The sequence below is a fragment of the Hetaerina americana genome, unplaced genomic scaffold (assembly GCF_022747635.1).
Source record: "Hetaerina americana unplaced genomic scaffold, ioHetAmer1.1.p SCAF_70, whole genome shotgun sequence".
Taxonomy (NCBI): domain Eukaryota; kingdom Metazoa; phylum Arthropoda; class Insecta; order Odonata; family Calopterygidae; genus Hetaerina; species Hetaerina americana.
Genome location: NW_027287317.1, coordinates 1,772,884 through 1,917,062, shown reverse-complemented (window position 1 = coordinate 1,917,062; position 144,179 = coordinate 1,772,884). Strand labels below are relative to the sequence as shown.

Genomic DNA, 144,179 nt, shown 5'->3' with positions numbered 1-144,179 from the left:
GAGAGACGGCTGCCAGGATAAGCCAGCCTGCCAGTCACCAGTGCCTAATTGTTACGATCACAGATAATTCAAAGAGTGTATTTTCCCCCGGCCGATAAGGGAACAGATTTACTGCAAATGACCGTGCCATTAAAAAAGTTGTATGTACGTATCGCAAGTGCGTTATTGCTATTTTATCTCACAATGAGTTTATTGTTTTTCTTTTCAGAGTAGCTCGTTTGGAATGTGGGCAGAAGTATTACACTTCTAGACACCTCAGCAGGGAATGTAGCTTCTGCTAAAATTATTTCCATCTCTTGAACTGTTTAACATATTCATTGATGAATTGAGCACCTTGATGGTGCGTGCATGGTGTGGAACTACCAGACTCCCAGCGGTAACTAGGCATTTACATGCACATGGTGCCCTGCATCGTTCCCTGCGAAAGCTTGTCGAGCATAGTCGGTCAGGTAGTTATCCGGTTTACCGGTAAGACGGGTTGTGAGATCTCGCGTTACCGGACATAAAAATTCGAAACATCACCATTTCATAATTCATTAATTATGCACGCAATAAGTATTAAAACAATTACTACCAAGTAATTTTAACCAAAAATTTTCTATCCATTTTAATCTATAGAATCCAATACTTACGTATTTTTAGGACCGCCAGAAACGACTTAAGACCATCAATGTTTTATTGAGCTCGCTTGATGTACGATATTCACTTTAGGATAGGTCATATGAAACAGATTATTACCGAAAAGGGAGGGCATGCTGTATTAAAATAGGGTGTCAATATTAACCTCTCAATTAAATCTCTTCGCCATGTAATGATCCCCAATTGCCAAGAAAGTAGAAAACCCGGTATTTTAACGATCGTCCGCGACACCGGGTACCGGGAGACGATACATATCGCGCATAATTAGATATGATTAAATAATTTAGAGTAAATGAGTCCGTTTTATAAATCGTTCACATCATATTCGAATTGAATTTCAAACAAATGATAAACGTCTGAAGCTCTCTGAGCAGGTGCAACACCCACATTCTATTTGATATTTTCTCCTGCATATCAAGTCAGCCAATGATCTTTGGTGTATTGTCGGTGTCATATTGTTGCATTAGCTGAGAGGTGAGTTTTTCTGAACAAACAGTTCAGATATCTATAAACGGAGTCGATCTACACTTTTACACGAATTGATAATTCTGAAAGATTAAATGCGAAGGATGAAAATACGAAAAAAGACAGACGAGGCGCTGAGCATAATATACAGCATTCCGTTGAACATTAACTTTCTTATAAATAAACAAGTTAAAGAATAGAAAGTGCTCTTTATGGCAGCAGCTAATAATTTAGTTTCTGCATTGACAATCACTGTCGATAACATCTCCACTTTACAGCGGTTTCCATTGTTACTTCGCTTTTTTCCGTGGCACCATCATGGTTTCCGATTTGAGTAGTGCCGAGCTTGACATGGTTTTCTAAATTTGACACAGAGAAGATGATTTTTCTAACTGAATTCTTGAATGGTGAGGATAATGAACCGAATTTTCTCATATATTATTGACTCTTAATCATATAAGTAATTCCATAAAATAATGTAAGTTGAATATTATACGTAAAGAACTTCATTCTAAACGAGCATAAAGTGAACAATTTATTCAACTAGACAGTAATTTTCGCGAGAGCGGATGGATAAAGATGAATATTTTTCATTTTAATTATGAAGGACCGGGAAACAATGAATGGTTGCCAACATGTTACCACACTTACTCTCTTCTCTATCGCTGATTGTCAGTCTCCCTATACTCTTCACGACGGAGAGAATAAGTAACCTGAAATACAGTCGGCGACATTTTTCTGATTCTCGTCATCTAAACTCGTGGGCAGACAAGCAAGTATCCCTGAGTAGATACAATTTACCTTAATTCCACACAGATACTAACAGTACCGCAGCAGCAGGTGGGATTGTTTTGAGGCAATTCGAACGTAATGACTAGCCATATAAAAAAAATGGCTAGACACAGTGTATCGCTTCACAGCATTTTGTCCTTTTCAGGGACTTGAAATAGATTTTGCTTGTTCCCTTTCCCTCACCCCTAAGACACCCTCCCTTTCCCTTATCCCTTACCCTTTCCACCTGGTGCTAGGTACGCCGTCCGTCGGATGGGACGTTAAACTGCGGACCCCTTGACGCCTTTCGTAAAGAGTAGGCTAATGCCGACGCCGGGTTTCTCTCCACCCTTCATCCTTTCCTGTCCATCCCCTATGGCGCAAATGACCTCAGCTGTTGGTCGCCTCCCCTAAATACTACTTCTACTAGGAGGAGGAAATTGATAACAGGACGGAGGGTGAGGATGCTAAGAAAAGGCTCGTAAAAACTTTCACATGGATCGCGCGTGGTTTCGTACGAGGCAGGAACATGACCGTTGAAGCAAGATGATAGGTGTATATTGGAGATTTTAGAGATATGGGTGTGGAGAAGGATGGAAACAATGAAATGGATAGAAATGAAGGTAAAGGAAGGAGCGCTGGGCATGGTGGTGGGAAGAGAGGGAGGGTGGAAGATATCGGAAAAGGAGGCGGGATGTACAGGTCGTTTTGATCGGCAATGGAATGTTGAAGACCGTGACGGAGAGGTGAAAGAATAGCGAGGAAGGGGCAGGAAAATGAGGGGCATGTTGAGCTGAATGATGGGAGGAAGGTTGTATCCGATATTGGAGAAGGTTTTATTGAAATGCTGGGGTCAGTTTTTATTTTGTGCAAAGGCTAGGACACGTTGGCGTGCTTAGTGTGTGTCCACCCATAACCCACATTATGTGTAGACCTCAATTATTGAAAAAATGTAGAACTTTCGTCAATTTACGATTCCTTGGTGAAGGGCTTACACATTTTTATTTATTATTATTAGGACCAAAGGTCCTAGTCCTATGTCCTCACGTACATGTATGAAGCCAAGCGAAAGCAAACACATACAGTAAATCTCCTCATGGCGCTCTGATATATTTCATTCGTGTTTCTCCTAACTCATCAATTGCACGACGAATTTGACGTTGTGAGAGATATGAAGGAAGCCCTGATGAGTCTAATATGAGCCTCTGAAATTATAGACGCGTGGAAGTAAGCTCAAGGTCATAAGCGAGTACCCATTCTTTGAGAGCGATTTGCCGACGACGAGGTTCTCGATGTTATCGTCGGAGGTGATTTATCGAAAGTAAGCGTGCAATGCTTCGTATGGAATTCCTGTGCTTCAACTCAATGCCCACGTAAAGGCAAAACTCTGATAAATAAAAATGACATAATCAGACGCATGGTGAGAATGTGTATGACGTAATGAATGGAGGTTGCCTCTACGCATTTTTTCATGTCCGTCACTTGTTGCATAAGATAACGGGAGAGGACTCATCGAGGCCTAGAACATAGTTGACTCGAGAAAGAATTTAATACAAAAGATATTTCGGGAATTAATTGGAGTATATGATACACGTTCAATCCATGGCATTTCCTGAGAAAACGTAGATACATTAAATCAAATTGACAATTATGTGTTAAGAGTGCCCAAACCATAAACAAACAGAACCGATAGTCAAGGATCCAACGAACCTTCGGGTTGACATAGCTTAAGAGCCCCCATCCCAATTATCTTACTGCTCCTCGATCCCAATGTAATGAAAGTGAAGGGTTTCCGATCAACATTCTTTTCCCCGAGACGCGGGATATCAGTCGAGTAGGAGGTCCAAGGTGACGATGGGAGGGGCTGTTGTGCAAGGTGGAAAGAAAGGAGGAATTTCCCATCCCGCTGACGATCGAATAATTCAACCAAATCAGAAATTTTCAACATGCATCCGTGCATCAGAGAATAGTTGTACATTAGAGGGATTAAACGGGAAAAAATCATTCACATTTCCCTGAACCCGGATTCCCTTGATTTCCAGCCCGGTACTTCGAAAACTTGGAAGGATTTGAAGGATCCGGGTTCGAATCACGGTCAAGGGGAATGATTTAAACGCTGTGAAACTCCTGAATTTCAGTGAACATCGGTGGATGACTCTGTTTTAATTATTGTCGCGGTATTTCCCGGATAACATTGAATGAACACACGGGTTTTCATACACCTGCACGTTGAGAAGTAGACGCTGATGAAGATAAAAGAACGTTGGTTAATAAACCGAAAGCGGAAATGACAATAATTTAAAGCATATCCTACTAGGTCATTTGTGGAGAAGATATGGTACGTCGTTCTAACTCTAGGGTAAATACCAAGAAGGAATTTCTGAAAGCGTTAAGCGAGTACAAAAGGAAAAGATAAGCGGAAAATTTGAAAGAGAATCAGAAAGCGTTTTGTTCGTACGTCAGAGACGTTCAAGGGAAATCATTCAACAGCGAATTCACTGAAAAATGATAAAGACTTAAGAGTAACCAGTAGTTTGGAAAAGGCTAACTTATTGAATTCTTTCTTTCAATGCGTATTCACCGATGTCTCAGCGAATGTCTCCGTCAGCTTATCAAATCGTTCCAACCAACCGTTGCCAAACATTGATTCTCATTAAAGGGAAAAGAAGGTTTGCTGAAAAATATTAAGCCCAATATTTCCGGCAGGACTGATCAAATACTCATTCGTATATTTAAAGATCTAGTGTCAAAAATGGCACCGTATCTAGAAATCATATTTAAGAAGTCGCTAGTAGATCACAAGGTTTCCAGTGATTGGAAAACGGCTTACATAACACGAATATTAAAAACGGAGACAAGGAAGAACCAAACGATTTCTTACCTATTTATTTATTTATTTGCCTTAGTCCGAAAACAGCACTCTGGCCTTTATATCGGGCTATTAACAAAGATAACAATGGAGACGATTACAAACACCCAATCCCTAGGTGGAGGAAACCCACCCAGGTGGGAATCGAACCCGCGACCCATGGATTGGCAGACGAGGACGTTACCCCGCCGCCGCCGACATCCATTTCGTGCAAGGTTATGTAAAATTTAAATGCTAGTTCGATCGTGAGACACCTCGATAATCAGGAGTTATTAATGAAAAATCAGCACATTTTCCGAAAAGGCATTTCCTGCGAGACAAAACATGCGCATTTTCTTCATGATATCCTTATTTTGAGAGAGAGCAATGTTTCAGTTCTTCTAGATATTAAGAATGCCTTTGACAAAATACCTAATAGTAAACTACTCACAGAGGTGGAAGCATATGATATAGACAAAAATATCCTGGGTTGGATTAAGGGCTTTTTTGAATGGTCGGTTACAAAGAGTAGTCATACAGGTAGATGGAGTTAGCTCAAATTCAGTAGAATTAGTTACTTATGGTGTTCCTCAAGGAGGTGTTATCGGACATCCGATAGTCCTAATTTACGTTAAGGAAATTTACTCAGCAGTCACTGGTAAGATACGTTTATTTTCCGACGATGCAGTGGTTTACCATGATATCCGTGAACCGGAGGACACTAAAGCTTTTATAAGATGACCTCATTGCTATGAAACGCTGGTGTAAAAAGCTGGTGTAAATGCTGGTGTGGTATAAAACTTGGCAATTATAATTTAACTTAAAAAAGTGCGTAGTGACACATTTTTGTAAAAAAAGAGCAATTTTCTCCCGAATATCTACTGTATCGGGAACACCGAAATGAAATGCGCGGACTCGATTAAATACCTAGGCGTTGCTCTCACTCACGACCTCTCCTGGGTGAAACACATACGGGGAATTTGTGGACAAGGGAAATAAAATAGCATTTATTATAAAATACTGGGTAAATGTGATGAAAAGATCAAAGAGGGATGCCATTTTTCGTTCGTTAGGCCTCATTTAGAATATGCTGCAAGTATATGGGATCCTCAGGTAGTTGGATTGGTTGCCGAATCGGATCGCGGGCAGCGTATACGAGCAAGATTTGTAAATCGTTGCTATGATAAGTTTAGTAGCGTATCCAAAGTATTAGAGGATCTAGTTAGGGAATAACTCATGGAGGGAAGGTTAAATTACAGATTAAATACCTTGTATACATTGGAAGGATGTCCCTTTAGCAGTGATGTTGAAAACGTATTGTTACGCCCATCGTACCATGGTAAGCGAGATCATGTTGGTAAAATTAGAGAGATTAAGGGTAGAAGATAGATTTAAGATGTCATTTTTCCACAAACGATAAGGAATCAGAGGAACCTTGTCCGAACGCGGTAGGGGTAAGAATATTGGGGTCAAAATCAGTCTGGTGTGTATTCACCCCCTGCCTCACACCCTGGCGGTAGATTGCAGGGTACCAAATCATCTAAATAACATCCAAACACCGAATCGAACCTTCATGCGCTGTATTAGAGGACCACAATCGCACGAGACCGTTAATTTGCTTCCATCTCTGTAACACAAATTTGAAGTATGGGTTCTACAGCAACAGTACAAGTACTGTTTCTTGTACTTGTACTGTTGCTGTTGAACTACAGTACAAATACTGTATAACAGTACTTGTATTTGTTTTACTCGAGTACTTAACTATCATTTATGACAAGTGAATTACCAGAGGTCTAGGGGCCTCACTATCAATAAGTAATATACATCTTCATAATACTCAGCGTGCCTTCGCAAGATTGTGGGGCGGGAGGTTTTAGTAATGCATATGCAAATACACATCTATATGAATATATGGCTGCAGATTTACATCAATACACGTACGCTCCGTCACGTACATGCATATCATGCAGGGATGGGTATGAGTTTACAAATTTGGAAAGAAATTGATTATACTAAACTGACTTAAACGCCCAGTTTCGCCACGGAAAAAATCAAAGAAAAATCTCCAGATCACCCCACACTTGGGTGTGGGGCGATGACGCTTCCGCGCCAAATCACCATGAATCGCTATAAAAGGACCCTGTGCCGCCCAACAAAAATGGCACGGGGTTGACGTGGGGCGACACTGAGTGGCATCCGTGTCTCGTTAACTGCCGGTCTGAAATTAGGTTTTCTGAGATAACTGGCGACATGCAGTCAAAATAATAGCAAAAGATATGTTTGAACTGCCCAAAAATAATAGTTAAACAAAATTATCATGCGGAGTAGACGACTTTTCAGACTACTATATTCCGCGCTCAGCAATATGATACCCTACTGGCCATGACTGGATGCATAACCGGCGATGAGCAAGATAAACTGAAATAAAATAGATATTCATCGTGGTATTAAGTTCCCATTGTCATTCGGATCATGGACGAATGGCGAAGGAAAATAAACACATCTATCCTATGTGAGGAGAGGATAAGGTTGGTTGATATAACTTTAAAAAGGTGGCAGGTTAATTACGGCGAAAACTTCGTCACTTAATCAACCCCAGGATGATGATTGCGCCAATAATCGAAGTCATAATGCGGAGTGTGACGATAGAGAACACACTCGGGTGTGGGGCGATCACCAGACACGCTTTCGCGCCAAACCAACATTGACAAAAGCATGCTCCTACAACCTGACTCTTTCCTTTCCCGACCCTCCGCGTGTCCCTCCTCTGTCTTCCCCGCCTGACCTACCCCACGCCTCCTTCGGATGCGTGGTCTTCCTATTGCCTCCCTGGCTGTCCACCTCTCGCGTGGGTGCCTCGGCGCTTGGCTTCAAACAACATGGTTTGTGGGTGAACACAAAAAGAAATTAACCACCACTCGATCGAATATTCGTTATCCCTGTTCGATCTTAACCTGCACAACCACGGTTTTGTCTCGCAACTAGCGTTTTCTGTCTCGTGATGCGAATGCTCACGAAACGATTCAAAATGACACCATCGATTAAAATTCACTCAGCTGACAGCCCCATTTCATCATAGGAGCTGTTTACGCTGTGATGGACCCGGGCCACTACATAAAATATGCGTGTTTTTCTTTCAGTTCAAGTTCAACTGCCCAATAGGTTTCCCAACTTAATGTCACATTAATTTATTTGTTTAATTTCCTATTGCAAGCTAATCATAGTATCTTTCAGATAAGAAATTAAAGTGTGTGAATACAATAAGGCTACTCAAAAAAATCAGCCCTAAGACCTCATTTGGCATGTGATTCTTCAAAAAAATGTGTGAAACTGTCCGTATGCTTGTATTACGAACAGGACGTCTAACAAGTACGCGACGGCGTCTGGTGATGTTTTCTGGGGGGGGGGGGGAAGAGCAAAGTCGGCTTCGGTTGCCGCAGACATTTCATTGTCAAGGGTATATAAGTGCATCGACTTTGGAATATATATGTACGTATCAATGGACTAGTTTTATCATTAACTATCAGTCGAAATTACTTTTACTTACCTGTGACATTTTATTCATATTCCCCATTCCTCCTAGCTAATTTATTTCACGTTCTTAAATCAATTCTTTTTAAATCCAAGGATTTGTATACTATCATATGTATACTATAAATATGTGCCTTATCATGCCATTTTTTTAACCATAATTTCGCTTCATTCATCAAGCTTTGTTTTGTCAATTTCAGTATCCCTTACCATTCCATCATATGCCTCACTTCATCGCTCATGACAGTATTCAAATCGTATATCAATATTAGGTAAGCACTCCCTGGTCATATTAGTTAGACATTCTTCCTGTTTTTGCTAGATTTTTCATCCATAGCCTACCCTCGAAGGGTGCATTTCTGTTTTTCTCATTGCATATCGGAGGGATACAAATTTAATTTCTACAATATTGAGGATCCATTACTGCCTATTGCTGTTTATTATTACAAAATACAAATTAACACGCCCATGTGCAGAAATTTCAGAGAGAAAAGTCATTCGCCTTGCCTCGGGATTCGAACTCGGATTCCTCAACGAGTACTTTAGCCAGGTAGGCTACCGGAGCGTAGATAGCGAAATAGCGAAATTTAGGAGGCTTCAAAGGATCAAGGTGTTATGACGAAATACTGTACATGCAAGTGTCAGAGACTTTGTAAGGTATTCCGTCATGACATTTTTTTCAGTGTTTCAAATCTGTACAAAATAATCAAAAGCTTGATAACGGTCAAATGCAGGGTTGAAAAATTGACGCAAGAAATATGGAAAGGAGTTGAGCAGTACCTAGCCACGGAACACCTGGGACAAGCGGACTCAAGAGAGTAAGAGTTTTTCAAATCACGCCAAGAACGAAGAGCAACGTGGTTAAGCACGAATACCGAAACATATAGTACTTTTGAAATTGTACAGGTTGCTGAACGAATGCTGAAAAGAATATCTTGAAGAATAGTACGAGGGAAGTGAAATAGAATTTCATCTGGAATGCTACATAAAGTTGTGACTGTTGCCATGGACACATCTCGGAGAAATCGTTACCAAAACGATAAAGGCTTTATTAATGGAGAGGGAGCTGTGCTCTAATGGCCACCGCAGAAATGAAGAAAATGTATTTCTGGGAGAATCTGTAATACGTCCACCCACCAACGCATTAAACATTGCATAATTTGATCGAGACGTGGCGCTATATGGCTTGTGGTTCATGCTACTGTTGACCAGATAGAGATTATTATTTTGCAAAATTTGTAAAAATGCGCGCTTGATGGGTGACGATCATAAGTGAGGGCCAGGAGAGGGGTAGACAAGAGATAGGTAACGAAGGAGGTGAGGGGTAGCTATGGAATGATAGAGGCAAAATAGAGGAGGTCGTCAGGGTCTTCAGTTAGGGAGATGAGGGGAAGGGAAGGGGTAGGGAGTCAAGGGGGAAGCGGTTGCTGAAGAGCACTGCAGCAGTGGGAAGGGCTTCCTGGATAGGGGCTGCTGGGTGGTTTATAAAGAGGCAGAAAAAGTGAAGAAGGGGCAACTGTGCGTATAAGGCCCAGACCACGAGAAGAAAGGATGGAAGGCAGCGGGTGTAGGGAAAGAACGCTGTGGGATGGATGCTACTTGGAAGATAAAGGGCATGAAAGAACCAAAAATCAGGAGTGCGGACGCATTTTTTCAGTATTGTTCAAAATATTGCATGTTGCACCCTTGAAAGTTACGCTCAACTAAACATTGCAAAGATATCAGGTTAGTTGGTAGTTTGTGTGTTTGCATGTGTGTGGGGTGTAAGTGTTCTTGCATCAAAGTATACTCGTACCATGTTTCGTTTGTGGATAGTATAAATTTGTGATTTTGCATGCGGTTTTTTTTCTTTCTTAGTTACAGGTGGTGTCCTAACACCCCCGCTACACGCCCTTGCGGCGGCTTGCGGGGTATTAAGTACATGCAGATTTAGATGTTACATGCATAATATTTTTCTCGAGGGAGCCAATTTTAAGACCTTTCAGCGAGCGGCCAGGGTAAAATTTCCAAAACTATTTGTTGGAATTTCAACTGTGGGCTATACGTATTTCAGACAAGTAATAATGCTGTAATAGTGAACGCAAGAAATTTATTCCATTCATAAAAATTAAATGCAAGGTCTTATACTCAAATGGGCATTCGATTCTACTTAAAAAGTCTTAAAACTGCATGATTTGAGCAGCGGATCAAAAAATATGCAAATGCCTTTGGTTATATAATAGAATGGAAACCAAGGTGCCGGCATAATTCGCCAAGAAGTTATCGAAGGGTGAATAAAATAATATTTTTAACTCTCAAATACTGAATTAACTGCTGCCTGCTTTTACTAATCTGAAATATTTGAGCATGACGCACCCTCTTCCGTTACGAATAAAATAGTATCACTCACACCATAAAAGAAGTTGCGGGTTTCACGAATCTGCTGAACAATGATTCAACGATTACCTCAGAGATATCACACAAACGCAAAGTATTGAAGGAAATTCAAGACTTAACATAGAATTAACCTCGTTCATGGTTCATGGCCAATTATTTTCCCCACCGTGGTATCGCTATACCAACGGCGTTAGAGGCAGTCTAGATTTCCCGAAATCCGGAATTAAGCCCATAGCCGACCATTATTTTGAGTGCTTGACCGCCGTTGGCCACTAAACTCTGTATATGGCGCATTTAAGCCCAAGAATCCAAAAATGATTACATTAGAATATGAAAAAGTATTATTTGAATAAATTAAAACACAGAGTTTCTCCTAAATTTAAGTCTGCAAGAATTCTTAAGTAGCGCCGGGCAAAAAATGTTAGTGCGTACTTAATGATATAATCTATTTTACCTATTTATTATTATTGGGTTTATGCTGCTAAAACTTTCAGGGGAAATTTGCAGGGGGGTAAAACATTAACGTCACTCATGGTTCATGACCAAGGAATATGCGTATTTCCATTTTGTCGAGTACGTCATTGCGTTGGATTTTCGTCTGCTATTCATGTTGGACGTCGAGGGGGCGGGGTGGCGCCCGTGTCGCGTTGAGTCAACGAGCTCTCGGTGGGGCAGTCTGCTCTGTCGTCTGCGTGAGTCGTCCGCTTCAGTCTTACACCTCAGTCGTCCAAGACGTTGGGTTCGCGTATCACCGCATCCGGTAAGGTGCACTTCTTCTTTGTAAATTTTATTTTTATCTTCTTTTCAGCACTAATATGTTACATTTTAAGATCGCCATTGTGTGTTGCGTGTGGTGCATTGTTTACCTAACGGAATAAAGTTTCGGAAAATTCTCAAGTTGGCGGAGATAAACGGCGAGTTTTAGAATTCATGGTTTTGTGGTGTGGGTAGTACTTTTTTAACAGTGAAAATGCATAGGAACACTTCTCATCCTTCTAGTTCAATCAAGTTGATTAGGTTTTGTGGCACAGCCCTTTTATTTGAATATCCATGCTGGATAATCGTGATAGGAATATTTGTGATTTATTTTGTGAAAATTTCGGAAAGCTATCTGAATCAGTGCATCATGATTTCCATTAAAGGTGACTTTTTTCGGAGGGTATATGTTATCCGCGATCACAGTATTACGCCGCTGAAGTGTGTTGTAAAATTAGTTGTGCATACGCATAGTTCCTGAATGCAGTGCGCCCTTGCTAACCTCCCTACCACGGTATTGCCTATCCTAAAGGGCTTGAGCCAGCCTGGATGGTATGGAATCCGTACTGTCGGAGTAATTTCCTTAGAGAACACTTTGTTCAACATTATTTTGTGTCCTTGATCGCCGTTGGCCTCTAAACTCTTTACATGGCGCATTTCAGCCTAACAGTCTAAAAAAGATTACACCAGAAAATGAGAAAAGGATTATTTGAATAAATTAAATCGCCGAGTTCCTCCAGAATTTAAGCCTGTAAGAATTATTTAGCCACGTCGGACAAAAAATAGTAGAATTAAACGAAATAATGTAAAAACGGAGATAGATAAATGACAGTATATAGAGCTGAATAGTTGAGCGAATAAAAAATAAGCAGGGCGAAAGAAGCGTGGTGGAAAACGCAGTGCGACGATTGGGAATATTAACGAAGGGATGGTGAATTGGGCGAATCGTACAAGAAGCTGTAAACACTTTCAGGAAATTTGAAGGGAAAATCGTTGTTTTTCCGTTTGATAAAAATTAGTCAGAAAACTATTAATTTAACCAGGGCAGGTTCAAATGTGATGGGATTAATACAAAGAATAACTAACTATATGATACAGATATTAAATCAGCAAGCTTAGGCATAGAACGAGTATACTACGTAGATGACGATAGTTTAGGTCCAAGCTTACTCAATTGGGAAATAGAAAAAGAATTACGAGTCTCCTTCCACACTATCTTCTCTTCCTTCGACTAGAACCGCGTTCCAATCCCCATCACTATCAAATGTTTCCCTCCAGGAACATCCGTTAGTTATTATGTCCTCTAACTGATCGTATACCCTTTCGACTTCTTCCTCCCAGAATTTCCTGGTGGTATGCACACCTGAACAATTGCTATGTTCGTTTGTTCATCTTATTCTTTTACAAATTATTTATATCAGTCGCTGTCTTAATGCTTACTTCTCTTCTTGCTATATTTTATTTCAATATTAAAGTCATCTCTCAAGGTCTCTCCTACCCTCCGCCGTGTATTACTCTATAGCTGTCACTCCAGTAATCCCCATTCTCCTCCTGTCTCACCTCGAGCAGCTCTAAAATATCTCGCTTTATATTTTCTAATTTTTCCATCATCAACAAAGTCCAAATACTCCAAGTCCTTATACTAACTAGTTTGCTTCTCTTTTGAGTGTTCTATGCTGCGACTGTCACTTCCGCTTTGCATTGATTTCGTGAGATGATAGCGGAAACCTTGTCTGTCTCCCTGCCAGGCACGACGCCTGGGCGTTTAGGTCAAGTCCTGTAGTTATCTTAATCATCATTATATATACTCATTATTTTTTTAAATTAACATAAACATTGTAAATAAGGTACTTATTTTTCTTCTATTTCCCCCATCCTCCCATTTTGCAGCATCAATACCCCACTCCAGACATTTAAACTTATATTGCACCTGATAATGATAATGTAAAATAACAATGTTATTAGTTCACAATATGCCTTAATTAGACAGTCAACCAGAGGATTGCAATCATTGTTGAGCATGTTACAAAATCAGTGTGATAGGTAGGATTTGATAATCAATGTAAATGACATGAAGGTAATGAGATTCTCAAGAAATAGGAATACTAGAGCAGGTAGAATATTTCATCTATCCAAAAAGCATTTTGGAAAAAGATGGACAAAGTACTTAGGATATAAGAAGAATATGGAGGGAATTGATTAAGAAGAAAAATTCCAAAGAAACTGGGGGAGATGCCACAACAGTGACTTTTAACAGAGTCATCCGCTAATATGCATTTCAATGCATATTATTATGCATAGATCATGCATATTAATTAATTAATTAAGATCTATGCATAAACCTTAAATAAAGATATAATAAAATAATAGGAAAAAACTTTGATAGTGAGTATATAAAAGCAATTAAAAATCTTCCCTAGATGATAGACAGCTATCATAATAATACAGAATTGTATAGTTGATGGGCCTTTTAGGGTTTTGAAGAAAAATAAGAGAGCCAGGTTGACAGCCTTTGCCTAGGAATGTTGGACATTTAGAGTGCACCGTAATATAAATATTGAGCATGTATTACTTACCTGCTCCTAGTTATTCTCTAATTCTATAAAAATACTTGACCTTCCTAATTTCTCCACTCACATTTATAGGTACTTCCTTAACACCCTTACCTCTCAGTTAATATTTTCTCCCCTATATACTTACCTTATCTATTCACCATGCTTGTGGTGTATGAGTAGGTATGGTAAACCATTTACACATTAATTAAAATGAATTTTATGCAAAAAGTTTTCAAAATATTCTGTGACTATTACAACCCTAGTAGTGGGCTATTCCATTTCCTTTGCATAATCATCTTGTTTTCTTTATACTCACAGTTGTTTAATCAAAGGAACTGCAACTCAGGGTAAGACTATGAGCTCTGAAAAGAAGACCCTTCCGACACCCTCTCCCACTGACTCAATTCCGAGTGCATCTCGGAATATCCGAGACCTGATGTTGCCTCGCCATGAGGATCATGAGGCCCCAGCATTGCCAAAGCAGCAGGCACCACCACTTCCACCAACCCCACCTCCTCGATTTCCTGTTGAACCTAAGAAGGTAAGAAGTGGATCTCCATTTTGCTCCATGCACTGTATATTTAATACAACCATTCCACCTAATTCAGCTGGGAACTTTCAAATGCCAAGGGTTGAGTGAATAATTTCATTTTATACCTTGTAATTTTCTTATGAATGCTTTATCTGAACATGAATGGGGTCAATAATAATTCTTTTTCTTGACTAAAGAAACTTATTAGTTAATTTAAAATCCTATAGCACAACTTGACCACAGTTTGTCACATACCCAAGAAGTTCTGAGCCAGTGCATGCTCATAAAAATGAGGAGTGTTCAATTGATTTCCACTTGTGAGAATATAAGTTAAATTTACAAAGCTTGGATTCATTTTTCAAGAAATTTTATTTCTTTAAATAGCTGACATGAAGATACATGACTCATTATTAAGGGTATGTAAAGCAAGGTATTTTTCCGGTTAATCCATTCTTGAGTTGACCAAAAATTGATTTTAGATTAATGATAAAGAAAATTGAACTGACTACTTTTTACTCATTTAATGACTTTGCCATTAATTGTCACAAAGTGGTTCCTGAGATTTTGAGGATAGCTCTTCACGGCTATGTTTTTGGATTCATAGAGTTCTTGATTTTAAAATAAAATGGTACAAGACTAATTGACAGCTTCATCCTTTTTTTCTCTATAATGTATAAAATGAGTTAGGCTTTGTATTATACACTATAATACAATTACAAGCTGTTGTTGCTCATTAAACATATGACCAATTGTTTTAAATGTTATAAAGTATCTGTGAACCAAGCAATATGCTTACCTACTTTGTGACCAGGTCTCTTAATAATAAATCTTAAAGTTTATTGTTTAATTGAAAAAATGATGCTGAAAGAGAGAGATTGTCTACCTATTCTCTAAGAGTGAGATTTTTTCATCAATGCTTTCTTTCATATACTATATTGATATCCATTTTTGTTAAATCCATTGTATCCTTTAAATATTTTCAGATTACCTTCAAACCACGACTCACCGGTATTCCAAAATCAGGTGAGACCCAGGACAAAGCATCTAAAATTGTGGATAATTGGCGTCAAACTTTGGAATCTATTCGAAAAGGTAATATTTTTGCTTTATTTTTTTTTAATTTTCTGCAATTAAATTTGTTTCCTATTTTTCAGATTACATATTTTATTTACATGGCATGGTTTGTCCAATTCTTGTTCCATTCTGAGTACTGGCATGGCTTTAAATCACAGTGTGTTCTGACTTGTTTACAAATCATTGCATTTGGTGTTTGTGATAAATATCAGTGGAAAAGCAGGGAAAAGTCCTATCATTTCAGATGGTTGTCTATTGAAGTCCCAAAGTGTTGTGATAAGGGATTAGAAATCTCTTTTTCACTAAAATAGGTGTTTAAAGCCTGGGTATTTATGGTTCATTTACCAAAAAGTTAGGTGCTGAAACTGATAAGAGAAAAGAGAAAATATCTTCTCTGAATTTGATGAAGCATGTTGAACAAGAAAGAACCAGGTTTAATCTCCAGGCATTTAATGATTGTTTGAGCAGAGTATGCCCATAGTACTCACATAAGCTACAGTTCAAAAAACACTATATAACCCTGACATCAAAGCAGTTTTATCATGTGTTTGGGTGGCTAATTTCACTTTATCATACCTAGCTACTTCACTTATGTACTCAATGAAAATCAAATAGTATGCAGCCAAATTGGGCCTTCTAAAGTGAAGACCTTGTTTTTATAGATATCTGGTGGCTCTAAAAAGTCCCTTATCATTCCCCATTTTTATGATTTTATTATGCCTTTCAATTAACAGTATGTATTAATCCTCTAAGAAAATGCAATACTTTGTTTTTTTCAAAAATAAAGGTAAATATGTTTTGCAAATTAATTGCCTACATAAAATGAGTCCCTATTCCTTTGTCTTACCCTCTATGTATTATTCTAATCGCCAAAGCTGCTCATATTCCTAAATATTTTCTCTTAGTAATGTGGGGATATTAATTAGTTTTTTTTTAACTACAAAGTCAGAACCAATCGAGTAAAATTCACTGAAGTGCTCCATGCATAGCTTTTATTCAAGGTATATATTAGTTTTATTTTCATCTCCAATATCTTTAAATTTAACACCACATAATGGCAAAAAATGATATTGCATGAGATTTTTAATCAGGAAATGACAAAAAATGCCAATGCATTCACTTTCTGCACCTGACCCTCACTCTGACCCAGAGTGCCCTGGTTGATTCTTTGTTTATATTTTGTCAGCACCTGGTGCCTTGTTGTGCCTCTGGCCTTCAATGGCTCGGTTGAATCCACTTATCAGTATTTTTGGCCCCAGTTCATCTTCTTCTGCAAAGATATATTCTTTAATTAAGTGAAGTGTTTTGGGACCTTAGTAGAGTAATTCAATGTGTTCCTTCTATCTCTTTCTAATGTCTTCATCTTCTATCATTATCTTTCCTACATATACTTGGGTGTAGTAGGACTCTATTTTTCTTTCTCAAATTATATCTTCAACAGTTTATGAACTGCTTCACAGTTTTCCTTCTTTATGTATTAATTGATTTCCTTGGATCAGCCTTATGAATCATGCCTATTAGCCTTATCAGTTGTGAATTTGTATATATGTTAATGCACCTATAAATGTAATTGAATCTTAATGAAGCCCATAAAATTTTATATTGTTCTATGGCAAATAAATCAATCTATCTATCTACCCTTATATCCACCCTTCTTCAGCCTTCTTGTACTCTAAGCTCCGCAACTTATCATAAAGTTTCCTCAGTTTCATTTCTTAGGTTCTTGTATTTCTTCTTGTCCTTATGAGGTTTCTTCTTTGAGCTTCTATCCATGGCAATTTGGATTACACCACCTTTCTCAGTCTTTGCTCATCAGCTATGTTGGTTATGATTACCTTTATTTCCTTCCATTGTCCTTCTACGCTAGTCTCCTATTATTGGTAATCTACTGGTTAAGGTATGTTTTGGATGGACACAACTACCAAATGAATAAATTTCTTGTTTCTCCTAACAAATGACAGCCTAACATCCTACTCCACAACAAGCCACACCTCTTTTCTGTGTATTTCTTCCATCCCTTCATTCCGTCCAACCTCTCTATCCTATTCCTGCACTTTCCTTGTTTGCCTAACATTCTTCCTTCTATCACAGTATTCAACATCCCACAGCCAGTCAAAATGGTTTGATTCATTTTTCCTGCCTCCTTATGACTTCTCCCAGAAATCTCCTCTCCTCACCCACCATACCCATATTTCCTCATTTGTCCTCCTTTTGGTCCATTTCACCTTCTCCATCCTTCTCCACACCCACACTTTAAAATCCTGCAATCTGTCCCTGTCATCCTACTTCAATGAACATGTTTCTGAGCTGTACATAATTACACTCCAATATCAAAGTTTTAACAAGCCTTTTTTTAACATCCACACTCAACGTCCCTGTCTTCAATTCTATCCGCCTTGTGAAAGCTTTTTTACCTAACACAATTTTTCACCTTACTGACTACTACTTATTACTACTATGACTTAGACACTGTGGTCCAAAACACTTCCGAGATACATAAACTATTCTACCTGCCCTCCTATTTTCATGTTTAGCGTAGCCTTTTTCTTTCTAGAAAATTGCATAACCTTTGTTTTATTAATATTGACTCTCATTACATAGCTATCACACTAAATTTCAAATTCACTCACCAATACTTGCAATCCCTTGGCTGACTGACAAACTAGAGCTAAGTCATCAGCAAACCTAACTGATTTTACAAATTCCCCACCTAGTTTCATTCCTACCTCCAGTTCTTCCCATGCCTCTTTAATTATTTTCTCATCATATATGTTGAACAGCACTGGTGACAATGGGCAACCCTGTCTTATACCTCTTCCTAACACTGTCCATCCGGACTCTCGATTCCTCACTCGCACCCAAGCAGTCTGAGACATATACATGTAGCGGATCGTCCTCCTATCCCCCCAGTCTATTTCTAATTTCTGCAATATACACATTAGTTTTTTCCAATTAACTCTATTAAATTTCTTTCTCAAATCTACAAAAAGGCATAGACGTCCTGATTTTATTCTATTTTCCTCTTGGTTACTACTGTCATTACTTCAATGGCATCATGTGTGTATCTCCCCATCCTAAACCCAAACTGATCATCCCCTCAGTAATCATTTGCCCTGCTCTCCTTCCTCTTGTTGATGATCCTGAGAACAACTTTAGCTGCAAGGGAAAACAAACTAATGTTCTGTAGTCCTCACATCATGTAGCCTTTATCTTTTTTGGAATAAGAGCTAACACTGACCTCACAAAGTCTTACGTCCAGATTCCTTCCTCATAGATACTACAAATCAGTTCATATAGCCTCTTCCTCCCACATTTTCCTAAACCTTTTAGTAGTTCTGTAGGAATTTTTTGTGCCCCCATGGCCTTATTTGATTCCATCCCCGTAAATGCACTTTCTATCTCATCGTCGAGTATGCCTGGACCTAAGCTATCTTCCTTCTACGTCATCTTCCTTTTCTATGTCTAACCTTGTTGGCCTCAGTTCTTTACCATACAGTTCTTCTATATATTCCTTCCATCTCTCTTGGAACTTTTCTGTTCTAACTATTATCTTACCCTACTTATCTCTAACTGTAAGCAAGGATCTTCCCTTCTTACTTCGTGATAGTGATTTAACCTCGCTGTTTAGCACCCCTATTTCACCCTTTCTCTGCAAACTTTCCATATCCTTTCACTGCATCTTCCACCAAGCTTGTTTTGCTTTATTTGTTGTCCATCTCAATTTATTATTTAACTCTTTGTTCTTCCTTTTTCCTAACTCTGTGTTTACATGATTTCATTTCCTTCACTAATCTATCTTTCTAATCATCTCATCCATGTTACATGGTTTCCTTGTCCTTATCTCAATGACAGTTCCTATAGTTTCTTTTGTGGCTTCCAATATCCCTTTTCAGCTTTTTTCCTTCATTCATAATGTTCTCTACAGCCTGCTGATATTTCTTTCTTGTCAATACCATTAGTGCTTCTACATTCCATTTCCTAACCTGCCTCCCCTGCCTTATCTTTTTGGATTGGACGTTACATGCCATAAGAATTAAATTTTGGTCTTTCTGCATCCACTCCTGGGAAACTGCAAATTGATCACACTGTTCAAAATCTATGCTAAACCATGATATAATCTAAGTGATACCATACTTAGTCACCTGGCATTTTCCATGAATACCTATGCCTTTTGTGTTGTGTAAACCATGTGTTGGTGATGATTAACTACTCTCATACATTTCTTCTAAGTAGCTGTTGATGGTTGAATTGAATGCTTCCTTTTCCTCATCTTTCTTGCCTCCCATCTGGGTTCCTATAACTAAGAAAACTTGAAAATCCCAGAAAAGGCATGCATATCATTAATAATGAGAAAAATCAGGGAACTTTTCTAAGGTGGAGATTATTTACAAAGACCCAGGCAAAATTACATTTAAAACAAATTGAAAATAACATTTTCAATTGGAAACTACAATTTATTATATTTATTAATGAAGTTACCACTCTATGTTTTTGTTTTTATTTCTAATGTACTATATCTCCATACATATGCAGCTTTCACATTATTGAGTATTATGATAAATGGTAACAATAAGCAAAACTAAATGAACCCATGGGATTTATTATAATTGAGTTCAATTATTCAGTTTTTGATATACTACCCAAAGACGATGTAGTACACAGAAACCTGGTTGGTGATGAATTTTCAACCAGTGGAAAAGCACTATTATTTGGTCATTTTATGTTCAAATTCAACCATATCATCTCTGAAACTATTGAATGAATTTTTCAATGCTTTATCTTATGTCTTCAATGAACTATTTAGTACCATATTTTCCCATCGATAACGACCACATTATGTGTAATGTGCACCCAGACCTTTGTAGTTCTCATGAATTTGTATAGGTACCACGCGCCCAGGGCTTCAAAGTTATCTTGTACGTGTATAGAGGCTGCGCATCTGTATATACATATATATATGCGCATAAAAGTTATAAATAGTGCATGTAAAAACATGTCTATATTGGATATGAGAGTGTAAAAATATGTCAATGATTGGATTTTTTCAATTATCATTACATAACGCATATCATCTTTTTTTTCGATCATCTGAACATTTTTGTATAGATAACGTGCCCGTTATCAATGGGAAAATATGGTAATTGTAGAGGAGCACTTATAAAGAATGTTTTGTCTATGTGATAGGAAGGTTATGTGATACTCTAGATTTTTCATCAACTTTATAATTAAACTTTTGTATGAATGGCTAGCCCTACATTATTCCAATAGGCATAGTATGAACATTTTTTTTGCTATCCTGATTTTGGGAGAGAATAAAAAGCCAGGAATGCTTGGACTTCCATTAACTAACTTTTCCCTCCTCTGTACCCTTCCATCACTCAATGAAAGAAACCATTCTGTGTTGTGCATGTCATTTTAAAATTTTTCCACTGCAATACTCTATGCCACTTTTCACAGGATGGAGCATATCACTAAAATCTTATGTATAACCTTTGCATGACTTTCACATTGCTAATAATTTGTATTCATTATAGGTGTTAAGCTACGAAAAGTTGAGCCTAAAGATTTGAAGCCAAAGGAGAGAGAGGAGCTACAGTTGGCAGTGAATGCCCGGCGTACGGCTGTGGCATCCTCTGAATCGGGATCTGATAATGAGGAAGACCAAGGCAGCTGCGGATGGGATGAAGAGGCCTAGGGGTAATAATCTGCTAAGGCATTGGGGGACAAAGTCAGAGGCCATAGTCAATGCAGGACCAGCAGTTATATGGATGATCACCTACTAAGGCTCATCAGGGCAGCTGAGTCATAGCAGGTGGCAGTGATATTGACCAACTAATCCATGGACATAATCTATGAACTTTCTCTTGAACAAATTTCAGTATTTTAAGGAATTAGAAATCACTTGTATGCTTGGGTGCAGTGCATTGTTATCATCAGTTATCAACCTGAAGATTCATTTGCTACAAACTGCTAGTTTATTCTCAGATAGCTGGATGTCACCAAGTATTTAGCCTTAAATTTTGGTCAAATTGCTATTTTTTCTTGTTTTATACATATTTCACCAGGCTAGTGACAAGAAATATTACAAGCTGCTCAATTTATGCATTTACTTGAATTAAAGAAAATAAAAAAGGATAAAAGATTCCGCCTTTGTAATCACCCAATTGACTCTTCATTATTTCAAGAGGAGCACCAAGATGTGGCTGTTTAATAAATAATGTTATACATATTAGTATGCACTCGAAGGAATGAGTGATAGGCATACATTGCTCATGTCCAGTTGATTGAGAATGCGGTTATGCCAGTTCTACCTTTGCTTGCTTTATGTGTGTTGAAAGCAAACATGAAGATTACTAGGGATGTATTATGGCATATTGAATGAAATTTGAACAAGTGTAATTTTTTTACCACAATCTGTTTAACATTTATTCATCCCTGCTTCCATTTCTCTTCTAACTATTTTATCTCCCTTTTTTGTACTCTTTTCTTATGGACTCTCAGGTCACATCCAATTCCCTTGTGCAATTTTGCCTCTTCACTACTGGTTGGTTAAATTATCTTTAATTGGAAAGTGTTGAGTTATTTCTGCAATGTAGCTAACTTTGTAGTGTTACTTCTTGTTTACTTTCCTGCTGCCCCTTTCAGTTTTGTGAATTTTCCCATACCTTATATTAGAATCACAGTGAATGCTCATTCATGTGTCTCATTTAACTTTATTTGCCACATCTTGTTATTAATTAACCAATCGTATTTATCTGCTGTAATGTAACTTTCCTCATTAAATTAACTTTGTCCCCTCTGACACTGGTGTGAATTGATTTCTACAACAGGATGTTGTTAGATAGTGTTGATCATGCAAAAGAATGCTCTTAATAGGTTTGTGTATTACCCATTTAATGGGGTGAGGTAATATTACCTTACCAAACCAAGTTTTATTGCTGCCATTTGCTTTGTATTGGCAACTGCTCCTAACTGCATAGCAAAATTTTGCATGGATATTGAACTGTGTGAGGTGCTTCTGTACCAGCTTGCTCTGCCCCAGCTAATTTGTGATATCAAGTCAATGGAGATGGAAGATAATCCAAAGTAAGTTAAAAAGAGCATCAAATTATTCAAACCAATATTTGTGAGGAGTTTGGCTTGAATACATTGAGCTATCTTTGCAGTATGTCATCAATTAAAAAAATTAAATTGCCATTGCACACACATCTAATTTAAATCAATAAGTGCCGGGGGGAGTGGGTGAAGTAATCTGTACATATGTGTGATGACTGAAGAAATATCTATTTTGTATACTTTGAACAATTCAGCACTTGCTTATTGTACTATGTTCTTCACATGTAACACATTTTTTTTCATTTTCTTATCTAGAGTGAAAGAAGGATGAGGCTTTCATTACATATTCCATGAAAATATACTCACACAACACAAAATATCCCATGGATTTCCACAGTTTCCACTCTACTAGCTTATATATTTAATGGATGTAAATTGTGCATCCATGGATACATAATGTAAAATATATTGAACAAACGGTGTCAGATCATCATTAAAATGCAACTAACACATACTACCTTGATCAAAAAGTTCCCAGAATAACCACCGTGTGGCGCTCCCATCGTTCCGATTTGAGTTCTGTTTTTTTTGTTAAATTGGTACATCTGTTGTTGATATTCCCTTTAAATCTTAGTGTCATAACTTGACATTTGCAAAAGTTACGTAGCCAAGAGTACATCTATCTCTGTGTGTGTTGGCGATTTTTTACAATTGCAGAAATGGATTTAAATTTGCAACAACGAACTTGTATTAAATTTTGCGTAAAAAACGGATTTAGTGGCGCACGGACGTTGGAAATGTTGGAAAAGTGTTTCGGCAACGATTCTCTAAAAAAACGGTCGTTTACCAGTGGCACGAGCGGTTCAGAAGTGGTCGTGAGTCAATCGAAGATGATGAACGCAGTGGCAGACCATCGACATCGAAAGTCGGTGAAAAAATTGATAAAGTAAAAGAAATGTTGGTCAATAACCGCAAATTAACCACCAGAGAAATAGCGGAGGACTTGAACATTGCCTATGGATCCGCCCAAGACATTGTGGTTAATGATTTGGGTTTCCGTCGTGTAGCAGCAAAGTTGGTGCCAAAAGACCTCAATTTCATGCAAAAAAGAGACCGTGTTGACGTCGCAAAAGACATGATTTGCGAGGCTGAATCCGATCCCACATTCATCAAAAGGATCATTACTGGAGACGAGACGTGGGTTTATGAGTACGACACGCAATCCAGACATCAGGCAAGTGAATGGCGTTCACCAAATGAGCCGAGACCAAAAAAACCACGTCGTTTTCAGTCAAAAAAGAAGGCAATGCTGACGGTTTTCATGGATTACAACGGTGTAGTGCATCATGAATTTTTGCCAGAAGGCCAGACAGTAAACAAAGAGTATTATTTGGGCGTTATGAGACGTTTGCGTGAAGCAATTCGCCGAAAGAGACCAGAAATGTGGGCAGAAAACTCGTGGATTTTGCACCATGATAACGCACCGTCGCACAGTGCTATCATTATTCGTAATTTTTTGACGAAAAATGCAACAAATACCATCCAACAGCCACCGAATTCGCCTGATTTGGCTCCCTGTGACTTCTTTCTGTTCAATCGAGTTAAAAAACCATTACGGGGAACGCGTTTTAGCAGCCGAGAGGAAGTAATGGAAAAATCGCAGGAAGCACTGATGGACATACCGAAAACCGAATATAAAAAATGTTTCGAGGATTGGATCAAGCGCTGGCATAAGTGTGTTGCAGTCGATGGGGATTACTTTGAAGGGGACAATATAGATTTAGATTAATAAACTTGTATTTTTAATTTTCTGAATAAATTCCGGGAAATTTTTGATCAAGGTAGTATTTCAGATAAAATTTTAATAATATGATAATTTCCTACAAACATTTTTTCAAATCAATACAAAACCAGGAAGACAAATATGAAGCTACTCCATTGCATATACAATATGTACATAATTATACTCATACATGAAGATACATGCTTAGATATTGGAGGGTATTGATTGGATATCTTTTGTAGGCCATCTGAATATTGAATGGATATCTACAGTGGATATACAATGGATGAACCTGTGCTGTGAAGGTAATATAATATTACCAAAGCTAAAGTTATCGAAAGGAAATGTCTGTGGATATAGACACACACACATCTACATCTATACTCTACCGTAAAAGCTGTCACAAGGACGTGTGGCAGGGGGAGTTAGGTCACCAGCCATTCTTCTTCTACTCCACTACTTCCACACACACATGGCACCAATCCACCAAAAGGGTTCTTGGAATGGGGGTGACTAGACACCATTGATACAATATCTGCTATGCACATTACAATATACTATACCATTAGTATCTACTCCACTGAATACTCCAATAAGACAAATAAGGATGCCCATTAAAAAGCTCATATGCAATGCCATCACTGATTACCAGTTAGCATTATGCTCAGGATGGACAATTTACCATTAAATTAGTTCTATACCTTTGCCGACACAGCACCCCACCACTCAGCACAAGAGCATGTGGTGAGGAGCGTTGCAACTCCAGCCATAATGTTGGATAAGGAGGAATAAGGAGGAAATAAAGAGGAACTTGTATGTTCCTAACAATTTTCACCTGTACTTGCTTATTTCTTCTTAGTGTTTCTCCCTTGCATTGTTATCAGGAATGCATGGGAAAAACAAATACTTGAATCTATGAATAACCATGTGGATATACACAAGAATTTAATATATTATATAGTGAAAACTTCATGAGTATTAGGACATATAGGAATGGAAATGGATAAAAAAATAATTAGTACTATTGTTAGCTATTCGGAGAAGTTGAGAGAATGCTTCCAGTTCAGGGACTTAAACTGTATCTTCCACTTGCCATATGACTGACTGCTACTCTAATTAGAGGGGTTTTTGAAAAAGCCTTTTAATATTTTTAGGAATAATTTGAATAAGAGGATTGAAACTATTTAATCACCAAATCATTGTGATTGTCTTCATAAGAGATATTTAGAATTTATGAAGCAAGGTAAGAAAGGTTTTTTTGAGAGTGTAATATTATTCAAACATTCCTTAATTGGTGTATAACTCAGGTAAGAAAAGCCTGTCAAAAATTTTAGTAAGGAGCCTTATCCCTAGTTTTTTCACAAATTCCTTGAGATTTTATTGAAGATTTTTGGTTAAGTCAAAAGTTAAACCCGATTAATGATAATTTTAGGTTTTCAGAATTATCCTGTCATTTAATGCACGAGTTTATTTAGTAAAATATTTTTACTTACGCTATATATTATGTCACAATGCTGGCCGATTTATCAAAGAAGAACTGAATCATTAAAGAAGCTGACGATCAGATACATTTTTCTAACTGAAAAAGAAGTAGTATTAAAGCTGTATTCTTTATCTCGCTTCCTTTTCTTGGGCACAGTTTTCTTGCCTAAGTTTTCCTAGTTTTCTCCAAATGTTTTTCTAAAAAAATGTTACGTTGAAAACATGACAGGACAACAAATTCACCAGCAAAGATACTTTTGGACAACGCATTAATGTTTAATGCATTGCTACCCATATCAGATTAGGAAAGCAATCCTGTTTCTGCAATAAGTTTTAATGTCCCAAAACACACTTTGCACTACCAGGATATTTCTGATAAATAAAAGGATATTCCCTCCTCCAGTCTATCTTGGCAGATTTCTATCGCTAGTGCAATGTACATCCAAGGCTCAGATGTTTTTTATCACTGTGCAATATACGGTTATTTGAGGAATGAATATGACGTAAATTGATTAAGACCTTCTTCTGTTGTACTTTGACCCGGAGTGCAAACGTTTGGCTGCTGTCTGTTTCAAAATTCCCTCATCTTTGCCGCTGAATGTCGCTCTTTTGTTTGCGTCGAGTGTTGTTTGGTGGCGCTCCGTCACTACAGCAGGAGGAGGAGAGCGGGTGCGCTTTATAAGCAGCTCCATCGCGAAGAGCCACAGATGCGGACGAGAACCTGAGGGAGAAAGAGATTGAGCAGACTTCGAAGGCGCTATTAGCAACCGTAGCCTACATCATTTTCAAGATGACTTCGTTCCTGAGAGGACTCCTCAAAGGGAAGAAATCCAAGCATAAGAGTGAGTACCAATTTTTCGAGTTTATTTTTGTGTAAGTTAATTTTCTGTAGGATTGGGTGTTTTGACACAATATCTCAGCCGATATGCGATGGATTTATTTCACGAGTTGAATAGTTATGCCTGATTCCTATGGTAGCGCGAAACGCTAAAAACAAGTGTCATTTAATTCCGGAGCTACTTTTATTCTCATCTCCTGTTGCAGTTGCAGTTTTTGTTGCGTTTCTCCGATTTTCTGTGTGGTATTTGAAACTTTATGTATGAACTAGTTGTGGATTCAGTGCGTAAGAAGCGGGAGATTTAATTTATTTTCAAAGTGCTTTCGGTATTTGGAATAACGCGCCCTCAACCTCAAAATAACTCTATTTTTATAGAGCGTGTTATCAGAGGTTTTTCGAAAGTCAGCGACATTGCAAAATCTTGTTTTTTCAAACTTAACATTGTGATATGCGTATATATTCTTTTCGCTCCCGTGAAATCCATAGAGAGTAATTCATACCGTAGCCATGAATATTTTTCCGATAATGCTGAATAGTTACCAATATTTTCTTCTAAGTTTGTCGAAAGAAATAGTTAATATGAAATAAAGCAAATTTTTGTATTTTGGATTCACCTTCCTTGACCATCTCAAGAGTTGGTTTATTGGCCGTTGGTGTACATTCGGCAGAGAACACGAAGACAATAAGTTTTATATGGTGTAGGACGTGCTTTTAGTTAGGGGTTTCTTCTGAAGACTATCTGAGAACCTTACGCGAAGACATAAAAATTGTTACGATGACAAAATAGAGATGTTAATTCAAATGGTATATATTTCCAGACCATTTGCGGCACGTAACGGAGGAGAGACCTGACGTATCCGAAATTGAATCCCTCATTAGATTTTCTCTTACATCTCTTTTGCCAATTAATCACGTTCAGTATGCGTATAAGATCCCGCTTGTTACAATTAATCAATTAAATCTTTGCGAACTTCTTCGACCGGAAGAAAATACTGTCTTAACTTTAATATACGTTAATATTTAAACTGAATTTAAGCTTCGGGCAAATAATTCAGAAGAAATCACAGCAACATAGTTTATATTCCATTGAGTAACATTTTCGGTGCTCTTCAACATTGCGGGAAACACAATACGAATGCGAGACAGCTCAATATTGGAGGTATGCAAAGGACCAAGGGCTATTAGGTATGGAATTAGAACTATGCCAACGGGGTGGGGGAGGGTAGGAAGAGATTTTTTTAATGATATTTGATTTTGAAACGAGAGAATGAGCACTAAAAGGAGAGCTTTTGAGAGGCATATTCACTCGTTTGAATATTCCTCTCAAAAAAACATTATTCTTAAATCCTGCTTCTTTTTCGTAATTTTTCTTAACAATTATCCTTCTTGTCTTGGAGAGAGCGGAGGATGGTATTAGGTTCTCCGTTCTCTTGTGGCTAAATTCCCGCCGACTTCTCTCGTCATGCCAAATTTTACGTGAAAAGATCCCGAGATGTCTCCGCCGTGACGGTATGCAACACACACACAGAAATTTCCGAACAGGCGAAGTTTTGCCATAGCACTCGTGGCTTAGAGCAGGTTGGCCACTTCCCTTGTTCTTTACTCTGAATCCCGGGTTGGGACTGAAAGGGAAAGGAATTTTCTTCGAAATATTATTTCCGCTTGTAATATTGCTCTATAGAGAATCTGGATGGCAGTAATTGAAAACTTAAAGGCGCGACGCTCAACTTACCGCTAGGGTAGGTATCATCCGTGTGAGTTTAATCGTGGCGTGCTGGAAATATTTGAGAGCCTACAATACAATAACAGGTCAGAAAATAGTGATAGAGAGAGCGACTACCGAACATTTGAGGATTCCTTTTTCTTTCATAAAATTTAATTTAATTTAAAGTTTATTTTCCTTCGTCGGGATACATTCAATGAGAAGGAAACGCTAACATGTTATAAATTGTAGTATCCCCATACCACTGGCCCCTTCCACTCTTCTTTATAGTTGGTCCTGGCACCATTTCTGACACGATTTGTTGAGCTGCTGGAAGCTTATTACGGAGTTAGTTACAGATTTATTACAAAAGTTTAACAAAAATGCATTTTCCTGGTGCGCTGCATGCATTGGAAATGCGAGTATGGGAAGGTGAGTGTTGATAAGTATTGGGATTGCAGTCGATTCAGCCCACGCCCCAAAACGCGATTCCCGGGGGTGAAATACTATTCGACGAGCGAGCCCTGAAATGAACGATAGGCAGTACGCACCTCGAATGGACCCGGAAACTTCGTTACTTCTCGTCCTTGAGATTTTGCCTCAACAAGGCGATGGAGGCCCCTGTTCAGTTATGTGAGCCGGTTGAAGTGTCAATAATTTTCAAAAATACATCTAATTCATCAATGCTCGTTCACGGGTTTGAGTTTCTCTGGCATATTTAGTATAAAATCAACAAATTCCATTTGAGGTAAAAACTTTGTTCACTGTAGAATTCATCGTATCGGGTATAAATATTCCCAACTGCAACAACTTAGACGGTGTTTCCACAAAATTTTAACGTTTGTATAAAGAGATGATTAAGGAATTTTATGTCCGTCCGCGTAGTTTAGATGAAGTAATTGCGAAAAAATTCCGGAAGCGACGCAAATTAAGTTTGCCGAATGTGAAGGAATATCGGGAAACTTAGGAAAAAGTGCTTTGAAAATAATACTTTATGAATCAAGATCGGAAAGGCAAATGGCTGGATTATCTTTTTACCGTGGTTTGAAATGGATCGGTGTTTTTGTTTCCCGTTGTCATCACAAAATACTGTCCTGATACTAAGTGGAGTTCGGACGTAAATCAGGAGGGAAAATCTTCTCTCAATATTGCTTTCAATTTTTCACGCTTGAGACGACAATATTCGGTTGTGCTTTTGAGCAAATGTTGGGTATCTCTTCCCCACATCAAATCCTAGGTGCTCCATTTCTTTTTCTTTTTGCCGAGTTCAGAGGTCTTTCATATCTTGGAAGGAATCGTCGTCTATGATTAACGTGAAGCCAATCAGAATTTGATACCTGAACTCTATCTAAAAAGGGAATCGTGGACGACGATTAATAAACTTGTGATACTGCTACTCAAGAAAAATGTCCTCTCTTTGAAAATATGGCCAGTAATGATGAAAATTTAGGAGAATAACGCTGTTACTTAGAAATAATATTGAATCAACGGAAAGAATTATCAGAGATCCCCCTATAAATGACGACATAATTACGAGGGATGCTCATTAAAGATTGTTCATAAGATTCTTTACTGTGCAAAAATTCAATTTAATGTTTTACTGTAAGCTTGGCATATAGTCTATATGTGTTGCATGTTTAATTGATTTGACTTTAGTATTGCGTCAACTGTAGTCGTTTCATGTCGAAACATGTTCATTTTAGTTCATGCTACGCGAGATTTTCCGTCTGTTTAAGACTTTTCTTCCAGCTTCGTTGAACTAGTCTCCCCCGTTTTTTTCAATGAGAAGCAAGTTGGGCATTTTCAGAGGGAAAGAAGAGAAGGAAACTGGGCGCATATGTCACTGCTTCCACACTTTTATTGACTCTAGATACCAAATTTAAGATACAACTTCCCGCTCCTCTCATCGATGAAATTTTACTTCTTGAGTCGAATCCCAGAGTTCCTCTTTCACCCCCGGACGTAAAGAACATACGTCCACACTACATAGATCATGCAAAATTAGTTGAATCTTTTTCGTTAGCCCAAAAAGAAATCTCATGCGCTTCTTGTCATTTGCAAAAATATGCAAATCTCTACTATCAGCATAATTCTGCATTAATTCAAAGCGCTAAAATAGTCATGTATTTCGATGCTACCTTGAATTTCCCACGCTTGTCGCTTAACTATATTTTGTGATACATTATTCACTTTTATGTCAAGTAAAACCCCTGATTGCAGTCATAATAGAATTTTATAATACAGCCAAATTTTCGTCTATAAAATACATTTATATCCCATGATGTTTATTTAAATTATTTTCTGACATCAGTGATTCAATTTTCAACCAATTCAATTTACCTCGGTCTCATTTCCGAAGGAATGGTACATTTCCAAGTCACCGCTCTCTTCCAATGACCCTCGACCTTGTCCTCCGCGCATCCTCTACTGTCGTCAAGATGGGATCGAAGGTCGCCGCGCATATCTTTATTTATAATTTATCGCCTCAAGGAAGGAGATCGATTGATCCTTACCGATTCACCTTTCGTAATCGTTATTATGAAAGCAACTGACAGTTGAGGTCATCTGCGCCATTAGAGAGAGAGATTTGCTAGTTAGTTTTCGATTTTTTTTAAGGGAGACGTGGAAACGATTAGAGAGAAACGCAAATTCCGGATTCGCATACATTTCAAAGATGAATGCACCCGATTTCCATGCTAATTCGGCGGTTGTCATGAGCACTCAATCCACAATCATTATTAGCCTATTCCGACCGAGAAGGATATTAAAAAAGGGGAACGAGAGAACAGTCCTCCTGCTAGAGAAGTAGGGATCGCGTCCCGGGGGAATTGGTGTGTTGTGAGGAGAGCAACAGTTGTTCGCCCATCATTCTAGACGTTTAACTGTTTAAGTGACTAACTCTAATTTAACTGACCTTTTGGTGCTTCTCTTGGTGTAGAGTGGGCCAACAGCAAATTTCTCTTCACCCTACCGCAAATTTTCAAAAATAGTCCCTCTTTTTAAATTACCAACATACCCCCTTGCCCCGCGAAAGTCTCGCCTGCAGGTTTCCTGACCATAAGAACACTATTCCCTGGGATTATAATTGATTGTCATCTCATCTGCATAGCCTTTCACTCAGTTTTCAAATAGTGATATTTCCCAACCCTCTTTTGTTCAATCTGATTTCTCCTCACCTCTTTATCATCTCATTTGTCTAAGTAACATTACCTATCAAACTTTAACCCCAGTTTTTCAGTTTTTCTCCATTTAACGCGTTAAATTCTACAGTATCCCACCACATCCAACACATTAACTTTGTTTCCGTGTCAGTCCCATTGGCATTATTCAGTTTTTCCCAAAAAAAGATAGCTGGAAATCTCCTAATTCAAGAAGTACATATAACCTTCCTTAGTGTCGAAGTTCCGATGCTTTCACAGTGTTTGTTCCACGCCACAGCATTTCAGAAACTCTTCATAAAACATTAGGTATTTAATAATTTCGTAATTCAAAAACGAATTTGCGTCTCACTTTCATTTCACGGATTTCAGTTTCGTAGGTTTTAGGATTAAGGGCTTTATTTCAATGCGGCTCTTCGGCTCCTTAGTGAGATCATTTTCGAGAGAATAATTATGAACATTTTTGGGGGGAAATTTGGAAGGTATGACCTCAGGTAGATTGCTAGGATGTTGACGGAAGACTCGGGTTCCATGTGGACGAAACCTCTGGACGATCCCTGCTTGCTGTGGAATCTTCCGCGACACCATAGGCGGTGAAGACCATGTAAATGACCCAATCGCTTACCCTAAGTCTTAAGATTTTACATACCTTAGAACTTGGCGTGAGTTGATCTTTAATCTACGACTCATTCATCCAACTCTCGTTTTTAAAGATGACTTAAGTTTTTAGGAGGCTGCGCCATGGCGGGATGGGGTAGAAAGTTTGTTTTTTAGGACTGTCCCTGGTGCATATTAGTCAGTATGCTAATATTTTTATTGATTATTGGTTATGGTGTTCAATTGATTTTGTGTTTTAAGCGCCTTCTGATCTCTGGGGATAGCTTTGCCTATTTTCTCGACTTTCTAATTACGTAATCCTTGATTTGGTTGATATTTCGCCCTTGGGAGATAACTCGACTAATGTTTCACCGGCCTCGATCATGCCATTAATACAGTAAGTGTATAAAATCACGGACTAACTAACTGATCCCTTCTCTAAAAATCTTGAAAGATTAATTAAATATTTTTTACCCTTAACCCTTACACGGTTTTCAAGTCTCACCTATGATGTATGATGCTTTTTTTATCGTACACTATCGAATAAAGATGCCCAATAATGGCTTTGGTGAACGTACGTAATTGTGGCTTCCCATGAGGGCGAAATGTGTTATATCACTGGTGTTAACAATATGTGATTCGATCATTATCATGGTGCAACCTCCACGCCATTTTTGTTAACGGCATGCTTGCAGTGGATGTTGATGCTTTCAGGTATTTCAGCGGAAAGTATGCAATAGGCGGCATGATTCTGAGAGCGCAGAATGCACTATAGCATTTTCATTGAACCTGCAAAGTCATTCGAGGGATGCGTAATTTTTCCGCACAGATGAAAATTTTATTTCAGTTCGGAACTCGATTTGCTCGCAGAGGTCAAGTAGACACGCCGTATCTGTATTGAATGAGGCTAACCTGTGTAGCAGAAGGAGATGCACACCATCCGCTGATGAGCACCATGCGAAACGAATACTTGAATTTATCAGATAGCCTCTCCCCCCCCCCCCTTCTCACTCCGGTGCCTTGTTCACAACTTGATCTCCTCACGTAGCGCGCAAATTTTGATTTCGCTCTATCCTTTCCTGCACGAGCGCTCCCCGACTCCTACCGCGTCCCCCCTCCAAGACCCCCCACCCTACTTCCATCCCCGTCCCTCCTGGCCGTCCTCCACGCCTCCGTTGTCTCCAGGGTCATTTTGTGCGCTGCGGACGTCTAGCGATATCACGGCAAGGTTTATTGGCTTATTATATGGAAATAAAATGTGACGGTGAAATTTTACGATGTGATAGGTGCTCTATTTCCGATATCGCCCTCATTATATATAATATCGAAGTAATGAGAGCCTAGAGACTTTCTCGTCGGCATATCATATCGCTGTCATTAGCGTCGTTCGCAAAAAGATTAGGGGTTCAAGTTAACGTAGCATCATAGCTTATCTAAAGACAACACAGGCGTGTAATAATTCCAAATGAGATGTGAAAGTGATACTGTGATACGATATATAATTTCGGTTGTTTACAGAGTATGTCAAAGTCAATATCTTAATATTTTCGGTTTACATCATTATTCACGATAGTTTTCCATCCGGGGATTTAAGGCGGCTCTGCACTCAACTTCTTCTATCTGCTAACCTCTCAACGCCCTCATGTCTCATCCCTTAAGCGTCCCTTGTTATTTGCGTAGTGTACGTATTTTAACCATGCTCATGGAACATGAATAAAATACGCGAAGGAAATAGGCAATGGAAAATTGTTCAATGTGCGCCAAAAAAGTACAGTTCCAGTATTTCTCAAGCTACCATTTGAGAATTTATAAGAACGTTTGATGCAAATGCAAAGATGAACGCACTTTGGTATAGTAGTCTACAGGAAAGGAACCAAAACATGTGATGGACACGTTCCGTGGCGACGCTCGGTCATTCCTTTGCCGGTCGGTACTTCTTTCTAAATTTCCGATAAGAAGTAAAGTCCCCCAAGGAAATTATTCATTTAAGATTTCGATGCCACTCTATGAGATATAGTCATAAAGCATTCCCAATTTCTGCCTGCGCGAGTACAACCTTAGACAATTTCCGGCTTTCCCGGTTCGTAGCTCTGAATGCTGAAATTTTAGCTTGGAAGAACGCATCGGTATGTACTTATCAGGTGAAGGTTTATGCCAATCTATTATTTTCTAAATCGATCTCCGAGGTTCATAACTCCACTCCTTACATTATATTTTTGGGTTACAATGAATGCTATTATATGGATAATTAATTATTTGTTAACGTTTTTGCTCTTTTTGTGCCAATTTATTTTTTTTAAGTTATGTCATCCGTAACATTTCACCTATTAATGTTGATACTCTTTTCAAAAACCTCTAATTCACAAAATATTTGTATTCGTAGCTATATTTAATCCTTAACTTGTTTGTTATTTTTTAATGCATCCATTTCGTCATACCTACAATATTTTTGCATGAAGTGAAACTATCTTTGCACTTCAGTTCCTTAGCTACATTAATTTTGAGTTGTGTAAGCTTTGGACAACTAGCTGTATCAAACTTTTCAGACCATACTTTAAGGTGGAATTTCTGGAAATTAAGTACTTGGTCCAGAATTCACACGCTAGAATGCACACAAGCTTTGCATGTTTAGTCGCTTTCCCAGAACTGTTTACTGTCAGAAAATTCTTAGTTTTTATCTTTTCCAATACATGTAATAAATACGTGGAAATGTTTTCCAAATAGTTTGATCAAATTTAATTGCTCAGTAAATCTTAATTAATTTTGAATTTTAATTACATTCACTCATATGTTGTTGTTCGCGGCATTTCTTCAAGATGAGTAGCTATTTATTCATGGATGAACTATGAATATGGAATGGAGTATTGTAGCATACCCCCGATATCTATTAAGTTTCAAAGAATGAAAAATTATATCTTTTATGCCTAAGATTGTCATTAAAAACTCTTGAGCCCTTGAGGGATTTCATAATCTTTGACAATCTAGCTTTTAGGTGGATAGGGCGCTTTTATAAGTGCATGCCAATAAAAGATTATTTAAGCTTTGAAAATCGAGGCATTAAATATTTCGTCCATCAACTTCATGCATCAAGATTTTAAGATAACTGTAAAAGATAGATTTTATTCCATTAAAGTTCGAGGTTCAAATTGTTATTTACATTACTCTGTTAAATTTCTCCATGCTGCACACATTTAGTAGTATTGATCTAACTGAACTTTAAAGGGAATGGGGTCTACAATTACTTCCTTATCGGCTTTCGATCCTTCCTGTGCGTAGCGTATTGCCTACAGGGAAATGCAGGTACCGATATTTAGAAGCAACTGCGAGTGGGCGATTTAGGATGCTATAATAATTAGTGAAAAGAAAGCACTCGAGAAAGATAGTGGTGACTCGATACGGTAAAGCCCACGTAATGAGTCATCAGCCCCGGGAGCATAATGATGTCGTGGTTGAATTCCCAAAAGCGAGGCGCGGTATGGCGATGAGAAGGTCTCTCATTTGGTGATCCTCGGAAGGGAATGGTTGAGAAGAATTCCATTTCTTTAGGATTTATTGGCCCTCTCGAGAGGTCTCTAAGAGCCCAATGCAAGATGAGGGCATTAGTCGACTCCACTCCTCCTCGCGCCGAAGAAAACGCTCCCCTGGCCCTCTTCTCGGAAGCCGGGGACTCGGCCGAGGGAGTGGGAGGGAGGGAGTACGAGGGTGAAAACGGGGAGCCCGAGCATGCGTGTAGTGTTACTGACTGTAAAACGCGCGCGGTCCTCGCATTAGATATCGTTTTGAGCATTAGGTGCATAGCAGGATATGCGTTTTGAGGAGGTGGCTGTGGATCAAATCGCATAAAATATGAGGAGCGCCGTGAATGGGTTGATTCAATAGATTCTCATGTTGTAAGCATTCGTTGAGCAAGTATTTGGATGGTAATCGATGAACTTCGCTTCAATTATCGTTGAGAGAAGATCAACCCGGCTTACTTAATCTTGTTCACTCCCAGGATGTCTATGCTCAGTCTGTCCATCTCCAACTTAGAATTTCCCCCCTTCAACTTAAAACTTCCCACATAATCACATTGACCTGAAGTTTCATATCCTCATCCTGTATTTGCCTGCCTGTACTAATCCCCCCCGCTGGAGTCCCCACCCACATATCCAATTGTGAGACTATTGTACCTTCGAAATATAATTTACACCTGTTTACCGGTAATTGGGGCATAAAATTGTTAAGAGTTTCTAATTTTAGACGATTGATTTGCCCACATAAAGGTCACTCCCGCATTTATAATGTTTAGGAGCTATCCATTGAAAATTAAATCAACTTACCCCCGTGTATCTATTCGTAGAAAGCATTTTTATGCCAGGGTTGAGGCATTGGCCTGCACAATACGGTTTCGATTTTGTCTAAGCATAAGTATATGAACAAACAACTTTTTAATCTTCCCCATTGCCTTTTCCTTATGTGGATTTACACATTTTCAGTTCAATATGACTTATATCAGCTAATATTTTCGTTTATAATATTTCGTTCTCCTACCAGAAGTCATTTGTTTATGCATCTCGCGATAATGAGAAAACTAAGCACTCTTCGGCCTTTAACATCAGGCTATTACCAATTATATATATATATATATATATATATATATATATATATATATATATATATGTATATATATAAAACACCTAAACCCTAGGTGGAGGAAAACTCACCCAGACGGGAATCGTACGAGCCACCTTTGGGTTGGTAGATGAGGACGTTACCTCACAGCCAACGGGGACGCAGTGCCGGGGGCGGCATGTATGGGTCTAGTTCGCTCCTCAAGAAGCTCGCTGCAACCCGAGATAAACGTTGAATCGCATTGTACTTCATTATTACTCTTTACATTGAAAATATTTTATGGATATAGGAAACATAGAAAGATACGACCTTGTATTGTCAGAAGCTATTCATTGGAGACTAAGGTAATTCTTGGGACGCTAAGATAATAATTTTTAAATGTCATGTCACCTGTGACATGGCATTAATCATCGCATAGATTTAAACATTGTGAGTAGGATGCCGTTTTTTACATCCATCTGTGAGTTTGGGCGTTTTAGATAAATAACTTGGATCATTTAGAAGATATATTCTAAGCAGCCTAACAGTATTGTACCGTTCCAAATGTAAAATGACACCAGCCATTGAAAATATTTTGCCATGCAAGCAAGATGTCGTTAACAGCATCTTTCTATTTTTCTAGATGAATTATTTTTAAAAACAATCTTAACGGCCCACTTGCAACTCAAGCCATTGTATAGGTTTTGCTGTTAAAAATATGACGACTTTGGCCGAATCTATTTTTCTTAGTCCTCGGACCTTAATCCTTTAAATGTGTAACAATGCAGCATATAGATGTGTCCATTCACGAGTTTCCCCTTGCAAGAAATTGGTCGCGCTGTGAACGTTTACGAACGGACGTGAGAGCGTATTTTATACTCTCTTCAAGAAGTCAAAAATGTCTTTTGCTGTGCACTTGAGACTCGCGGAATTCAACATACATCGTGTGCCATTACGTTCACGTGTGAGAGAGCATCTCATGTCCCCACACTCGAGTCAAGATCGCATCATTCCCTGCTACCCCTAATTCTGTTCCGCTAAGCACGCCCATCAAGGCGATGAATGCTAGGGCTCGGGAATGATGCTAACAAGTGACTACACTCAACAGGTGACAAGACTCCACAAGTTGGCTCAAACTTCCCCGCCACTCACGGGGGCCGGGCGGCGTGAGCGCCACCCATTTCGAGCCAAAGGAATCGACGCAAAGCCTCGCGCCGCGTGGCGATTGGTCGCGGGAGAAGGGAGCGCGCCAGGGCGACTGCATTCAGGCGGGACGGAAAGCGAGAATACTTGTCTCGCCCTCACGAAACGGGGAAGGAAACTAGCCATTGCATATTGTTTAAAAAATATGGGAAAAATCTTAAGCATTGATGTTACGATTTTCCTGAATACGAGATGTACTCTAATAGGGAGTGTACATGCATCATACTAGATTATGTATGTGCACGCGTATGTACAGCTTTGTAACAGTAGTGCGATGATGTTGGTTTTTTTGTGGCGAAGCACTGGCAAAGCCTCGGCCTTGTCTAAGCCTCAGGTCTTCCAGGATATTTTGATAAATTCCGTATTCGTTGATGAGCAGCTTTTATCTTTTGGCTCATATTATATCTAATTATAAGTTTAATTACGAAAAAAGAGGATGCCATAGAGGTTATGGTTGATTTATGGTTACTATTCAATATCCGTGAAGTAAGCGCAGTATTTTTCAATTTCTTTCAACCATTTAAATATTCTTACGATTTCTTGTCATTCCCCGAACTTTTCTGAAAGTCGCCAAAAGCTTCCGTTTCTGGTGACTTTCGCTCTTCTTTTACCGTCGACGCCTCTCACCTCCTTTGATTAGCGCATGAGATGTATTTTTTAAGGAAGGATTTACACCAAATATATACCCATTAATGGCTGGAGATTTTGGAGCTTTTTATCTTAATACATTAAAAGGAAATGCGATATTGCTAGTTGTGTCTCACAAGTGATCATCAAACGAGTCAAAAATTAAACGTAAACTGTTCTATCTGCCCTAGTTTTTGACTTCCTATTGTACTGTTCACCTTAGCCTTTTTCTTTCTAGGAAATCGCATAAACTTTGCTTTATTGATATTGATTCTAATCTCCTATCTCTCGCACTGAATTTCCAATTCACTCAGCAACGCTTGCAACCCCTTTGCTGACTGACAAACTAGAGCTTGGTCTAGCAATTTCCCTAATTGTACTTCATAAATATTAAATTCTCTAAAGATTCTGCCCTTAGTCTTGGCTGAGTCTTATCAATGAATCTTTTGTCTGTTCTCAACAAACTTCCCTTGCAATAATTATGAGTATCATGTTTCTTAGCTGGATATTGAATAGCGATTAAAGAGTGAATACAGGTATTTCCCGAAAGGTTAAATGGAAGGAAGAGGTTTCCCCGTTGTCGTACGTAACTTTTAAATTAAAATAATATTCACGTAACATTAAAATAAAAATTCTCATTTTTTGAACAGTTTTGAATGAGAGTTATGAAGTAAAATGGCTTATGTACTCCTTCGATGCAGGTATTTACCTTATTGATGGGTTAATAAATAAGCCGAGCCAGAATTAGAGCGGATCGGAACGAGTTGTTTAGGGGTTCCCCAGGCATAAATACGACAGCCCACGTGTTTGTAGCGATTCCATTTTTCGTGAATTACGCAAAGAAAATAATTAATGCCCACCGTAGTCTTTCTCTTAGGTGCATGATCGTTCGGGGAATCAGCAGGTGCGCATAGAGTTAGGATTATACAGGAATTCATTTAATTCACCCTCCTTGTTAAGCATTGCCATTGTCCCAGCATAAAATCGAGAGGGATGTTAGCGGCAAACGGAAATCTGCGGCCGTGAATTGAGAGTGAAGTTTTTCCCGTCCCGCCCATCGATTATATCACAGAGAACGCGACCTAGAAAAAGGGACAATGCTTTCATGCGCCACGGGATAAGGGAGGGAAGGTTTGTTAGGAAGAATTAATAAGTAAAGCCATTCAGAGCCGATTATTTCCAATAGTGTGAAATATGAAACAAAGGGATGTAAGGGGAGACAAGATTATCTACTGTTTGCTGTACACATTCTTTAGTTAATGCTTGATAATGAAATTGATGTAAAATAAAAATTATAGAGAAATTTATCCTTACTTAATGTACGGAGAAATTTCTTTATCATTTTTATTCATGTGTTGGAAGATATTGTTGGTGCAGCACAAGGTAAACCCGTTGATGCAGAAAAAAGGAGAAATAAAAATTGATTGTTTGAGAAGTACAAGTAACTAGACTCATTCAAATTAAAATTTTCTACGTATTTAATGTAAAAGTAATTGAAAGATGAAGTAATTGTTATTTTTATGGCAATAAAGATGATACGAAACATTCTTTGGCAGTGTGATGAGCATGGTGAGAAGATACTGAAATGAAATACAGCTAAAATTGAAGGAGAGTCATCAGGTTTGACTAAAAGGTTTCCACGCTAGACCTAAATGTAAAGTTTTAGGTTTAATAACTATTAGCTAATGGCATTCTGATGCAGTCGGAATTCAGCAAAGTGATATGAAAGCGTCTAAGTTTCCTTCACTTCGTGTTTATTGCAGCTCACTCAAAGTTCTTTTTATTATTTTAAACACCGGGCTGAAATATTTGCATTTACGGAATAGCCTCTTCTTGCTTTTTTCACATAGTGTGCCAACTACGTGGCAATATTATTCATTGCACTGAGATTTTTTCTTTCTGCTGCAAATAAAAAAATCTTTATGTTTTTATAATAACTTCTGAATGTCATATATGCAAAGTAATTGTTATGGCCTGGTTAATTTTGAAAAATCCACATTATGGACTCACTCTAGTTTTGCACGTTATTTAGGGATTCATGCATTAGTTTCATCTAATGAAATTAGTGTCGTTGAAATCAACTTCTGAGGGTGTTTCTTACATGTATCATAAAGGATATCAGTCGAAAATCCAAACGTTTTTTCTATGCAAGCAAATAATATTCTTAGATGTGATATTGTTGTAAAGTTTCATTGCATATTATTTAATTTTTATTTTATAACCATCAATTATGATGTATGAGATATTTTGTATATTGCATAAAAATAATAATTCAAATGTTGTGTTAACATTTAGTGAAGCTCAAGTATGATCGAGGGAGTAGTTAGTATCAGCCTCACTCTGATAGTTTATTAATAAGTGTAATATATCTTAATTAACATAACTTTATTTAAAAATATTCTCGGGATGTATTTTACTAGGTATTGATTACTAATAGTAGGCATTAGTGGCATAAACTAATAAAATATATCTAGGTGTTGAAATTATTAAACTTTTGTATTTATTTGCGTTATAAAAGAGTATAGCGGTTGTATTGGACGGGAAACCATGCAACAACACACATGGTTTTACACAAATTACTCAGTTACTATCTTCATGCAGTTATACATTAAACGCATGAATTCATTGCTGCTTAGTTACTGGCATCTTCATTGGCATTTATTTTAAATTTAGATTTCTTTCAGATTTCCAAAACTTGTACTGCAGTAATATATAACTATCACCCGGTGGATATTTTTCAACCATTTCTAAAGGGCAGTGAATAATGATGAAATTTCTGTTGCGATATAGAGATAATATTGAGTTATATACGTCAATTATGCGTCCGGACAGTCCCATTAATGATTTCGTATTCGACCTGCGGTGCAGAAGGTCTGTTGCCTTATAGCCTTTTTATTCTATTTTTTTCTATTTCAACGTTATTTTATCTTCATTATTAAACGCAATCGTATTAACGCATAGAATGACTGTGTCGTTTGTTTTGAAATGGAAAAATGGTGGACAGCATTGATAAAAGAAAAACGGAAAATTTAAAAATTGAAAAATATAATAAAAAGTTAAACAAACCTGACCAAGGGTAGAAAACGAGATCAGAACTTTCAGGTGATCGCAAAATGAAACAAGATGACTGCATCTTGCTTCATACGATTCACGGCCAGCCAAGGTTTTAAAAATGTTCTCTACGAAACATATCGACGTCAGCTGATGGGAAACGTAGCATTCTATATCAATGAATCAGAGCAGTCAATTCGTCAAAATAAAATATTTCATACGCGACCAAGGTTTCGTCGCTCCAAGTCACCTTGCAATGACGTTGAGCGTCTAAACCTGGGTTAAACCTGGAGCGTTAACTAGAATTAAATACCGTATGCGAAAAACTAAGAGTTATGTTTCATTACGAATCGTTTCTAAAAGATAAAACCTACTTAATAAAATTATTATAAACGAATCTGTAATAATAATAAAAGGATGATTTCTTCGAAAAATAAGGTCATTAATTAAAAATATTTTAAAAGCATTCAAGGGATCATCTGTGATTTGGTTTATTCTTCATAGGAACACACTGTAACAAACTTAATATCTGGTCTTGCAGCATTATATTTGTCGGTTTCTTGCCGCGGTCCTGTGACTCGATTTTTCTACAAAATTCTTAAACCCTAGCCTTAATTAATTAAAAATTGGCAATTAATTTTTAATTAATTATGATATTCCACCATGTCACGCCTGAAACGTTTCTTTTTATTCCTAGCCTTAATATTCAAAGTGTACACGAGTGACGAGCTTACTCATTACCCCTACTAGTATGGGCAAATAAGTGGAGTTTCATTGAATTTTTACTGCTAGTAAAAATCAATTTTGATTAAATACCTATTGAACCCTAACCGGCAAACCGAGACATCCTGATAGAAATTCATCATGGCGGCAAAGCTCTTATAGGACTTTGTTTCCATGGAACTCTGGGTAAGTATCTCTATTCATAAGACTCTAGTAGAGGAAAGCCCCGATCAGAGGGCATCTCTTTATCGGAGGGTGAATGAGAAATATGTTTTCGTTGTTTATTTTCTATTTCCAGTTGCATAAATGCAAGTACTCCGTTCCCTCGTTACCATTGCCGTCCAATAGGTCATCGGAAATTTCATCATCCATACTCGTTTATAGATCTTTGATCGTGAACTTCTTTTGCGCATATGTACTATCTCGAGGTGATTTTTTTTAACAAAAACTTTAATTTCTTCTCTCCTTCTCCTCCCGGTAGACTCATATTGCTACGTCCAGATAAAGAAATTGTACTTAGGTAACTAGTAATTAATATTTCTGAAAGCTAGAATTCAAATAGCATGTAACATGAGTAGAGATATTTTCTTTACTATTCAGCATTAATGCTAAAATAAATACGCTTTGTATCAAAAGAGAGTGCTCCCTTTTGTCAACATCATCTCAACATGTACTGCCTAACTTATATTTTCAAAACCGTCTCAGCATTTATTAGATTGAAATGATTTGTAAAAATAATATTCCCCAGTTTGTGTTGGACCTATTTTGACTCAATCTCATTTGATAGGAATATTTCTCGTAAGAAATATTTGCAATCGCCGAGTTTTCTGTTATCATACGAATATTCATATTAATCATAACTCTTTGAGTCCTTAAAAGTGCTCTCTAATGGAGGATATGCTGAAGTCTCTTCAGTCTATGATTGCCAATACTCGGGTTATGGTCTCGTAAATGATTTCCAAATATTAACTAGCATATGCCACAGAGGAATGTCCTTCACGGATAAAGCTTTGGTAGAAATCCCAGCTAATTATAAATAATAATTGATTTGTCAGAAAATGTCTAATGTTTTGGTAAGGTTACGCTGAAATTATCGACGTTACTGAAGTCGTACCATCGTTGACTGCGAAAAATCCTAAACCAATGCTTGTGGAGATTAATATTAAACTGATCAATGAAGGTGGAATAATAGGGTGCAGAAAAACGGGAAATTGTATCGAGGAAAATAATAATCTAATTATTAAGCAGAGAATCATTAAAAGCATCCATATAAAGTTTCTTAAAGTGCATTACCATTTAGTGATATTTTCGATTTAGCGCTTACTAACTGATTATAACTTTATAAAAACTAAAATAATCGACAGATATTTTAAAAATCAAACCAGAAAGGAACTACGAAAGCATATGTGCATTAATTTAATTCACCTGCTTTCATGTTGCATAGGGTTACCAAATAATGCAGTCCAGAAAGACGACTTGTATTTTTCTAATATCGTTCCAAAAAGTAGCATTCCCACGAAGATGCAGCCGGCTCTGTTGTTTTCATTATGAAAACAACAGAGCCGGCTGCATTTCATTTCATTTCAATCCAATTTCATTTGGATTTTTCTATATTTGCGCGATGGGTGTATTCCGCCTCACTTAACTTCGCCGATTTTAAGTTACGCAAATTACTGAAAATACGTGGTAAACAAGTATCAGATAGAAATGTGCCCTCCTATCGATTGGGTCGTAGGGGAGATAATTATGAAGTATAGGCGTCGTGGTGGGTCTTCATCTATGCCATCTATGCTTCAGTCCAATTGCAAAACTAAATTAAAATAACCTCAAGCTGAGGGCTGGGCTGAGCTGGGAACAATTGAATATTTAAAATAACCTCTTTATCTCATTTGCCAACGATCCTTTTTGTTTGCCCTTTTTGTAAACCTTAGCCGATGATCCAATACCGTATATGCTCATATCGACCTCTCTGATGTCGAAAAGGTCAAAAGCTGTAAATCTTCACATTTCTCTTTCCAAACTCCGTTCTGCAATCGCGAGATAAAAATGGGGAGGCATTTGAAAACAGCGAAGGAGTCACATTACCGCACCAATGAAAAGCTTGCTGAACACGTGCTATGGGCACAAAATTAAAAGCCCTAAGCGTTTTAAACTAAAAACATCCTAGCTTAAAATATATTCTTGCTTCCCTTTAAATATCTTTGTAATTGGAGAGTTAAAACCATTTTTTTGTTAAATAGGAAACCTTTTGCAATCATATATTATTTCGAGGAAGATGATCGGTATCACCGTTTACTCCTTAATATTCGATTTACTATATAACAATCAACAGCACCGTGCAGGTAGTTTTATATTTATTTTTCCTATGCATTGTAATATTCTTATATTTTAATCTGGCACTGCAGAATTTCTAAACCTCAATGCACCCAATTATGCGTAGAGGCACGATTCCTAGTCGTGCTTCTACAGGGTTCGTCCGGAAAATAAGTGTACTGATTTTTTCCCGCCGCTCCAGGCGCGCCCAGCACCGCTCTGACGGGCTGCGATTGGAGGGTGGTATGTTGGCAAGCGACGCTGAAAAAGGCAGTCGGCTCTGAGCTGTGGTGTAGTGAGGAGCTCTGTTAACGCGAACCTCCACGCTCGACCCACGTCACGGAACGCGATGCCGAAGTTTTTGGAGCAGCGTTATTCCATCAAATTTGCGGTAAAGCTTGGGAAATCGTCTACCGAAACTGTCGGTATGATTAACCAGGCTTACGGGGAGTCACCCATGTCCAGAAACATGATCTTTCGGTGGCACAAGATGTTCGTGGAGGGCAGAGAAGAGGTCGACGACGAACCACGGCCTGGACGCCCATCAACGACACTCACCGACGAAAATGTGCGAAAAGTTCGCGATGTACTGAACTCTGATCGTCGTCTTAGTGTTCGGATGATAGCAGAGCAGTGTAATGTGCCAAAAACAATAGTGCACGAGATTATTAGGGAGCAATTACAGATGCGAAAAATTTGTGCAAAGTTGGTGCCGAAAGTGCTCAGTGATGATCAAAGACTCAATCGTTTGGAAATCGCGACACAACTTGCGGATCACTGCAAAAATGATCCACATTTTTTAGAGAACGTTGTTTCGGGTGACGAGATGTGGATCTTTGAGTACCACCCGGAGTCGAAGAGACAAAGTGCGGAGTGGCACACCCCATCATCACCCCGTCAAAAGAAAGCTCGCATGAGCAAATCTCGGATCAAGGCGATGCTCATTGTCTTTTTTGACGAAAGGGGAGTCGTCCACTACGAATTTGTACCTGAACGACAAACTGTAAATGCTGCATTTTACGTCCAAGTGCTCGACAGGCTTCGAAAACGAGTCGCCCGCGTCCGGCCAGCGATCAAAAACATCTGGCGGCTGCATCACGACAATGCGCCGTCTCACACCGCGCTTGTCGTGTCGGACTTCTTGGCCAAGCACGGCGTGGCAACGCTGCCGCACCCGCCCTACAGCCCGGACTTGGCACCACCGGACTTCTTTCTGTTCCCGAAGATAAAGAGGAGTTTGAAAGGAACGCGATACGGGACTTTGGACGCCGTCAAAGAGGCCGTGACGACGTGTCTTCGAGAGGTTCCCGATGATGCCTTCGCGGGAGCGTTCCAGGAATGGGAACGCCGCTGGAACAAGTGTATCGACTCACATGGGTCCTATTTTGAGGAATATTAGCTTAAGATATGTAAAAGTGTAATAAATTTTTTTTCCTGAGCTCAGTACACTTATTTTCCGGACGAACCCTGTACATACAATTAACACATCGATGAAATTTGAGGGTGATGCTGGATGGTCAGTAATAATGGGAAAAATCTTTACCTTGACGAGCATCATAAGCTTAGCTCAGCACCGTGTGCTTCACCTCACCTTGTTTTCCAAAAGAACTTATAACTTCAAAGTTGATGAGAGGAGTGAGTGAGTGAGCTCAGGGAAGAAGGTGGGAGGGCTAAAGAGAGAGAAGAAGGGTGTGAGAAGGCGAGCATTAACGTGGAGTTTGGAAACAAACTAAATTAAGAAACATAGGAATAAGTTCACTTGTCTAATAGTTTTTTACTCTTGTCGTGTAGGAAAGCGGAATGGAATAGGTTTATTTCCGTTCCATTACATAGTTAATTAACTCGTCGATATCTTCAAAAGGAAGCATTTACGCTGCAACGTTCATAGAGCCTTTTTTTCCTCGTAATACGGGGGATGACCTACCATACACGTAGGTTTGGCAGTGACTTTCCGGACACCCTGTATAGTCTAGGCGGGTGTGGGGAAGTCAGTGAAGTGGAAAGAAAAGGAAAGGATGGGGTGGTAGCGGTAGGACCTTGAGAGGGTGTTGGTTGAGGCAACCCAGGGTCTCGTACCCCAGCCAGTGTGGTGGCCACTCTTGACGCATGGAGGGATGGGGAGGGTGGTGAGGGTACGGCGTTGGGTGACTGAGAAGGGTAAGGCGTCACCCCCTGGAGATCCTGGGGTCTATTGAGGCCGTACGAAGGGTGAGTTTTTAGAAGCGAACGATACGGACCAAGCTGGGTGAGGGATTTTGGGAAAACATAATCACTGAACTGGTTTATGTTTGAATCCCTGGACTATTATTCAAAAATTCAATAATTTCGAGTGTCATTTCTATTTTTTAGTTCATTGATTGCTCGCTCTGTTTAGTAATGTAGGCATTCAGGCACGTTGGAGGTCATAAAAAAATAATTTCGGCGTATTTAAAGCTAGTAATTGATTCGTTAAAGGAGTTATGTCAATTATGTTGAATTAGTATATAAAATTTGATTGTAGGAAAGTCTTCCGATATATCAATAACTTCGACTAAGATTATCATCCTTACCCAGTTGTGCGCGATTTCCAAGTATCTGTAGTTTTCCGTGAGGTCGTAAGAATCTGCCTCGAATTTGAAATTTCCTTTCAGCGGAAGATTTGGGTGTAAAACTCTGGTATTGCCGTAACGCGCGTATGTCAAACTTAAAGTAAGTAAGGTGAGGTCGCTCCGTAAGTGTACGTCTCGTCATCGCCGTCCAGAGACGAGTCACAGCGCGGGAAGGCCTTCCCCTCACGAACTATCCAGCCTACCCTACGAGAAAACTTTGATCAACTCGAGCCAGACTCCGTCGCTCGCGCGGAAAGATATCTATGAGGCGACGTGTTTGAGCATTAAAGGACTTGTATTGTGATCCTTTGAATACCTTTTGTATATTCCAATGGGTCACGAGCATTTTAGCATTTCTTTTAATACTAAAATTTTAAAGTTGAAAGCATTCATTGAAAACATTCTCTGCGGTTCTCTTCATATTGAAATCAAACGGGCTCTTAGAACGTCTCGCGCCCCTCACTGTCCGCGTCCCACGTTCATCCTCCGCGAGAATGCCTACGCTCAATCAAAATATCGATTTCTGCAGCGTGTGGCGGAACCATATCCCCCTATGCCGTTAATGATTCCTCCATGGGACTAATAAATCGTATACTTCGTATCTGTTCACATCCTCTCTGATGTCGAAAAGGTCAAAATTTGTAATTCATCACATTTCTCTTTCCATACTCTGTTCTGAAATCGAGAGATAAAAAGGGGGAGGCATTTGAAAACAGCGAAGGAATCACGTGACCACGCCAATGAAAAGCTTGCTGAACGCGTACTATGGGTATAAAATTAAACGCTCTCTAAGTATTTTACACTAAAAACATCCCATCTTGAAATATGATCTTGCTCGCATTAAACATTTTTGTTATTGGAGAGTTAAAACCATTTTTTTATTGCGAACCCTTTTGCAATCGCATATCAATATCGGGGCAAATGATCGGTATCACCGTTTACTCCTTTAAATTCGATGTATAACAATCAACAGCAACGTGTAGGTAATTTTATATTTAATTTTCCTATACATTGTAATATTCTTATATTTTAATGTGGCACTGTAGAATTCCTAAGCCCCAGGGAACGATTTCACTTTATAAATTTTATTAATCTTATTGCCATGGCTAATTCAAAGTATTTTTTCAAAGTCTTAATATAGTCAAATCATTGGCATACATAGAGATAGAGAGACGTTTCTCAAGTGGTGGATATTTTATGATAGTGGGTATTTTATGCCGATTCATTATTTACTTAAGTGTTAATTTAGAAAAGTTATCACGTGAAACGATTAAAAATTAGAGAGATGGAGAATGTTTTGCGACTTTGAAGAACTTCTCTATTTATTTATCAGTAAAATGGAAAAAATGCTGCAAATTTGATTCTCACAGGATTAGAGACGAAAAATATATCGTCAACGAAGTTTTACTGCGAAGAAGGTTGGAAGTTGGACGAATGGCTAAAGGAATGGTACTATAAAATGATCAAATAAGATTCTAGGTTTTTTGAATTCAGGTTAGAAGATTAATATTTACTTGGTCCGCAATGTCAAATTGCCCATGCAGAAATGCTGCCGGTTAATTGTCGTATTTTGCTGAAAACAAAATCATTGCTAATAGTCGGAACTCTTCCGCTAAAGGGTAATATAAGTACAGAGTCATAAATAAATGTGATCATTATTTTCAAATTAAACAGTCATGAGCGACAGGGGGTAACTGCTTGAAACAGTTGCTTCACCGATGAAATCTTCACACTGAATTATTTCGCCTCCATTTCAAGATATTTTTTGGGATGATGACTGACCTCTCCCACAAACATAAACATTTTGGCCAAAAAGTGTACGAAAAATTTTAAGTTGTACCCGCTTATAAAGCCCATCTTCTTGCAAACAATTGTCTAAAGGAACCTTTGAATAAGTATTTAATTGAGTTGAAAAATGCATTCTGGTATTAGTTATCTGATTTTATTTCTGTGAGTTGAATGTTAGAACATGGAAAATCTGCGTATGAATTAATGTTTTAATTGAAATTTTATTAAGGTTGTCACCGTAAAGATTTTGGTATATTGGTTGAAGTTATTAACCTGAATTTCAATTCATCCGTTGAATTATTCGTGTATAAATTTAGCGAAGAATATATTTCATATCCTGAGCATTGTTATCTGGTCGACTTTTCAGTCTGGGGGGAAACCCACTCAATGGGGCACGAGTGTCTCAGCCTGAGGTCAAAACATCGAAACTTGAGTCTAAATTGGAAATTAATTTTCCTGGAAATTTTATAAACGCCCTAAAAATCATTATGGCCAGCAGAGCACTGATATGACAAGCTTAACAAGAATATCCCGCAGGAAATCCGAAGCGATTCACAGAGTTAGGAAGAGAGCGGTTGTTAGCCTGAGCGGCGAGCTTAAAGAAGTAGAGGGAAATGAGAGAGAATCTTTGAAAGAGACCAAGTTCCCCGAATATTGATTTGAACTCGCAATAAATTTGACGAGGAAAATCTAACTTCACAGACATATGGTCAAATCGTTCAAGGAAGTAACTCAGCCTTGCAGAAAAATAAAACTTCCCCGATGTTGGCAACGTAAATTATTTTGAATTATTATGGGAAAGCCTAGATGCGAGATGATACAATGACGATCTTACTATTTTAAGCAAAATTTACAAGCTTCATAAACTTCGGCGAACTTGTCCATACTTTTTTTTGAAGAAAACACAGTATTGCCTATACACGGAAATCGTCTGGGTTCTTGAATATTAGATGACATGGAGCACGATACGCGCCCAACTATAGATTATTTAGATCAAGAAAAGAGATGTTATTCATCTCGAATGAAACCCTCTTTTTACATGAAGGTGACTTTTTATCCTGTATTCTTTACACATGGGGAAAACATTGAAACATCACCGAGTCTGCCTTCGCACTCTCTGAATGTTTAGTGGACTGCTCACCGTCCGTCGATCAACAAATTAAGTGACGGACATAGTTGCGCCAAGTTCCTTTTTGAATTTTGCGTGGCTTTGTAGCTCATTTATTTATCAAAGCTCATTCGAACTATTTTTTCACTTCAATGAATTAATGAACATATTATATAATGCTGAGACACAAAGAGAGCAACTACTCATAAGTTATCACACTATAAAGTTTGATGTTTACCTTTTTAAAATTTTACACCGCAGCATATTTTAAAATTTCCTGCATACCTTACGGGTAACATATAAATAGCTTTGCATACATAAATTTCACTTAAATGGCTGATTTATCCTAAGAAGGATCATTTTAAGCCAAAATAATTCCTAAATAATCAATTTATTCTTCCGGCCCCAGGTTTCCCTACCGATAAACTAAAGCACATTCTTTACCTATTAAGCAGTGTTTTTATTACCTTTATTTTAACGCAAGGGTAATCATAGGCACCCGATATGGTATCTATGCTTATAGGAGATGGTTTAATGCATTTTTAACACTTAACTTGTGGAAGGAATGGAAAAATCAAATATTTTGTAAACCTAGGCGTAATTTGTGAGTAAATATGTTGCTTCCAATTGAATTGATTGCAATTTGGTAATTATAACAATAGATTAATTTCAAGCAAGGCAAATTTCGTTTTTTCCTCGGCTGTAATACACGTTTACCACGACTTGACATGATCAGACCTATGCGGGGGTTGAGTTAGACATGTTGCTTCGAATATTAGGAGATGATCGTAATTTCGCGGAACCGAGCGAACACAGACACATCCCAAATTCAAACTTTTCCGAACCAACCTGTAAGGGTGGAATCCATTTGATTTTCAACCAATACACAAAAAATGACAGCATGTAATTGTAATTAATGTGCAAATTTGAGTACTATTTTTTTCTATATCCGATTTCAAATGCATTTTTTGCATTGCTTTTCTACCAGAAAATCCTTGAATTAAATTATTATCACATTTTACCTGATTCAGTCTGCAGCTTCGAGCTTCCGTTTGTTGGGCTGAGGCTCTTCAAATAAAAGCATTGTATCACATTACAATGGCCAATTTTCTCCATTTTCACAAATTCACTGAAAACGTAGCGTCTTCAAACTTGAAACATATGCTTTATAGATTGCCTACTTTGTAATGCAGTGATATTTTTCAAACAACTACTGCCATTGCTAGGTCAGGCCGGGTATTTCTGGGACAACCCTCGTAATTAGCTAATACAAAATTTTTTCTCTTACTCTTTTTTGCCAAAAAATAGTGATTAATGATTTTCACAGAGCAGTGAAATATTTTTCTAGCCAAAGCCAAAGACTCTGGCTAGAATTGAATGACTGAAAATGAATCTTAAACCATCCACATATAGTAATAATAAAGACCGAAAATAAATGAAAACGTCATTTAGCGTCGATAAAAAACCGAGAGATTTAGAACGCTTATCTACCTGTATTTCTCTGCAAGATGTTAGTCGCTAATTTTAACTTCGTACCTAAAAAGTAATTGAGTAAAATCTAGCACCATTATTACTCATGTCCAAATTTTATGCATTGATTTTAACACTCGAGAAAAGTATGAATTTTGAAGACAGAGCTTCAAGCATATTCAATTTTACTGAAATAAGTTAGTACGTTTTTGGCAAATTTAATGCAATGATAAATAGCTTTGAATATACTTTAGTTCAGAAAGAAAAGGAAGTTGACTATATGGAGCATTTCTAAAAATTAGCAATATATTTGATCGTTAACGAGAACCAACGTATTGATTGTGATAAACTGCGAAATATATCGAAAAAGGACAGCCAAATGGGCTTTGAATGCCTCTGATTTTTGGATCTCTCAATAATAGGAAAGTGACAGAGAATTTTCGCGAGGGAAATATCGGTGATAGAGGAAGACTGATGGAATTCTGTGAGCATCATAACATAAAATAACAATAACATGACTATTAAAAACACATTTCATGAGGTATCCTTTGGGATGAAGGTGAATTTCGAAAACCTTAAGAAAAGTTAAATAATATGAGATTGATTGTTTCATGGTGAAACAGTAATTTAGCAACCAAAAAAATCCAGTAATATTCACCCACACCAAATTGATCTCAAAACAGTAATGACAAGTTAACTTGAAACATGAAAGTCAACCTTAGAACTCAGGTAAATTAGCAAGATAGTTGAAAATCAGTAGCCAATGGAAAATTTGAAGGATGAAGAAACAAAAAGGTTGTTCGAAGAGATACAAAATGAAAGTCTTCAATGAGAGGATAACGTTAAGTGGAATTAAATGAAACTAAGAATAACAGAAATAGCTGACAATGTGCTGGTAAAAATAAACTTGAATCTCGAAAATCGTGGATGACATAAAATTTTAAATGCAATTGAGAAGAGGAGCAAGCTGAAAGCAAATAAGAGTTAGGTAGAATAAGTACAGGAGATTAAAAAAATAAGATAACAGATAGTGTAGAGAAGAAAGAAGAGATAAACAAAAGTATGGTGAAAGGAGTCAAGGCGAATGATTTTTACACTCTGAAATTGTTGCATTGAAATGGAAGAATATACATTTATCTAGAAGGGCAGACAAAGTCTAGCTATTCGAAAAATGAAAGATCTACATTACCAGCCAAGAATAAGAATAATGGCGAGTAAAAGCGTTCGGAGAATGCTGTCTGCAGAAAATGAGGAATTTTACGGTCGCTGGAAAGATTAAACACTTCCTATCCTCCTCCACTTAGGGTAAAAAGCAACTAGCTTATGATAAATAAACAAGGGAAAAATCAAATCCAATAACCGCAGATAAATTGCTATTGTTTCACATGCTTCCAAGGTTCATAGGCAAATGCTTCTTAGGAACATGGTAATGACAAATAATAAGAGAGAAAATTCGGGAATATGTTCAAAAGACCAAGATGGTTTTGGTTGGTGGGTAATTTGAAGGAATGAAAGAAGTTATTCTGGCGCTGCGCTTAATTCTGGGGAGAAGACTAAAAAGGATCAGGCAAATATGCCTCATTTACATTGATTTAGAAAAAGCCTTCGAGAAAATACAGTGGAAACTTATGTTTAAAACTATGAGGTAAGGGATTGACCACAAGGACATTAAGCTTATATTTCAGCTCTGCAATAGCCAAAGTACCTTAATAGCAGTAAATGACTGTGAGAGAGAAGCCGATATTATGTAGTTTAAGGACAAAAATAAGAAATAGGGTTCTACTTGATGAAATGCAGTGAATTCCTTTGACCTTCTACTAGGACTACCACTACCTTTCCTGAGAAATTTGAAAGAGTACTTCGACTTTGACACGAATATAAACTGGAGTAGTGCTTCTGTTACGTAGTGTGTTGTTTGTTTCAAGCGTCCTCGGACTCGTGCCGCGAGAAGAGTAGTTTTCACCGTCCTCGGATAAGGAATGATCGAATCGCTCGGTGTCCAATACTTGCAGAAACGTTCCCACATCACGGTGGTTTGAGACGCAATATCATGGTGAAAATGAATTATAAACTGGGCTATCAAGAACTGGGAAATAAAACCAACGATGTTCCGATAAAACCGATGAAGAACAAATTTTGGAATCAATCAAACAAACATGATTCCTCTTGTTTTTCTTTTAAGTGGGTCGTTGGATGGAACGAGTAGAGACTCTTTCGTCAAGTGTCGTGAATCATCTTTCATGAATGGAATATATAATTGTTTCTTTTTAATTTGCGATGACATGAAATGTTGAGTTGTAAGGTAAAAATGACTTCGGTAAAGTGAAAGAGTTCATTGAATTCCCAAGGAGCATTAACTCAACTAGCAATGCGATCTCAGGAAGTCGTCCGTTGAGGCTTCTCGCTCACTTATCAGAGGCGTTATGCTCCACTCCGATGCATGAGGTCGTGTTCAGTAAATATGCTAAACCAGCCTTTGCTCTTCACATGCACCAGGCTCTAAGCGAGCTGACGTCTGACCGTTTCACGGTTTCAACAAAGGGCGCTAATTTGATATAGCATCAGGATATTTAGGTCGAAGGTAAGGTCATAACTTCACAACTCGCGTCGGTTAACGGACATTTATTCTTGCACGTGTCCCTCGTCTATTTTATTACTTCCCCTTCTGAATTTTGAATGATAACGATACAACTAAATTGACGTGAATTCTATCATTCTCAGATTTCTATCGTATACATAATGCTAAGTATGTTGACGATTTTTAGGCTAAGTACGTATGTTGACGACAACGATTTTCATCACATATGTGTCTATGAATCAACAAACATAAAATTACGGGGAGCAAACCACCCAAATCCCTCAAAGTTTGGTCTCTTAAAGGTGCCACAATATCCATTTGTGAATCGCCTTATTGATTCAAAACTACTAACGCATGTCCCTTAACAAAGGAGGGAAGAGGAGTTAAATAACAATGATGATATTGGAGTACTTGTAAATCATTTTACGAAAACAAGCTAATACCACTGACGCGATCGATTGAAATTGAACTCGTTGGCAGGAGTACATTTTTAACCGCCACGCTGCTCTCTTCGATTCACTTTTGTCTACAGGTTAGTAAATTACTTGTTTCCTCCTCACGCTTCTATAATCCCTCCCTCGTCAGAATTGCTTACACTCGGCTGTTAGCCACCTGACGATCGCGGGGGAAGTTGGAGTACGGGTGAATTCGATACGCCTTAACGTCCGTCCGGTCACTCTTTCTCCGAGTGTACCCTTTGATTATTTTATAAGTCAATCAGCGTCCCCTCGTACATATCTCCCGCCCACCTTCCGCTGTCCCTCTCCCCCCCCTCTCGTACGCTGCACGCGACCACCGCACCGTGCCCTCCCCCCTCCGCCCACTCTAATTGCCCCACTCCTTCCCGCCACCGTCCTACGCGCGCCACACACCCGGGCTGCTCTCGGCAAATACCGGCAGCGGGGCCCAAACAACATCCAAGCTCCAGCGAGGTCTCCGCGGTCTTCTCGGGAGCCGGCCGGGAGGTGGTTGGAGATTTTTCACGAGTCGCCACCGAAGCCCGCGAGGTCGGCCGTGGAGTATAGAAATGCAGATATGTTAGAAGTGAAGTCTACGTGTATCCAAGTGCCCCAGTACTTAATGGCTCTTTAGCGAAATACCTATTTCAGTATTATGACTCCAAGAGTTCTTTATCTAAAATAAAACGTAAGGGTTGGTGCCAAATGATGCAAGAGGGTCCATGCTACGACTGACAACACAACTTTTATGTAAAACTTCACTTTTTTCAGTTGAATGTTCGGCTCTTCTGCTGATTACGAACTCCAATACGGTTTTTTCTATGCATTCGAACATTATTTGGTCACCGTGAACCCTACCACCGCCTAACGGTAGTTCTTTTTCTTATGAGCGGCAGTTAGTCGCTCGGCATCATTCATCTTCAACATAAAAATTCATGATATACGTATTTGTAATAAGGTTTTTAATTTGTTTAACAAACTCTTTTGCTTCATATTGTTAAGCTTTGTCAAAGCTTACTGAAGAGAATGTGGACATGGTCATATGTTGAGTGGTTCATAAGATATAAAACAATCGTATGTTCGATATTCAACACCCGTGAGCCGGGCGGAGACTATGAGTTGCTGCATGTCCATGCGATAGCAGAATTTCCCCCTCTTACTATTCAGTTCTGCATGACCTGTCTTGTTATGGTGGAAGCCTTTCGTATAAATGGTTGTGATTAATTTTTATTAATTCTTTTCGTATAAAAAATAACTAATTTATTAGGTGAATTGACCCATTTTTCGAATTGAGTCTTCCTCTAGCATGTATAGAAATTTGCATGTTATTTGATTTATTTTTACTGAATATTTTCCCTTTCCCCTTCCTCTCCCATATCCTCCCTTATTACCTAGCCTTCCCACCTGGTGCTTGCACCCCCTGCCGCACCTCTTTCTGGTGGATCGCGGAGTATTTATGTCGATGTCGATAATGAGAGCCTGGAAACCGTAGTGGAAATTAACATGGTCGTCAAGCATAGTTTTGCAATTATTTTTGCGTCTTCTTAAAGGTTGTATCAATATTCGTTGCCTTTTTAATCATGTATCTCTCCTCTGGTTGAAGTGGGAGCAGATCATTGTGTAAGTTAGCCCTCACCTTTCGTAAGCCGTAAAGGTACACGTATCTTAACAAAAACTTTCCCGACACCCAGGAGCGGGAATCAGTCCCCACGTGTGATCACATTCTTTCGTTTCGTCGAAAAAAGATCGGTGTGGAAGGGGTGGCGACCTTATTACTACGGGTATCAATGTGTTGATCGCTCGAGAAACTTCCCCAATTCTATCATTTGTGGTATCAATTTCTCTGCTTTCAAACTCAGGCAGATTGGCAAATATCGGATGGGTCTATTTTTTATCTTCAGGGATGAGTACATCCGCCCTGAACATAACTTCTCGAACATTTCGAGTCACCATCAAAACTTTTTCCTTCTTTCCTGGATACGTTTTGCCAGACACTGGACGCTGTGAGAGCTATAACTGTATAAACCCCTCGGCTGAAAATCTAGGGATCTCCGTTTATTTTTCCCTTTTTGAAATTTCCTCGTTTGTGTCCCCTCCAATGGGTGGCTCTTCTAAAATCACTGTTGCAGCATTTCACAAAATGTCACATGACTCCTCACTTAGGAACGGAGCGACTTTTCCTCTATCGATTTCCAATCCAGGTATGCAAGCATCGCGGTGATATTTATTTCACTCTGACCCGACAATTTTCGACGCTCCGGATATCCCCGATCCATCCAGAGTCCACGAATGAAAAATTTGATGATTAAATTCCGTAAATCCACTGAATGCATACTTTGATGTTGATGAAATTCCTTTGACAATTTGTAAGTGGACTTGACTCTACAGGGGGTAGAGAAATTTAAATAGAGCATACGACTGTGAAGTTATTGTGATCATCGGATCCCATTATTCCGTTTTTCCTATCCTGGTATCAGCCACCAACTCTTCCCAATTATTTGAATAGGTCGGAGAGAGCTTTTTGAGAATTCAATCCAGTCATGGGAAGTCATTTATTACTGCTTTTTTTTATTGCGTATGCATTGATAGCAATCCAGTGGGTGGCGCAACAGTGTCCCTTTGCCGTAAATTATACATATCAAAATGCAAATGCACTGAAGAATATTCGCAGGAGACGAAATAACGCAGCATAAGGAGAAATAAGGGGGCAGTCAGATCGCGAGATACTTTCGCGCAACATTGGAATCTCCGCAAACGTTCACAGAACTCGGATTGTAATTCGGAGAAAAACAGGACAACAGTTTCTGAAAGAAAAGTCTAATTAACACATCTACCCTCACACACTTGGGAGGAGTTTTTGGCGGGTTGATCATGTCAAATACTTTAGTTCCGTCATCATATCGAAGACGTAGCACGGAGGCAATACGCAAATATTTTGTGCCTTATGGAAGAACCTTACAATTTTCAAGTGATTATTTGTAAAATTTAATGATGAAAGAAGAAAAATATTCATGAGAAAGTGCTCCATAGTGGCACTCAATCATTAGAAAATCTGTGGTGCTGCTTTCGGGAGTCGCGGAAATTTGCTGAAAGGAATCAGCGGCAGTGATTTACTTGCGACGACATCCGAGCCTCACGCATCATTTGTACTTATAAAATAGTGGCGGAAAAATAAGACATATAGAGAATCGCTTTTCCTCACATAAATTCTTAAAGCGGTAGCAGTTGGGTCACCGATGATCTAGGTCATTTTGAATCAAAGGTAACCACATCGCGGATATACTAGTAGGACTAAAGTTTCCAAAGTTAGATGCGCACCGAGATTCTGAATAGGAGCTGTCAAGATACTTCGCATCATTCAAACAGGGGAAAGTATAAAAAAGTTCTTCATTGGTAAGAAAGTTTACTGCGAATGTGATGTCAAACAGGAAGCGCTCGCTATATTCCTTCACGATAAATACAGACGAAACGGATAAAATTAGTTAATTTCTACTCTAGTGCAGAAAAATGAATGGACTTTGAAATATTGCAGGAGGTAAATTGGGAGATGTAGCGTGATAAATAATATGATTTTTACAAGCAATGAATGGAAAAGTAATTTGTGCATGATAACACCAACGGAAGTTTTATATGACCACGGAGGATAACAAACACGGTGGCTGCATTGGCGGTATGCAATTGCAAAGGAACAAAGAAAGAAAAGTCAAGGAAAAATTATGTGTGTCAAGTAAGTGGGAGGATGTCATTTACGGACGACATCACGGGAAATGGAAATTAGTGAGAAATTCTCTGGGAAAGTGAAGAGACGGGAAGGGTCGACAGCGTATGGGCGGCCCCTACAAAGTGATTCACGCTCGGTCAAGCCTCCGCTCGGCCTAAAATCACGAAAACTTCCCAAGTACTCCTCGAGTGGGGGATATGATCGATCCGACGGAATTGGTTTTGCATGGCGTCGATAGGGGATGGGGAGGAGGGTGGAGTGGGTGAGTGCCAGCGGTGATCGCACGGATCACGGCCGCGATGAGATTTGAGTACCGAGACCGCCGTCCACCCAGAGCAGCCCGTATCGGAATCGTCACGGTGCCCGGGCTTCGTCACGACCCGCGAATCCCTTTAAAACCCGATCCCAACCCGCGTTGGATTGTGGGAAACCGAAATAAATTCAGTCCACAATTGGTCCCGATGAGACGCTTCCTGGGATCCTCTGCCATACCCTTGGCACGCGCGAGGTCCCCCTTCCCTCCCTGCGCAACCCCCCACGCACCCTCACCCACCCTTCCCACTCCTTCCATACTCGCCCCATTGATTGTGCGTAGGCACCGACCCCCGTCCACAGTCCTCCCCCCACCCCGCCCGCCCTCTAATTGATACCCAACACTCCGCTCCGCTCTCAGCACCCGCACCCCGTCGCCCGCCTCGCTACTTCCGTTTTATCCTCCAACGCCGGCCGCCCCTCCCGCCATCACCCTCCCGCGCGTACACAAACACTCACACACACATTCAACGCCTCTTTTCGGAATCTGGGACGATTCCCCTCGCGGGTCGTCGCCGACGCTGAATTATTCGGGAGTCGTGATAATGTAACCACGCATCACCGTGGTGAAATCTTTCCTGCTACCATTATGACACTCGTGTGTAGCAGTGTCGGCGTGATATATTTCATCCTCAAGGATTATGGAAATGTGTATTTAACAGCTTTTCACTCTACTACTTTTCTAATCGCTACTTCACCGGTGTTGATTGGAGCAGTTTCGGCTAAAAAAATAAACTTGTTCGATTTTTTTAGCGACATGTCATTCCGTTTTGCGAATCTAAATGGATCGCAAAAATCAACATCTGGGCAATGTGATCGGATTGATTTTAGCTCTGCATTGAAGATATATTGAATCATGTACAGACTTAAAAATGTCTCTCAAAATAATTAATTGAAAATTCGGAGAATTGCGTGAGGCATCTCATACCACCGGGATTATATTTCCTATTCAGTGGCAAAGATACTCAGTCTTCCTTAATGGCTACATCCGATTTTCTTCCGTCTTTGACTACATTTAGGAGAGAGTAAAAGATTTTGCGGAGTAGAGGTTCTTCATTTGAATCCCATTCCACTAAGTTCAAGCATAGATATCCTTGTAAACTTCCGATTGGAGTTCAAAGCTCATTGTTGTATTTCTATTATAAGCATTGCCTCGACGGGATGGAACGAAGCAGTTTTGAGAAATTAATTAGTCTGCTTTTCTCAGATTGTCACCATTCCATTTTGTCAATCAAAAAGGATCGGAGAAATCGATATTTGCGGTAAAATGATCACTTTTTGGTGCTGAATAGAGACTCTATGATAACAGCGACAGATTTTTAATTATGTCTAACCACTCATTACTAAGACTAATGACTAGAGAGTTAATGTCTGCATTGACCAATGAAAGCTTGGTCTTAGTGGTAACTAAACTGTAGCGTGGTAAATAGTTTAGTGGACCAGATCGGTATCACTCATTTAATAATTCATCGTGAGTGCTAAAAGAATAACTTAAGTTATATTATTATTATATTTATAGTAATTTAGGTTGAAATCTCTTTCCAAGGGAGGCTTTTCGGAGGAAGCCCCACTCCATCTGAAGCCAGACAATTACTCGGGCGTGGAATATGAATTCCTGCAGTTTATCAGGAAATTTATGAATACCATGCATAAAGTAACTTCCCTGATGCAATTTAAAGAATTTTACACAACAGGTTTTGAGTAGAAAATCCAAGCTTAATGGGAGTAGTGTGGCGTTGGAATCTCTCTGGTCTTATCAGAAATCCTTTAGTTTTCAAAGGTTGAGCGCTTCATCCAAACCGCCTTATACTGCATTTGAACTGCTATCTACATGAAACTCAACAATAATATTATAAGTATGCATTTTTTTATCATTTCTTATTTCATAGCTTTATTTCATCCGGTGCAATAAATTGAATCTTTCGCCACCGTTGTGTGTCGAACCGGGGGACCCCATTTTTTGATTAAAGAGTATAGATAGAACCCGTTATCTGAATACAAGAATATTACAATGTAGGATGTACTAAAGTTATGTTAAAACTTCGTAAAATAGCCGGCAGAGTTAAAACTCTCGCCGATAAAATCGCTAAAAGATCCCTATTATGTCTTTTATGCTGGTTAGCAATTTTTAAGAACGCATACCCTCTTCTGCAAATTGGAAACAAATATGCATATCGAGTAGCCGTAATACCATGTAATTGCTTCCTTTTACGTAAAATATATTTAATATATGTCCATACAAATCAGTGTTCTGTAATTATCGAGATTGACTAACGACACTACTCGTAAAAGAAAAACTACTTTTTTTAAAACATAAACAGCAAACATTTTAGCAAAAATTGCGGAAGCAGGAAAAACCTATAAGAAGAATAATTTTAAATGAAGAACAAAAAGTTTCTTCTAAGGTAACAATTTAAGACCAACCATGCAGTTTGCAATAATTTTTATCGTCTTAATCAGTTATTAATTATTCAAGTGATTAGACGTTCCACTTGGATTCTCCTAAATGAGGAAGTTTATTGTGTTCCATATCATTTCTTCTTCATGTTTTCCTTTATAAGCCGTGTATCGATTAATTTGTGAAAAAGAAAATAGCTGAATATAATAAATTACAATGATATTATGATACAAAAGGATAATTCATACAAGTATTCTAATTAGGAACGAGCCATTATATTATAAAACTAAAATTTATCATCACCCATAACCATATTTATAATCGGAGTTATGGATTGGAATACAGTAAGTGGTGCCTCAGTATTAGGAGATGATAGATTAAAAGACTGGCGGTTTTTAATGCAGTGAGATACAAGTATATAAAACATTATACGAGGTATGTTCAAAAAGTATCGCGACTTTTGTGTTTTTTCAAAAGTTATTTATTTATTCATGAATATCTCTTTTGCCCCCTTCAAAGCAATCCCCATTAGATATTATACACTTGTGCCAACGTTTTTTACAATCCTCTAAACACTTTAAAAAATTATTTTTTGTGATCTTGTTCAGCTCCTCCTTCGATGCAGTCCTTATCTCGTCAATCGTAGCATAACTTCGTCCTTTCATGGGCCTCTTCAGCTTCAGGAACAAGAAAAAAACACTGGGGAATACGGTGGCTGCTGCATCATTAGCGTATTGTTTTTGGCCAAAAATTCGCGCACAAGTAACGATGTGTGAGCAGGGGCGTTGTCATGGTGCAAAATCCAATTTTTGGTCTTCCACATATCCGGGCGTTTGTGGCGGATTGCTTCGCGCAAATTGCGCATAACTTGTAGGTAATATTCCTTATTTACCGTTCGACCCTGAGGCAAGAATTCATGATGCACCACGAGGGACCCTGCAATCGAGGAAACTTTCACATTCGACCGAACTTGGCGCCCTTTTATCGGTCTTGACTAGTGCTGCAGCTTCCATTGGGACCTTCAGAATGTGTCCGTGCAATTAATTTTGTTTTTCACACAAAATTTGATAGAGATTCTTCGATCCAGTTTTTTGGAAAAGGCAGAAATCGAAGACAAGCCAAAACACGCCCGAGCAAAACAGCTGTCAACAATTAACTGAGCATTCAAATGGCCGAACTTTTCGGCATAAGTAAGAGACATGAGTACCAACATAACGCCACCAAAAAATTGAAAATCAAATACACATAACCCGCGAAAATTCTAAATCCGCGATACTTTTTGAATAGACCTCGTATTCATTGAGCTGGTATACATTCAGTAGTTTTTTATCGACAAACTACCCCGGGTAAGGAATTTAATGCCTATATAACAAATAAAAATCTACCTCTACATTATACCCCGCAAGCCGCCGCTAGGGCGTGTAGCGGGGGGTGTTGGAATGACTCTACATACTATCTTTACAGTATGCTTTACCTTCCCGCGTGTGATAAGTTGGATCATACAACATTCCGATAAGCTGCGGAAACTAAATTATTGACTATGATGTCGCATGGGTGGTTTTAAGTGAGACAATGAAATACCTATGTATGGGCGAAAGTTGATTAAGGCGAATGAGGCCTGGTTAGATATGTATATTTCCCTGGTGAGTCTGTTGATTCGTGCTTCTCTTAGCCTACAGTGTGCATATTTCTTCCCAAACTCTTCCCCTCTCACACCTCTCAAAGCTTAGAGTACTGCATTGTTGCATGTTGACGTGGTCCGATTTTTTTATAGGGCAGGTGAAACTAAATCGAAAGTTACCTGACCGTTACCTTAGTAATGGATGAAACCTAAGTCTCCCCTGCCTTTTCTGCTTTACTTCATAGCACATTTCAACAGTCAATTTGAATGCCCTGCATTCGTAGTTGGTCATGAATTTACATCAACTTCATATATTAATAGGGTTTTCGCAGGTTTTTCACACCCCCCTTCTCTCCGTGGGTATTTTACTGCGTGGGTTATTACTAGGTGAGCAATACCACGCTCTCCCTAGCTTTTCCCACAAACATCATTCTTTCCTTAGACTTTCCTTATTTTATTGTTCTCTTTATTCACTATCATTTACTTTGAGTATGTGTGTATGTGTAGGTGTATCCTTAATTTATATATTTATATGCATAAATATAGGGATATATATATATATATATATATAAACACAAATGAAGATTTTTAGAATATGGACACCCAAAGAAAGGACACTCACAATTTGTTATTTGACGTTTCGACAGCTCGGCTGTCGTCTTCAGAATGGCGTTCTCGGGGGAGAGCGGAGAGGACATGTGCGGGGGAGAGGTGGGGGTCCCCTTCCCCCTCCCCGCTCCCAACCACTTGCCACATGTACCTAAAAAAATATTATATATCACCTCTCCTGTAACTTCTGCCCTGCCTTCTACGTGGGCGGATGCACGACCGCACTTTCCCTCCGCATGAATAACCACCGATATTCCACCAAATCTCCCACCTTTCTTAATTATCCCATCCCTACTCACACTGCTTCCCACAATCAATCTTTTGACGACTGCTTCTCCGTTTCGGTGATAGAAATCCTTCCCAAATCTGCTAGTATAATAGAGGTGAGAACCCGCGAGATGGCGCATGTCTGGGTGGCCCAATCATTTAAACCGCCCGGGCTGAACCAAGCCCACTGAATGCATCATATGGCTACCTACATATCCCCCCACCCCCTTGTTCATTTCCTATTGGTTCCTTACCTTCCCTTCCCCCACCTCTCCCCCGCACATGTCCTCTCCGCTCTCCCCCGAGAACGCCATTCTGAAGACGACAGCCGAGCTGTCGAAACGTCGAATAACAAATTGTGAGTGTCCTTTCTTTGGGTGTCTATATTCTAAAAATCTTCATTTGTGTATATATATATATATATGCATGTATATATATAAATAAATAAATAAATATAAATATATATATATATATATATATATATATATATATATATATATATATATATATATTCCTTTTATTTTCAATGCGCAAACCTGTGAATAATGAATTTGTGTCTCTCTATATGTATTTATGTGTCTACATGCATATAATTATAAATGTTATGCCTAATATAATATGTATATGACGATGGGTTAAATGGAAGAAGGGACCATTAGGTCTCAATTTCGCCCAAATAAAGACCTCTATTTATCTATCTCTCTATACATTTCTACTATGAGATTTTTCCCCGGGAACTAAATGAAAAGTTTTATTTAAATGTTTGAATACTCTCCCTGGTGACCTCTATTCTTTCAATTTTAACTTCATTGCAATCTTTCTAAAGCCTGGAAGTAATATATTAAGAATTAATTAGTATTTCCATAAACCCCAGGAAAATTGGCAAGTCACTCAGGGAAATGCTTTTGTGTCACGGTTAATGATTTCGTGGAACTTCCTCATTACTCTGGACCCAGTTTTCCTGCTCTCTTCTATTTTTATCAATAAGACACTATTCCTCTTTGATGAATTGTATTCTTGCCTTGCCGTCCTCACCTTCAAGCACAATTATCCTACCTCTCTCCTCCTCTTCTCCCGTCCATATATTTTAAACGCCGGTCCTTTGAAGTCATACCACGCTACTGTAACTATTGAATTTTAGAATAATTATTTCCTTGTATGTTGAATCAGAGAGCTGTCGTCACCCTCCATGTCAACCTTACACAATCCTACATGATCTTTGTGATTATTTTTGTAACGCAATCCATTTTGGTCCAAAAGACTTCTCAGCAACGGTTTTATAACATGTATTTGTTTTTAGGAGCCTCTGCTTCAGAATAATAGTAAAATATTGTGATTAATATAATTAGGCTCCAACTCTTCTTATATCTCTCTCTACTTCAATCCAAAACTTATTTTTTGTATTTAATTGAAAATCTAATAAAATTCAAATCCTAGGTGTTTTTCCGCCCGCTTTTTATTTGGTACGACTTGTTTCAACACACATGCGCCAAATAAAAAGTGTGTGGAAAATAGCTAGCATTCTTTTCTCGTTCAAGATGGACTTCAATGTAGTCAGGCCGAATACCATTGCATGTATCATTTAATAAGTTTATACATGGTTGTATTCACCCATTCATTTAATTTAATCTGTATATGTTAACTTTTATTCCATGAAATCTCATTACCAATGAAAGGTAGATTGATTTTCAGGGGATATCATATTTTTGGAAATAGAGTACGCGTTGATACAGAGAAAAAATATAATTTTGTGTCGAATCTCGGAATTGGCTTGCTCCCAAATAATAAAAAACCTGGTCGGGAAATAGCTGGCTCAGTAGGGAAAGAGATGAGACAATAAATGTACTCACAATAGCACTACTTACCCCTAGTTACGAAGATTACCGAATTTCATTATTTTAAAGAATGCTAAAAGCAACGTTTTTTTTACGAAAATGCGCCAACTGATTGTTCATTTGCTTGTATACAGAGTAAAAATGTCATCAAAAAACTCAAAAATCAACCTCGTTAGAATTTTTTAGTGGGCGATGATGAACAAATTTTCCCGTAGTACGAGCAGTGCTCGTATATCTCCCACTATGCAGAAACAAGAGAAAAATTAGTGTTTCGGTCAGTTATGTTTTTTTCCTCACTGCTTACGCCGAATTGACAGGGAATAAAATAATTCCAAAGTAAATTCCCGGAGTGAATTCTTATTAAATTCCCTGTTGTCATCAGACCGAGTGCATTAATGAAGACGAGGCACGCAGGGGGACAACGAGAGAATACTTCAAAAGTTCTCTAAGGATTGAATCTGGATTGATGCATGAAATGTTTCCTCAAATTTCTCTCTCTTCCGCAAACGTTTCCGGAATTCCATCAACGTATTGTTTATCGAGTCTCGACAATAATTTCATGGCCGGACGGGAACCGCGAGGAAGGGGGTGGCATGGAGAGGAGGGGAGCGCGCCCTCTCCTCTTATACCGGCGGCGATCCCGCGGTCGGAGCGGGGCGAGAGAGAGGGAGAGGGGAGGCCTTTAGGCACGACAACCCCCGGCCGCTGCCCCAAGCTCACCTACCCCGCTCTCATAAACGCACACCCAGTGCGAGGAGGGAGGGGTCCAGGGGCGATCGATTTAGACGGAGCGAGCAAGTGTTTGCGAGATGGAAGAAGAAGGGCGCGGACACCATCCCCCGCACGCGAGGGAGCGAGGTGGCCCGCTGCTTCCCGTGGGACGAAGAGGCCTCCACCATCGCGCGGGGCACGTCCCCTTAACGCGGTCCAGAGGAACCCCACCCCACTTGCCCTCCTAAAACACCGCCCTCCCACCGCGACAGCGTACTCTCCTCACGATCGCTTCGTAATTAATGGCACGTGCCATTCAGGGCTGCTTGTGATTACACGGCGCCGGAGCACAGTAAAAAAAGTTATGAATGCCGGTTTAGAAGACGCCCGCTGGTTGAAGGGGGGAAGGGAGGGAATTTAGCGGTCCGTGAAATCTGATTATAAGTCAGACGGGGGAGAGAGAGGGGAGGGGGCGGGATTGTCCAGGTGTTTGGACGTCCAATATTCGGACGTTTTCACGTTTGAGTGGGAAAATTACAGAATTCAGTGATTTTTTTATGCCCTAAATTTTGGAAAGGACAAATTCCACAATTGTAAAACGTTGTATTTACAAAAAAGTATGTTCCGAGTTGATTTTTAAACTGGTTATTTAAATTTTCTTTTAATTATTATCCTCCGCTTATTAATATGCTTAAATTCAGCGGGTGGTCTCACCTGCTCTGAGGTCGACTTCTTCGGAATGGAGGGCATTGAATTTGAACTCTGCCCCCAAGCTGAATGAAATTTTGAAATCACTTTTTATGAGATGAGTTTGGTTAAAATCACTCGTAATTTATAAACCTTAATTACGATTAATTAGACATTTTCAGGGTATAATTCGTCAGCAACTCCCTACTCTTTCATCTTGTTTCCCCTAATTTTTGAAAAAGATCCTCCCAATGAGGTAGCACTACTGTCATGAAAGTGAGATAGCAGTTTATTTTACAACCAACGCTGTTTTCCATTTTATTTAGGTGCTGATGCTGATGAGGGTATTTCGGTTATCACGTTGTGAACATGAAACTTGCGGAAGTACAGAAGAAGACTTGCACAAATACTTAAATAAGTCGTAATTTGAAGGTTAATTTTGCTAATAAGTTACAGGGAGACCTGATTAATTTCATGAATAGAAGAAACAGTAGGGATTAATAGGAAATAAGCGCATGAATGGATAAAAGGAACTGTTAGAACAGTTTTCATTTGTACTGCAGTGCTTTTGGTAATGAATGCCTCGAAAAGCACTAGATCTCTCCGAGGACTTTTGAACTGCCTAAGAGGTTGTATGCAATCTAATTTAACTCAAGATTATATGCGCGTGGTCTTAGGAACTCAAATGTTTATGAGTAAAAAGATGACATGCTTTTATATTAATGACATGAAAGTCAAATTAATTGGGGAAGACTTGAGCGGTAAATTAATTGGCGCTGCATTTTGCCAAGATAAGACTTCAGCGACTATAGTATTATGTAGAAGTGAAAGGACATAATTTTTCTGGTAGCCGATTTTATTGGGCAAGTTCTTTTAGGGTAAAGACAGGTATTGCTGTGACATTTGGATATGCTCTTTTTGGTTCTACGTAGATGTCTTGTAATAAAGACAGAAAACATAGCACAAGAATTGGCACGCAAAGTTGCTTCCTTTACGTTAGGCTTTGCAGGTTTCGTCATGGCGCTATTGGCTATGATAACGCCATTTCTAAATGAAATCATTAACTTTTTTGCATTAAATTATTATTATTTATTTCCCATTCCATTAGATCTTGGCTGTTTTCATGTTGTGATTTTACCTCCGGCGTGTTAAACGAGACTATCATCCATTCTTTCTTAGTATCGCTTTTAATTAATTGGATACTTAGCTTTAGGTAATAGTATCTAATGCAGGAACGTACCTTTTTAGCATATAATTCTGAATGCAGCTCTGGATGACTTTTGACCCAGTTTATGTTTAATTCTCATCGTTATAATACATTTATATCCTCACCCTCATCGTTATAAAGATGCCGAAGTTGAATATTACTTATACTAATCTTCATCGTCATAATACACTTTTACCTTTTGTTTAAACCGGTTATTGCTATTTTGCATTTCGTGGAAAAAACTTCGGCAATGACATGTCTCCACCTCAGCACACCCCCTCCAAAGGTGCATGTCAGACACATGGTGCAAAGGCAGTTCCAAACACTCGAGCGAAGGGCGAATTTATTCGTCCTTACGAACGGAGCGCAACCGTTCGGTTGAAATTAAAAAGGGATTTGAATTTTCGCCGCCTGTATAAATCGAATCGGACGCTTCGCGGCCAATTGGTTAGGGTTTGCGGGAAGAGAGTCATTCACCCATCGTGTGGTGTTGTGAAAGAGGTCGATTCCGTTAATGTGACTATGCCTGCAGTGTACATGTCGACACGTGATAAAAGAATCACGTGCGATTTGGATTTCTGGGCTCTCGCGGGGAAGTTGATTAAAAGTTTGTTCGTGGGAGGCAAAAACTGGAAACAGGTCAACGTTTTCTACTTGTCCCTTACAACTCCATTTGGGAAGCGAAGCGTTATGAATGCGAGGGGTGACAAAAGCATAGGAAATTCAAAACGTGCCATTAAAAATAAAACAGGGCTCTGTACAAAGAGCGAGGGAACATGGTGCCCGCACCAGCCCGTAGAGTTGTTTTCATAGGCCGTCGTGTGCAGAGCAAGAGTCATAATTATTTCACCAGAGGCAGGAAACTGTATCGATACTCTACCCTTAAAAAACAGCAAATATTTATTTTAAAATATAATTCCCGTGGCGTAGCCTGAGCATCTTTCTTTGGTTATTTCTTTCACTTGACATCCTTCCTGGCTCTTATGATATTTGTATCATCACAGCATATTTATTGGCAAGGAATTTCGCCAAAAGCATATGACCGTAGAGGGGCTACCGATAATTGGTCGGTTTTAGAATCTCCGAGAGTTATCGCGAGTCGTTGCCGAAGTTTGAAACAGACTAAAATCTGTTTGCCCGGCACCCTCTCCCTCGTTTCTTCATCCTGTCCGGTCTCTTTTCATAACGCCCGAAATGTCTCCTCCCCAACACTTTGGCTCCGACCACAGCCGTCGATCTCTCTCAGCATGGATGCATATCGATGGGCCGTGGGAGTGTTGAAGCCAACCCGATTCTATAAATGCTTTCATAACTGCTACGTGCTCCTCACTCCTATCTCGACCCAGGGCACACCCGCCATTCTCAATCGAAACTAATCTTTCCCTTGTTAGTCGCTTCCCTCATCTCTAGCAAGTTGATGATGACTCATCTGTGCTGAGTGTTTATTCTCCTATAGTACTCACATGGTCCTCTTTGGCTCTTTAACGAGAGGGGAGTTAATATTGACCCAACGAAGTCAGTAGGCCTCATCCATGCCATGAATGAGCCCATTCTTCTTTATATATTTTTTATTATGCCCTCCATGTGGGAATATTATCTCCACCGTCTGCCTGTCCGTGCGCACTTCTCGAAGTCCATTTTTTTCATCGCGCTATCTCGTCATCCCGGACCGATGCTATCGTCTTTCGCGTCTGATTTCCTTTCTTTATTTTTCTTTCGAAGTTCCAACCCATATCTTTGTGAAAATGACTTCATCTCTTTGCTAAATGGTCACGCCGCGCACTATCCTGGCCTTGGCTGAAGCCCTTTCGCTTCATGCAATCCATTCACATTCTTATCTCTCGAAATTAGAATCGTTTTTATATTTTTCCGCTTCGCATACAATCCTTTGACTGCGGAGAAAATAGAATGGATGGGAAATAAAGCCAACAATGCAGTTCTATGCATGACAGGGGAATAGAGACTGTTTTTGAGGGGGATCGAGATGGTGCGGGGGCTAACGGACTGGCCACCCAGAGGGCGCGGGTTCAAACCCCGGCGGTGTTGAATATTTTTCAGAGGTACCTTGATCCCTCCTTGAAGTGCTTTGTGGAGGGCACTTTGAGTGAGTACGCCGTCCGTCGGATGGGACGTTAAACTGAGGACCCCTTGGCGCCTTTCGTAAAGAGTAGGCTAATGCCGACGCCGGGTTTCTCTCCACCCTTCATCCTTTCCTGTCCATCCCCTATTGCGCAAATGACCTCAGCTGTCGGTCACCTCCCTTAAAAAATACTACTACTGTTTTTGATAGAAATTCAAAGGAGGCAGGACAAGGGGATGCAGGAGACACTGAGAGGTAATGGGGCGCTGAAAGCGGCAAAGGAGAGGAGGACGCCCCGAAAGTGAGGTAGAGGGAGGGAAAGAATGGACATTTTGGATGAAATTAACCATTTTGCCACGGCGGATCACGGTAGTGAACGCCACGAGTGTCTTTTTCTCTCTGATGCATGGAACCCTTCCGAAATCGCTTCGCGAAGCGAAATATTTCCTGGTGCAAATGTTTGATTGAATCAAAATGCAAATATGTAAATAAGCTTGGAAATTATTTACTTGTGTTTCGCTGGGCGTATACTACTTTTGACTAAAAGTCTATTTTTAAAATAGACTATTATCTCGCCTACCTTACCTTAATGCGTAAACATCATCTTGTCGTGCGTTTTTGTTACTTGTACCCCAACAGTTCAATTTTTATTGCAACACTTCCTCCAATCATCAGATCGAGCTATGATTTAACATACTTTTATAGATATACATCGTCATAATACCCGGCAAGCCATCACAAGGGCTTGTGGCAGGGGATAGTAGGTCACCAGCCATTCTATATGTATTCACTCTATTTCCTCATGTACAGTATATGGCACCCTGCTATCCACCAAAAAACCGCGTGGAAAGTGGGTGACCGAACACCAATTATGCAACATGCCCACACATATAACGAATATTACATGGTTAGCCGCTGCTCCTGTGCCTACACGAAGAGGACAAGAATAAACATTAAAAGAGGGCAGACAAACATGGAATTCAGGCACTCATTACCGGATAGTATTCTACACATTCCGGATGGACAATAAACAAATACAATAGATTTTGTCTACGTACATTCACCTACACCCTATACGGCATAAGGGCCCACGTAGGGGGGCGTTAGAACGACAGACTTGGAGATAGTTTTGGGGATGTTTAATCTTGTATTCGGCAGCGTGTACCTAATACCGTCTAAAGTGCTTCCCTTTTTATTGTTGTCGCTAATTGTGCGCGGGAAAAAATTAATGCTCGAATCTATCAGCTCGACTTTTCCAATGCTCTAATTAAAGCCAAAGAATAAAAAGGTTTTTCTTAACGAGAGGTACGAATAATTATTGTTATGCGCTTCTTCCCCGAGTACAAGAAGAGGTGATGTTAGTAGATTGTTATATCCGTTAGTAATATTTCAGTCTATCTCCACACACCTTGACTTCTGACCATTCACTGCGTAATATATTTTTGTGCTCATTTTCTCGAACTAAATAATATGTAAAAAACTATAAACACAGTAATCAACCCGAAGGTCGGTTTAGTAGGTGATGGTAGAGATCACCCAGTACTAAGCCCTATGCGGCGTGTGAAATTCACACATCAGAGTAGGGGGGCCGGTTCCTTTCCCTGTGCCGGTTATGGTTTCCCAGGAAGACCTGGTACCCGAAATATCACTTTAGCTTGGGTGGAGCTGCAGGTGCCCAGAGTATAGAGGTACCCGGGAATCGAACCCGGGACCCTCCGGTCAGCAATCCAACGCTCTACCCCCTGGACTACCGCGACCCACTAAATAATATGTATAAATAGAAATTTAAGTGGAAATTACACTCGACTATGAATTAGGCTCGAGCGAACTCGTCAGGAGAAAACACGTAATTTCGAGAAAAACACCTCTCTCATTATGACTACAATGATATAAGATAGCATGAGGGACTTGTAAAAGAAAAATACCTCTAAGAGCCTACATAGGCCTTATTGGGAGAAAACAGGTAATCCCCAGAAAATAGTTAAACCCGATTAATACGTTTTAAGAATATTTCAGTAAAAAAAGAAAAGAATGGTAAAAATATGGAATAAAAAAATAATAGTTTCGTTGTTGAAATTTACCCCTAACTGACATGATCTTCCATCTCAGAGAGAGAACATCATTCAAAGACTTTGAAAAATGAGCTATAACACTGCGTAAGAAACACTAACTCAAGCTAATAGTGATAACATAAGAGTTTATAGGGCGAGAAAGTTGTTTCCTCACTCCTAAGGCCAGGCAATTCATCAAGACAATATCAAGAAAGCAAATACATTTGAATGTTTCCCTGTACAACGGCATTATTAACAGTACAACAAGAGGAACTAATGAGCATAGTAACAGAATTTTGTGGAAGAAAAATAAAGACCATTAAATGAGTTCACAACCAACCAGAAATATTGCCTTCAAGTCTATTCAGTTTGAATACCGAAAAAAAAATTCAAATCAGCAATAGGGTTATTGGTACGGTGAGGGCTGTTGGTATAAGACTTTTGTTAATATTTTACGCCAGAATTTCGTTCAGAAGTTGTAAAAGCTGAGCAAATATGTGGAATTTATTTTTTAGTTCGTATTTACGTATTTTGCAACATAAATGTCTGTGCCAAACGTACTGCATCGGCGTTGAAAGGGCCTCAGACGCATGCCGTGAATGGTACCCCTAATGAGACCAAGGGTCGAGTTACCCATTAGTCAAAGGGGATGCGGCGTCCCACTGCGTAGAGCCTACGAGGGATGAAACATGCATTTGGGAACTTGAATTTCACGTCACGCCCAGGCACTGGCGCGAAAACACGACTTTGTTATCCCTGCGTGGGAAAAACATCGATGTGTACACACGGTGTTTGTAACAATATGGTTAAGAGAGGTGGAAAGCACGTAGAACAAAATATTAATTTATTATAGTTTGTACTCGTATTATGAAATTTTGGTACGGTGATCGATCGCCCGCCGGCCACACGGAGCTCTTCGCCCAGCACCCTTATCGCTTCCCATTCATACGAGCCCTTCATCCGTGAAGCCTTCCCCGCTCGTCGGTTCACAGTCTCCTCTTTCTCGCCCTTTCTCTCTGCCAGTGACAAACAAGTGTTTATTTACTTCTCATGTCAACGACTCCTCGATTAGCGACCACAGTAGGAAGGCTAATGCCTTCCAACTGTGGTCGCTAACGCAAAGCGACGGAGGAGGAGCTGCCCCGTGGGGTAGGGGGGGCGGGGTGGGTGGGCTGGCCGGCCAGACCGGCCGTGGCGCCGGCCCACTCCGCCTCGGACTTGTTTTCGTCACATAACTGCCTCGCACTCACACTTCCCTTTTTGCGTCCTTTGGTCCATCCAGGCTCCGTTCACTTCTGTTAGGGCAAAAGGGAAACGCATGGAGGGTCATCGGGGGGGGGGAGTATGGCCGAGAGTATGGTGCCGGGGGCCGAGGAAGAGATGGCGTGGGAGGATGATCGCAGAAAAGTAATTATGGGTTTAATTTGTGTAATCTACTGCCGAGGGGTCTCACCATAAAGCTGCTAGGCTTGTTCGTTCCGGTGTTTTCCGTAAGGGTATGTATCGCAGGTGCAAGTGTAACTTACCGACGATATTACACTGGAGAAATGCTTCCTTTCAATTTTACGGGGTTAAACTGTCTCATTTAGTCCTCTCCTTTCTTCTCTTTTCCTTTTAGCATATCTGCTTTGACTTCCAGCATATGCTTTCTGATCTTCCCTGTTCATTTATCAAAGTTTCATTCCACCGTCATTGCTATCAATCCCACTCGGGAAGTAATCAAAGGTAAAAAACGAAAACTGAAGTATCGGGCATTTAAAATTGAACGCTTCAGCGATGAGAACAATTAATATCAAACTCCCTGTTATGGGAACTCCAGCAGGGTTCAAATATCGACTCCGTTTTTACTGAAAGTGTAGTTTGTGGCCTTACATTCAGGACTTTTTTGCACGCCACAATGTATTGTACATTGCATACCAGTATCTTCGCAGTACTAAACCTGAATTTTGGTTTACAGTAATCAGCCCTTTCCTCTAATCCTATGAAAAGCACTATTGCACAATTGTAAATTAGTAGATATTGAATGAGTTTAGGATTTTTTTAAGTTCTATTATGCTGGATTTACGATGATTTTTCGTTAGACTTGGAACGCCATTATAGATATTAGATACATTAAAGTACGAATTCGTATTACAAAAAATATTTCGACATTTCTATCTTTAAAGTGAAGTACTTAAACTTCGGTAGGCCACTTTTCATTTAAATGCATTGTGTGGCAATGAAGACTCACTGCTCACCGGAGATGGACCCCAAGCAAGGTGTACCATGAGAACGCGCCTCTAGCTCCGTGGATTTATGGAAACAATCCGCCAATTATGGGAGATAAATGTTGACCCGCAGATATCACAGCGGCTGCAAATAATAACGCTAATTTCATTCAAGAGTTGACGGACACGGGGCTATTTGGTTTGCTTCTTTATCTTTTTATCCCACGCCACACACTAACAGTTGCTTCTTTTATAACTAATCCAAATTTCATTTCATGCTTACGAAAACTTTTTCCATATTTTAAACATGCGCAGTTATCAACGGAAAATTTTCACGTTTGCATAGCTAAAACACTTTTGACTCTCCGCAGCCTAGAAAAAAAACTAAATATTTCCATGGATAGAATTGGATCCCGTCTGAAAACTTGCGACAGCTATTAGTATCTAAATCATATCATAATATCTTAAATTCACTTGACCTTATTAATAGTATTGCTGTAATAAATTTATCCTCAGCACGAAGCTAGTGAATTTGCGCATTTCATATGCGCAAAAAAATCTATTAACTCAAAAATACCTATGGCATCTGTTACGTGGTGTGGCCCGCGTGACCGTTGGCTATTCTGGACACACTACATGATCCGTGTGTCAGTTGGCAGGGCAAAATGTAGGTGTAGAATATTGACCGAAGGGCTTAATTGCTACTCCATTGGAGGTGTGTGCTTCTTATTGTCTAATGGTTCAGTTGCATGCAAGTCGAGCCGTGAGGGGACAGATGTGAGGCCGGCGAGGAGAGCCCAGGCGGGAAGTGGTGTGAGGAGGAGAAGGAGTGACCCTGAGTCTTAAGAAAAAGGCTAGCGAAAGGTTCATTATGGGGCGTAGTATTGTACTTGGTATAGGGGAACAAGGATGTTGAGGCAAGATAAGATTGGAGGCAAGATTATCTTGGAGGCTTTAGAACCGGAGATTGGAGGTTTTTGAGATGTGAACGTGGAGGAAGATGAAAAAAAATTAACATGTCGGAATGGAAAACGAACGAAGAAGCGCTAGGCATGGTAGAGGAAGCGAGAAGGTTTCTTGGAGAAATTAAATGAAGGGGGGGCAAATGGATGGAGAGGGTGATGAGTGGCGATGAAATGCTGATGACTGTGGTAGAGGGGAGAGTTTTGGACAAGCGAGGTAGGGCAAGGAAAAGAACGGGCATGCTGGTCGGAATAAAGAGAAGAGGGAATTGTGTGGAGTTGAAAAATGGTTTGTTGCAATGCAAGATTCTAGGGTAAATGTTTTAACTCGGGTTATGCGTGACTTAAGAATTAGTTGGACAAGGGTTAATGTTTCCGTACCTTTCATCCCGACCTTTGTCCTTGGGGAGGAGAGCGTTTTATGTTGCATGTTCATGTTATAATGGAATTTCGCCTTCTTTCATTGTGTCTTTTACGGGTGGTGACCTAACACCCCCCGCCACACGCCCTTGCAGTGACTTGCGGGGTATTATGCAGATGTAGATGTAGAAAAGCGTACCTGTCCTTAAGTCCCTGAAAAAAACTAAATTTAACGATGGAATAGTGTTCATAATATTAAAAATGCCTGTAAAAAGTTATTTTGATGCATCTTCCGGCAGTTTCAATAATTTCATTGCTCTATTAATTGTAAACATAACTTCACCCGTTTCTTCCTCGACTTGGTGCTATAATCTGTTTTCCAAACCAACAATTCCTTAATGGACTAACTTATCCCCTTTCATCTTCAATATTGGAATTGATTGGCTTCCGCTGAGGGCGTTCAACTACTGGCTGAAAGACCACAGGTTCCAATCCGGTTGTAAACTTTGGTCATCCACAACAATAATCAAGCCCTGGTTTTATCAAAGAACTAGATTCACTGGTTGGCCCTCGGAAAGAAATGTGTTGATGTAATGGTTGAAATCCCTTCCAACCACTATGCATACGCGGTCAGGCGATGAGAAGGGCACTCATTTGGGGAGCTTTCGGAGGGAAGGGATGTGTAGAATTCCATTGCCCTAAGATTTATTGGCCCTCTCGAGAGCCCCCTAAAAGCCCTATGACTTCACTCCTCCTCGCGCCGAAGGAAACGCTCCCCTGGGCCTCTTCTCGGAAGCCGGGGACTCGGCCGATGGAGGGGGAGGGAGGGAGTACGGGGGAGAAAACGGGGAGCCCGAGCATGCGTGTGGCTGTAAAACGCTCGCAGTCCTTGCATAAAATATCATTTTAATGCATGATCACAGTAGCTTATGTATGCGGTTTGAGGAGGTGTCTGTGGATCAAATCACATAAAATACGAGAAGTTCCGTGAATGAGTTGATGCAATAGATTCTCGTGTTTGAAACATTCACTGAACACGTTTTTGGATGGAAATCGATGAATTTCCATTCATCAGTTTTCGAGAGATGAGGAAATGGTTAGACATTTTGTGGAGAGGCGGCACTTAATTAAGTCCCCTAGCTGTATGGTGGACCAGATGTATGAAACAAACAATGAACAAACGTCTACGGTTTCCAGGGCTCCTCACTTAAATCAAAATAAAGATAGGTAGCGTAAGGTGCATTTTATAATTCACAATGAATATCGTTGTGGAGATTAAATAACTGTCCTGGGCAATACTGCACAGGAAGTAACAGCAGGTGCAGGTTCTGAATGGTTACTATAAGATTGACTTATTCGACGATGCTCAGCATTTCTCATACACACTACAAAATTCTCTTAACGAAATATCTTTCTATAATATAGAATTATTTATTTCATCCAGTTTTTAAGCTAATTGTTATTTTATTTAATTTATTATTTAATTCAGTGTTTTTTCTAGTCTATTGTGTTGAAATTTGAGTTATTTTCATTCCGATTCATTTATTTTACATAACCAAGTAACCATTTATAACCAAGTCACATTTTCCTCGAATGCATTAAGAATATCATCAATATGGTGGCCATTTCGTGCATGGCTATTCTTTTTAAGGTTTATGTGAATATATGATGATTCCATTGACTTTTATGCGGTTAAAAGTTTTGCTGGCAATATATTTTACGGGAATAACGACAGGCAAAACTGTGACATAATTTTCCTTTTCCAGATCTTTCATCTCAATGGCCAGGGGAGTTTAGTTTGGCATTCTCCCTCCTTCATAATTATTGTTTTTCCTTCTAATACCCTTTGTGGTTAATCAAACAAGCAGTAATAAAAATGTGCTAATGCCACGTCATTTGTTTATTTGCAAGCCAAATTTGCTACTTAATCACACCGATCCGTCACGATTGTTTTTGCGAATGTTGACTAGAGTTATTCTAAATATTCAGGGCAGTCTCTGTCTGCTCTCAAGTGACCATGAATTTGGTCGGTTATCCGGATTTCCGAGTAAGCGCGTTCCCTAAAGACGATGGGATAAACGTTAAAGGAGAGTTAATTCGGAAATAATTGCCCCTAATCAGCTTAACTTTGCAACGGATAGTCATGGGGGTAAATTAATTTGCTGAGTTCTTTGAGTGGGTGTGTTGGCGAATAAGCTCACTCAACGAAATCCATTATTTGCAGTCTAGGGCAAGGTTCTTTTCGGAGGAGATTTTTATGTCAAATTCTTCAGGACATGATGAAGAATATGCTCACTCATGAAGGTATCCATTTATTTATTTATTTTATTTATTTATTTATAGACTTAATTGGGCGAGGTTGGGACTATAGTCCCTTCTTCCACCTAACCGTACATTACAGACATTTGACGACAATCACATACAACCAAGCCCTAGATGGAGGGAAATCCACTTAGGTGGGAATCGAACCCACGACCTCTGGGTTACGTTACCCCGCCGCCACCGAGGCCGACAGCAGTTCGCAGTCCAGCGCATGGCTGTTGCATTTATTGCGTATTGAATGCGAGATAACAAGATATGGAAGTAATTTTAAGCGCGTCCCTTTTCAAGCGAACAATGCCTGAAATCTGATGGGCTACATTCCCAATTCAATCATAGTTTTTTTATCATTCCTCACCGCATTTCCTTTGGTGCGCCACACCCTGTCAGGAACAAGTCGATCGCTTTGAGTAAAGATTACATCGAATGTTAAAACGTAGCTCCCAGGGAGTGTTCACGAAAAATAAGGATAATGCCGACGTCCGGTTTCATTCCCACCTTTCCCTAATACCTCTTCCTCCGGCGTTTTATGTAGCCGAGGGCGCCAAAACTTTGTGAAGTTAACTATAAAAGCTCACTCGGATAAGTTAGGTAAAATATTATCTCCTTTCAACTGACTTTTAACAATTATAGAATTTTTAAAATTCAATCCCGATAGCAATAATTTCAGTTATTTTTATTCCCAACTTACGTTTAAAATTATTTTCAAGTTTATCAAAGAAATATATTTTTCCTCCCAGGGAAACTCACATCTAAACACGTTCCCATTTATAAATGAAAAAATCAATAATTGCGTATTATGACAAATAATTCTCTTTGCCCTAAACAGTTTTCTTTCCCTCTTCACTGTTGCCAACCTGAATTGCTTAGGAGGACCCCATTGCGTGTGACGAATTAACATTTAACGTGTTAAGTGATACGCCCAGTTTATTCTAGTAAAATAAATACGTTGCGTAAAAAGTGTTCATGACAATAAATCAGCGAGTTAAGAATTTCTCAAAAAATTAACTCTATAATTTTGCGTATAAACGCTTGACGCCTTACTGCCCATGTCTGCTGACACTCCTGGAATGTTTGCAGAGCCTTCTCCAGTTTAGTCGACTTCTTAATCTCACTTACATATTTTTATCAACCGGACCACGAACATTTAATTGGGAAAATTGGGATAAAAACGAATTGATGAAAAAACTCCGCGTCACCTCCAATGTTAGTCAATGTTAATACATAGCCGAACCATGCGTAAAAATGTCAATTTGTCGAAAATATAAATCGCGAAATTTCAAAGACCAATCGGTTACTGATAGCCTCCCTTCGATACCACCCACAATCCTAAGGTCCCCACTTCGAACAGATTCCTTTCATTCATTTATCAGCTCGCCTTTCCTCTCGACTCTCCGCCAGGCGATTAGATGTGGCGTACTCTGACACCGTTTTCGAAATTGGTAGACTCGTTTATTTAGATTATTCAAGAAATTCTTCCCCTTTTCAAAGCCCCCCCCCCCGCGGCCACCTATCCTGGGACGAACAAGGACGGAAGACGAGTTCATTTCGAGCAAGTTAAAAAGCGAAGGCCGCCGCCGGGGTCGTAGTCCCTTCCCGGGGAGGGCAGCCGTGGTTCCCGCCGCTAGCAGGATAGGGGGGATGGAGATGGGGGCTGGGAAGGACAGGGGAGGAATTGAGAGTGGGGCGGGGACGGATAGAGCGTCCGCGCTCGCTGGAAATAGTCCCCCGCTCCCCCCTCCGTACAATGAATCCTCCCGCCACGACTCCCCCCCCCCCACTCACGGTCTCCCCCAACCCCGCTCCTCTCCGTCCTCCCTTCCTCGAGTAGGAAATACAATTTGCCTGCACTTCGATCCCACCCGCCTCCCCAACCTCCCACCCTCCCCCCTCCCCCCTCCCCCCCAGAGAGAGAGAGACGCGTGCTGGGCTCGGACCCGAGGCGGGAAAAGATTCGAAAAAAGGGATAGGTGGGGGCAGAGGCGCGCACCGCGGCGTGGGTGGGGGGATTTGCGAGTGACCGCTGTTCAAAGCGTCCTCCCCCCCTTCAATCTTCGCTGATTATCCGCTGCGGTTTTTTGAATAGTTTCGGCCCCCTTTACCCCTACCTTCTCTGAATTCTTGTTCTACAAATTTCTTGCTTGTGTGCTGCATTTAGTCGCCGCATCATGAGCTTGCAGGATAACATTTTATGAAACAACTTCTGAAAAGTATTTTATTTAAATCCTTAAAATAATTTATATCAGTAAGCTGCTAGACAGCGCCAGAGGTTTCTGGTATTTACGACCGTTGTCCTACTTTTAGGGTTCACGAGATAACGAGTGCCATAGATGGTGAGTGTGAAATATGTAGGTTATTTTGACATGGATGACACTTTGCCAGCTTTCAGGAGTTTTTGACAGCTATTTTTTTTAATGCCGTAGGGTTATAAATTACCTTTTCTAAGATGCATCGCCCGCGACACTATTTGAAGGATGAGCGGAGCACTGTTGACAGACAAAGGTTACGAGAAAGGCTGATAAGGCGAAAGCCGAGGTTATCCTTGTACTTGTACGGGAAGACGTTTCAGAAGTTTTAAATAAAAATATTGAAAATTATGACGCTACTCCCTTCCAAATTACTGAATGGTGAAATTCATGGTTCCAATTTAAGTAATACCTTTGATAAGGCATGAGAAGTTGTTGAAATATGTACTTTTCAATGGTTCACACGTCCTCTGAATTTGTCACACAGCGTTACCATAAGCGGTATTGCGATGGTTTCAATATTTTTTAACTATTTGTTACCAGAAAACTGATCTTATTGATAAGCTCCAAAGACTCTTCCGAACTGCACATGCAGCATTGCCCAAAAAGAATTTTTTTCTCCCCTCAAGTCTTGATTGCAGCTCTCCGATGATTTTTTTTCCAATATCCGAAAGGTCCTCCGCGAAGCTGGTCAAATGAAAACGCTTGGTATTGGCACCGAGCAATCTTGCAAGTCTATTCGTTCCTGCGTATCTTCATTACGCTGAGGAATATTGGCAATTCGAAAATCATCGAAAGGATTAGGCGTAGAGTTGGGTAAGCAAATTGGCAACTTGCCAACGAAGTTAAATTTCACGGGGCACTTGATTGGTTTCCTTCAATTTTTCGCCCATTTACGAGTAGTAGATACAAGGGGAGGCGAGCGACAGCTGTGACCATTTGCGACCCATTCCAATGTCCATCGACAAGCGGACTTCCTTCTCGAAGCCTTTACGCTCCTTATCTGAGGACTCAATGCGGCAGATTTTACGAGGCAGGTTCGAAGAGCAAGGGCCGTTTGGTCATTAAAAAAATTTATTCGTAGGGAAAAGTTTTTTTTACGGTTTCATTTCCGACAAGCCTACATCACTTTCCTACATAATCGCCATTCACTTCTTAGCACTATGCGTTATGCTGCACCAGCTTCCTTCATAGCGTAGAAGTTCGCCGTCTGGAAATTAAACCAGTTGACAACGGCAGTCTTGACTACATCGTCGTCTTCAAACCATTGTTCAAAAAGCCACTGTTTCAATTATAAGAATAGGAAATATTCCCTAGGTGCAAGGTCGGGCCTGGGGATAGCGATCCAAAAACGCTCGACCACTCAACATTCTTTGCATTTTTTATTAGGCTATAAGTATTTTCGTTATCCACTTTGTACACACTTTGTGATATCCGAGATTTTCCGTAACAATCGTGTAAGTAGTGGTGCATCCAGCAAGAAATTTATCAACCAGAGCATCAATCTTCGATCAGGTCGCAGTTCTTGGTCCAATTTTTGAACGATTTCATCGCTCTGGGTACTCCGCAGGGCATTAGTCTGGCCATTTTATCGACGGCATTGCCTAACGTTTCCCTCAGCTCATTACTGTGAGCCCATAAACTACAATGTTACTTTTGCACACAAAAATCGAATCACTGAACGTACTTCGCAACTGGCGGGAATAACGATTTTTGAGGACATTGTTACCTGCATTCACATGCAAGCAAATGACTACTGAGTCGAAACAATAACTTCAGTGGCTTCGAAAAAATGGTACTTCATGCGTACAATGTTGTTTCAACCTGCCATTTTTCAAATATAAGAAAACGGCCCTTAATTTTTGACTTTGCCCTCCACGGATTCGCCTCAAAAACCACAACTTTAATTTCTCCTTGATGAGCGCATGGAAGCTTGGCTATGCCTCATTAGAAAGAGTGGAGTGGAGTGAGAGAAAAGAGGAATTTTGTCAATTATTTAATAAACAATAACAATATAGAAGAAAGAGAGTTACTTTGCTTCATGTCTTGCAAGATACTTTGATGCTTTATGAATAAATGCAGAAGAAAGAGGCTTAAGTATTCTTTTATCCCTTTCAAGTTTGTGTGTTCAAGGTGTACAAGCTTCTCCGGACTGGTTGCTTGTATTCAAAATGAGGAAGATGTGATTTCAATCTATGGTTCTTAGACCACTCCGTTTGTGAGATTTAGGAAAACTTGAATATGAGGCAACCTCAAATTATACGCCATAATTGCTCTTTTAAATATTTATCCGATTGCAAACGTCCAAGGTAAGTTTGAGCACGACACCATCTGCTATCCAAATGCACCTGCACCTTTACATATATACAATTCTCGCTCACACAAATTTTGGCTCAGTGAAGTAATCCGAGAAAATTCAATTCCAGGCATTTTATTTATAATCACCTATCCTATGCATCCGTGCTCACTTTTGTGTTGGTAGTTCGAAAGTGTTTTTTGTGATTTTGGGAAGCATTTAGTTTTTGTCATAAGTGTAGGTCGGTGCCTCTTCTATTTAGAGTGTGTTAGGATGAAATATGACTGAAAAATGGGATGATAAAACGAAATCCGATATGAATCAGTCTGCCAAATACGGGCTCTAGGAGGAATACAATAATTCGGAAATAAATTCTTTTTGCGATATACTGAACTCATTGCACGTGCACTCCTGTGATGTTGCAGCAAGAACGATGAGAGCCTGGGAGTTAACACCTTGCCACGGGATTCATCACTGAATTGTCCAGGTAGCAATTTATTTACCAACGCTAACCCTAGTTGAACTCGACCTAGAAATTTGCACAATTTTCCTCGCTGCAGTAGAGCGCTAAAATTGTCCATCTTGTCCTTGAATAGTTCCAGAGAATTCGCTCTCCACTCATCCCAAAGCTTGAAGGGCGTTGGTAAAATAATCGAAGTGTGTCAATGGTATTCCATTGTGTTTCACGTGTCTACGATTTTTTTCGCAGAGATGAAGGGGAAGATTGAGGAAAAAATAAAATGTTTTGGATAACTGTCAAGGAAGAGAGCGCAGCACATTAAGTAGCCTTGGATCATGCTTTTTGGTGACGAAGAATGAATCCAGCTATGTGGCATCAACATTTCCCAATCAGTCTCTTTGAAAAAACATAATTGTTTTAATTCCGCGAGTACATATACATTTCCTTTGCGACATCCCTAGTTAGTTGGGGAGAGCCCAACACTCGCCAGTGAAGTAAGTTTCACTTTCCTTGTTCGTATACAAACAGATATGGAGATGCCATGTGGAGAAGATTTTAATGTGATAAATATTTTGAAAAATGTTAATATTAACAATTTATTGGTTCAGGAAGTTAGCGTGGATAGAGCGCTCGGCTCGGCTCCTGCTGCCCGACTTTCTGGAAATCCGTAGCCAAAAAAAACGAATGAAACCTCGCAAATTTCGCTGAACTCCAGCTTTCGTGTAAATTTCACATGCCGTTTGAATTCAAACGAAGTCAGTTTACAACAAACCTATCAATGCATTGGGTTGAGATCATTTTAATAAATATATTGTTATTGAAGATAATGAATGTACCAATGAACTCTTGTATTTTAGAGGATAAAAGTGGACTGTCCATTGACAACTGTTAAGCTTTTGAGGAACATTATAATTTATTTATTTAGCGCTGATCTTTAAATGGCAAACGAGTCTTGTAAAATCGAGCCTTTAATTCGGCATCATTAAAACTGCGTTCAGTTCCAGAAACGCGAGAGTAACAGTTTCACACTCATTTCTTATGGTGTTATTGATAATTGCGCTCCGGCATGACTAATTATTTCGATTTCGGCAGAGGAAATATTTTAATGATGCGGTCTGAAATTGAGCGTCTTCGTTATTCAATTCAGACTGTTGTCATCTCGACAAAAAACCAGTCTATGATAATGAAAATTAATAGTCTCTATCTCACCAAGTGGCGAAATGAGAATATTTTGAAAGAAGACGACGAATAAAATATTCACCGCGGCAGATTTCCCGATGTCCCTGTTTCTTTACAAAATTTTCCAACTCCAGGTCACGGCGAGTAGATGGTGAGATCAGAGGGCATGAGATAGATATGCTAAAGGGCCTCAATAAGCAATTAGCTCTGATCAGAGAAAACTGCGTCATAAGCACTTTCTAAGCTGTTCTGCGCATGAAGGAGTGACTGGGGTCCAATGAGCATGTTGATGTCAATATATTAATTGGGTCATAATAAGCGATAACACTCGACGTGGTATTGCACTTGTGTGTGAGGAAAAATTCTTACCGACAGTCCGAGTCTCGTACTGAGCCATCAAAATTAGATACATATACGATTTAATTTAGGCACAAATTGTTACAATTAGTCCGTGAAGGCGTTGGATACATTTTTTCCCAGAGTATGGGTGAGATTGAACTTCCGGGACGTTATATTATCATTCTTAAATGATTAAAAATAAGCAGGTTTATATTATGGGAAAGTGGCTCAGCTATCAAAGTAATTGTGAGGCCATCGAAATTATGACTATAATTATCGCATTGAACCTGGCTGGAGTGAATTTATTTCATTTTCCTAAGCATTTGCGATAATCTAAGCGTAAGAAATTAGCGTACTAGAAAATTATAAGTGAACAATTAGAAAGGTTACATTTTCCAGTGCTGAACCTACTCAAGATGTCATAAAAATGGATTGGGATCACAATTCACAGTTTTTACCATAAGGTTCATGTGAGTTCTTAACATAAGGATATTAAATGACTTTTTGTTCGCTGCTGCTTCTCACACAACATTTATCATTAACTGTTAAAAAGTTGTACTGTTTCGGCCTATGGCTAAAAAATCTCTAATGTACTGTATTATGTGTATTTGTAATAAATTCCCTAATCAACTCTCAAAGGCGATCACAAGAAGTCAATCTGTGGTCTTTAGAAGTACTGAAGTTAATTGCCAAATGTTCTCCCGTTGAATATCCGAACAGCATCCTACGCAAACAAGAACCATCGATTCACTCCTGGTGGGATATAGACGAGTATATGGTGGCTTAATCTCACAAGGTTAAGCTACCGTACGTATCAACGGCGGAATTTAAAGTGTGACCTGTTTGGTGACTTTCCTTAGCAACAGGTTGGCGTCAAAACGAGGGTCTGTTCAACCTTCCTCAAATTGCTGATTCATTAAATTAAGAACATACTTTACCGCCCATTTATAGTGAACAAATGACCACAGCAGCCCGTAGTCTTCCTTAAAAACTGCGACAATATTCGTCTGTTGGAGAGCGTTCTCTCCGATAGGAATCTATAGCCTACCCTGCAAGGAGCCAAGAGTTCGTAAGGCGAGGGATTTGAAGTAGACAGACATTGAAGTTTAGAGAGTGGTGATTGTTGAGGTTCCTGGAACTGTTTTCGTCACGTATAGTAACAGAATACGCGCAAATGGATTCTTTATATCATTCTCTTTAGTCAATTTCCCATAATTTCTCACTGTTTTCTCACCTATCAACGTAATGTGGGATTACGCGTAAAGTTGTTCCATCTGTGTCATATTTAAACTCGATTGATTTGTACTCACCTAATGGCATGAGCCGTGCATATAATGGTCGCGCTTCAAGTAGCTCCCAACCCAGACTATCCAGTAATTTCGTGTGCGTTCATAATTGCTCTAATCAGACAATTTACGAGTATCTCTGTATTCTACCCAATACCGAAATCAATTCTTCCTGAACTCTATGGCATCTGGTGAAGAGGTGTGAGTGGTAGTTACATTTCCCATTAACAGAGCCAGAGCCAGAATCTCGGTCAAAGGTGACTAATAGATAATAAATGTTTGTTTTCTCTCGTTTGCAATTCGCGTGGATGTCTTTTGAATTTCCTTCGCGGAAAAAAATAAAATTAGGGATGTTTGGATTTGTGAGGATGTTTGGATTTGTGAGTACCGTTTTCGCCGAGGGTACGCTCGGTAAAGAAGGATTTAGGAAGTTATATTGGGAACCACGACTACTATAAGGAAAATCAATCATTACCGCCCGCGAGGAAAGATTGGGAAAGGTCGTGATATTCCACGCTCACTCCAAAAGTGCTACCTCCTTAAGAGGTTATTCCAAGATTGTCTCCGCCTCTTTGGTGACAAGTTATCTGTTTTTGAATTTTTCTTTGTAAACAACATCAGGGACGGCTTGTTTGCAAAACCCGGAGTGCCCAAAACTTTCCTATCTGAGCTTCATTGCCCAATCCGACCGTGACCTCTCCGCCCCATAAAATGCGTTCGTCTAGCATCAAGAGCCTTCCCATTCCACTTCCCCAACCCTCGCGGATTGTGATAAGGTTCAAAGTCGCATCAACTCCGAGCGGACAACTGCGTACATCAACCAGGAAGCGTAAGTCGCGCGTTGCGTTTCCTCAAGCCAGTGGCGGGAGGGAGAGGTTTGGGGGTCCCCGTGCACCCATCAACTTCGCCCCGAGCGTGCGTGCCAACGCATTCGCGTCACGTGAAAGGAGTTAAGTCACACGCAGTCGGATGAGACCCCGTTTTGGTGGCAGAGAACTGTCACGCATATCACCCCACGCAGTCGGGACGAGAGAAGTTCATGTCATTGCATACCGACCCGCTTACTAAAAAAGGCACTCATATAATTTCTTCGGGTAAAAAAGAAGATAGAAAATTAGTGTAGTCCATGCATTTTTGTAAATAGGCTGCTTGGGGTTAAGTTAATAACTCTGTGCAAGCATGGTGCACATATTTTCACTTTTATCCTGCTTGCATGGAAATGGATAGTTAAAAATGCAGCGGAAGTAAAATGACATAAGCAGTGCTGAACTATATTTAGTCCAATATCTATGGCATTTAAACTGTGTGCAATTCTAAAACGTCTGATAAATCTTCAATCGTAACATTGCGCTAATTTTCATTAAATATTTCTCTAGTTTCATTTTAGCAATTAATAATTTGTTAAATATTATTTTACAAGAGGCCTAATTAGTGAATTTGCCGTCATTGGAATTAATAGGAAGATTTTACAATTTTGTTCGTGGAATTGGACTTTTTCGGTGATGAAAACTTACTAACTGAAACTAGTTATATTTCCAAAGCAGAGTCCGATTAATTAAGATCAATCGATGAAATCAAATTTATTTTTCATCCCATGAGGAAATGAGGGAATCGTTAATTCAATGCAACTCAACTGCAATGATTTCCAGGGGTTTTAATGATGAGGTGGGAGCAGCGCTTGGGCATTCCGGGTCCTCAAAACGTTTTTGCATCTGCCGCAAATCAGCGAGGGCTATTGTGTACCCGATTCGTTGGTTCACGCATTGAAATATCGGTAGGTATTCCGCAGCTTATCACTTTGGGGAAACGATAAATTCCACACAGTGGATGGATGGGCGGCGACACTCTCGATCATCGCCCATTCCTTCTCTTCTCCCTCTACCGTCCACACCCCCTCCCTCCCCGCCCGCCGGAACCCCTACCCAAGTCCTACCCGCCCTCCATACCCACCCTCCCTAACTTCCCTCCTTATTCACCCTCCCCTCATCCCCCTCTGCCTCCGAGTTTCAGCCTCGTCTCTAGAGCAGCGTCCTGTATTAAAAAAATCTCCTCTCGCCGCTGTTCCGATTGCCTCTGACCCACGGCCCACCTTTGCCCCCTCCGCTCAGCGGCAGCAGACGGCAACGGCGCCTTCCAGTGTAAACAGAAAGGTTTATTCGCCATGTAATTGTTTTGAAGACGGGGTTTGGTACGATCCGTGTCTAAGGCGTCCGCCGCTAAAGGCTGGAAGCTCGATCAAGTTTCCTGCCGATTGCGTCTATTTATTTCTTTTAATTCGCACCAACTCAGCTCAATATTTGCCGTTCGTTTGGGATGGTGATTTTCGAGATCTGATTGGGTGGAAGTGCATTAGTCGTTGAAATAACTTCGGTAGCGAAATGAGATTATAATGGATTAGTACCATGCAAGTATTGCGAAAAATATCAGCCACTCGTCTCTTCTGAGGGGACAAACTTTCCATAGTTTAATGTTTTTAAAATATAGATTTTTTCTAAAAAAAATGATTTCTTAATTTTCAAGGATGAAAACGCGAATCGTAAAACGAACCAGAGCACCGCCACACAGCTTAAATTAATTAATAGATTGGAAAGGTCCCAAGAGGCAGTCCGACGGACTAATACATTGGTCAAATATGCTAATGCATTGGTCAAATATAGAGTGATTTAGGGCAAAAAATATACCATGAATTACCAGAAATTTTTTCTGGGATTGGGAAGAATGGAGAGCTACAGGCAAAATATTTTCGAATTGAATGACTGATGATGAAAATGGACACTGAAGTGACGGATTGTTCGACAAAATATGCCACAGGGGCCAAAGGAAGCACGAGCCTACGAGTCGAAACACTGTGTATATCGTCCTATTTGCTGACTCCAGTTAACTCCTCTTTGAAATGTCAATCGTTCATTGCAATTAGAACCAAGGGTCGCTAAGCCGAACAGCTAAAGCAATTCGAGGATCACCAAGCAGAAAAATCAGGGCATGTGTCTGAAAAAAATACCTTGAGGCCAGTAAAATTCAAAGTGGTAGGGATTCTTGAATGTGCACTGACCTTGGCAACAAAATTGAGAAAAATTGGCAAATTTATCACTAAAATTATGAAAAAATGACATCTTACATGTTCGGTTTAGTTTCAAGGATTTTAGCTTGACCAACATAGATTTTTGGCTCGTGCTATTCCATCTGCTCTTTATACGAGGATTTTTATTGAGAAAAAATGGAAAATATATCACATGAAAAGGATCATTATCAAACAACTCTCATCCCCTAAAAGTTAATCAACTTGCATGCGAGCTGCGAGCATAATATTTTCACACAAAAGAGCTTTGAATAAAGTGTAAAAAAAAGGTAATGGAAATTTACTGCGGTTAATTATGGGAGAGGATATTCCGCATTATTATAATTCTGACATACATGTATTTTATTCAGCCAGTGATTCAGCAGTGATTATACATCGGCAGGCAAGAGGGAAAAACTCGGAGATAATTACTAAAATTGCGACTATTATTGACTTCGCTCGGCCATCCTCGTCGACCAAAGTACTGCTGGGAAGAGGAGCGGGTTGTCACCCGGAATTGGAGCGTGCCTCGTTGAGCACGGCTGCACTCTGTCCGAGTGATGCCTCAAATATTCCGAGCTCACGCCATGAGAGTTGGTCGGCCATTGATTGGAACCCCCTCATCCTCTTCCCCAGCCCTCTCTGCAGCCCCGGAATCTTCGGCTCTCGTCCCAACGCGCTGGAACTCGCTGCCGCCGCCCCCTTCTCACCCCCTCTCAGCCTTTAACCGCGTCGATTTCAATCGAGGCTGGGTCCACCCAATATTCTTACGCCGACCACGACCCTCGCTCCTTATAAATTTGCTTATTTTCAAGGGTCGAACCACCATTGTGCCTCATTCTATGAATGAATGCTATACACTTAGTAAATTCGAAAAAAAAGCTTTTCCAAACCTTAAGAATAACTTTGTTAGAAATTTAAATCTGAGTAATCTAGTTTTGCGGACTTCATTAAGCGCATTTATCCATAATATTCACCACCATTTCTCCATTCCTTTGAGATTCTCCGACGAGCTCATGGGTAACACACCAAAATTCTAGCTGGAGCCGCATCTCCCGTTGTTTCTTCTGCTGCTCTCTCTCTCGTCCGATTACTCGACCCTTAGTCTCTTCCTTTGTCTTTGGTTTTATCTCGTCTTCTTCTGCGCCGGCAAAGGCCCTCCCGAGGCAATATTACTATTAGCGGTAGTCTACCGTCTCAGAATACGCTTTCAATGGACCCTGGGGCGAAGCAATACTCCACCGCCAATCCACAACAAAAAACACAGAAAATGTATTTTGACCCCTAATACAGGGTTCGTCCGGAAAATAAGTGCACTGATTTTTTCCCGTCGCTCCAGGCGCGCCCAGCACCGCTCTGACGGGCTGCGAATGGAGGGGGGTATGTTGGCAAGCGACGCTGAAAAAGGCAGTCGGCTCTGAGCTGTGGTGTAGTGAGGAGCTCTGTTAACGCTAACCTCCACGCTCGACCCGTCACGGAACGCGATGCCGAAGTTTTTGGAGCAGCGTTATTCCATCAAATTTGCGGTAAAGCTTGGGAAATCGTCTACCGAAACTGTCGGTATGATTAACCAGGCTTAGGGGAGTCAGCCATGTCCAGAAACATGATCTTTCGGTGGCACAAGATGTTCGTGGAGGGCAGAGAAGAGGTCGACGACGAACCACGGCCTGGACGCCCATCAACGACACTCACCGACGAAAATGTGCAAAAAGTTCGCAATGTACTGAACTCTGATCGTCGTCTTAGTGTTCGGATGATAGCAGAGCAGTGTGATGTGCCAAAAACAATAGTGCACGAGATTATTAGGGAGCAATTACAGATGCGAAAAATTTGTGCAAAGTTGGTGCCGAAAGTGCTCAGTGATGATCAAAGACTCAATCGTTTGGAAATCGCGACACAACTTGCGGATCACTGCAAAAATGATCCACATTTTTTAGAGAACGTTGTTTCGGGTGACGAGACGTGGATCTTTGAGTACGACCCGGAGTCGAAGAGACAAAGTGCGGAGTGGCACACCCCATCATCACCCCGTCAAAAGAAAGCTCGCATGAGCAAATCTCGGATCAAGGCGATGCTCATTGTCTTTTTTGACGAAAGGGGAGTCGTCCACTACGAATTTGTACCTGAACGACAAACTGTAAATGCTGCATTTTACGTCCAAGTGCTCGATAGGCTTCGAAAACGAGTCGCCCGCGTCCGGCCAGCGATCAAAAACATCTGGCGGCTGCATCACGACAATGCGCCGTCTCACACCGCGCTTGTCGTGTCGGACTTTTTGGCCAAGCACGGCGTGGCAACGCTGCCGCACCCGCCCTACAGCCCGGACTTGGCACCACCGGACTTCTTTCTGTTCCCGAAGATAAAGAGGAGTTTGAAAGGAACGCGATACGGGACTTTGGACGCCGTCAAAGAGGCCGTGACGACGTGTCTTCGAGAGGTTCCCGATGATGCCTTCGCGGGAGCGTTCCAGGAATGGGAACGCCGCTGGAACAAGTGTATCGACTCACAAGGGTCCTATTTTGAGGAATATTAGCTTAAGATATGTAAAAGTGTAATAAATTTTTTTTCCTGAGCTCAGTACACTTATTTTCCGGACGAACCCTGTATATATTTCGGTAACTTGGACGAGCCCTGAATACTTTCTACCTTCTTTCATTCCATCCAGCATTCTTGTTCTTTACCTCCCTCTACCCCGATTTCCCAGCATTCTCTCCTCTTTTACCCTCTTGCGCATCCCATTCCCCCGTGGTATCACCTGCATCCAATTTTTCTGCATTCTATGAATTTCTTACAGTAATCCTATGAATCTACCCCTAGTATGCCTAGAACTACATCAAATTGAACAATGGAATGTTGAGCGTGGCTTTAGAAGGGAGGATGTTTGGTAGACGAGACACAGGGAGGATACGAATACTTGGAGTTCCGAATACTTTCTATATTAGGAGCTAGGTTTGTAAAACGTTGTTGTGATAAACTTTGTAACGTATCCAAAGTATGAGATCAGCTAGGCTGGGAATCACTCTCGGAGCGAAAGTTAAATTACAGATTAAATATCTTGCATACATTTGAAGAATATCTCTCAGGCATTGATGTTTAAAATGTATTATAACCTCCATCGTGTATGGTAGGAGAGATCATGTCAATACAATTAAAGAGATAAACTATAGAACAGGTGGGTTCAAAATGTCTTTTTTCCAAGCACGATAAGGCATCAGAATAACGTTGTCGGACCGCGGTAGGGGTCATATTCGGGTCCAAATTAGTCTGGTGTATATTCACCTCCTGCCACACACCCTAGAGGTGGCTTGCAGGGTACTAAAATATCTAACGAATAGCGTGTTTGACAGAAGTTACGGAGGCAGGAAGTACGTTGGGGTTGCAAAATGGTCTAGTGTATGCAGGGTTATTGGGTATTCATGTAGTGGCATTCAACGAAAACCTACCTTAATGTTTATACAAGCCTTAAAAAATAATAATAATAAATTCTTCTACGTACACTTCTCTTCGGCATCCCATAAAATTAACAACGACGCTCTTTTTCTGTTGCTTGTTAGCGACTAAATGGAAATAAAAAACACGTAATCTAATAAATATTCCGAGTGGCGTGAGGTGAGGAAGGAGGGCCAGGAAAGGCGAAAGAGAGCGCGCAATGCAATGCATTGACCACTCCTGGCGGGCGGGCGCAGGCAGGCGTGAGGGGGCAGAGGAGAGTGGGAAGAGTGTTCGTGGTCGCGAAGAGTTCCCTGCTCCGCCGTCGCGATTCCCCAAAGGCCCTCCCTCTCTTTCGCACTTCCCGGACGCCGGGGCGATGATGAAAGTACTTCAGTTCGGGGCGACTCGGGACGGTCCATGGGTCTGAGATTGAATTTACGCGCGAATTGCGGGGGCTCTTGGTGTGGGGAGGGCATCGGTATTGACCGCCAAGTTAAGGGATGGGACTACACGCAATCTGGCTTCTTAGTTAGGCGTGTGCCGCTTATTTTGTTCAATTTTTATATTCAAAAATAGGGATAGCACATTGGCTTAAAATTTTGCACTCTTCATTAAAATTGTGTGCTTAAGTGAAAGTTATATTTTCTTCGTCTCTGAGATCTTATTATTTGACTAACTAAGTCATGTGACGCTAAACTAAATAATTATCTCTATTTCAGTCATGATAGTTATTTTACGTACGTGTAAGCTATTATTACAATAAAAACCGTCACTATTTATATTTCTGCGTATCCACTTGCTGGGGGGATATAATAGGTAAAAATAATAAGGAACGGAGAAATAAATTTTTCTAATTAATTTTGAATTTTATCTATTGATAGTAATGAACATACTTTTTTGGAATATTTATGAAAAACTTTTGTCAGAAGCTAATGTGAAATATTTATTCATAGAATTCAATTAACTGAAATTGATTTATTAAAATTGAAGCTGATAAACGTTCATTGTGTTAGTGAACAAATTAATTCTCCATACCTTATTGTCTCATTTTTTGAACCGATTTTCTGTAGTAGCCATGAGGAAACAATAGGTACACAGGTTTTCCGCATTTATTACATGCATTCACCGCTTAGTTTTGTTTTCACAAACAATGTTTGGCTGTCCCCGTTTTTGTGTGGGATCTTCTGTTTATTGCATATTCTTTGTCCCATTATCCCTCGCTATGCGACGAGAGGTCCAGCTAAATACTGTGTTGTTCAAAGGTCTCACTCTGTTGATGAATATTTTTCAAACAGATGCGAAGACCTCAGAATAAGTGTATCCGGCAATCCATTTTAATTTTTTATGAGATGCTAAGAAGAAAAATCGGTTACAATGAGTCGCCACTCCCAGGTCGAGGGGAAAGCGTGGAGTCGCGAGCAGCTTTCCCATTGCTCGCCGAAAAATCAAATAAAATGAGTCAAAAGTATTAAGTCCTCGTGGAGATCAATACTAGAATTAGTGTTGCCTAAGATTGCACTACTCATCTCCATCCATAAGCATAGAAGTGATGCCACAGGAATACGCGGTGCCAGAGCTTTTTGCTTCGGATCCTGGAAATATGCACGACTAAGTGCATGAATAGGAATCCCCATGCATCGTATTAATGTAGAAATAAAATATATAAACTTGCAGTTCGCTACATTCTCATTAAAATTTGTAAAAAAATATAACGGAACGTCAAAATTTATATTCTTTGCAAAAAATACGCAGGGTTATTCGTTACAACTTAAATGAATTACACTTTAAGTGGTATTATGTTGGCTATGCATGGACGTTTATTTTCATATTAAATAAAACGGAGTTATGCGAGCGCACATTTAAGAAAAAAAATTCTCAGGATATTTTTACAGTGGCAATTTGAACGACCTTGATCGTCCTACGTGCTGGTTATAAAATGCCGGTAATTTAATCTAATAGAAACAAACATTATTATTCTCCTAGAACAAAATGCTATTTATTTTTCTACACTTTGATAAACGTTAAGGAGATTCATCGTTCATCGGAAATAGAACTTTTGATCGAATACCACGTATTTTCTCTTATTTGGATACGTCAATGCGCCCACACGTGATTTCGATTTGTGTCAATTCCATTGAGCACAACTTTCATAAAATGTTTCGATAATCCGAAAAACATTTTGACAGTCCGGCAAATGAATAAAATTCAATTCCACACTGCTATATTAATCTGTAACCATGCAACGTTTTGTGGACCCAGAGTGAGTTGAACACACTTTCATCTTTCACGAAGAAAGTATCCTAATTATCCCATAAGTTAAAATAAGAATAGCATTAGTGACGTCGGAAGTCAAAACATTAATACCCAATACTGGAATAATTTACAGGTAGATAGATTGCTAACGTGAAAGTGCCAACATAGGTTTCAGCCGCAAAAAAACGTATCATGACGAAGGAACATTTCACGGATGATTTAGTTGAGCAGTAGTCGTTTGCTGAGTAAAAATACGGATTAAAAGACTCATGATCTAAATTTTCGTCTCATAATGTAATCATTAAAGGAGTAAGAGCGATATGTTTTGAGCATTTGTTCCGGAAGCCAATAATTGTTAGATAGGGAAGCCCATGCAAAACGAGACTCACTTCAATATGTGGGGCTAGTATGTTGCCGCGGTGCTTTAAATCTTTTCTCCTGTGCCGTGCCAGTCATCCTTCTACAGAAAACCTATGCTCATTTACAACATTTTTGTTCTATCGCTAATTCAATTCACTGAGTCCATGGAATTAGACAGAAGGTATTCAAAGCGCTTAAAGTACGTAATAGTAATTTCATTGGTCTCTTTTCGTCACTGCGCCCTTGCGTATCTGCATTGTAATCCTTTCCTTCGAAGAAGTCTAACTCGTGGCAAAGGGGTCAGTAGTGGAATACAACAGAGAATATGTTTAATTCAACGGTTTCAGACTCTATTTTGTGACAACTCATGGTCCCTGCGTAAGCAAACTTTGCATTTTTTCACACTAAACTTTATTACTTGACTACCGACGCATATGCGACATCATCAGTTATAAGGCGGCATTATGCTCCCTGAATTCACACTTTCCGCCGTCGGCCTCAAAGCATTGGCCAAAATTGATTTATACGTGTGTATTTATAACAAAAATCCTTAATCGAACTTCTTCGTGATCGTCATTTTACCAGAAGTAAATTATCGATGCAAAATAAAATGCACGCAGTTCCCAAATCAGCCAACGTTAATTTGGTTCAACCAGGGCAGAAAAAGGCCGCGTTGGCTGTTATCAGCAAGGGAAAGGTCTGTTTGTGCAGTATTCCATCGGGATCTGAGATTGAACAGCAACAGATGACTGATGAATGCACATGTATTGAAATGCGTTCGAAACATTGGGACATGAAATGGAAAAACCCAATCGAATTCCCCTGGCGAAACGGCTGGGTATTATTCGAACCAATGCGAAATAGCGAACCTGACTTCGTCCATGAAACCAAAACTACCAAGAGTAGTTTAAGCTTGTTTTATTTCTAATTTAGATCAGGAGTTTACCAATCATGAACTTCTTTTTGCGCAATCTCTCTTCGTGGGGATGTACACGGTTGCCGTCGCCAATTTGCGAAGTCTACTACGCGCACATCAATTCCCGCGGGCACCCTTTCCCTGTCGGGCTGGAAAAGGAGGGAAATGTGTACGGATAACTCGAGGCCGGAGAACGCGACAGACGCATACGAAAGAGATCGAGATATCACCGCGATGATTTTTCATTGTTGCAGAATATGACAACCCACCCCTCCATCCCCCTCCGTCACGTTACGGGTCGAATAATTGATCTTCATCGGTGGGCATCGCTCCTTCAAGCGTTGCCGGAAGCCCCGCCAACGCTTTATCCTCATCTTCGAAACCCCCTTCCCCACATAACGGCCACAAAACATACCCCATTTACTTCAAATCCCTCCTTCTCACCCCCCCCCCCGGGGTCTCACGCGTGCCCCTTTCGGAGCCTCGGGGGGCGCCACGGCCTCCAATCGGACGCACGTGATTCCGGCGTGGCCGTCTCCGCGTCGCATGCACGCCGCTCATCTCCCCCTCCCTCCCCCCGCCCCTTTGGGCGATTCGGATTTCCTCGCCGGAGCGGCTCCGCGGTTTCAAATTGCCGCCCTTACGAGAGACGCGGCGAAAGCGACGGGCACATCCAACGCCCCCGTGCCCCGTTTGAACAGAGCACACGCTCCTCAACAAAGGTGAACGGATGAATGTGTCCGGAGGGACGGAATGTCGTGGACGGAGGGACGAAACGCATGAAACCTTAAAGCTTACGAGACATCCATCCAGTTTTGAGGTTCCATAGAGAGCGCAGCCAATCAGGACGCAGAAGGCCACCGCAGAAGAACGCAATTACCCATCGCTCGACTTTAACTGCAGGCTCGTCACAGCACGCAGTTGCGCTCTCGCATTTTGTCATTTGTTAATCCTCTATAAAAGCACGCATCGCACGGATCATCTAAGTTTTTCGTTTTCTTGAGGTGCTGTCGTATAAATGAAATCGGAATAACGGCGACGCATGAACGCAACGCTAAACTGGTCGCACGAAAACGTAGCTTTCTTATTGCATGTGGTAGCACCGGAAGGAAACGGCAGGTAGGAATATCCCGCGCGCTGTTCTCTTATGGGAGATGAACGAATGACAGCGAGCGGGCGTCGCTCGCATGCTGCGACTGCGGCACTGCGGTCTTCGGTGAAGGTCCAGAGATGGGACACCCCTGCGGTATCGCAACCTCCGATGATGATTTGCGTTGTCTGGCTGTGCGGATTGTGATAGTGCAAAATTGGGTACATGAATACGTAACTTTTATTTTTCCACAGGCACTCCGGACGGACCTTTACCGGCGAAAAAAGATCGCCCCTAGTTTAATATGACCGACAAATTTTAAATGTATTCGTGTGTGGGAGCACTGGAGTCCGAGAAAGGGACTCGACTTTGCTGGTATATTCTACTTTTTAAGGGCCCGCTTCAAGTAAAGTGGGACCCTTCTCTTCCGACGAGCAAACAATTTAGTGTCGCAGTCGGAGTGTTCCGTCGTCCTAATTGTTTCCTTAATGTCACTCTGGGATTCATAATTCCAGGATTTGGACGACACCATCTGTTTGGGAATTTGATTCATAGTCCAGTGCAGCAGTCCTATCCCTGAAAAATCCATTAGTTTTGCTGGACTAATACCCTCTTTCTCTCTATCCTTACCTTTTAAAATCCAGTGCAAGCTCCTCTTGAAACGTTCCAAAATATGACGAGCGCATTTCACCATGAAATTTTCATAATAAGGTGACTTTATTGTATATAAAATTCCATTCAGCATGCAAACTCTGAATATTATCTGAGCTAACTCTTACCTATGACATTTCAAAGACGACTAACATGGTGAAATGAAAATAAAATTTTCAAATACACTTACTCTACATATTTGTTTTAATTCCGAATAGTTTCTTTTTATTCTTCATGTAATACCTTAAATTAAGCGAAGGGAATGATAAATCCGACCACGGCAATGATGAGTGACGTGCCTTCTTTTCCGTAACTGCAATTAATAATATTTTTCGAACACGAACACATGAAGGGGTAGAGGGAATATCGGATAACCTTTAAATACGGATCGATGCCAATTGCACTGTGCTTTCTGTCCATTAAAATCAACCCCAGTAAAATGCACCGTGGTCGAAGCAAACCCTTGACATAAGAGGTGGTAAGTAATCGAATTACACAAATGCTAAACCCACCCTCATTCCCCGTAAAAGGTAATTGCATTTCGAGTTCAATGTCCAAGGCATTTTACGCCTTTACAAAATAGCCATGGTGGATTTGATGAAACTTCAGTTCATTCAATGGAAATCCAATGAATGAGATTGGAATGTGATATGAAATCCATTGAAGCTACATCGGTTGGACCACCACACAAGTTTTCGCCGGCATCGTCCGATAGCGATAATTGTGCAATCCGATACATCTCACTGAATGTGATGATTTTTTTAGAACAAAACTGTTACACATTCATTATAAAACCCCTGCAGGGAAGGGACAGTGGAAGTCAGGTTATTCTACCACCCTAACAGGCTAATGAACTAGGCTTCGATTTCCACTTCGGGTATGAGTGAAGGAGGGAAGCTACAGTGGAAGTCAGGTTATGCTACCAACCTAACAGACTAATGAACTAGACTTCGATTTACATCTGGGCATGAGTGTGCTCTTTGCCATAAGAAGGCGTAATTAGATTAGCATGGTCAGAATAGCATTCTCCGCCGGATAATTCCAAACCTCCATAAACGGCCTCCACCATACAGTCAAGTGCAACAAGAGAGTCCTAGATATACCTGTAGACTAACCGATTGACTCAGGGTGACCGAGTGAAACAAGATATATAATTGGTGGCTATGGAGAAAATTTTTTCTCCTTCTACTGTACGATACTGCAACACAAGGCAAAATAAAAAACTGTGAGTGGTAACGATTGGCAAAATGAATATAACCGACCAGCCCCACAGTGATCCAGATTTCTATTCTAGCTGGGCAAAAGCCATGCTAAAAATGGATGAGCCTCATTAGTATATATTTTTTCATCCCATTTGCATCCGAAGTGTTTTCTTCCTCTTCCGATATTCTTTCTGCCGTGTCTGTACGGCAGCTGTATGGATTCACGCAGAGCTTCATTAATTCCTGTGGGAATGACCTCCTTTTATTTTGCGTTACTATTATCTGGCTGGTAATCACCGCATCTTATGTAATCAATAGCATACGGGATAGGACCTCTATTATGTTCCTCTTTGATTTTTTCCTGGTATTTCTCTCAATCGTTTGAAGTCTATACTGCTTCTTGGGTTCCTTCAAAACTGCCCAGCTGATAGAATAGCCAATTTGGCAATGCATTAAAATTGTATGTACGAAAACTGGCACGTAAAACAATTCATTAAAAGATGCATACATCCAAGCAGTTGCCACTGTAAATTTTTCCAATGCATTTACGTTGATTTCAAACCGCTGGCAATTGTTTTTAAAACAACAGCAACACGTTTAGCTCTTCATCAATCGCTGTAACGTAAGAAGCTAGAGAATGATTTGCATAAATAGGCTATTGAACTTTCATTGATGTTGCCAACAGAGAGATTTGGAATGTCTACCAATAACCCCATCTCTCTATGGAATCTCATTTGAATAAATATTTTTTTTTACTTCGGCGCTTTCCTTGTGAGATATAATGATTTTCCATGACTTTAATTCAAGTCTAGATGAAATACTCATGCACGCACGTGGGAAATTCCGTAAGAGATTGAAATAGAATCAGAACTTTTCGTCGAATGAGTTTCTAAATCATTCATTTCTTTCGGTGCTGGTTTCGCAATAATTGTGCGTCAAATGGTTAAAAATCTACGGCATATGCTGACAATTACCATCGCCATGGTGATTTTTTGTTCCACCAAGATTTCCTGTCCTTTGATTTGTACTTTAGTTGGATTAATTTTTTTGATTTAATTCTCAACATTTGTTGGCTTCGTCCGTGTCAGCCTTGCAGTTTCTTCTTCAAAAATGAGGTTGATTGGCCAACAATACCTGGTTGATAATAACCTTAGCTTCTGTCTCACAATGAAAAGAAAATGCTAACCTGCCTTTAATTTTATAGGCTACATATAAAAAAATTCATATTTATATCATTAATTAATTACGACAATGAATTCTGATATTAAAATGACAATTTAGGTGTTTTTACTATAACTGATTTCCCATTTTAGTTTCTAAACGATTTACTTCGGCACACTTACGCTTTAAAAACACCAATGACATTTTTTTAATGTGTACGTGCTTCAAATTGAAAACACCAAAGAAACTAAATTTTCAACTGATAACGCTTTATTAAACTTTACCATAAAATTACTCAGATATGGAAAATTGAGCATTTATATAGTGCATAATTCTTTTAAAAAGTTGGTGACTATGGTGCGTGCACAAAAACAGAAATTTCCATTCAGGGAAATTACGTTTCGTAACTCTTCAATAGGTACTCCATATATATATATATATACATATATATATATATATATATATATATATATATATATATATATATATATATATATATATACGGGAGACCCGGGAATATGTTGTGAACACAAGAGGTATTTTTTCTGCAATGACTCAATTCCGTCTCCGGGGAAGATCTCCCGGCGCGATGGGGTTTAGGAGCAGGGTGGGAAGAGAACCGTTTCCTGTTTGTTCCATTCGCCGGGAGGCACCACTATTGGGTCGTGCCTCGCCCCTAAAGACTCTCCCAACCTCCGGACAAGCGCACCCCTTCACCGCTCTCCCTCCCTCTACCACTGCACTTCACCAGGCTAAGCCTCCAATCGATGCCTCTACCGCGGCAAGCTTTAATATATTATTAACTGTGCTTCCAACTTCTGAAAAGAGGTTTACGAAAAGTCATGTTTCTCCCCTCAATCTCAGTGATCGTATGTAATACGTGCTCTCCGGTATCTTGATTAGCGTACTAATTCGTCTGGAGATGCTGGCAAAGAAAAAAAATGAATTACATATTTTTTTTAATTAGATAAATGCAAGTCAACCAATTAGGTTGCTTCATGCAATTCTAAACCTTAATGGCTCTGCTTTTTACTAGTTTATTTGTAGTTTAGGCGATGTCAAACTCTTTCCTAGTTACGAAATCTTCGACTCGGGATGTACGATACAACAACCGTTCAATTTATTAGCGCAGTAATTATCTTAGTCTAGGTAACACAATTCGGCGATAATTCCCTAAAATTATTTTCGCGGAAGTCTTAATTATTAAACAAAACAATTGGGAGTTTATTGATCCTAAATCATTAAACAAAATTTTCTCCCGCAGAAGAAGGCCGGCAGTAAATTGCTTGCATTGCGGAAACGTCTAAACTCATACACGCATCGCTACAAAATTACCCATCTAAAGTTTCTGGGTATTTAATGAAGATAGTGTTACTTATCTTCTGAATGATGTTTTGCTCCGAAGCTTTTCCAAGATATTGAATTTAATGATTTTATAAAATAGAGATGAGGGATAAACGTTTTTGAACCCGGGAAGAAACGATGGAAGGAATTTGAGTGGTATTTGGGAAATGTTTTGACGCTCCGGATGAATAGGTGGGAGGGATGTCGATTCCCGGAATGCACCGTAGACGAACGGAAGAAAGGGGATCGAGGAAATAAAATGTGGAGAGGCTATTTTAGCAAGGCACTACTTTGAGGATTATCATGATCAAAATGATGTGTTGTGTTGACCCGAAGAATAATTTTAATGAATAATTTAATGGGCTTAATGTTTTTATGGTATCAGTAATCAGTCAGCTCCTGCCATACTGCATAACCTCCCGAGCAAACGAGCTTTTTCTCAGGAAGATACTAACTAACAAGCGGTGTTTGTATGATCTCCTTCCTATCAATACGATGAATATATTGGAAGTGAGTCTTGGTATATTTCCGACAAACTCATCTGTGCCTATTGATAGCTAATATTGTAAATATCGAATATAATTTCTTTCCATTGTTTTATCTTCATTCAGGCTCATATTCTCGGCAGTTCTTTTTTTATCTGTAACCGCTACATCGGCCGTCAATCTCCAAATTCCCATCCTTTTCAGTGTGTAATTATTTTTCCTCCTTTCATATTACCCCGGTCGCGACTTTGAATTACCTTTTGAATGTAAGGTTATTGACGATTAGGGACATCAAACATAAGGATATTTAAAGAGCAGCCCTACCTTACTCCATTCTTTATTTCTCCTGCGTACTCAACCACCATAATCTTCGACGCAAGGGTCATTAGACTACGAATTCCTCAAAACTCTTCACATTTGTCTGCACCTTTTCTTTTTTGATTTCGAAGCGATTTATCACTTACTCAAATCAGGTGATAAAATGGTAGGATATATACACGTATGAGTATATTGTTCCGTGAATTTCTTCTATTAGTTCTAAAAGTTCATGGTTGATCCTGGAAGCCCATTTCGCCCTTAAATTTTTCAATATCATGTTAAAATCGGGGTTGAGAATGTCAGAGCAGTTTATGTTGCATTTATTTTTTATCGAAAAAAATTCCCAAAATAATCTTCCCGTCTGTCCGCTTTGTACATACAGGGTTCGTCCGGAAAATAAGTGTACTGATTTTTTCCCGCCGCTCCAGGCGCGCCCAGCACCGCTCTGACGGGCTGCGATTGGAGGGGGGTATGTTGGCAAGCGACGCTGAAAAAGGCAGTCGGCTCTGAGCTGTGGTGTAGTGAGGAGCTCTGTTAACGCGAACCTCCACGCTCGACCCACGTCACGGAACGCGATGCCGAAGTTTTTGGAGCAGCGTTATTCCATCAAATTTGCGGTAAAGCTTGGGAAATCGTCTACCGAAACTGTCGGTATGATTAACCAGGCTTACGGGGAGTCAGCCATGTCCAGAAACATGATCTTTTATCCTGTATATCTTAAAACTAGAAAGTCACAGACATCTGTCGTCATTAATGTTGTCATACGGAACTGTGAGCGACTTCAATTTTACCGCGGGCAAAATTCTGAGGCACCTCTTGAGACAGATTCTAAGATCCTTCATCCCCAGTTTCTATCTCCTCTCGGCCGATGTCACATCAGTAACTTTTTTGCATAATCTTTGTTTTTCTCAGCCCTTCGATTATTTCCTTTCTTTTCTTTGATTTCATTTTAGGTTCAACACTGACTACGTCGTTGCGTGTAGGGGGTGAGAATGAGCGCTGGTAGGAGAGGGTGTTCGGTTGTTGAGGGTGTGTGTGCGTGAAAGAGAGAGAGAGAAAGAGAGGGAGAGACGGAAGTCGAGTCGGGGCTCAATTTCCACACTCATCTCCCGGGGCGAAGGTGGCGCACATCTGCCGGCCGAGATCTGCACTCCGTCCGTCACTCATACCATTCATTCTTTTGGCATTTGTTTTGCCAAGTTTTACGACTGTCGACGTTTTAATTACATTCACAACCCCGTAGCAAAATTTAAGGTATCAAAATGGAGGAATCGTTTAGTGATAGGAATTCCCTTTTTCTTTATTTGGTCGTGCACTGGATTTCATGAACGATGATCGGGATTTCCGGAATGAGTGAATTTCGGCCGCTGTCCATTTAAATTTCTTTGCTACCACGGAATACTTGCGTTTTAACGAATGCAATTTGGTGGTGTAGATTCGTAGGAACCTTTTTGTGATAAAGTTAATTTGCTAGCATACAACTTGTACATTTGATAAAGTTTAAATAGAATCGGGAGATGAGTTCATCCCAGCCACTGAACCGATCATCCTGCCTCGAAGCACAAAGATTTTATATGAATCAGCTGCTTCGGTAACCGTATCATCTTTCATCGCGCGGGCAGATATTTCTATATCTTAACCGTTGTAGCCGAATTCATGGCAACTTTTTTCAAATTTCAATATTCCGGATACATTACCGTGAATTTTATGCATTTCGATTGCGTTCATTTTTCCTGAAGATTGTTTACCATTAACGTAGATAATGACATCATTATAAAACTCAATCTTTCGTTCCTGTGATGAATTTCAACCTCAATACCATCGTATTTTAGACAGACAATGCACATACTTCCCAGCACGCCACAATTTCCGGGTAAAAAAAGGGTCCTCACGCTCATTTTTTCGCCCGTTAGAACGATGAAGGCTTTTGTCAAGTCTACGGTGACTTTTTCTTTTAAACTCTATGATCGAAACGAAAATCTATTTGAACTTTAATTATTGTCCAACTTTTTGGGGATTTCTTTGGAGTGTGTAGGAAAAAAAGGTGGCCTTACTTTCTACCAACGAGCTAGTATTCCCTTGCAATTTATTTTTTTCGTGTCCTTTCAAGCCGAAATATTTTAGGGTGTCCATGTATCGTCGCTATGCTATTTGATGACTCGTTCTATTTATCGATACGAATGCTTCCCCTTCCCTATGCAAGTCCTCTTTCATGTGATCGAGGAATTTCCTCGTGAATCCGTGCAGTTTATTTAGTTCGATGGGAATCCGAGAGTTCGATGCCACGGTATATCGTGGATGCTCTCTGTCCCTCTCTCCATCACTGGACTCCTATCTATTTCGCGCACCTGGGTGTTGCCGGTATTTTCCGCAAATTTCACTGGCAATATTAATATTTTTGATATCATCTTTTCATTCTGTAATTAGCCCTTGTCTGGTCATCAGATTCCTCAGGGTTCGAACCCCTAGAAATGGCCCAGACCCATGGACTTGTTAAACTCCGCACACGTGTTCGCCGGAGGAGTAAACCTAGTCGTATTGCCTGTCGTTAGCAAGCAAGCTTTACAATAATTACTAATGATACTTCGGTAGGTTATTTCAACGTTGGTTGTCTTGAGAGCTTTCCAGGAAATCCAATGTAAGTTAAATAATAATTTTTCACGAGCAAAATGTTAAGGCTGGTTTAACGCGACAGATTGTAGAACTGGAGAGCACAATATCCTTATCGGGTTGACTCAGCGCCGCCTCCTTTGTTTTCACGAAGCTTACTTCCTGCAGTGCACTTCCTTCGGGAATAAGTACATTTTTTTTGCCAGAGTTCAAAAGGGCTCGCGTCCTTATCGTCACTCATGCCGTGGTCCAAGAGCGTCCCAAGACGAGAGGGAGACAGTAGACGCGCAGTATCCTCACCCGAGAATGAGCGAGTTCATTTCCGGCCCCTTTCTCTTGCAGCTTAAATGAAGCGAGATTGGACATAGGGATTTTAATTGGCCGCGAGAGCATTTAGAACGTTTATTGCAACTTGGGCGCATCGAAACCACCGATTTTCCATTGGTAATCAATCGGCTGCACACACGACCTCACGAAGATTGGTGTGAGGTGGTTGTTCAACTTGCTGGTTTGGCATGCCGAGGTTTCCGGTTTGATGGTGGTTTTTCTAGTCGTAATTCGACCCCTCCTTTCGTTCAAATATTTATTCTGGGACTGCACTCCGTTTAGCAGCCATTCCAAGGAGTCATTTTCTGAAATGATTGAATATTTTTTTTTCTAATTTAGATGATAAAGTTTCCAAATTTTCTTCAGTCGCTGGTGCCCTACGTCTGGTGACTAGCAGGATAATATGCCAAAACGGGTTTAGATAGTTCCATATTGCCGCCGTTACGTCTTTACCTGTCCGTCTCGCAGAAATATAATGGTGAATTGTTTTCCCCAAGAAGAATTTCCGTTATCGAAACCAGCCAGTGGTATTACAACGCCTGATTGAATGTATACTGAAATACACTTCAAAGGCACTTCACCCCGGATTGGGTTGAAATTCAAAATGCCCATCCCCTTTCGATTAGATTTGAAAAATGTCGGTGCCGACTTTTTCCCCACTTTTCCTCTATTTTTTACCATTTTCATTATTCCGGTCCAAGGATTCATTTACCGCAGTCCTTATCCCCTATAATAGTGATCATAAATTTTCATCATTGAATCAAAATTGAAATCATCTTTGGCCAATAATTCTGGGTAACTAAAAACGATTTACGCTTGAGTAACTCAAAGAGTACTGATAGATAACTCGCACGGGTTTTATTAAACTCAATATTAGTCTCGTTACGGGTCCTTATTTTGGATTGATGAAGCTCTCCACCCACTTCTACTCTCAACTCTCCTCTTTTGGCCTATATAGGCTTTTTCTCTTTGTTTTTCGTCACCATCAATTCTTTAACGTAACATATTATACAAGAGGTATTCTTCTGTGATTTTACTTTTATGATTATGTTAGAAATGTAAACCATCGCCACGCTAAGAGTGCGTGAAAATAAAATATGTGAGATCAACCGTAGAACTGACAGATTTTAGATGCTATTTTACCTCGCGAACGATAAGGGATCAGTATAACTGTCAACGGGACCAACCGTAGAACTGACAGATTTTAGATGCTATTTTACCTCGCGAACGATAAGGGATCAGTATAACTGTCAACGGTGGCGATGACAAGAAAACATTTCTTCAGTTCGTACGTAGCCATTATTTTATCTAAGTCAGAAGTACTTATCCTTCTAACTGGCAGTCTCTCTCCAATACATAAAGAATTAAATCAATTTGCGCACGTAGGTGTTGTATTAAATTTCTTTATTTGAATTACTCAACATATTTATTAGCAACTTACTTTAAAGCAACGTTTAGCTTTGATGTTGTTGACTCAGACCTCCCGTTTCTCATTGCTCTGGTTTAGCCATCCCTTCTTCTTTCCCATGTTTTCTTCTCTCTGTCTTCGTTAATCATTTGATCCGTCCATTTGACCTCCATAATTCTCCTGCAATACCAGATTCCCAAACGCTTGAAATTTTCTTTCCTGCTGTTGTCCTCTCCCAAGTCTCGCAACCATGAACAAGATTACGCCAGTTAGTTTATGAAGAACAACCTTAACTTCAGGATTGAGATTCCGGCTGTAGGTAAAGTTTCTTTTAATAAAATGCCGTCTTAGCATGGGATATCGATAGTAAATATATTCCGCTTGCCTCTTCCAACTTTGTTGGCTCCACTTTATAAATAGCATGTCTTCCACACCACCTAGTTTTAAATTTTCATTTAATCTCTACGTTGCATTCTGGTCTTCTGCCACAAATCAATAATCCTTGCTTTATATTTGTTTCTTCAGACGGTACCTCTTAATTCCTTTCCCTAAATTAAAAAGTGTCTTCATCAGAATTCTTTCTCCCTCTCTCTCTTTCTCTGCTACTACAGCTCTGTCGCCAACAAAATACACTCGTCCTAATTCATATATCCGCGGATACGCACACCTGTAGCACTTTCTTTGATTTCATTTGTTGCTTGCTCGACGTAAATATTGGTAATACGCAGCTGAGAGTACGCGCTCGTGCTTTATTCCTCTCAAGATGGAGACACCCGAAGTAATAAATTGTAGAGACTCCTTTTTTTCCCTCGAATACTAATTGAAAGCAGCATTTTATTGTTCTCCGCTGGGAATCCAGTAGCATAAATCATCTCTTATTTATTATTACTTTCCAAAAGTACTCCCAATAGCTTAGTGTGTAATGTAAACCATATGGTAATGCAAGCCCCGATGTACACCATTAGGTACCTTGCGAATTCAATGCATCGACTGTCGGTCTTATCTACTTAAAATATCACCATTTGAGTTAGTACATGATAACGGCTACTTTCCAATCCAAAAATCGAACGCATGCTCTCACTCTCATTGAGGCTAGTAATCATGAAGTACTTTTGTTTTGTTTACATTCTCGGAGCATCTGCTTTAATCTGAGAGGTGAGGCATAACTAAATTGATCAAGTTAATTATGTTATGAATCTAATTCCAGAGAAGGCACTCGCATTCGTTGCTGAAAAAAAATTTAAAAAAATTAATTTCACGGACTTGAAAAGACGGGATTCGACTTTCGCCATTTGAATTTTCTATTTTGATCGGCAAAAAATATCAAGTTTTAAGTCTTTTGGTGAGACTTAAGTCTACTTCTTAATATGTCTCAATAGTTCTTTCGTGCAGAGACTTATAGATTTCAATGTCTTCATTTCCGGCCTACATCAAATCAACTCCACTAAAATAGTACGTAGGACCCTCGGGATTCACTCATCATATTCCTAAGTCTTTCTGTCCAATCAATATGTGTACGCTCGATATGGTACAAGGAGTATATCTCTATGAAATTCCTGCAGCATGTATTATTCCTCGGATTTCACTGAAAATTAAATGTAATTATAAAATTATTTGCTGCAAATACAATTTATTTATCAGCGGTGAACTTTGTCTTTTCACAGTTACCAAGGGAAAAAACTTCAACGTATTGCTCTAATTCTGATATGACAGCTCTTTAGACACTAACGCTTAACTTTTTAAAGATTACTTCAAGGAAATTCGGTCTAAGTTATTCCGGGCGGGTGTAATCTTATGAATATTTTATTCGAGCAGTTTGAGTTAAACCGATACGTTTACCTTGGAATATTAACAAGCAATCATATTATGTCATTAATTGAACTCAACAGATTAATTGGTTCGTTTCAGGCCAGACAAGACTAAGAAATATTGTAGTAAAACACGATGGTTGCTCAAAAGAAGAGATATAATTTTTTATTCGAACAATTTCTATGCAAAAGTTTCATTTTATGCTATGCTTTTAGCTTAATGTGTAATGCACTTGTGGTATAAGTTTCATTGATATTACTCCAGCATTGCGCCAGCGACAACCGTTAAAATTTTAACCGTTCAGTTCACTCGGGCAACGATGGCGGTAACACGCGACTCTCCCATTAAATTTTGCCTTCTTTAAACAAATAGTATTCGATGCCTATATTATGCTACATAAGACTTACAGAGTCTTTGCTTACCAATAGAACAGCTGGAAGTTTAAATTTTAAATGTATAAGGAGAGGACACATTTTCAATTTCACAATTTCACTGCTCTTATGGAAGTAAACATTTAACTTCACTGCGGCCATTGTGAAAGGAGGCCATCGAATAACGTGAAGAACCCTATCAGAAATATTGTAATTTCCATCGGGTGCCGCTCATACGTTCACAACAGAAATTTTGTGTATGAGATGCGTTTGTGCGATGTGGGTTCCGCGAAATCAACCGTTTCCTTGTGGCCATCTAGCGAAAATCAATGTGGTGTGTTCCCCATCCTCGCTATAGTCAGGCATGGGTGAACTAAACGTGTTTTGACTTACAATGGCTGCCACTGACGCAATATTGGAACCAAATCAATGAAACTTATATCTATTAAACATTAATCCAAGAATTTGCTATTAAATTAAATTTTTGCCCAATAAATAATGAGGTTCAAAAAATATGATGATTCTTAATTCAAGAGCCTAATTATACGCATAAGTGTAAGATATAAATACACAAGAGTAAGATTTTTGCTCTCGCCAAATTTTCGCTCTCATAATGTCTGCAAGTTCCCTCATCAAGAGTTGAGTCAATTGAAATTAAATTAGGTAAAATATCTTTTCTGTGATATAGTAATTGTAGAGATTCAGGGTTATATGCACGTTCCTGACTAATGCGCTAATTGACCCGTGAGGAAGCAGCTACTGACTAGCAGGTTCGAAATTATACTGGCAGATGTTTTCTTAAAGACAGAGACTACATTAAAAGTACACCCAGACACAAAATAATCTAAAAAATGAACGGTTTTGAAGCCTATGATTGAGTATATTCTATTGTTTCAGGCTTCACTTCGTGGAAGTATTTAATATCCATACTAAAAAGAAAGACTTGTACTTTTCCATAAATCTGTGGAAAAGTACAAGTCTTTCTTTTTAGTATGCCTATGATTGAGCTTGAGATGGTGATTGATGTTCATTCCGTAATTCTAGTAGATCCTCAACCCAACGTTTTTCGTTTTATAACGAATATTTCGATGGAAATTCGACTAAAATCCCTTTAATCATCTTAATGCGCAAGCATAAAGACGGAGTCAACTATGCATAGTAATATATACAGTCCTTTCAAATAAAAATTGCATCATGCACTTCCCGTAATGTAATTATAACCTTTGCTTTCTCCGTGCCCTCTGAGGGCAGAGAAGTGCAGGGTGAGAGTCCCGTTGATTAAATCTCTTTTAAGTTCAAAATCGGAGAAGAAGATATAAAAGTCTAGTTGATATATGATATGCTCGATGGAGTTTCTACAAAAATGCGTGTGTTTTTCAAAGTTTAATGCCAATGATGGATGCGATTCTTAGACTGGTTGCGTAACCTTTGTCGTGAGCTTTGAACGTTCCCTTGCACAAGAGTGCAAGGGAACGTTCATGCATCATATTCAAGATTAACGTAAAATAACTGGTGGTGTGTTGTGCGATTTTTCTCCAGCTGTTTGTCTCTACTTTTATCTTTTCATTTCCTCCTCGCGGACTAGACTTTAGACATGTTGGAAGATTTTGCATCCTCTGATGACCTTTATGGCTACGAGGTAGGAGCAGTGATCATTGATTCTAGTATATTCATTTATGGAGGGTAGTTTGAAGGGCAAGGGACTTACCAAATGTATTCCATGCAGCGTCTGTTCCTCAGTGAGGTAGCTTTAAATGCGTCTGACCCAAGTAAGGTGGAAATATGAGTGAGTGTGTCACGTTGATAAACGTTATTGAGGAAGGCAACGGGAAAACATATAAATTATTTATCACACGTAACTGTTATGGACAGAGATATGATGATATGCCCTCGCAATTACGGTGATCCGCCAACCGGGCAGGTGTCTCGTCTGGAATCGAGGGAACCAACACTTCCGCGGTCTTGCGAACTACTTTAACACTTGAATTGACAGCTGCACCAGAAAATAAACTACAGATGATGACCGAAAGGGTTGGGCCCTATAGGGGAGAAAAGAGGATTGTTGGAAGAAATCCAAATGAGGCAGGAAAGGTGGATGTGGATCATTTTCACTGGCGATGGAATGTTGGAGACTGTGATAGAGTGGAGAACGTTGGGTAAATGAGGAAGGGGAAGGAAAGGCATAGTGGAAGGAATTTTAAGGGGGGCGTTCCGTTGCGTTGAGTGAGGTGAAGCTTAGATATATAGCGGTGGTTATTCTGTGTTTCCATTCAACTCCTCCCTTGAACGATGGGCTATCATTTATGATAATAGTCTTGTAACTACTGCATAAAACATGACTCTTGCGAGCGTTTGAGTCATCCACATCAAAATCACGACCGGCCACTTCCCATTGTTTTCTTCTACTCCTTTCCGAAACAACTATCAAAATAAACATTCTGAAGCGGAATGTTCACTCGCGCAGAATTAGCACATTACGTCCTAAATTGATTTTCGCCTGGGTCTCAAATTTTAAAAAATGGAAAAAAACGATTACTTGGTGCTCATTGATTGTCTACTGAGTCTCTCAGTCTGAGTTTTTAAAGTTAGAGTTTGCTGAGTCTTAGTTTTTAAATTGAGCATATTAGTTCCCAAATTGATTTCCGTCTGAGTTTCAGTTTGAAAAAATGAAAAAGAAAACTACTTCCTGAATCCGTCGTCTCGTCCTTAGATCCCTCTTCTATTGTCTGAACTGTCAATCCAGGGCGCGGTTAGGGTTATTTCCCAAAGTTTGAAATAAATACGTCCTTTCGCACATTACAGTATCCCAGAAGGGATTTAACAGGGAGCAGGTGGAGTTAATGAAAGTATTACAGATATTAGGCGTAGGCATGGAGAATGGGTAACTAGCTCGGAACATGTGCTTGACTAAGGTTAAAGAAGAGTAGCGAAAGGGTGAATCGGAAAGGCTTGTGACGGACAGGGATATGATACAAGATTTCCTTTTAACTTCTGTGGTATACTTGATTTGCATGCTGAGGAACTATTAACATTGATATGGGAAGGCCTCGAGTCGGGATGAAAATTGGGCGGATTAATGCAGGCTAAGTGAGAAATATGGATTGAAGTTGAACCAGTTGAAAACCCAGGCATTAAGGTTATAGTAACAAAGCAATAGTATAGAGACCATCAATACTCGAAAAACTCCTTCTTATGAAAAATTACGCCTCCAAATTTACCCACGAAATCTTGCATCATGAACAGAAGGGAATAAAATTGGATACATAGAATAATTTGAAATCCTCCTACATAGAATTGAAACTGACCGTGCAGTGACCAACGAGAAGTTCTCGTACAATCACCCACAGTTTCTGCGATATACATTGTTCCATCCCCACTAAATCGAATCGGCATGCGGTACATACCACCCTCGCCTTCCCCATGGTCATAGCCCCTTCAACATTCACTCTTGACCCACTCACCTTTACTCCTACCCTACTTCTTAGGTCTAAAGAGGGTAGAAGTAGTCTTAGCCTTTCTTAATCAACAACACGAGATGATAATAGTATCCTACAAAACGCATCGAGATCCTTTTATCTGATTACCATTTTTTATTGCAGAAACAGCGCAAAATGTTTAATCCAACCTGTGACTATGTAATTAGTAATGATTATTTGTTTGAGACCATCCTAAACCTATCTTTAGTTGGTAGGAAAAAAGATATATTGTAATTAAAAATTTTAATCGACGTATCCAACATTCGAGAGCCTGTTGCTACACTACATCCATAGCACACTTTCATGAATCAGGCATACTCAATTATGGAATCAGTATTTTCTGACAGGTGTCCCACTCATGACATGCACGATTCGGAGTTCAACAGAGAAGGAACGATATTTACTTAACTCTTTCATCATTGCATGACTCTATATTCATGAGAGACGCCAGTTTCTTCAAATTCAAACCGTAGATATTAAAATCCTTAAGCAAACGAGATGATTTGGATTTCATTACATGAAAATTGTAATGTCAACCCTTGGTAAATATATTGGCATCATTCCTCAAATTAATAAAAAATATATTTCCTATGGTACACTAGAAAGTTATGCAGTATATATTCCTGTAAAGCCAGTTGTGTGAATATTGACTGGGTGTTTTCACTTTATAGAAGTGCATTTTTATTTCAATCAATAGCAGATTTAATTAATTTACGGTTTCTATGCACGTCGTTTGAGAGACCTAGGAACCTTCCTCGAATGCAGTGGAACGGTGCCTAAAAATATTGATTTTGTTGTTTTCAAATTATAAATTTTTCAAAAATCTCCTGGTAGCTGATGGCGCCGGAGAAAAACATAAATTATGCATTAAAACTGAATATTACCTGCATATGTCCCACCCTAATGCCGGATCGGCGTCGGCAATGTGGGCATATTGCTCCACAGGCCGTCGTTCTATTGGGTGTGTGTCACTCAATAAACACACTATGTGCTTTCTCTCCTCACAGAGCTTCTCGAGGAATGGACTTCCTCCGACAAGGAAGATGAGGTCGAGGAGGTTAAGGCGAAGGAGGCCCCTAAGACTCCGGGATCGTCCGAAGGCGACATCGTGGAGACGGACACCAATACGACTTTCAGCGTCAAGTACATGGGCAGCAGTATCGTGGAAAGTCCTAAGGGAGAATCTTCCACTGCTAATGCCATCAAGGCAGTTATCGCATTGGTGAGAGGGAGTGCTGTAGTGGTCATGAGTCGGTCGGCAGACGTCTCGACGAGCTGCGTTGAGAGACGATAATTTCCGCCAATTCCATGTGTATTTCCGAATTCTTTTTCATCAATGACCCTGCGGAACTCTAATTAAAGATACGATTTCAAGCATCCGGTTTTACGCATCGTTTACCACTGGCCATCATGCCTGCGGCATCTCCATGCTGAAACAGGTGACGAAGATGACCCGTATGCCGTGCGTTTTATGGGAATTGAAAAAAATGACAGACAGAGAGCGTAGGGTATCACAGCCGTACTGAGTTGAGAGATGGGAACCTTGTGCCGCGCTGCAACCTGCGGCGGCGATCTGCGTCTCGATTGGCTTTACTACCTGATGCGGCGAAATCTGATGCATAAAAATATAAATGTTGCACCTGATAGCTTCCTGGATTATTTTTGCAGTAATTTCCGACATATGGTCACGACAGTCACAAAATCCTCTCCACCTTTCCTTCACCCTTGTAGTGACTTTTCATAGAATCGTGATGTATTTGTTAAACGCATTTGAAAAGGTTTGATAAGAAAATGGAGTTGATGGTAAGGATCTTAAAAAAAGTTGGAAGGAAACGACTATTGAAAAAAACTAATATAGTGCATAGTTTTTAACGCTTCCGAAACTTGGTCGAAGGGGCCAGAGAATTAAAGCTAAGAATTAAGGATTTTGAAATGTTACTGCGGGGGGAAACGAAATAAGGAAGATTACGGAAAGGAAAATAAAGAACGGAGTGTTAAGCACTGTAAGGAGAGACAGATTTTTTTCGGGAATTTCTTAGAAGGCAGAACAAGTAATAGGAGACTGATAGGCAGTGTGATGTTGAAGACTGCGATTGAGGAGAAAATATTGGGTAAGGAAGGTAGAAACAGGAAAAGAATAAGCATTTGGGGTGATTAGAGGAGATAGAAAGTATGCAGGGATAAAAAATGAATTATTTTAGTGTTTCTAAGTTAAATAGGATATATAGATTCATTTTAAACATTAAATAGAAGTAAAGCACAGATAAGTGTCTTTGTTTATTGAAATCGTACCCTAAATCGGTGGGTTGCCCTTGAAAGCACGTGGCGTGAACAATATATTTCCCCTCGAGTTGTACGCTGTGAGCCCCTCAGGATAGACGCAAGTGCCGACATTACCGATTGAATGGTCTTTCTTTTACCGATGCTTGCTGTGAATTGGTTCTTGGATAAAATTAGAATTCAATTTGATGCTTAAAAGGTTTATGCATTGTTCACAAACTCTGTGATACTATTCACAGGAAATTTCAATCTTTCAGACATTGGTACTTCGGGTATTTTATTTGGCATGTATTTTGCATTATTCTGATAACAGCACTTCGGCCTTTTACATCGGACTTTAAACAATGATATAACAATATTACAATGACATACACCCAAGCCCTAGGCGTAGGAAAAACCACCTAAGCGGGAATCGAATCCGCGGCCTCTGGGTTGGCAGGCGAGGAAGTTACCCTTCCAACACCGGGGTCGGCAACAGGTATGTACTGTTAGCACTTGAAAGTTGAAACTCCATTGCGTACGACTCTTTTGGCCCCGAAACATAAAGGAAACTGATATGGCTGAAAAAGTACTGCTACTTTGGTTCTTATACATTGTTAATGTATGGAAAAATAATCACCTCAATTTCCTAGACATTTGTCCTTCGTAAATGAGAGGAATAGAGACGTTTAAGATATTAAGGCCAAGAGAGCGATCATTGCTTGCTGAATCCTTTAATTAGTAATATGGCAAAAAAAGATCAAAATATAAGATAATCGATTGGTAGACCAACATCGACTTCTGAAATATTTAGAAAATGCTAGCAAACTGTCAAGATGGTGCCTATTTAATGATCGTCAAATTAATAATATTATTCGAGAATAACACAATAGTTAAAAGGAAATGAGGTTACTTACGCTTTAAATTAATGCACAGCAAGTTTATCGGGCTAATAAGTAGGTGTGAGGAGTATGGATAGGGTAAAAGGACAGATTCTTGTAATATTACTGTGAAATTTGTGGAGAGCGTATCTACTTGGGATGTAAAGATTTTTTGTGTGATCAATGCTTCAACAACTCCTGCTGCAGCATAATTACTACTTTATCCTTTTGTGACAACAGATGTTTATAACCAGAAAATTTCTCTTATTCGCAAAAAAAAATAAACTTGAGAATTTCATTTAGAATTGGAAATTATTATTAAAATGAGATATTGGATGTTATTCTGCTCAAGGAATTTCAGAACTTATTGAAAATAAAAATTTTCTCGTTTGTATGAATTAAAAAAAATCGTTTCATTGAATTTCAATTATTTGAAATATTAAACAGAGTTTCCGATGATTTGCGACCCGTAGATGGAAGATTTTTATTGGAGCCATTTGAGAGAGCAATATCGAGAAATCAGTCTATCAATATAATTAGAGTGATTCGTATTTCACTGAGAAGGGATTAAATCGGATAAAAATCGTCTAATAACCACGTAATTAAATACCAAGAATGACTGATTTGTTTTTATATTAAATTTACCGATAATATAAATGTAGTATGGATTTCATCAAGATTCCCGAAGTTGGCGGATGTAAGTAGACAAGAGTTCCGAGATGGAAGGGGGGCTCGCAATGGATTGTAAAATATTGATTAGATGAATATACCTTTAGTAATCATGATTGATCAAAACTTCCTTCGAATTGATTTCGCCAACTAAGTAGATCTGCATTGAATTGTTGGTCTAATGATTCTAAGTGAACTTTTTTATTGTCGACCAAACACCGAGGATGGTGTTTTTGTGTCATCAATTTCTCGCATTTCCACACTTCTTTCTACGAACTGTTTGGAGAAAGAAGTAAGAAAGTCATTCTTGTTAGAGAACTAAGTGCGCGAGAAAAACTTGTATTTTACCAATTTACTATAGTTGTAATTTCTTTACATCACAAAGATAGAGTCAATATATAATTAATTATATATTCAGCTCCAAGTAATTTTGTGGAATCTTATGCTGCTCAATTTCGGATCTTTGATGAATTTCCTTTATAAAAGCATCAAATTGAAATCAGAGAACTATGTTCTTCTAACGGCTTTAACCAGGTGGATGTCATAATTTTTAATGCAGGTTATCAATCTAAAATTTGATTTGAGCGGCCCCCAAATATATCCTATCCCCTCTCCCGATCTCTTCGCATTTCCTGCACCCACGACTTCCACCACTCGTCTTCTCTTCCACCACTTAGCCTTCCTCTGCAATTTCAGATTTCTGTAATTTATTCAATTATCTTCTTTGGTAAGTGAAATTTTATCATTCCAATGGTCAGTCCGTCTATTTAAACTGAATCAATATTTTGTGAGAACAAATTAACATCTTATAAATCTGACTTGTTCTCTACTGCTGATGTTGTCCACATTTTCCGACCATAAAAGAATGAGCTCCATACGCCATGTATATATTTTAATGGATCGTCTCCGGATATCCTGGCTTGTGCGAATTATCTTTGGCACCTGTATTTTCTTGTGGGAACCCTTATTTTCATTCCCATATTTCAGCTTCGAATCTCCTCTTAGCTTCCTTTTCCTTCTTTAGCGACCATACTCCCTTACTACGAGTAGTGAAATTTACTGGGATAGAAAAACAATTATTTTTTAGTTGAACGTCAATTGACTCATTGTTTCTTTGTGTTAAGAGGCGGAAATCTCTCGATAGCAGCCAGCATGTATGGTACAAGAGGCACAGGATTTCGTTGAGTAGAACTAAACGTGAGGATTCTGACTCAAGTTCGATAGGTGACTCTGGATACTCTCATCAAAAATCCACACGGCTCGAATCTCTAATTAATAGATTCTAGCATAAAGCTGCATGCAGTAGGAAGATGGGGACACTTTTCCCTGAGCGTTTGAAATTAGCACGCCCTCGGATGAACACGGAATCTGAGTTGACCTCTATCAATACCGTGCAGCCAACCTTTGGGTAGAAGGACGCGTTTGTGGTGAAGAGGAAAATTTAATTTCGGTGACCAGCAGTAATTAAGCTAATGCAGGAATATACCTGTGGCGTTTCATTGAATGAAGAACAAACTTCCGTGCCAAAGCCGTGATAGGACTTTTAGTGTAAATCTGTCACCACGGACATACGTACCATCGCTATGCAAACACATGCCTGCATGACGATTTTGAAAAATCAACTGTATTATTTTCGAACACCCATGTTGTAAACGGAAGGAAAACTTGAAAATACGTTAATGAATTAGCGTTACATCAGTGTTAATGTGTATGGAGGAACTCTTTGTGATGTCATTTATGAAAATCTCGGGGGTAAATATTTTCCCAAGAACGTGCATCCTCGAATAAACAGTTGGATGATTTTTCAGCCTACCAACTGAAAGTGTCAGTGATATGTACGAATGGAATCTTTGACTCTGTGTACTATGCCACACTGATCGTCGCTATATTCGTTGGAACACTATCAATCATTAGAGAGAAATTCTTTATGCGTAGGTTGCTAGAAGAAACATATTATTACTCAGGTTATCTCCTTAGTGGCATTGATTCTTGTTGACAGTTTTTCATTTCTTTCAAAGAGTGAAACGTTTTCCCGTTCATAGAATCAGAATCACCCTGCTATTCCCGAGGTAAATGTTTTATCATACTGATCTGGGACTAAATTGTTCGAATCAAAAACCGGCGGGAGGAAAATTTCTGAGTCATCTAAGAAACCGACCAAGGGCGAGTGATTATCATTTTTTGTTCTTTTGTTTCCTCAAGTATTTTATTTGCAAAATATTTATCATCCGTTACTTTTTTGCACGAGTCTCGATAACGTCGACCCTTAGTTGCACACGCTCCACGATATTCCTGGATAAATGTTTACAACCGGTGCTAAACATAGTTATGGAGACTACTCACGAATGTGCCACGTAGTTTTCTTAAGCACGAAACTGAATTGACCCCGAGAACCGACGGAAGAATGAGTCTGTAATAATCATGCATGGGGACGTGTCCATCAAGATGATATAAATTTACCAACGAAATGGGATATACTACTCTTTAAACATGAATTTCGGTCTTTTCGCCCTCCATGGTAACATTAGAACTTTATTAATATCAATAAACATTCATTTCATACTAGTTAAGTCGTATTTTCACCGATTTCCTGTCTACCTAATCTTCGACATACGCTAAAATGAGGTATAACTTATTTATTTTGAGGTGAATAAAGTCCTATTGAGCGTAAATTACCATTGAATACATATTTACACGGTTATCTGACAAATTTTCGAATGATGTGAACAACAGGCGAGTTTTGATAGTCGCAGTGAGAGATTTAAAAAATCGCTTTCGGCGAAACTTTATATTTCCACCTAATTAAACCGCAAAGGATACGGAGTTCGAAAAATACAAAGCTTTCTGTTGAACGTTAAAATGAAAAAATTACCGATACCGAATTAAAATGTAGGTCATAATTTATTTTTCCTGAACGAGACATGAGAGAAAATGGGAATTCTTCGGTCCAAAATATGTCATTTAAATATTGTTTCGTGCTTAAGCACAGCGTGAAAAACGGTTTGACGACATCATTCTGGGTAGTTCATTGTTTGATGAAGAACTGAGAACATAAGACTGAAAGACTCAGGAATGGTCTTCTGAAATTTATCGACTTGCATCAGTTGCACAGTTAAGCCCTCATGGGAACAAAATATTTTAAAAATATAATTGAATATCATAGCTTATTAGCAGTACTTGAAATTGTTTAGTACTTGCCAGCTTGTTTATGATCTGCCGGTTCCAAACATTTTCCATTGCAGACTTCCATGGGACTTCCTAGAAAAGTAAAATCAATCGGCTCAAAGTACCTGGGTTGAGACCTTGCCTTGTGCACACAAATATTTTCCTTGCTATACATATTCAAGAGCATGACTGTCTTTTAAATAAAGTGAGTGACCTGACCTTTGTGCCGGAAGGAAAATCTATCTTCTAAAATTCCTCCAAATTGTATGTTTTCCCGCTCAATACCATTATTTCTGCCGTACCCATTTCGCCTTTCAGGCCAACTGGCAATGTACTTTTTTTCTGCTATATATTCTTTCTTTTCCTTATTTCTTTGGAACAGTGTTCATCTAACAGCGGAGTTCTACGGGATGCGGCAGCATTACTTGCTGATTTTAAGGGAATGCCCTATTCAAATCAGCAAATTATGCTGCCGCACCCTGTATCAAGTTATTCTCTGCTTTCGAACTTTAAATCGCCATTTTACCAATCAAATTTAAGCATTTTATTTGCAAACTGGGATTCAATGATATCCATAATAATAAATCTTCCCTCAGTGAACTCTTATTTCATGAGATATGTTATTTGGTTAATTCTGTCTCAGTGGCATGTTGACAACAATCTATATTCATGGGACGAAACCAACTGACGAGTTATTTCACACTATGGAAAGGATAAATTAAGTTTCTTACGGCCTTTCTTTAGACTGATCAGAATAAATTAAATTTCCTTAGGCCGTAAAGGGTCACGTACCCTTTATGTCTAATGGGAATATTATTTCACTGCAACCCACCGTTCTACTACAATGCATGTTCATGTCCTAGCGCGGTCTTCTTTCTAGACAGTTCCGTCGAAAACCCACTCTAATGATCACTGCTACCATTTCCCTTTATAAACTAGGGATGAAATGTTCTTTAGTATCTGCAGGGCAGGGTATGTAGCTTATTATGGACAAAATGGAATCAAGGGTGCATCCGAGGACTCTACGCTTGCTTTTCTCCTGAAATATGTACATACGATAATGGTTTGGAAGGGCAAAATAGGATGAGGGGCCCCTCCGGCCTTGCTTCTGTCACTGTACGATTACGCACTGAGAGTCAGCGATTTTCAACTCGCGCAACATCCACACGAATGGTATTTTTATGAACGATCTATTTCCAGACTTCCTATGCGATGCGCTTCTGACGTGAGTCATGTTGCAACAGAAAAGGAATCCTTAAATAAAATTAAGTATAATTATTCTTCATTATTCAGTGTATAAATAGGATAATCTGTTTAAATTTGGAATACTTTGGTGCATGTTTGTTTCCGATGCAAGAATAATAACACTTAACTACTTCTAATATCAATGGAAGCATGATCTTACCCCAAAAGTTTAATAAAATAATACTCTCATTTTTTTTGCTCAACGTAGCTAATTGCCTTGCACAAATTAAGGCAATGCTTATCATCATAACCCTTTTTCAACCCAGTTTGCATTATCGCTCCAACGATGCACGCTTTGATCACTGGTAATCAGTCGAGCCAAGAGGCTCGCTTCAGCCGTCGGCTATGGCGATATCTGTTGACGGCTGGTCGAACTAACTAAGATTCCGAGAACTATTTTAGTGGAAATTAAAGAGAAAATGCTCAAGTTATTTTGGGGAGGACATTGAACCAGATTTTTCGCCTTCGTGTCCCGATTACTTCCTCGATTATCACATTTCGAATATACGTATATTTTCCTCTGTAAATGTCTCAAGAAAATGCCTGGGTTATTCGATTTCACCTTTTTTGATACTTACACCAGAGTACTTTTCTTACCCAGTAATGTGTAAAAAAATCACATGAGCGTTTCTTTGCGATACGATGTAAATAGGGTGCGACACTGAAAATGACTTATGATAAGAGGACATTCTCCTTTTCTATAGAGAAACGTTCATTTTCTTTTAAGTGACACACAAAATGCCGATTAATTAAAATAAAATTCAAATACACTAAATAACTTTTACCCAATGTTTCAATTGGTTCTATTTTAGGTTTAGATAAAGCATATCCCTTCAAGCATACACTATACAGGTATTACAGCACATAAATGTACATTCCCTAACAAAATGAACAATGGTAATCCCAAAATAATTGGTAATTTTACTGTATAATTGAATGAAATTACTCGTTAAGCTTTTTTAGCATTAAAATAAAGATTAATTGATTACTAGTATCAAGTCATAAGAATTTTACTGAATTACAGCTAGGCAATCAGTCATAACCCTCCCCATGGACTACGACCTTGGTGTGAGGGGGAAGGGCTTGTGCGTTCCGATGACTCTTAGAGCTGTGCTGGAAGAAGCAATAAAATTTACTTCTGGTAGAGTGATCTATTCCAGATAGGTCGACGGATAAGAGTTAGGCAAAAGGAGTCCAAGCAGCGTCTATAAGAGGTATGGGAGAAGCATATGGAGGAGCTATGTGGTGAAGACGCATGGCCAGTAAGCTTGAATATAAAAAGAGAAAACGACGAAATGAGGATAACTTGGGTCCAGGAAAACTTGACAACGAAATAGAAAGGGAATTCAGGGGAATTAAATCAAATAAAGCCTTGTGGGTTGACAATATTCCCGCGGAACAAATTAAAGGTTGAAGGGTTTAGGAAAACGAGAGAGAATAATTTTTTATGAGCTAATTCGTAGCATTTATAAGGCAGGAATTATACCGGAGGATTTCGTCGGGAAAGTGTCAGTCCTTATCCCGAGAAAGGGAAAGGCTGCCACATGTGAGGACAGCAGAACAATAGGTTTGATTTCGCACGCAGTTTAAGTGGTTCTCAAATCATTAATAAGAGGATGAAAAGCAAGGCAAATGATTACTTAGGGGATGATCAGTCTGGGTTCAGGAAGAAAGGATAAAACAGGAATGGAAATTTACTAGCTATTGAGTGAGTGATGTCATAATAGTTATTAGGTATGGCCTATAGGAAACGATTAAGGAGGGATTAATAGAGAAGAAAATAGAACACAATCAGGATGTTTTTTAGAGTGAACTGTCAGGATATAGAGTGAATGGGTAAAATTAAAGGATACTTGACAGTAAAAAAGTAGTAGAATAGAGAGATAGGAGTATTATCTGCAACCTGTACATGTCTCAGCCTGCTCAGGTGAGAGTAATGGATGGAGGGTCCAGATGAGCAGTGTTAGGAATAGATGTAAGGTAGTGGTGTCCGTCATCACCGATCCCTTTCGACGTATATGTGAAGGAAGTGGTTAAAGCGGCATGGGAAAAACTGGGGATGGGAATGCAAATTGGGCGAGAATTCATACAATCAGTTAGGTTCGCTGATGAACAAGCTGTACAAGTTTGTCGGTCAGCCAAGGGGTTGCCAGCTCTACTGAGTGAATTGCAAACAATGATTATCGCTTTAAAAAGTCAGTGTAATAGCATGGGATGAGAGTAAATGTAAAAAAAACACTGATAAAGTGAATTTTGAGGATTAGAGAGGATAATTTAAATATTTCGTGTAAAATAGGAGTTCATAAGCTGGAGCAGACGGAACAGTTTACCTATCTTGGAAGTGTTTTGACAATTCGTAAAATTAGTTAGGTTTGCTGATGACCAAGCTCTAGTTTGTCAGACAGCTAAGGGGTTGCAAGCATTGCTGAGTGAATGGGAAATTCAATGTGATAGATATGGGATGAGAATCAATATAAATATAACAAAGGTCATGCGATTTTCCAGAAAGACAATGGTTAAGGTTAGGAGGGCAAAACCTAGAGCAGGTGGAACAGTTTACGTATCTTGGAAGTGTTTTCGACCGAAATGGTCAAATTTGTAGGGACATAAGGAGAAGAATTGCACTTGGCAAAGAGTCTTTCACGAGAAGGAGGGAATTGATGACAGGGACGCTGAGTAAGGATGTTAAGAAAAGGGCCGAGAAAAATATGGAGCGTGGTATTTTACGGCGCGGAAGTCCTATTGTTGAAACGAAATGATAGGCACAGATTAGAGAATCATGATGTGCTAGTGTGGAGAAGGATGGAAAAGGTTAAGGGGAGAAAGGAACGCAAACGAGGAAGTTCTGTGCATGGCGATTTTATTTGAGAGGGGATTTTATGAAGAAATCCAACGGAGGCAGGAAATATGGAAGCAGGGCGTTTTAATTGGCTGTGGGGTTTTGAAAACTGTGATAGATGGAAGAACGTTAGGAAAGCGAGGAAGAATTAGGAAAGGGCTAGGCATGTAAGACGGAATGAAGTGAGAAAGGTACAATGAGGAATTGAAGAAGGGTTTAGCGTATTTTCGGGGATCAGGTTACGCTTTGTTACTTGAAGCAGAGGGATACATGGTTGTGTCGTCTGAGTATTTCCAAAACCTACCTTAAACGGTAGAATACCGATAATAATAATCAATTATACGGACAAGTGTCTTTCACCAAAAATCCTTTGGACATATTTTTCACTTTCACATCCATAAATATTTACGAGCGGGCCTTGGAAAAAACCAACATTCAGGGAAAAATACGGGCACGCCTAGCTGTACAGATGAATATGGAAAAAGCTGCAAATATGGAAATTAAGATTAGGTATTCATTCGTAGGAAGTAAAATTTAAATTGGAATTCTTTGGATGTAGAATACTTAGAGCTAATAATTAAATGAAGTTCTATTGCTTTACATCCAAAAATAAATAGAAAATAATATTCTGTTGGATTTTTCAGAAAAAAAAGTCTGATCTAATGATTTAGACCGACTGCTGCTGAAAAAATACACCCTTTTACCAATTATAAATAATTCATTTTCTTTTTAAACTAATCTAAAAAGGCTTAAATTTCAGCAATAAATATTTCAGTATTTAATAAGATGCGCTAAATAATACATGTTCGTACTATTATTTTTTCTGTATATACACATTGAAACTTAATTTTTCGTTGGTTGTGCTATTGAAGTCAACAGTTAAATGCCAATAATTTAATTTATGTTAATCGGATTTATGAATATAATAGCTGATGCTCAGCTTACTCAGCAACTCTATTTTCTTGTTCCTTCAGTCAAAGATAAGCGGCAAGAAACTACGCCGCGTGATTCTGAGCATCACCCTTCGAGGAATTAAAGTGGTTGATAGTGCAACCAATGAAGTTCAATTTGACATCTCCATTTACAGGTATTATTTAAATGATTATTTTTTATGCTATTTTCAATTTGTGATAGATTTAACACTTTAAAATAAGTACACCTACATACATGTATGCATATTCATTTTCAATGATTTATCTGTTAAGAGACAAAAACTGACATCTTTGCTCATAACACGATTGTTGCCAATTATTCTTAAGTTTTGAATAAACTTGTTTTTCTTCCTCAAGGTTTACTAAATATATTTTTATGATTATTGAATTCACCCTGAGCTAAAGATGACATCATTTCGCACATTCTGAAGAATCATTTGTGTTAAAATACATACTTTCATTAAATATATTTAGAAACATAATAGAAGGGAATATTAAAGGGAAGATCCAGCAAGGAAGCCCAAGAGGCCAGCCGGTGCATAAAAGAATTTAAGAAGGGCGTAAAGCAGGAAAGCTATTAGGGGGTGAGGGTATTAATACTAAATAGAGAAGAATGGAGGGCTGTAATAAACCAATCTTAGGATTGTAATACTAATGATGACAAAATATATTATCTTAAATAATTCAACTGTCGATGACAATTTCCTAGATCTAGAGATTCGTTTAAAGTATTTTAGATAATTAAAAATTAAATTGGGAAAAATATTATTTTAAAATTATTTTTAAAAGCCATCGAAATATTTAATGAAGAAATTGAGCCAACCTTCGGCGATTCCAATCATCGAAGTATAAGATATTTATTTACTTTATACTACATTAACATAGTGCTCGCCTTTCCCTTTAGTATTCCCTAATATTTTCACAGAATTTCCTACTGCTCTGCGGATGCAGCATTCAACCATGTGTTTGCTTTCATCGCAACTAATGACAATGAGACCATGGAATGCCACGCGTTTCTCTGCCGCAAAAGGAAGCTGGTGAGCAATTTCATATGTATTTTCTTTCAATATATTAGTCTATTAAAGAATTCCGAGATCCTCAATGTGGGAGGGTAAGGCGGTGGCTTTGTGTGGCATTAAATTAGCTCAGAACAATTTATGAAAGAGGAATTAACGTTTTCACGTAGAGGAAAATTACCATCAGATGTGAAACCGACTTGAGCAAATTTATTTCCTTAACAAATTCAGAGAAACTGCGGGAGATGCGGGAACAATAACTATGAACGGAGTCCTCTGCTAATATCAAAGGAAATGATTTTTACGCAACAAAATTTTTGCATTTTATTTCTTTACATTCAAATACCACGATTTGGGATGTATTAGCCTTCTTGCTAAATTCCATTAGCGTTTCTTCATTTGAAAAATTGCACTCTAATTGCAAGTGAAATTCCGAAGAGACAATTGTTCGTCTTAATTATCATGCGTACCACAAAGTGGAAGTCTTCGTATTATATTAGAAGAGTCAAAACCTCCATTTAATAGAGAATTAACGAAGGAATTAAAAAATCTACTGTTTATAATTGAGTTATCTTTTTGATATCTTTAGACTATTTTAATGTTATATTTAATTTTTAGTTGCCTTTTTTCTTGTTTTTGCGCCATTGTGAAGCCGAATTTTCCCTTAATTTAAATATATTTTTTCCAGGGAGGAAATTATTATAAGGAACTAAATACTATAGCTATGAATTTTCATAATATAAAGTTTCCTTTCTTGAGTTTTCAGAAAACATAAGGTTTCACCTCCATCGCACAGGCTGGAGACTTGGTACGGGGTCAACAATTCGGTAATCGTGCTCGGCAACGTCGGGGACGTGGTCGACCTGTGGTGGGTTCACGTGCACGAAGCAGATGAAAGGGTCAAATTAAGACGGCCTTCAGCTGAAAGTGCACTCCATTTTGCACTGCTGCCTGGCTTTAAAAAAAATATGTGCGTGTATGTGTGTATATATATATATATATATATATATATATATATATATATATATATATATGTATATATATATATATGTATATATATATATATATATACATACACACACACACATTCAAACACGAAATCCTGCCAAACGGCGAACGAATACTCATTCACATGGAAATAGATACAAAGAAAAGGGATAGGAACACGTATAAAGGACAAAAACAGTAGAGGTAGGGAAGGCGGAGTTAAGCAGATCACAAGTGCAAAAATATTTCCTAGACCGGGACTTGAACTCCGGATCTTTCCACTTGCCGGGCGGATGCTCTAACCACTTGAGCTATCCAAGCGTCGTTCCTGCCTCTCATTTTCCAATTTGTGGCGATTTAAGGTGGAAGATACGGTAAAATGGAATATGAGATCGATGTAATTCTTCTCAGCTGCCTTATGGCTAAGGAATAGTTCCATAAGATCTAGCATTTAAAGTCCTCTACGACTAGATCACAGCGGGCGCCATATATACCACACACGGGTGTTGCGACTCTAATGACGGCAATATCTTGCAGGGGTCGGATTGGCGCGGTGGTAAGTGTATCTTCTCCCCACTCCAAGACCCCGAGTCCGAATCCCGGTGGTGGTAAAATTTTGCACTGATATCCTGATCCATATCTGGGAAGAGGCCTTCATCCGAGGCCGTTCGTCGAAAGGGACGTAAAACTGTGAGATCCCTTAGCGCCTTTCGTTAAAAGTGGGCTGATCATCATCAGGTCACTCTCCACCAACCTACTTCCATTCCCTGAACATTATAAGCCTATCATATTGAGGAACATTTTCCTGAACCCGTTTGTGCGGTGCGTTTTTACATCGCAGTACAACCCAGATTTCATGCCTGCGACAGCGCCGGACGGAAGCAGAAAACGGCGTTGTGGGGATTGGCTGATGGGAGATGAACAAATGACGGGAAACGAGTGTCGGTGTTCACTCTCCGCAAGAGTCGAAAGATAGGCAACTTATGCGGTGACGATCTGCGACTTGATTGGTGACACTGTCTGCGGTGCCGCAGAAATGGATACATGAACACGTAGCTTTACCTACCGGGTCCTAATGATGTAAATGGCATCAACTGTCATCCACCTCTACAAATAACTACGACAATACTGTCTTAAATCGCCTCGCAGACGAGACACAGTACCGCGCCATGCCTGGGGACATGCACTGCCACCGGAAAGCTCTGCAGCTTCACCTTCTACCTTAACCTTTGCCCCGGGGGTGAGGCGATACGCTTAGAGAGCGTTCCTGGCGACTTCGATGTGCGTGGAGGGACTCCCTATTTACGGATTGTCGGCAATATGGCGAGCCTCTGCCCGTCCATGTGATGGAAGTGTTGGCGCGGGCGTGAGGGTTATCGGCGAGCCTTCAACCGAGTTGCTTTGTTTCATCCTCGGGGACGTCCGCCTTCGGCGGCGGCGGTGGGAATTGAGGTGTAGCCGGGAGGTCAAACGGCGGTGAAGGGAATTAGAGTCTTAATTTGGCCCCCTGCCGGTCTCGTGCTTGCTCACACGTGGCATCCCCTGGACGCAAAGTGGCATCTTGACCGGCGAGGACGGGCGCGCTTCAAACAGGGCCACTCCCTCATGGCGAAACTCCAGACTCATAAATCCTCTCCCGCTCAGATTTCGGGAGTAATAATCCGTCGATGGTAGATTCCAGACGAGTACTTAAGTCGATGACCATTGTTTCCGCTCGTCACCCTCAAGAGCTGCACTGAAGTATCGTTTTAAGGCAGGCAATTAGTCTGATTTCACGAATTTCATCATCGGTATTCGGCTCTAAGGAACGCCGAGATATCATAAATTTAATGAAAAACAAGTGAACAATAATAACCTTGGCTTTTTTAGGCGAAAGTTAACGTTTTCATTCAAATGAATTTTTTTGGATAGTTTGCTCACAATTTTTTTAAAATTTTCAGTCTATGATTGGAATGGAGTCATTTTATTAGTATCGATCTAATTTGGTTTGTTGTTCATCTTGTTTTTTACAAATTTGAATTGATGGGAGGGTTCACGTAGATCTAATAAAACAGAAATACCTTCTCTTTTTTTCAATTACGGACCCCATCGATGCCCTCACCAGCGAACCACACAGAGCTTACTTTGGATGCCCTGAAGGTTTTGTGATTACTCGACTGAAGAAAGAAAGTCTTTGGAATATCCCTTGCTGATGTTAAGTTTTACGTTGAACTTGCGTCTTCAATCTAATTTATACCTTCTAAATCTACATAATACCCCGCAAGCCGCCACAAGGGCGTGTGGCGGCTTGCGGGGTATAAAGGGTGTTAGGTCACCACCCGTAAAAGGGAACAAAACCACAGGCAAAATCAACACATCCATGCAAACCCACAGTGGCGTATACATTCATGCAAAAAGCCTTTCAACTTACACGCATTCAAGTACATAAACCTTCAAAATATTATCGCGGGGTATATTTACGCTCTAACCTCAAAAGATAAGAATGTAAATTTTATTTGTCTGCAGGATGAGCTGCTTGAAATGGCATCTCGTAGTTGTAAATGGAATGAATAAAAGGAAAGGTTACTACGGACGTATGAATATTATGGGAAGAATCAGCTACAGCCGTACCGCCCGCAAAAGTGGGCAAAGGATATGGTAAGGGAAATTTGAGATGAAAAATAAATAAATAATTGAAATTAAATTAAAAGAAAATGAGAAGGGGGTGTTAGAACAGAACAAACGATTAAACTAAAATATGATAACAAAAACACTGGCTAAAGCGTACTAGATGGGATTGACCCTCACCCTTACCAAGCACTCACCAAGACAGGGCTTGTGAGACATTTCTCCCTCTCCATATATAATGGCGCAAATGACCTTGGGTCTCGGTCACCTCCCATAAAAAACTACTACTAGCTATGAATTTTTCCAAAGATTAGCGAATTTCTCAGACTGAAAATTCTCAGGCACCGAGATTTACGGAAATTCTTGTAGCATTTCTTGTTGAGATATTTGCATACATTCATACACAATTACTGTTACCCTTTCGCATCCCCGATTTCATCCCCATAATGAGTTTTTCCTGGGATCAGACCCAGCTTAATGAATTTTGCATGCCAAAAAACCGTAAAATGCGAAGTTTCACGAAAATCTTTGGAACAATTCTCGAGAAAATTTTGTATGCATACTTAAACATAATATGGTTCCCTTTAGAATGTAAGATATTGAATTAATTGTGCTTGACTAATAACTAAGTTCAAAGGAGTTTTGATTGTTTAGTTTCAGTACGTGATGCTCGACGCCTAACAGTTATGCCATAAATTGTTCTGTATGAGTTGCGGGTGTACCACATACAGGCGGCCATTCGTTTTGTTATCCATACTCAGGAAACTGGTTTACGTTTCTGTGCTGCGTATTCTGACAGACTTGTTTCAAATAATTTATTTTTCATACTGTTAATCTGAAGGGCAGGCAGTTGCAATTTTAAGGACAAGGCTAAGGGAAGCACTTCAACTTGTTTATAGGCCGTGAGTGCTACTCTTGCCATTGCCCGGATGTTCAACAGAGCCTATGAAATGTGGCAGTCATCTCGTTCTGCTGCACCTCCAAGACCTGATCCACCAACTGCTGAAAATGAGCCACCAAGTACGAATGAAAATTCAGATGAGGAGTCAAAGGAGGATGTAGCCGGTAAACTTGTGATTTGTAAGTGTCCCATTTCCAATTCGGTTATTAATATTTTTTAGCGCTGCACTTTATTTTTCACTTCACCTCAAACTTCAGACGATTAATGTTATAGAGTGTATCAAAGGGAAAAAATTTTTAATTAAATATTTAATATGAAGATGGCCGAATGGGTGAGATTTCATGAAAAAATGGATCTTGAGTGTATAAATTTGGTATTTTCAGTATTTTTCATGGACCCTTTCATGGTGAGATTGTTACTGTTACAGTAATGATAATAAGGACTGCAGAAAAAATATTTTATCTATTTCCTTTAACTTTGATAGATCAGGATTCATCAGTTTTGTTATTCTATTTAGAGACTACAATATCATGTCCTCATTTGACTGATCTGATATCTTTTTCTTTGGCTAGAGTGAAGATAATAAATTAAGATTACATGGGAAAATGACCTTTCACTTGAACCACATAAAATAGTTAAATAATCTGACGCACTTTACCAATATAAAGACATTTATCAAACACTTCAAATTTAAACTCAGATCGTTTGTGTTGCATATATGAACTGAGGACATTTCATGCCACTAAAATTTCTCTCTTCCGACCAATATTAAATTACAATAAATTTATTCCGAACACCCATCCAATCTTTTAATTTTCACCTGGAAATTACACATAGTTATCCCCAAATTTAGCCATTTGTTTTGCAATACGACACTTTGTTTGAGAGGAAACAATAATCCAGGAGCTGTTCATGTATTGTTTCCTTCCACAATTCACTTTTAAACCTCTTTTACCCTATTTTGAAGTATATTTCGTAAATATTTATGTTACCACCATTAATTATCATTTCGAACAAAGGCAACAAAAACCATCCATTTCCATCCATTTCAGGAACCTGCATGATGATTTTTCACAGGTGGACATTCATCTTAATTTTATTGTTTCCTCTTGTGTGATGATTCTTACAACCTTGTGAAGTCTCATTTAGTGAGCAGTACCTCTGTTTAGTTGATTCTGTATACCTTTTACATTACATCACATCTGGCTGATTATTTTAGTATAAAAATTAAGAAAGGGACCATTCATAAAAGTTAGGCTGCTCAATGTTCTCTAATAATCATTTTATTATTGCATTATAATTTACAAGAATATATTAAAATGGGGTCATTACAAATTTAAATATCATGAGAGAACATAGTAAAAATGTAATGGATGTGAAAGAGGAAAAAGAAAAATATATTTCCTGTTCAAGAATAAAATAAACATTAAAACTTGTATGCATTTCCTTCAACTGCAGTTCCTTCAAGTAATATCTATTCTTGACACTACATCACTGATATAATGAGAATGTAATTTCTTTATATTTTTAAATTCATTTTCACAATAAATGTAATATCCAAATTATTTTCACAGATGTCCAAGCCGAAGTGCATGCAGAAAATGAAACGTTCTCAGAAAATGAGGAAAATTTGCTCATTGATTTTACCGAAGAAGTTGAGCTTCTGAAAAACAATGACCCATGGGTATGTACTTTTTCAAATTTAGAGACACAAATTTTGAAAATTCTATTATTAATTAATATTTAATTAACATTTGTAGTCATCTATTTTTATAATTGTTGGCATTAAATGGAAGTATTGTAATGTAATATGTACAATAAGAAAGTAGATTTTCACTGGCACTGGTCTTAGGCTGGAGAATACTTTGGAACTCAATAGAGCTCAGGCAGTGATCATAACCTGAGCTCATTCCCTCCATACCCATTGCTGCCCTCGGCCACATTTGTAAGGCTAGCTGACTGTTTCTTGAAAATTGAGTGAAATTCATTAACGACAGATGCCCACTCATAAGTGGGCATCTGCGGTTTGATTATTAATCATCAATTAATGAGGTTTGACTAATAATGAGGATTAAGAACAGGACAGGTTTAGAATAGAATGAATGCCTATTTGCCCACCTTTACTGCTAAATGAAACTAAGGGTGAAATAGTTCAATATTGGTCAAAGTTATTTCCAGCAACTTGATAGTTTGTCCTGACAATCATAATGATGCCCAAATTTTGATTTAGGAGAGATCACAAAACAAATAGGAAAATCAGCATGCATGCTGGTGAATAAAAGAAACAAAAAGCAATTCCGTACTTTCTACAAAGTCCCCTATTAGAGAAAGATTAACATTCTGGGTCATTGATACATTCTACCAAAAATAACTTAGCCAATTGATATTTATTATAATATCGATAACCTTTGAAATAAATTTATTTCATTCTAGTTATTGAGAACGGTAATTCAAGTGTTATGTCAGGGAAAAAGAAGGAAATAATGTTGTGGGTTATGCATTAAGAGTTTAGGTTTTCACTGTTGGTTTTAAATAAATTTAGACTTTTATTTCTATCTACCTTGAAAAATTTTACTCTGCTGCTATTACTCTGATAATGGTCAGAAGGTTGACTACCTTTTTCTTTTGTGCAAGAATAAACTACCAGGTTCTGAAGAGCTAGTAAGCCATATTATTATTATTATTATTATTATTATTATTATTATTATTTAGAATTACATTGCAATTAGTCGATTTTCCTGGTGGCAACGGTCAAGTTTGGTCAAAGATAACTCTTATAATGGAAATTACATACATACACACACTAGAAAAACAGATAAGAGACAAAATATTCTTACATACAATAACACTTCCACATCACATTCAAACAAACTTCCACACCACATACAAAATGCCGTCCACATCACATACAAACAATATTTTAATAACTACAATGAAGTTTATTACCCAGTGGTCGCTTTACATTTATACTTAAAACTTCTAAAATTGGATGGAAAGGGCTCAAACAAACCTCCATGCAGCTGGTTCCAATCAATAATAGTTCTATTTAAAAAAGAGTATTTTTTCTTATTTGTTTTTTTCGTCCTTATTTTTATTTTGAAACATATACGCTGACAGTTGATTCCCATTGGTCAAAATACCTTACTTTTAAAATAAAGGAATACCAAACAAGTATAGACAGCTCAATTAAACTCTGAGTGGGTCTGATCCAGTCCATGGGCCATAGGACAAAGGAGAGCCCTGACACAGATGATTAAAATGGTGTTAGAACTAAATTATTATTATGTTAATGGGGCCAATGAAATATATATTATGCCATCCTTAAAGGACCCTCCGCTACAGGAGAAAAAAAATATGTTAACCATTTCTGAAACATTCTTAGGTGTATATTTATATTAATGCTACTGATTTAATGAACAATTAAATGGAATATGTCAGAAATTTTTCATAGCATTTTGGCTGTTCACCATAGCTTTCAGATGTTTTGCAATTTTTTTTAGATTTTTTAACAGCTATGTGACCCTGATTATAATTAATTTTTTTAGTGTTTTAATTTGTTTGGTCTTTGATGGCATTCATAGTTGCTCACAACTTGTAATGACACAGAAGAGACAGAGAGGATTGGATAAATGATTGATTGATAAGGGTGAGCCAGGTGAGGTTTGCACTTCAGATATCTGTTTTGATTCTATAAGAGTTCAGTTGAATCTTATTTCTTGCATAAATTACATTGAAAGATTGCACCAACAATTATCACAATAGCCCTGACAAAATCCCTTCCACTTATCTAAGGTTACTCTCCAGTCAGTTAGTGAGCATTGAAAAATACTACGGATCTTCTTCATATTGCCAGTTAAGTACAATAGGCCTGGCATAATACCAAAGTTTTGGTGGCCAAAATGGTACTCATTTCCTCTGCTAAATTGGTTATTAATAATTAAACAAAATTAGTTCTTCATAGATATTGGTAGTCGTAACTGGAATTTTAATGTGGTACTATTGTGTTGGTTGAATTGTGAAATGAATTCAAGTAAAAAATACTCCACTACATAGCCATGAAACACATCCACAGAGTGAGATTTCAAACCATATTCTTGTGTTACCCAACTCCAGAATTATGATCCAAATCAAGGTCAGGTAAGTACATAATAATATTTATGCCTTCTTGAGTTGGAACACCCTAGCAGGAAACCTATTACATGTTCCCTAAAGGATTCCAACACAAGCTTTATTTATTTATTTTGCATTAGTCCAAAAACAGCACTGTGACCTTTACATCGAACGTTGAAAATTGATATAACAATTTGACACTCACATACACCCAAGCCCTAGGTGGAGGAAAAACCACCTAGGCAGGAATCGAGCCCACGACATCTGGGTTGTCAGACAAGGACATTACCCTGCCGGCACCACTCTACAAAAAATTTAAAAAAATAATGGACGCACTTTTTCAAACAGAGCAATAATTCTTCTGGCTTTGAATGTTTCAATTTAAGAAAAATTATTTCTTGGTAAAAGAGAATTACATCCAAGCCCTGTACTGATACATGACACACATATACATACTTAATGGCACAGCTTTAAGATATGTAGTCATATAACTTTATATAGATAGATAGATAGATAGTGGTCTTTATTTGGGCGAAATTGAGACCAAATGGTCCCTTCTTCCATTTAACCCATCGTCGTATACATATTATATTAGCCATCAAACTTATAGTTACATTAATATGTACACATAAATACATATAGACAGACATCAATTCATTAACACAGATTTGCACATCGAAAAGTATATACATATATATAGACACACACATACACATACATACACATACACACACATACATACCTATATTCATACACATACCTACACATATACATACATATCCACAATATAAGCATATTGGTAAAATATATATGTATTTATTATGCTTCTCCTGAAGTCCCATGAACCATAAACACAGTAATCAACCCAAAGGTCAGTTTGGTAGGTGATGGTATAGTTCACCCAGTACTAAGCCTGACGGCTTGTGAAATTCACACATCAGGGTAGGGTGACCAGTTCCTTTCTCTGTGCCACTTATGGTTTCCCAGGAAGATCTGGTACCTGAAAAATCATATAGCTCGCTTGGGTGGAGCTGCAGGTGCCCAGTGTGCCCTGCCAGGGAATCAAACCAGGGACCCTCCGGTCAGTAGTCCAATGCTCTACCCCCTGGATTACCACAACTCACCTCCTGCAGTCCAATTAATTAAAATTTATTAGTATTATTTATGTACATACTAATTTAAGCCTATTTATTTTTTAGGTTATTTTTGATGAAGATGACGACTTACCAATCAAGAGGTCTGAAAAGTAAGAAATAATGATGAACTTTCTCTTTCTTTTTTGAAATTTATAAATTGACTTTACATTAGTGCATTTAAAGCACCCAAATATTTATCTTAAAAATCTAATAGCACTTTCCAAATGGATTAGAACGCCTTCATATTTAATCCTTTATAATCTGATTTCAACTCTTATTGTGCTTTTTTAGTCATGAAAATCCACAGGTTTGGGTATAGATGCCCATTAGTAGCTTTTTTGCCAAGTATAATATTGTAAAATATATTTAAGTTTTATAAGTAGCTAAATTCCTGCATGTGATATTGCATCTAATTAATGTAATTACAGTGTAACCTTGTAGCATATTCTAATTGCTCCACTAATTGTAAGTATTGAATTGTGTAACCAATTAAGAAATAACATTTGTGGTGGTATTAGTGCAAAGGTCATTAAAACTACTTTTTACTAAATAATGTATTCACAATGGAACCCCTTATGACCTTCTGTACTTGAAATAATATTGACAGAAAAGGGTGTCCTAATCTTATGCTGCAGAGTCACCAGTGACAGTGCAAAGTGTTCAAATATTTCTATGATTTGCTGTTAAACATAAGGGAACTCTAATTTCTTCCCATCACGGCACAGCATATCAATTGAATTTAAGCGTTCATAGTGTAAATGTTATTTATTAATCAAGCTAATTCTACTATGTCAGAATTGAAATGACATTAGTAACCCCAGTAGTGGGAATGCGAAGGTTGCATGTAGTAAGATTTTATTGACATAGTTGATGTTATAACACAAATGAATGCACAAACTGTATCTTCTCAAACATCAGATATTACTTTTATCATGATTTGTGGTTTAAAAAAAATCATTTGGCTTAAATTCTAAATTCAGGTTTTTTTTATCTCCGGGTTATGCTTTCTAGCATAATCAAGATTTTTTAAATAGTTTGTTATTGAATGAATTTCCTATGAACTTTCATTAACTCCTATTGTTCAAATTACTTAATAGAATTCAAGGGGTCTATTACAATGGCATGCATTAAGAGTATTAATCAAATAAATGTTTACTGATATTTGATAATGGATTGGAATTCTGATATCATGGATTTAATCCATGTAGAAATGGCTGCTCCAATTATTTAAGAAACTTGGTGAACTTGAATTCATCTGAAGATTGGAAAAACAATAAATAAAATGTTTATAGCTGATTATATGAGGGTTGGTTGGTAAACAATTTTTTACTAGCCCTGAGTACAGATAAAATGTAAATTTTAATTGGTCGTGCATGCATGCCCATAATCCTTACCCATCAATCTATCAAATTTACAATTTTTTCAAATACAAGACATTATTGGGCTTTTATTTTATTAAGCACAATATCTTATTTATACTTATGGTGAAACTTCTTTCCCAACTTTTTCTGTCAAAATGTAATGATATAAACTGGAGGATAACAAAAAATATCTCTATTTTAGTAGCAAACACTCTGTTTTGTCCCATTGATGGTTCTATCTCTTCGATGGGCAAGATATCACAGCCAAATGAAGTCCAGGGTCTTGAGAACTAGTTCCGTGATTCCTTTGGAAAGCTTCCCCCCAATTTCTTCAGGAATCTGTGTATGCTTGCCTTAATTTATATTATCTGCCTTCAGACAAAAAGAATTTCAACATTATGAATATATTATCACAAATCTTGGAAACTATTCATGAAGTTGTTTACTATTACTTACCTTTCAATAGTATGGAACCAGCCTTAACAGCTATGATATATTAAATTAACCCAAGTAGGATATGAATATATTTGGGATAAACAGAATTAGAATATAATAAATAGTTCAGAAGGTACACTGCCCTAACCGTGTAACCTCCTGCTTCCTGATGAGTGATGCATACTTATTGTCAGAACCTGTTTTACATTGAATAGTGAATTTGAAAAATGAAAATAATTCTCAATCCCATTATGCAACAAAAGTCAAACTATTTTATAATTCTTACTGTATCTAATACTGCAGTTGACAAAGCAGAAGTCCATAGCATATGATACCAATGACATAATAGCTAGATGTGAGCTACTAAGTCATTGATATTATCAAAGATATCTAATACGTAAAAGAAAATATCAAAATTCCTCCTTCCCAGCACACCTCTAGACAAACACAATCTTTTTTAATTAGCATAGTACCTAGCCCCCTAAGTAGGTATGGATATCCAATTTTTACCCCCTCCATCTACGAGGGTCATCCGGAAAGTAGTACCCGTTCGTGCCGCATGAAGTGATGACGACGCGAGTAGCCGCTGGACGAGGTCAGATAGCTTCAGTGGCTTGTCTGCCTTCTCTGAGCCAAGTTGCGTGACGCTAGCATTGCCTGTGTTGTTTCTGTGATTGTTTACAATGTTTAAAAAAATTGAGAACGCCGCCAGTTGTGAAGTGAGGGCAGTGATTAAATTCCTCAATGCAAGAAACGTTCGCCCATGTGATATTCATCGCCAATTAAAGGAGGTGTATGGAGACAATGTAATGGACGAGTCGTCTGTTCGGCGGTGGTGTCGCAACTTCAACATGGGGAGGGGGAACACACACGACGATGAGCGTTCGGAGAGACCGTCTGTCATTACAGACCAACTGGTGAGCTCAGTTGACGAATTCGTGAGGAACGATCGGCGCGTCACAATTGATGACATCTGTGAGCATTTTCCCAATGTTTCTCGAACAATTGTTCATGAAATTGTTAAACACCATCTGCATTATGCAAAAATTTGTGCAAGATGGGTCCCTCGCGTATCTCAATGAGCTGGCGGCGAAGGACTATGCAGCAGGAATACAGAAACTTGTCACACGTTATGACAAATGCCTTAATTTGCTTGGAGATTATGTTGAGAAGTAGTTTAAAGTATCCTCTTTCAAATAAAATTTTTTATGTTTGTTAATATTTACTTTTGTGTCTTTATTTCACGAACGGGTACTACTTTCCGGATGACCCTCGTATGTAAACAAAGCAAATATCATATGGTTTTTAGGAAAGAGGAAAGCTAAGTTAAAAGTATAAATAGGAGGGAAATAACTAGAGAAGGTGGAACTGCTCACCTATCTCTCATTCCTTACCCAGTCTGTCCATTTTATTCTCATCATTCTTCTCCATATCCACATCTCAAATGCCTCCAGCCTTTCCTGGTTCCATTTCAGTCCAGTCGATGTTTTGTAGCCATATAACTTAACATTCCATACAAATGTTGAACACTTGACTAGTCCTTTTCTACATATCACCTATCTTCCCCGGTTGAAATATTCCTTGTCCTCTCTATACTGATTCTATTTTAACTCCTCCAGTTTTCACCACTTCTACTCATATACCTTGATGCTGGTACCTGTCCCCCTATCCCAGCCTCTCTCCTTCCATCTCAATCTATTTCATCATCTCCCCCAACATTCATCACCTGGGTCTTGCTCCTGTTTATTATCAACCTATACTCTTCTTTCAAGTCGTTCAGATTTTGCAATGTCTCATTCAATTGTTATTCTTCCTCATAGGCCTAAAAAATATTCATGAAATGTAGTTTCTATTATGAAATTCATATTTACATTAATTCTTTTTACAATCATACCTTGATAGGAGAGCTGCTAATTTACTTGTAATATTGAAAAGCAAAACGAGCATGGAACTTCACAATGACATTTTAAATAATTGATACTAATACATTGGCCTCAAGTACATGGATTTATATCAACTTCTAAGGCAGGCATTACTTCTTGGGGTTATCAGTATTCATGCTACATACTACTGCACAAAACAAGCATTACCTAATTCTGTATAAAAATATAGTATGTCCCCATTATATTACTTGCCATATATTACTAACTCCATGATGCATAAAGAATTGCTATCTTTATTTTATGCATGTTAACAGCATGAAACTTTCACAAAATCATATATTTATAGAGAATAAATACATTGATTTATCTTTCAAGAAATTCCTACCATGGAATAAATGTCTATATTTGATTTCCTGCAATATTTTAGCTGTAAGAAAACCTACCATTTATTGCACAATTTCTTAAATCTTAGACAGTATTTCATGTTTTCAGTGGGGCTCTAGCTGCAAATGAGAATGACACTTCTAGCTCGGAAGGGATTGAAGACGACTTTGATCTTCTTAGCTTGCCATGAATGCCCATGGATCTCATTACTTGATACCAAAGAAGCTGGCATTTGAGTGGTGCTAGCTGCTATGATTTGTCACTTTTTAGAAGACAATACATGTTTGATTATGACACTGTAGTAGCAACTTAATTGGTAGCTTGTATAGCAAACTGTGTCTGATCTTGTGCTGTTTATGTCAAAATGCACAAATATTCCTATAATGTGTTTATACTCACTCTATTTAATGAACATGTTCTGTGTTTGATGTGAGATTCTGTATCCATCTTTTAAATGCATGCAAAATGATTTGGAATATTTTTTACTGTCTCTTAGGAAGAACTTTTGGAGAGAGATGTCAAAAGATTTTGTAAGTTGGTGGGAAGTAACTATTTATAACCTAAAACTATTCTTTGATCATATCTGAAAATTGGTCATTACTTTGGTGCTGTATTCAGAAAGAGAAGGCTCTATTTTTAAAAATTATTATGATATTTTTGAGACATTAAATAGGATGCGCTGCCTTTATTTTAATATATTGATGAAAATGAGGCTCAAAGATTGTAACTGCTGGCAATTGGAAGGTGATATTTGGGTGAGAGAATGCTTATATTTGTAGACACTCTCTCTATTTCTTCGTAACATTGGTGTCCGTGTAGTCTTTTCAATTTCCATTTCTTGGGATCACGAAGTTCCCACTATACTTAGGGACTTCTTCTGGTCATTAAAAGTGATTAGTAATGAACAATGTGATTCATTTCATTGCCAGTTGTAACTATATTTCACTGTAAAACCAATATAACCTTAAAAGTAAAGTATTGCATGAATACCACAGATTAATGATATATTTAAATATTTTCAAAGTAACATTACCTGAGATCTTTTGCAGTAAAACGTTTCCTCATGCTTTGGAGTTTTTTCCACTGCCTGTGTTCATCTTCCGAAAGTTAATATTTAGTTATTTTTGTTAAGGATATGTTGCATTATATTGAAAGAGAATTTTTAAGGCGGTACAAACTACTTTCATTTATTATCTAGATGTATTTTATTTGCAGTTAGTTGAGCCTCCTTGTAGCTGTGGAGGAATCATGGATAAATATAATTGCTAGATTACTTTGGTTGACTTTAGCAATTCATGAATGTGATAGTTAATGGTGGTAAATTAAAGATGAATGCATAATCAACCTGGTAAACTTATAATTTAATAGCAACCAATTTATAAAATTATGAATTACTCATTTGAAATGTGGCTGTATATGAAGTCAATAATTCCATTTAGTTTGTCAAAAACGAAAGCTTTTCATGAAAGAGGTAGTGAAATTTTGTAATTCCAACGGCAAATACTGAAATATATTTTCGAAAGAAAGTGTGTTCTGTAAGTCAAACTGGTATTTAGCACTAAATTTCCCATGAGAAGGTACTTGGAGTTTACCACAAATATCACATTTTTATTTGCTAGATTAACTAATTTAACTTAAAGTAATTTTTAGGTTTCTAATACAACGTATGGGACCATATTTTAATATTTCATTTGCCATGTACATGAACTGCTTGAATTGGGTATAAAATGAAGTTTCCTCAAAGCAGTGTTAAGGAAGTGATTTAAAAAAAGTCTAGGATAGCCATAAATTAACAGAAAAGAAGAGTACCATATTATCTCACTTCAAGCCCTGCTTGTACATAACAATGGAATTGCTCAAAAAGAGCATACTTTCTCGCCCAGGCTGTGCCATTTTTTTGGTTTTGTACTTAAAAGTGATATTTGAATGAAAATGATAACATTGTAAAGCAGCCCCTTAATACTTAATTCAATATCCAAAAATATTTTCTTAATAAATATTTCCTCATCAAAATATTTAAATTACTTTGGATACAAAAATAAGTAGTCTCAATTGCTTAGTTCATCGAGTTTCATTGGTACCTAAACATCGGATTTTTAAACTTGATATTGCACAAGACTTTCTGAATGTTTACACTAAAAACCAATTAATTTTGTAACAATATAAGCTTGTCATAAGACACAAGCTTTATGGAGCTGAACAGATGGTACTATTAAATATTAGGTCTTTCAAATTATTGATGTATCAAAATATGGTTGGTCCACATTAACCCTTGGCCACCTAACCTATTGGCCTCGGCGCCATTTAAGATACACATTGAAGTCTAATTATGCTAGGAGCCCTGGTTGAAAGCAAAAAAGTCAAAGAGAATAAACTATTAATACTTAATATAAATATATTTCAAAATTTGGCCGTAAAAATGACAGCTGTTCTTTGGATGCATCACATAATTTGAGCTGGTAAAGAAGGGTTAATTGAGGGGTACATAGATCATCTAAGTGGATTATAAACTATGTGATTGAGACTTCTGAATGGGAGACTCGAAAGAAATGTTTTAATTGTTTAGTAGAATTTAGAGAAATCTTCTTTTGGATTTGTGCATGCAGTAACAATATTCTTCTTTGGGTAGGGTTCTTCAGACCCACATGGTCATAATTGTCTGTTTCAGATATAAATGTTTCAATGTTCTGCATCTGTGCATTTCATTTGTTATGTAACATTTTCCAGATGGAAACTTGACATACCTTGAATGTATCCATGGTTTTCATCCATCTTATATCCGTATGAATACCAAAATGTACTATGTTGATCACTATATAAAAATAAATTGGCTGTATAAATGTTATTAAATGTTCTGCAAGCAGAAAACAATTTTTATTTCACCAAAATGATACTTCATTTACATGGTTGTATTTAATAATTTAGTTGCATGAAAATTTCCATGATCCATTTATTGCATATTCTTCAAAAATGATTATTTAAAACACTCCCTTTTAATGTGATAGTTTTTACAAGCCTTAGAGTAAACTGGGAGATTAAGGAGACTCAGGAGATTTGTAAATTTAGCATAAAAGTTTTATTATTTCCAAATTTATTTTGATTTGTATTTCATTACAGGCAGGTACTATTTACTATTTCTTGCACAATATTTATCCCTGGAACAGTAATTACACACATCAGGCTCTTTTTGAATAAGTTTGCAAAATATTAAAAAAAAAAGATTCATGATTTTATTGAAGCAACTGGTTATTTTAGACTGATTTAAGGCCCAAACATTTCCAGATGCATAGGTTTCTTTTTCTTTCAACAGTGGTGTCCTTTAAACACCAGACTATAGTATTTCATTTAATATTTTCTCTTTCATTGTTTCCCCAAAAATGCCTATCATTTCATTTTGAATTGAACGACTCTAATTATTTGAATTACAACATTACAAGGAGCATTTTACATGCACATATGAGTGCACAGAAGTTCATTTCTCTTCGATACTAAGAACTGTTAGAGAGTATGCAGATTGGTGAATAAAACATGGATTTAAACACACTGGGTTTAGTAAAGGATTCAACAGACCACATGCTACAACATGAAGTAAGGATCTGAAATTAAAAACAATCATCACAACATAAAGTGACATGAAATACTATTTACAACCAATGAAAATTGAAAAAAAAATGGAATAAGCAATCACACATATGCAGCAGAATCACAATTTAAACAGCACCAATTATTTTGACAGGATTCCCAAACCAGATAAATATTTCTCATGTTTAACACCAGTCAATCTTTTAGTCAGAAACCAGCTGGCATAAAATCTGCATGAGTGTACACACACAAAACTTTACATGGCCATCATAAATACACTGTCTAAAAAAAGTATCCTTGTTGTCAATTTGTTTAGAACATCTATGAAACCCAGGATTTTCTGATACATTTATAATACTTTGACTGCAATTGAAAACTTTGACAGCTTGATCCACATTATTGTAGAAAATTTTTATGCCCTTATTTTCCTCATTCATAAGTTCTGACACTAATCTTTGAGATACATGGCTTCTTTGAATGTCCAATTAAATCCATCACACTCAGCTTCAGTCAACGATAAAGTAACAATTTGCAGTTTTATTTATATTTCACATAAAACTAGGCTATTCCTAACGTTGAAAAAAAATGCACAGCATATAACTTGGTATTAACTATATCAACCTCATGATCAGCATCAAAAAACCCACTAAACTTCATCTTTCTAGAGTATTTTTGCTGAACCTCGGAAAAAAATGCATTGTTTCTATTAGATATCTTAATCTCTGCTTAGCACAACATCGGTGAATATTGGTATAGCTGGAGTTAAACTGAATGAAAACACTTGCCTCAGGCGAAATATCTGAGCAAGTATATGTTGACAAGGTCAGAAGACAGCATATCAAATTTTTATATGGCACCCATAGAGATCTACATGATTCCCTGCAAGCCGCTGCAATGGCATGTGGCAAGGGGTGTTAGGTCACCAGCCATGAATGCACAATACAAATCATATTACCTCCACACAAATATTAGTTTGATCATGCACTAGAATAATATCAATCAAACAAAAGAAAGTACTTACATGCAACAATTCAAATCATGCTGTAGGACTGTTAAAAATATGGGTCAATTATATGAAAATATAACATGCAGGAAAGACAATGCAGGATATCAAAAAAAATTATATACACTACCGATTCTAATTATCTCCCATGCAATTTCTGTCTTATCTACTTTGATCTCTAATGGTTTGAGAAAAAATTACATTTTAAATCTATCCATCCTACTGTAAATCTGCCCCATTTTACATTGGTAATCTGATTAACATAGTAAGTCAAGGCCTGTAATATGTCTTTAACATCCTTGGATAAGTGACCTACCTCAAATTTATGCAGTAAATTCACCTTGTATTTTAGCCTACAGTCAACTAGTGGCTCCCATTCTAATTCTTCCAATAGTCACAACACTACTACCTTGGTCATAACAACTTTACACAAACCTAGCTGCTCGATGATACACTCGATCTAGATCCAAAATTAAGCCTACCTCATGAGGATCTCATACACTTGCAGCATACTCAAGTTCCTTGACCCTTTCATTACAATTTTTAAGTATCCCTTTTACAAATCCTAACTTTTTATTCCCTATTCTGCAAATTGCATGAGTGTGTTTTCCCCAGGACATCTCTGCAGCAATTGTAACACCCAAGTATTTCACCAATTCTACATGAGTTATGTTGGTTCCCTATACATTGTTTTTTCGGG

General features: G+C 38.9%; 1 protein-coding gene across 1 annotated transcript; it reads left to right on the top strand.

Annotated features, from left to right (window-relative positions):
* Positions 1–26,588: 26,588 nt before the first annotated feature.
* On the top strand, positions 26,589–141,756 carry LOC139697231 (low density lipoprotein receptor adapter protein 1-like). The gene is made up of 8 exons (XM_071595901.1): positions 26,589–26,710; positions 113,092–113,306; positions 124,117–124,229; positions 125,000–125,111; positions 129,584–129,764; positions 131,160–131,269; positions 134,895–134,941; positions 139,003–141,756. The coding sequence occupies exons 1-8, from the start codon at positions 26,659–26,661 to the stop codon at positions 139,082–139,084; spliced, it is 912 nt and encodes a 303-aa protein (XP_071452002.1). The 5' UTR covers positions 26,589–26,658; the 3' UTR covers positions 139,085–141,756.
* Positions 141,757–144,179: the final 2,423 nt, after the last annotated feature.

Coding starts and splice junctions, on each gene's coding strand:
- LOC139697231 (XM_071595901.1), top strand. CDS start 26,659: ATGACTTCGTTCCTGAGAGGACTCCTCAAAGGGAAGAAATCCAAGCAT. Junction 26,711..113,091: donor GAAGAAATCCAAGCATAAGA/GTGAGTACCAAT, acceptor CTCTCCTCACAG/AGCTTCTCGAGGAATGGACT. Junction 134,942..139,002: donor CCAATCAAGAGGTCTGAAAA/GTAAGAAATAAT, acceptor TCATGTTTTCAG/TGGGGCTCTAGCTGCAAATG.